The following is a 144179-nucleotide window of genomic DNA, read 5'->3' as shown; positions in this document are numbered from 1 at the left end:
TGCACATAGCGTCGTGCGTGCGTCATGCATCGTGAGTAAAGCGTCGTGCGTCATGTGTGCAGTATGCATCTTAAAGTCTGAAACATGGCTGCGAGAGACAGATGCTTCACCCCAGGCGAGCTTCTGATCCTGGTAAAGTGGAGAGACCAACCTGTCTCCAATAACCAGGAAAAGAAGCTCGCCTATAGGAGGGCAAGAAGGGAGATCCTGGCCACAATTGGCCCGGAGCGCACTGTGCGGTCCCTGCAGCATTGGTGGTCAGACCTGGTGCGCAGGGATAGGCCACATTTGAGGAGGATGGGAAGGCGCATCCTGAGCAGTAAGTACATTATTGCTGTACAATTCTATGGATCTGGAAAGTTGTTGCATAACATGTGTAGAAAGGTTTCTTTATCTTGTATTTATCCCTGCAGTCAGACAATGTCCTTTTGTCCCCAAAGAAAAACACTTACTTACTTTAGGTGAAAGTGAGAAGACATAACTGCACAGCCGTCACCTGCATTTAGTAACAACAAAAATGTCTCTCTCAGACACATCCTTAATATTGTGACTGGCAGACTCTGCGGTGCCCCCCAGATCCTGGTGACCCTAGGCAGCTGCCTAAAGCTACCTAATGGTAGAGCCGGCCCTGTCTACACATACCAGACAGTAACAGAATGTGGTGCATACACACGGTCAGATTTGTTGTCAGATATAAATGATAATGATTTTAAAAATCATTCATATCTGAAAGAAATTCTGACATCTGTGCCTGCAACAATGAACGATGCGCGTTCCCACATTTCAGATAACGAGATCTGACATCGTCTCTGTTTGCAGTCAGATTTTGACGATTTCATCCATTTTAATATAGTCTGAAATCGTTCAAATTGTTCATCTGACAGATCTGACCATGTGTATGCACCATAAGTGTCTGTCTGAGTACGTGGGAGAGAAAAAACATAAAGAAACAGTAGTATCAGCTACCAAAGAATCATTGTATCTGGTATACAGAGATCTGCTACACAGAGACACAGCGCTAGTCACTTTGTGAATTGTTTATGTATATTGTGTTATAAGAGATCAGGGTGTACTGTAAATAAGTGTACGAGCTGCTGGTGTTTTATCAGTACACAGGTGCAGAGTTACCTATTTGTATTTCTCTATACATGTGGTAACTCCCAGTTTTAATTGTGCAGCCTTTGGAATTTGTGGTTGAAAGAAATCTAACAATAAGTTTAAGCACAGAGAACAAGGCTTCATTTACTACAAAACCTGTCTGAGAGGGAAGATGAATCCATTTGTCTAGGAGATGATGATTTAGAAAGCGAAATGCGCAAAACTGAAAAGTTATTATTAAAGGAGGTGAGAATATGGTGAGAAATAGAAGGACTGGAGCGATATTTAAAGGAAAAGATTATCCCCAGAGGTTTGACACTACAACAATCCCCTCATTTAATATAGAATCTGATACATTTAACAAGGATTGGTTCAGGATCTTAGATACATGTTCACTGACCCTAATAGAACATATCATTACAGAAATAACAAGGATATTAAATGAATTAGAGCCGTAAATAGAGAAATGAAAACTTTAATTGAACCGTTTTCTGATCTGGAAGATTACAGAGAGTATGAAAGAAGAATTCTACAGAAAATAGAGAAAAATTAAAGGGAATTGATGTTAATGAAGCAAAAAAAAGTAAAAAAAAAAGAGATAAAAAAAGATTATGAAGAAGGAAAACAGTATAATTTTGAAAAGGAAGTAAGAGAATATGAAGGAACAGAAGATTATGAAAAGCTCATTATCTTATATGATAAAAAACACAAAGAGAGATTTGGAAATCGCTCCAGGAATGATGAAATATGGAGAGGAACAGATAGAGAAAGAAAATAACATGCAGAACAGAACGTTTATAGGAGGAATGAAAATATAAAGAAAAAGATAGCAATAATAAGTAGAAAGGTAAGAAGTATTCAGAATTCCATCAAAGTAAGTATCAGTGGAAAAAGAACACCCCAAAGACCCCAGGAGAAAAGGAAAGATAGAAGATATATTCAATTTGGATATGACATAGGTATCCAACTAAAAATCAAAGATATGGTGATAATGAAGAAACAGATGAAAGAATGAGAGGTAAAATAAGTCATCAAAGGTATCTGAGAGAGGAAAAGGAAAGAAGATCCAAACAGCAACATTTTTTAGTGGAAAGAAGATTTTCAAGAAATGACATGTAGCCCAAAGACAAAAGAGAAAAAAAAAAGATATATCCCCGCCGTAGAGTGGAGATATATCACAAAATGTCTAAAAAGAAAAGATTATCCAAAAAAAAATCCAATGAACCAAACTGATGAGTCCAAAGACATAGAAATGGAAAATACTAAAATCTACAACCTCAGTAAATATGAATTAACTAAAGATGAGCAGGATCTGTTAGAGAAAGGGCTAAAATACGCTCCTTCAAATAAACTAGATGATTTTGAGGTATTTGTGGACCTCCAACATTTTATAAGGAAACTATCAATGAAAAGGTTCTTTTCAGAGAAAAAGGAGGAAAATGAGGACGTCACTACCCTCAATATCAACACTAAGGTATTCAAGAAAAAAATCAACCTTTTTTCCTAAACATAAGAAAGGTGCTTTGTGGAAACCTTTGAAAGCCTAGTTAAGGAAGATCTTGAAATCGCACATTTTAAAATCCCAAAGAAAATTAATTTAACATCAGGTAAAAGAAAAGCTTAAAAAAAAGACTGGAAAATATAATTCAACCATTAGTAACTCAGACAAAATCATACACGAAGGACACTATATCTGTGATTAATAAACTTAAAGAGTGCAAATGGCAAACTGAATTTTACTTGGCAACAGCGGACGTAAAATCACTCTATACTATTATACAACATAATCTAGGTTCAGAGTCTTTAAAATACCATTTGGAGAAAAAAAACATGAATGATAGCCAAAGGAATATCATTCTGCAAGGGGCATCCTTCATCCTTAATAACAATTTTTACTGGTACATGGGGGACTTTTATTTACAGCAGTCTGGTATGGCAATGGGCACCAGGCTGGCACCCTGTTATGCAAACTTGTTCATGGCCCATTGGGAAGACCAACAAGTCTAGATGGGCCATGAATGGGATGCCAGCCTGGTGCTATGGATCCGATACATAGACGACATGCTCTTCGTATGGGGAGGAAATTAGACATCACTCAAGGAATTCTGTACATATTTAAATACAAATAATAGAAACATAGAATTATCATTTCAGATAGGTCAAACTGAAGTAAATTTCCTAGACTTAAGCATATATGTAGAAGATGAAAAACTATTAACGAAGAACTACACAAAGCCTACTGATTGCAACTTGTACATCAATCAGGAAAGCAGCCATCACGACAACTGGATAAAAAGCATACCCAGGAGCCAGATTCAATGCTTCAAAGTAAGAAAACAGGAACTTGGAAAGAGGCAAAGCTTTGAAAAACAAAGAAAGGGGAATACAAAGCATTGATAAGGAGGTATTATTTATTACTAAGTATAATTCGCAGTACTATGAATTGGAGAAAACTATTAATGATACTGTATTTAAACCTCTACACATTCCTGCCTATACCATCTAAATCCTGCCTATACCTTCTAAAATTGTCGCTATTTGCGTACGCAGTCATACAGTAAATAAATGCCTTCAGACTTTGGGAAATGTGTTTCCAACGCACAAAGGTTATTATTCAAGAAAAGTACAGATAGTTACACGCTGTGATCTAAATACAATTTAGCGCAAAGAAATCATACAGACCCAAGGTACAGTTATACATACGCACGCGCACTGGAACCAGTTAGCGGCATCAACAAGAGACCTCCGTCAACAGCATCAGGAAGAAGACTCCAGATTGGAGTCTGCACACACATTTATACCCTTACAGGGATAGGCAACATAATAGGCAAGTTTGGCATGGTTCCATTGGTTCCCAGTCACGGTCCTTCTGTTACATGACATTTAACAGGTTGATTCAAATGGACACAGGTCAGCCTCCGACAGCCTTTTGTCTCCTTTTTCCCGCCGCATGCAAATTTAAGCTGCTAACATTACAAAGTACATTTTAGTGTTTTAACTCTCTACAGTCCATACATTGAGAATGCATGTTGCGATCTTCTCACCGATGATACCGGAAAGCTGTTGAGACAGAGTAGATCAGTACAACACCAAACACGGTTTTCTTATCATGTACTAAACCTTAGATACCAAATAGTCTTTATTTCACAACATTAGTAATAAATGAATAAACCTTGAATATTACACTTTGAAGCTATGGAACCTTTTATGTGAGTGTGCAGTGTTTAAATATGAGGGGTTTGGGAAAAGACGCTAGTTAGTTATATGTAACTTAGGGAAGATGCGTACACATGAAGCTAATCAACAGCGTTCGCCTGCAGGATTTTATGCATTCACTAATGTGCATCATGTTAAAAGCGCAACTGTGTGTATTTAATGTGTGTATGGGATATGGTGAAATATGCGATCGCATGATGCTAATAATAGCATCGCCGTATGTACTTAAGTGTGAGTTTCTCTAAAATGGCGCTGGGCGGCCATTCGCAAAATGGTGTCATGCAGATCTCATTTTCTAAGATGGTGTCTTGTGGCCATTCGCAAGATGGCGTTGTTTCAATCTAATTTTAAACCGATTCTGTCTTAGCCAATTATCCAGCTTTTACACTATCAAGCGACACTGGCATATTCTTACCAGAGATCCTTCACTTAAAAAATATATTTCCAATAAACCAAGAATAATATATAGAAAATCGGAAAATGAAAGAAATGTATTAGTTAAAAGTGCTTTACCCATAGATACAAGAATAACCAGAATTAATTCAAAAGGATTTTACCACTGCAGGATTTGCAGTATGTGCAAGTGTTGTAAAATGAAAAATTTTTTATAAACTATAATTCCAACATAACCTCACAAGTATACCCAATAAAAGAATCCTGCCTGTGGGGACTAGCCACATACCATCATCTGCTTGGTCCGTGATCTGCAGCACAGAGCACGGCAATAGTTTTTTCATCATTCCCCTGAGATTGTGGTATCTATTTGTCTTTCTCTAGGAATCGATTCAACTGGAACCGCACATCTCTATCCAGAATGCATCCATATCTCACACAAGACAATACCAAAACTCTAATTCCTGCCCTCATCATCTCCCGCATTGATTATTGCAATAGTCTCCTTACTAGTCTTCCCCAAACCAGACTCTCATCTCTACAATCTTCCTCCATAAGCATTCATCATCTGCTGCTCTGCTCTGTTAGTCCCTCATTGCTTACCTGTATTCTACAAAATTCTAAATTAAATGCTTCTACACATAACCAACCTACACCAACATACCTCTCTTCCTTCATCTGGAAACATCTCCCAGCTCCCCCTCCCCTCTGAGCAAGATCTACATCTCTCCTCCTCACACATAACCTGCTTTCATGTACGGTTACAGGACTATGGGTCTGATTTGTTACGGATCGCTATTGCGATTGCAGCTGTGATTATGCATGCCAGTTTTTTGTGAAAATATGGTAAATATGGTAATGACTGCAATCACAAAGCTTTTACACATCCGTAATACTTACCAATCCTGTGTATACATCGGAAACATCGAGAAACATCGGCCCCTCATGCACAATTACAACAGATCTGACCTTACTCAGCATTTGCTAACCTCATCGCAAGCAGTGAGTTTACAAACTGTGTATGCCATTGCAGTGGCTAATTTATGCATGCCCCTGTAATGGAGTTAAAATGGACAGGCGCTCCTGAGCTTCGACGTCCACCCCCCATCAACACCCCAAAGCGCTGGCGCCCTGTCAATCATTCTGCGATGGGTCTGCATGGTCTCTGCAATCTCAGTGGTGCCTTCATTTGCACTGTGATGCATACACCTGCGCAGTACACAACAATCGGCCATCTGCATGCGTAATCGCAACAGTGATCCATAAAGAATCAGGCCCTATATTCAGACTGAACCCAGTCTGTTGGATGTCCTCCCACACAAAATAAGACTTTCCTCTAGTCTCCAAACCTTCAAGCATTCCCTGAAAACACCACTTCAGACAGTTTATAAAATTCCAGGACCACCCACATAACCTCCATAAGCTATTCTACTAGGGCCAAAACATGGGGGGGTGAGTGGTGCCGTTACACAGAACGCAGTGCCCGGGGGGGCTGCACCATCACTGCCCCATGGCACTTGCTTTTGGCTAGCAGGGTGTCTGGAATGGCACCTGTCAGTCAGTAATGCTGCTTTAAGCATCCTTCAGATGCTCCAGACACACACCCTGCAATCTGTATAGCCGCTACGTGCAGCACTTCCTGATGCTGAGGGACCACCCCTCTGAGTGACACCATGTGCTTGGGGGATGGGAATGAACTAGGGCTCACTGTCACCTTGTTATGCAGCTGTATCCTCCCCTCTATACAGCTCACACATCACTTAAATACAGTATGTCCTCTTTCTATACTTACACATTTGTGTGGCAGCATTCCTGTGTGACCAGTTCATACAGCCCACCAAGACCCTCTGCAGTCTGGCTGGACCTATATGCAATATGTAGCACTTATATCATTCATCACATGCCTGTTTCCTTATAGAGTGTAAGCCTGCGTGCAGGACCCTCTGACCTCTCTATCTGTCTGTTATTACCAAGTCTCATCTTATTACTGTTTTGTCCCCAATTGTAAAGACCAAAGGAATTTGTTGGTTCTACAGTATATAAGTTATTGTTAATAAATAAATAATAAATACATAAATAGTTATATAAGAACGTATAGAAAAAAAAACAGATCATTAAAAAACCTATTAGTGTGTTAAATAAACTATCAAAGAGGAACCACAAACTACAGTACAATACAACATCTATCAAATGTTTCACTGAATTATTTTTTTACACTTAATTTGCACCAGTATATTCTGCTTACATTTGGGAACAAAATACTAATAAAACAAGACTGGGTAATACAGACAGATAACTGTATATCTATGTATCAAGTATCCAAAATGTGGTCAAACCTCCGAACATTGTTGTGGTTGGAAGTATACTGCTATACATATGGTTCCTCATGTGTCATAACTTGGTCCGTAGCACACACCAGATATATGTGCTGTGGGCAGCTGGCATTGTGGTCCCCATACCATTCTATAGGGCTGCAATGCACCAAGCTCTGAAACATGAGACCTTCCTGACTAAGATCTGAGGCCTGAGATTTCTGACTGGGAGTGAAAGCAGCTATTATTATATACAGTATACTGGCTGTTTCCACCTTCTAAAACATTGCATAAATTATTCTTAGGGATGTGTGCTGACCCCCATCTTTTGGTTTTGGTTTTTGATCAGTATCGCTTTTGTGTGTTTGATCTGGATTTGGTTTTGCCAAAACCACCCTTGCATGTTTTGGTTTTGGATCTGTATTTTGTCTAAAAAATCATAAAAACAGCTGAAATCACATAATTTGGGCCTGTTTTTGATCCTACAGTATTATTAACCTTAACAACATTTATTTCCAGTCATTTGCAATAATTTTTGACCACCTCAAAGCTCACAATAGATCAAGAGCACTAGGTGGCCCAAAAAATTTCAAGACATTTTCGACATTCAGCAACTGCATGTCGAAGATTGCAGCACCAGCAAGAACTGTTGAATTTGCCCTGCCATCAGCTGAAGCAAGAGGTAGTAACTAGGTGGAATTCTACCCTCTATATGCTTCACCGGATGGAGGAGTAGCAAAAGGCCATCCAAGGCTACACAATGGCCTATGACATAGGGAAAAGAGCAGGAATGTACCTTAGTCAAGCACAGTGGAGAATAATTTCCGTGTTGTACAAGGTTCTCAAACCCTTTGAACTTGCCACAGGTGAAGTTAGTTCAGACACTGCCAACTTGAGTCAGGTCATTCCTCTAATCAGACTTTTGCAGAAGCAGCTGGAGAAACTGAAGGAAGAGCTGAAATGGAGTGATTCCACTAAGTATGTTGGACTTATAGATCAAGCCCTTCATTCGCTTTGCCGGATCCGAGGGTCATCAATCTCTTGAAATCAGATCACTATATTTTGGCGACGATACTTGATCCAAGTTTTAAGTTATATGTTGTATCTTTCTTTCCAATGGACACAAATCTGAAGAGATGCAAAGAGCTGTTGTTGAAAACATTGTTAGCTCAAGAGGAACGTGACATGGCAGCATCTCCTCCTTCAGTTTCTACAGCTGCCTGGAAAAAACAACATTTTTCTAGGAGACCCAGTGCTGGTGATACAGATCAGTCAGCAAAACCATATGACATCTGGTTGGGACTGAAAGAACTGCCTACAATTAGTGACACATCTACCATGACTTCATCTGATATGGTCACCATTCAGAGAATGATTATTTTAGGGATAGCATCCAAATAGGCATGTCTGAAAGTCCATTTCACCACTGGCAGGAAAAAGTGGCAATTTGGAGTCCCTTACACAAACTGGCTTTGCTTTATTTAAGTTGCCCACCCTCCAGTGTGCACTCTGAAAGAGTTTTTAGTGCAGCCGGGAACCTTGTCAGCAATTGGCGTAGGAGGTTACTTCCCCAAAATGTGGAAAAGTTGATGTTCATCAAAATAAAATTACAAATTCCATGAGGAAGACTTTTACAAGCAATTAAATAAAAAAATACAGAGGTGCCTGTAATGGTGGATTCCAGTGGGAAAGAATTAATATTGTGTAAAGAAGAGGATGTACACTACACACTGATGGGGATGACGATGATGATGATGATGATGACATCTGATCTTATCTATGTTGTAAAGCCAGTTTGTGTATGTAGAGATCACTGCCACCAAAGTCCACTGCACATTGGCAGCTTGTTTTGTGGGGGCCAAAACAAACCAATCACTTCATGATTAAAATAAGGCCAGCTCTAGGGGTGGTTGAACAGGAGCACCACCCATAGAGGGTGCACCCTTCACTTAAATCCCAATTTCAGCAGGATAGTACTGTCCCGCTGTTCCACCCGTGGTTGGTAAAATCGGGAGGTTAGGGACCCCCACAGCTGTGAAGGTGTTGGTGGTGCAGATGGCAGGTGCTTGGATCTAGCAGACGGGAGCCAGCTGACGCTGGACTGCTTGTTGGTACTTTTTTAGCCAGTCTCTGAATTTTTAAAAAACTTTTTAGATGGATATGCTGCAGATGACGTTACTAGGTGGAAGTTCTTAGATGGTTAAGGTTCCTACCTCTACTTATTCTGGCTTACAAAGGGTATAGACGGCTTTACAATTGTTGTCCGGATTTGGGTAGAAATAATTCCACACATAAGAAGTGGATTTTTTTGCCTTGTGTCCAGGCATGACAAGGGGCTTTTCCTTATCATGGGCAACAACGGTTTCTTCCACTGGTGCCTGATTAACACAAACAACATCCCCGGCATCAACATCCTTATCATCAACATCCTCATCATCCTTGTTAGCGCCAACTACAGAAATATCCTCCTCATTCTCCTGGGGCAATTCCACAGAAGCATCCTCAATTTCTACGTCAGCATGTTGACTGCACAAAAATGGTGGAAGGAGGGGGGCGTGGCCTGACTGGATACCAGGGCAGACGTGTTGCACCTCAGCTCCCTACAAACCCTCATAGATTGCCCTGCTACGCCTGCCCCTCGCTGTTTGGGGAGACCTCTCCTGCATACTTACCCCCTCTGGGCTCCGCTGATCCCCCGGCTGGAGGTCGCGAAGGATTATCTCCTCCGGGGCCTTTGTGGCCTACTCCGCCTCCAGAGTCCCCGGCCTCGATTTTCAAGCTGGGCCCGCCGGTGCCGCACTTGCCGCCGATCGCGGCCAGACTTTCCCGCGGCCGTCCTGTCACCTTGGAACCCACTCTGCCTGACTGGAGTGGCGGTCTAGGTGGCCTGTGGAGTCGGAGGAACCCAGGAAGGTCCGGTAAACGGAGCCGCGAATCGCGGGGGGGCGCCATTTTGGCTCCTTTATAACTCCCCCTGCATTACCTCAACATCTGCCGCTTGGGAGACCCTGACACCAGGAGTAAAGAGGAAACCTTACCAGTGTCCCTTTGACCAACCACCTCTATACACAGGTACATGATAATATCAAATTAATTCCTGTGTTGAACTGTGGCTCCTGATCCCTGGCTCCCTTAAATCTGCTCCCTGAGTACACATTGAGATACTGCAGCTATAGGTGGCCGTGACGAGTGACCTGTCGGCTGGCCCTGGGTTGCAGTTTTGACTCTGGTCTCCTTAATATTGCAGTACCCTCTTCAGAGAGTAATCGAGTTATAGCAGACGCCATTTTGGATCTTCTGTGCAAACATATAATACCAAAATCAGTCACCTCTATGGTTATTGCTCTCTATGCCTACTTGTTCTCCAGGAGCCCGGGCGGATTACTGAAGTGTCGTTACTAGTTGTGACTCACTATTTCTCTCTGAAACAGCTTTCCGCGTTGACCCTGATGCCTCTCTGAAACTTATCAACATGCAGATTTAATCTTTCCTTCTCAATGTAACCACCGATCATAAATTTAAACATCACCAGTACCTGTATCTGCTCGACACTAGTTGGAGGTGCCGCTACATTGGATCACATCGGTATGGCTCCAAAAGGAATAAAAGCGGCCAAATCAGCCCCACCTGTTCACTTTTTTGGATCCTCTTCTACCTCTACTAAAAGTCGTCTTCAACAATCACCACCTGAGTCTGCTACGTCTCCAAAATCCCCACCTAGACAAGCAAGTGGTCCTCCTGTACCTCCTCAGGAAAATGAGGACAGTTTAGATGGTCCAGTTACCCTGCGTTCCATTCATACTATATTAACGTCATTTAAGGTGGATATAACCTCGGAATTAAAATCTACCATTCAATCTCTGAGAGCTGATATTAGTGAAATCGGAGATCGTACCGACCATTTGGAATCTAAAATGGAAGAATTGGTTGCATCACATAACGACCTAATCTCAGCAGACGACTCTCTGCAGGAGGAATTAACCTCTGTGCGAGACAAGGTAACAGATCTGGAAGACCGCTCCAGACGCAACAACATTAAAATAAGAGGTATTCCGGACTCCGTCACAAATGCTGAGTTATATGATTATGCCACGGAATTATTCCAGAAACTTCTTCCTGATGCCTTACCCTCTGATCTTCTGATTGACAGAATCCATAGACTTCCAAAATCCAAACAAGCTCCAGCCCAAGCACCTAAAGACACCCTCCTTAAGGAGCATACACACGGTCAGATTTGTCAGACTTGTCAGATTTGTCAGATGAACGACTGAACGACTGAACGATTTGAACGATTTTACCAAAGTTTTGAACGATTTGAACGATTTGAACGATTGAACGATTTTTGACTGCATTAAAATGAATGGAATCGTCCAAGTCTGACTGCAAACCCATCAGATGTCAGATATCGTTATCTGACAAACGGGAACGCGCATCGTTGATCGTCCATCGTTCAGGCATGTCAGATATGAACGATTTTCCTTCAGATATGAACGACTGAACGATTATTAAATCGTTATCGTTCATATCTGAAGGAAAAATCTGACCGTGTGTATGCACCATTAGAGTTCATTTCTTCCATATTAAGGAGCGTATACTTAAGGCTACTCTCCCTTCCTCCTCCACAGTTGAATGTCTGGACAATCTCCAACTTTTCCCTGACATTTCCCCAGCGACTCTGGCAAAACGACGTCTTTTCCTCCCAATTACACTGGCCTTGCGTAAAGAAAATATTCAGTACAGATGGGGATTCCCGACGAAACTGATTGTAACAAGAAATGGCTCGTATACAGTCATACAGTCTCCAGAAGATGGGCCGGCTATTCTTCAAAAATGGGGTGTTGCTCTTACTAACCCTACCAATATGCCTCCTAAACCTATACCCCAAGAATGGTCCTCAGTGCCGAGGTGATCCCTTGGGGTGAAGTATCTTTACAGTTACTGGCTGTAGTTCTACCATTCCAAGCTATATTTAGTATTTTGTTATTCAATATGCTCTTTCTGTTTTTATTTTTTTTTACCTGTACTTTCTATGTGTAATAGGTCTACGGCTTTATGATGTACTTTATCTAAGATTTTTCATTCAGTCCTTTCACAGCTAAGGGCATATATTATATTTGCGTGGTTATTTAGTGGATTGGGTTGATGAAGAATATACTCAATGTTATTGGTGGACCGATAGATAGCTTAATGGATAACTGGTAGTATATGAGTCTTCCATATAATTTGGGAACTGCTTTCTACAGTGTTTCAGTCTTTTGTAGTGGTTACATTGCATTTAATTTCTCCTTTTTTTTTTTCTTTTTTCTCCTTTCTTTATATACATAAATGATATTTGATAGGTTGTATCAAATATGGCTGTGTTTGAATGCTAACTATGTTGTTAATATTACAATTGAAGGAATTATTTGAAACGAGGGGTATTAGGTGGTCTTCTCTTTGAGCCTCCCCCCCCATACTTTCAATTTTTCTGTCATGTTCTGTTTCAATGACAGAAACTCTAGCTCCTTTATGGATGCTATTTCGGTTTGTTTTGTTTTTTTGTTTTATATGTTTGTTATTTTATTTATTAATTTTTTATGCATACAATCTCTGTATTTGTCATTTTTGTGCAGGTCTATTTGTAAAAAATCCACACCACATTTATCTGATTCCTCCCCATGGTCAATTTTTTAAGCATAAATGTTAAGGGCCTTAATTCACCTCACAAGCGACGTCTTGCATTAAAATACTTCTTAGATCAAAGAGCTGATATAGTAGCAATCCAAGAATCGCATTTCCCATTACATTCTACTCCTCAGTTTATTAATAAAGCCTATCCGACTTGCTATACCTCCTGTGGCCCACTTAAGAGGAATGGAGTAGCCATACTTTTGAGCAGATCATGCCCATTTAAAATAGAAAGTAAATGGGTAGATTGCAGTGGTAGATATATTATCTTGGTGGGGAAGATAGGTACTAAATACATCACTCTAGTGTCAATATATGTCCCTAATACAAGACAACCTAGTTTTCTTAAAAAGTTTTTACTTAAATTACAGGAGACTAGAAAGGGTGCTTTATTCATTATGGGCGACTTTAATCTTGCACCAGATCCTAAATTGGACAAATCTTCTTCTCTCGATAAACAATCATTGAATGTGGCTTCCTCCCTAGCTCGTTCCTTCTTGCACTTGTTGGCTGAACATGACCTCTATGATGTTTGGAGAATCAAACACTCAAGAACACGTGATTATACCTTCTATTCAGCAGTTCACAAATCATACTCTAGAATAGATCTTCTCTTGACTGATAAATGGTCTCTCCAGTCCATTCCCCGGATTGATATTTTACCAATTACTAGGGATGTGCAGGCTCGGTTCTACTCGGTTCCGTTCGGTTCTTTTTACCGGATCTTATTGGGTTTCAGCTGTCACGAGTTTTGGATAGCCAATAAGATTCGGTAAAAAGAACCGAACGGAACCGAGTAGAACCGAGCCTGCACATCCCTACCAATTACTTGGTCTGACCATGCTCCCTTACTATGGTCTTGGACCCCCTTTCCCACGTCTCCCACCTGTAGACCTTGGTGTTTACAAGAATATATTTTATTAGATGATGTTGGCTCGCGTGTCATGACTGACACATTGACTGCATATGTAGAACTAAATTCTCCCAAAGACACTTCAGCCACGAATCATTGGTGTGCACTCAAGGCAGTAATGAGGGGGGCTGCTATAAAAGCCGCAGTTAAGATTCGGAAATCGAATCAAGAAATATATCTCGCATATCAAGCTGATCTTTTAAAATTAGAAACACAACATAAACAAAATCCAAAGGATTCTATTGTCCTCTCTGCCCTATTAGAAGCCAGGATGAAGTTAAATAATCTACACCTCTCCCAAATTCAACGTGCTATCACTAAATTAAATCAGAAGTTTTACTCTCTTGGAAATAGAGCCAATAAACTGCTAGCCCGCAAGCTTAGAGGGAAAAATGCTATCTATAGAATTAAAAGTCTCTCTAACCCCAATGGATCCTCAATATCAAATCCTAAAGATATTGCTCAACAATTCGCCTTATACTATGAAAAGCTTTATAACCTTTCTCAACATACCCATATACCTCAGCCCTCTGAATCTGTGATAAATTCATTCTTAGATTCTATTAATCTTCCATGTCTTTCCCCTTTAGAAGCAGAAGCTCTATGTGTCCCTTGGAGTGATAGCGAAGTATTAAGAGCGGTTAAATCCCTTAAAAAAGATAAAGCACCTGGCCCAGACGGATTCATTAACAGTTTCTATACACATTTTCAAACCATTTTGACCCCTATTTTAGTAAATTTATTCAACGATGTCTCTACTCAATCATTTCCTAAAGAAATGTTAGAAGCCCAAATCATCACTATTTTGAAGCCTGGCAAGGACCCGACACTTTGCCCAAACTATAGGCCAATAGCTCTATTAAATTCAGATATCAAATTATATGCAAAAATAATCGCTAATAGATTGAATCCTATTCTCCCTAATTTAGTTTCTTTTGATCAGGTGGGCTTTATCTTAGGGAGACAAGCGCCAGACAACACCAGAAGAGTTTTTTCCCTTCTGGAAGCCCAAGCAGCTTGTTCCGTGCCTATGGTTTTATTGTCCTTAGACGCGGAAAAAGCCTTTGATAGGCTACACTGGCTTTTCATGTCACGGGTCCTGGTTAAGTTTGGCTTTTCTGGCTTGTTTTTGAAGGCTATCTTGAATCTCTACACTGTCCCTTCGGCTAGAGTATACAGTAATGGGTTTTTGTCCAACGGTTTTAATATCTCTAACGGGACTAGACAGGGGTGCCCCCTTTCACCTTTAATTTTTGCACTAGCTATGGAACCCCTCGCAGAAAATATTAGATCCTCCTCCTCCTTTGTGGGCTTCAATATTGGCCATAAGCAGCATAGGATATGTCTTTTTGCTGATGACGTCCTGCTATTCGTCATGAAACCAGACATTTCCTTACCTGCTCTTCACAATATACTTCAAGAATATACTGCATCTTCATACTATAAACTAAATACCTTAAAATCAGAAGCAATAGCATTCAATATTGATCAGGCTTCCCTAGATAGTCTCCAGAATCAATACCCTTATGCCTGGCAGACATCATCTCTTAAATATCTGGGGATCAATATCCCTTTAAATCCTCAAAATATTATTAAATATAATTATCAGCCTTTGCTAGAACAATTCTCAGCACTTACCAAAGCATGGGTTAATTATGAAATCTCCTGATTGGGGCGTCTCTCTTCTGCAAAAATGATGCTTCTTCCAAAAATTCTGTACTTATTTAGAGCCATTCCATATTTAGTTCCATTGACCCTGCTAAACAAATTCTATGCAGTTCTATCTACGTATATTTGGAAGGGTAAACGTCCTTGTATAGCTAGGACTCGACAATTTCGGTCCAAATCTAGAGGGGGACTAGCGGCTCCTAATCTCGAATTCTACCAACACGCTTGTCTTTTGGATCAGATGAAAGACTGGTTAGCCCCTCTACCGATTAAGCCATGGGTATCTATTGAAATCTCTGTATCTCAAACTCTCCCCTTACAGGACATCTTGTGGACTAAAACTGCTGATAGACCCCATAAATCCCTTATTCCAAAGAGCGTCTCTGATACCCTTATAGCTTGGGACAAATTGATTTCCACACATGGAGAATTTTCTCTTCCCTCGTCTCACATTTCTATATTAGCCCTTTCTCGACTGATCCAGGATCTAGTATTAACACCCTGGCATGAGAAAGGTATTATAACAGTTAGAGATCTTTATACTAACCATCAATTTAAATCCTTTCAACAATGACAGGATCAATATGGTATTCCCAAAACTGACTTTTTTAAATTTTTGCAGGTGAGACACTGGGTATTTTCTAACTCTGGCCCAAATCATCTCCTTCCCACCCCACCTCCCTATATACTTTCTAAACTGTCTACTACTGGCCATAAGAGTGGTATTTCTATGTGGTATAATACGCTTATGACTCCGATAGAGGAGTCTAAACTTTCTATACAAGTCAATTGGGAGTCGGATCTTAATATATCTCTAACTGAAGAAGATTGGTCTATTCTATTTATGAACATTTTCAAAATGTCCAAATGTTTGAACCATTCTGAAATGCTTTATAAACTAATTCACGGCTTATATTACACCCCGGTCAAGTTGCATAGAATCTGGCCAGACTTCTCTAAATTATGTTGGAGGAATTGCGGGTTAGACGGTACTCTGACACATATCTTTTGGTCTTGTCCTAATATATTTTCCTTATGGTCAGAGGTATTTCAATTAATAGCTCAGGTCACTATGGAGCCTCTTCCCCAATCTCCAGAAATCGCACTCCTACATTATTTTCCTCCTACAATACAATCACATAATAAGTATGTTGTTGGACACATTTTGATAGCTACAAGGGCAGCTCTAGCACAATATTGGAAGAGACCTGACCCCCCATCTCTCTCGATAATAATATCCAAAATTCAGAGGAGTTTTGAAATGGAAACCTCTGGATTTAAATATTCTTCATCATCCTCGTCCCCACTACTAAAATGGCGACCCTGGTCGGCCTTTATTGAATCATCTTCTCACACGACATCCATAATTGGCTAGCTTTAACACTGCCCCAACTCGATATGGAAAAGGTTAATATGACAGACCACACATGTTTTCCCACAATTAATGGTTGTATGTATTGTACTGTTCTGTTTTGTCTATTATAATTTATAGTAATGTTTTGTATTACTTGGTTTTTCTATGTAATACTTGCTATATTTTTATTTTCTTTTTTTTATATTATATAATTTGTCTAGTTTATATGTTTTTCTGTATTATATTTTTTTATTTTTTTTATTTTATTTTATTTTTATTTGTATAAAATTTCAAAAATATAAAGTTTATATTATGATGATTGTAAATTACTGTTTACTATTGTCTTATCTGATGTATATTGGATTTTCTTGTTCTACTAATAAAAATTATGTGAGTTAAAAAAAAAAAAATGGTGGAAGGAGGATCATCTTCAAGCACAGTATTAAAAAGATCAGACTCACACATGGCAACTGCAGACATACTTGGGGGCAAATCCAATTAGCTAATTGACAGGCAAAAGTCCTGCGATGCGGGGTTTAGCTATTCATTTAATTAGCTATTTCCCCACATCATTAGACCGGGACTCCCTTGAGAGAACACACTGATTCTGCGAGACCTGCGGAATCAGGGCCTGATTCAGAGCCGGATGCTCTGAAAGAACGCTCGCTCTGAATCTGGGCATTATTTTGTGTGGCATCCTGGCCAATCGCATAGCTGTGGGTGACCACCCACAGCTATTGCGAGCGGCCAGGTGATGGTCATGATGGTCTCGACCATCACGACCATTGGGGCTTGCGATGAGACCCTTGCGGTAGGGTCTCATTCCCGCAAGCCCCAGTGAGCTTCCGGCTCTAAATAGAGCTGGAAACTCACCACTGACATCACTCATGATGTCAGTGGGGCCGCACCAAATGGCAGACATTCCTTCGGGAACGCCTCCATTTGGCCAGCCACCCCCTCTGCCTGCCTCCCAAATGGGGCGAGCTGTCAATCACCATCGACAGCTCGCCCACTTTGTTGCAAGACCCGTAGAGACGGAGTGCCAATTGCTAGCCGGGTCTCGTGCATGCGCACGTCAGAGCCAGCTCCGGCGTGCGCATGTGCAGTAGCCAACATCAACCGGGTCTGAATCAGGCCCTCAGTGTGTATTACCCTCTTGCGCGAGGCCAAATAGGGTGGCCTCACGCAGATTTTACCTCGCACCTACATGAGTTGTGAGGTAAAGTCAAACAGCGGAAGCTCGCGCACGGGGTCTCAGGGACACCCACGCATGGAAACCCCACTAATTGTACCCCATCCAGCATGACAATTAGCAGCAGGGTAAACCCTGTGGCTAATTGGATGTGCCCCTTGAATTTTTTTAACACTTCTACAGGGAGAAGGGCTTACATCATCATAAGATGCAGTACCACCGGTCATAAATAAAGGCCAAGGCCTTATCCTTTCCTTTCCACTTCGTGTAGCAAATTACATATTGCCAAATTTTCTTTCTCTACATCTAAACTTAGCTTTTATTTTTTTTTCTTTAACACTGTAAAACATTGCTTGTTTGATTTCGACTTTAGCCCTTTTGGCATCGGCCATCGTAGATGATGTTGATGGCCTTGCATCATCATCATGACTGCTGGCAGCAGCTGTATTACTGGTATGTGGTTCCAGCTCTCCTATCATTTGATCATCCTCCATATAAACAAACTTACCCTGCGGTCTGACCGGCAGTGTCACCAAACAATATTTTTTTGGACACTGGAGAAGAGCACCCCTGAATGAGGCAGCAGCCCCTTGATGAACAATACAGACAGCACCCCTTCTTTATGGACAACAAAGCACCCCTGCCGAGTGCGGACAGAATCACAAATACGTGGACGATAAACTACAGCAGTGTCACAGCATCACTGATACACTCACAGCATCGCTGACACACTCACAGCATTGCTGACACACTCACAGCATCGCTGATACACTCACAGCATTGCTGAAACATGGGAGACTTTTGTCAGCTTAAACACTCAAATTGACCAAAAAATCATGTTTGTTGAATCGTGTTTTCCGATGGTGTATTATTATTATTATTATTATCCTTTATTATTATGGTGCCACAAGTTTTCCGCAGCACCTTACACAGTACATAAACTAATAAGTGAACAAGCAACCAGTGACTTACAGTACAATACAATGCAGGACAAGGACAAGGTTTATATACATTTCAACTAAGCAACAGGACGTCAGCAACCAGGTGTTGTATGTGGTCATGTTATTTCCCCAATGGTCCCTGTGTTCCCAATAGCCAAATACTGCTGAACATGGAGCCTGTACATATCATTGAGTTACCTGTGGGCTGCACATAAGTTTTGTGTAAAAACAAATGTGAATAAACTGTAAAATGGCCTGAGACCCCCTCAAAAGCAAAATTAGCCCGGGCTCTGTGAGACAGTCCTGTCTGTTAGACAATCAGCATTCTGACTGTTGATTGATAGTCAGGCTACTCACAGCAAATACAGCAAACCAGCGGCTGCTTATTATAGTAAAGGCCGCTGATTGACAGGCGGCCCAGAAAGTTGTAAGAAACATTGTGAGTCCTGTCACTTTCTGGGAGAGAGATGTACAGTATGTGTAACCATGTTCAGTTCTTCAGGCTGAAATGTGGATATTTACACAGATTGAGCAAATGTCAGCCATTGTCAGCCATTGTACATATGTATAAGTCACACTGCCCACATACAGCGATCACACAGTGAGTGACAGGTAGTCTGCATTTGGGGTAGGTAACTGGGGGTGGTTAGAAAAATGCAGGACGTGTCAGACCATTTTAATACTGTTTCATGAGCATCCATAAATCAGCCACTGCACCCTTGCTCTCAGCAGGAGAGCCCTCTGTGTGTCTGGAGACCGCTGTGTCTGCAACAGCAGGAGAGCCCTCTGTGTGTATGGAGACTGCTGTGTCTGTGGCAGCAACAGAGCCCTCTGTGCATCTGGAGACCACTATGTCTGTGGCAGAAGGAGAGCCCTCTTTTCATGAGCATCCATAAATCAGCCACTGCGCCCTTGCTCTCAGCAGGAGAGCCCTCTGTGTGTCTCGAGACCGCTGTGTCTGCGGCAGCAGGAGAGCCCTCTGTGTGTCTGGTGACTGGCTGTGTGTGCGGCAGCATCAGAGCCCTCTGTGTGTCTGGAGACTGGCTGTGTCTGTGGCAGAAGGAGAGCCCTCTGTGTGTCTGGTGACTGGCTGTGTGTGTGGCAGCAGGAGAGCCCTCTGTGTGTCTGGAGACCGGCTGTGTCTGTGGCAGCAGGAGACCCCTCTGTGTGTCTGGTGACCGGCTGTGTGTGTGGACGAAGGAGAGCCCGCTGTGTGTCTGGAGACCACTGTGTCTGCAGCAGCAGGAGAGCCCTCTGTGTCATGGGCATCCATAAATCAGCCACTGCGCCCTTGCTCTCAGCAGGAGAGCCCTCTGTGTGTCTGGAGACTGCTGTGTCTGTGGCAGTAACAGAGCCCTCTGTGTGTCTGGAGACCACTATGTCTGTGGCAGAAGGAGAGCCCTCTTTGTGTCTGAAGACCACTGTGTCAGCAGCAGCAGGAGAGCCCTCTGTGTGTCTGGAGACCAGCTATGTCTGTGGCAGAAGGAGAGCCCTCTGTGTGTCTGGTGACCGGCTGTGTGTGTGGCAGCAGGAGAGCCCTCTGTGTGTCTAGTGACCGGCTGTGTGTGTGACAGCAGGAAAGCCCTCTGTGTGTCTGGTGACCGGCTGTGTGTGTGGCAGCAGGAGAGCCCTCTGTGTGTCTGGTGACTGGCTGTGTGTGCGGCAGCAGGAGAGCCCTCTGTGTGTCTGGTGACCAGCTGTGTGTGTGGCAGCAGGAGAGCCCTCTGTGTGTCTGGAGACCGCTGTGTCTGTGGCAGAAGGAGAGCCCTCTGTGTGTCTGGTGACCAGCTGTGTGTGTGGCAGCAGGAGAGCCCTCTGTGTGTCTAGAGACCACTGTGTCTATGGCAGAAGGAGAGCCCTCTGTGTGTCTGGTGACTGGCTGTGTGTGCAGCAGCAGGAGAGTCCTCTGTGTGTCTGGTGACCAGCTGTGTGTAGCAGTAGGAGAGTCCTCTGTGTGTCTGTAGACCGCTGTGTCTGTGGCAGAAGGAGAGCCCTCTGTGTGTCTGGTGTCTGGCTGTGTGTGCAGCAGCAGGAGAGTCCTCTATGTGTCTGGACACCACTGTATCTGTGGCAGCAGGAGAGTCCTCTGTGTGTCTAGAGACCGCTGTGTCTGTGGTAGCTTAGACTTACTCAGTAGGGTGATGGCCGCCTGATCTGGGTTTAATGTTTCCGATGTTTCCAGTTTTCATTGTGAACAGCGGATGTGAGATGCTATCAGTGGGCGTCTCTAAGATATGGATGGCGGGTGGTTTATTGGCACATTTTAAAAAAATGCAAATCTGTGAAAGATCGCAGCTGAAATGGCATTCAAATCGGTGAAAGATCGCAGCTGAAATGGCATTCTTGCCCACATCTGAATCAAGCCCGGAGTGTCTAACACAGCATGTCAGTGCCAAGCAAAATCAGTGAAATCATGTCAGTACAGAATATGTATACAGGAGCTGCATCCATGATGTGTTTCATTAAGTTTAAAGGTGCAGAGAATAACACCACATGTAAACTTGACACAGAAATGCAATTAAAGCATGAGAGACTGTGGAAAGTTACAATTGATCCAGGTGACAATCCAAGCCCAGATGAAATAGAAAGAGACAACGGAACAGTAGGTTTAAGTCTTGAACAACACGTGTATTCTATCATACATGGGAAAATCTCAGCTAAAGACACATGGACAGCAATGCAGGCAGCATATGAGAATGGTCTGCTGAGAAGAATTAAGGTGCCCATCCACTAGAAGATTAAATTGAGCGATTGAATGATAACAATATCATTATTGCTCATTAGTTTGCAAATCATTTGCAAAAAGGTCTAAAACGACCAGCGATGCGCGCTCCCGCTGGTCATTTAGATATCTATCTTCGGGCAAACATGCTGGACAACCTGATGATAATGTTAGCTTCAACATGTTTGCAGACGATTGATGAGCCTGCACTGAATGACTGTTCATTCAGTGTAGGCACAGCACAGACTGACAAATGAATGCACGATTATAATGGCAGCAATAGTCTAAGGCATGTATTGTATAATACCAAGTATGAGTGACTACATTAACAGAATGTTGTCCATATCCCAGCAGTTAACCTCTGTAGGAAATGGAATAAAAGATGACGAGGACATTGCCACAGAACTTAATGCCTGAATGTGACTTTATTGTGGTAGTGTTAGAAGCTAATACAGCCAAGCTACGTACAGAATTTGTCAGGATAAAGTTGCAGCAGTTACAAGAATGTGTGCCAGTTGAGTTAAATGCTGAGAATACTGCATTACACACTAAGGGCTCTATTTACTACAATCCGCATATTGAATGCGGATTGTAGTGTGATATTACTGAGTGAATTCACATTGCGAATTCAGGCAATATCACAGGGATTTACTATAAATCCCTTGCAGGGACAGAGCTTGTGATAAAGCTCTGTCCCTGCGGTTCCCATCCGCACTCTAGTCGCTGCTACCCCCCACCGGTCCTAAGCCCCGCCCACCACGATCGCGGACCCCTGTGACCCCACCTCCCCCCCCCGAGAACCCCCCTTCCATCACCGGAAGGCCCGATTACCGGAAGGAACCATCACTGGAGGCCCGATCACCGGACCCTGGAGTCAGGTAAGTAAAAAAAATGTTTCCATTTTTTTTTTCTTTTTTTTACAGCAATCAGCTTGCGGTCTGTTTAGACCACATAGCTGATTACTGTTACTGGCTCCCGCCTCTGCTCTCCCCGTTAGAGCAGAGTGGGAGCCCGGTAACCTGTGGAGACCCTGGATAACGCCACCTCCAGGTGGCGTTATTATCACAGGGCTTCCCCCGGTATTTTTTTACAATTTATTTTTAGTAACTCTGGTCGGATCACATTTCCCATTACAATTATGGGAAATGCGATCTGCTTTACTAAAAATAGGTGATACTAGGGGTTGGAGTAGAATTTTACTAATTCTACTCCAATTGCCCTGTAATAACTACAGGTGAAACTAAAATAATGTGAAAAGGGTGTGAAAACACCCTTTTTCACTTAATTTTAGTAAAAATAATGTTAATAAATAGAGCCCTTAAAGTGAAAAGCCTAGAAATACAAATGTTATGTGTGTCACAATACAATAAAAGCAACTAATGGAAATTGAAAAAAGTGACTGCTATGCAAAGTAAGAAGTACAGCAGCAAATATGAGTCAGCTTTAACTGTCACAGACAGCTGCAGTAAGGATTGCTGGTATATTGACTCAGGCGCTATTAGACATTTCAGCTGCAATGAGGAGTGGTTCACTACACTGAACACGTGTAATCCTATAACAATTAAAGTAATTGGAAATTAAGTACTTACAACTACTAAATTTGGGATAATCACTACCCATTTGAAAATAGGGACTAAAACCAATCACAGAAATGCAAGAAGTGCTTTATGTGCCAGATATTGGGACAAGCCTCATAGCCATTAGTGTCCTACAGCAGTGTTTCTCAAACTCAGTCCTCAGGACCCCATTCAGGTCATGTTTCCCAGGTCACCCAGCAGGTCCTAAGGTGTATTCATTATTCAGTGACACATTTTAAAATTCATAGGTGGAGCTAATTATTTCACTTCTGATTCTGTGAGGAGACCTGGAAAACATGCACTGTTTGGGGTCCTGAAGACCGAGTTTGAGAACCTGTGTCCTAGAGCAAAGAGGTTACAGAGTCCAGTTCAAAAAAGGAAAGTGCATTTGTACAGAACAAAAGAGAGACATTAATAGCAAAATGTACCAAGTGCTGTCACTTATATGTCCTTGACATACAACAGTGTTATGCAATGATGACATCTGACTTACAGTGTATGGAACTCTTGCACAGAATATTAGGCCACCTTGGACATGACAATGTCCAGAAGCTCAGGCACCCATAGGCATGAAGTACATGCCTAGTGGTACCAGTTGCTGAGGGGCAGCACAGCAGGATCCCCCAAATGAGAGCCTGATGAGTCCAGATAGTTATTTTATTTTGCAATACAACATATTTTTTATTTTGCAATTGGCAGGAGGTGGGCAATGGGCAGCAAATTGTGGTGTGGATGGTGAGGTTGGGCTGCTTTGTTGGTCTGGAATTATCAGGTCTGGCCCCAACATTGATAGGGGCTGACAAATACTATGTGTGGCCTGACCCCAAAATAGCCCCTGTGACATTGTAGAAGATATACCAAAAGTAGCTACTCCTGCACCTTCAGAGATGTCATGACTGAGACCTGTGACACTTGTGTAACAAAGGGTTAATCAGAAACAACCACCTGGTCTGTCCAAACAAGGTGAAAACTTCCCTTCACACAATTTATATAACCTTCACCACAAGCACCAGGATTTGATACAAGGGCTCTACCTTAGGGATTTCTTCAGTTCTCCCTCTATTTCACAATATACACCTACAACTTACCTTAATCAGATCTACTGTTATCCTAACAATATCTGGCTTAAAGTGTAGTGTTTGAGAATACTAAGTATGCTATGTACAGTAGATGTCACACTCAGGTGATTTGTTTGTGGAGACTCTGGTAGGCGAGGGTTCAGAAGTACGAGCAGTGAAACTGGGAGGTCTGATGTAATTCTGACTCATGGGATGAATACAGGCAGGCAGGAGATGGACCAGTGTTTGGGAAGTTGGCTGAGACCCAAGTTAGAGGTGCTTAATCTAACCCATTGGTGGTTTTCACCAGTGACCCCGGCAAGGAGATTTGGGCTTGGCTGCACCCAACGAGCAGGTCGTGGTCCCCTGCTTGGGTTTCCCCATATACTGGTGGGTCATTTGCTCAATGAGGAACTCTCTGGACAGAGATGAGTATCAGGACTGGAATGGAACTGGACAGGATTCACCAGAATAAAACCGACCAGGATTTACATGAATGGAACTGAACAGGATTCACTGGAATGCAACTGGACAAGATTCACAGGAATGGAACTGAACAGGATTCACTGGAATGCAACTGCACAGGATTCACCAGAATGGGACTGGATTGGATTCACCGGAAAGGGACCGGACAGAATTCACTGGAATGGTACCGGACAGGATTCACCAGAATGGGACCGGGCAGGATTCACTGGAATAGTACCAGAGAGGATTCAACGGAATGGGACTGGACAAGATTCACCGGAATGGGACTGGATAGCAACTGGAGCCAGCAGTGCAGCGAGATGTAAATCTGCAGTGAGTATCAACAGCTAGGCTGAAGACGACATTGCTGGGAACCTCCTTAAATACCCTGGACTAGCCGTGGATTGGATCATGGAGTCAGGTGATGGCAGACTGGGATTCCATTGGCTGTGAGTTAGTCACCTGATTGGAAACAACATGGCTGCACCCTGTAAGTGGAGCTGGCAGAAAAGAAGCCACATGGTACACCGGGGAGACAATGACATGGCTGCCCATGGAGTGAAGCAGGAGAGAGCAGCGAGCAGCACTCTGGAAGTTAGCCACTGGTGTGACGGCAGCTCAGAGAGCCAAGACAGTGGAACATGCTGCGGATGACGATCGGGGCTGAGAAATTCCCCCAGCACGCCAGCATAGACTCCTAACAGGTGGGTTCTGGTCCCGGAGTCTCTGACAATGGTTGTGACAGTAGACAAAAGTGTTTGGACAATGACAGCAAATAGATTAATTAAATTTTATTGATGTCAGTACTTTGTAGGTCCACCATGTACAGTGATTACTGCAGACACCTTTCTTGGCAAACTGTCCACAAGTTCCTGGACAACAGCAGGCGGTATGTTTTGTTATTCCACCTTAAGTACAGTGACCAACTGTGACACAGAATAAGGTTGAGTCGGCCTAGAATGCACCAATTATTGAGAACATCTCTATACGTCTAAGAGTTTAGGTGACCATGCATTACAACTTGTAGACCCATGCGAAACCAGCTGAAACAGACTCACAGCATAACATGGTGAAAACTTTCCTTTATGATCACACAATTCCTATTATCTTAACCACAATCACCAAGTTTCATACAAGGGCTTGACCATAGGGATTCCTTCAGTTCTCCCTCTACATCACAATATACACCTATGACTTAACTTAGACAGATCTAATGATATCCTAACTGTTATGATTCCTGGAGAGAATCAACGGTGTTAATGTAGAGCCAACTGATGACAGCCTTGAGGGCTGGAATGTAATGTACTAGTCGTGGCCAAGGGTTAAGGAGTTAGTTGCAGCCGTTGGGCTGTCGATGCTGCCTTGGGGCTGGTTTGCTTTGACTAGTTATGTTGAAGGCAAGAGGTGTGATGCAGCCTGTGGGATGTAGAAGCAGCCTTGAGGGCTGGTTGTGGACTTTATAGTCGTGGCCAAGGGACTGATGGTGTGAAGCAGCCTTTGGGCTTTTGCAGCAGCCTTGAGGGCTGTTAGTGACCTGGGGCCCCAGGACCTGGGGCCTTTGGGCTGATGAGAATCAGGCCAGGTATGCAACAAGAACGTGGGGCTGCTACCAGTGCCGCTGGGATGACACTGGTGACGGTGTGCTCAATAGCAAACCTGGAATGCAGAGTTGCTACCAGTGCCGCTGGGATGACACTGGCGACGGTGTGCTCAATAGCAAACCTGGAATGCAGAGTTGCTACCAGTGCCACTGGGATGACACTAGCGATGGTGTGCTTAATAGCAAGCTTGGAATGCAGAGTGGCTATCAGCGTTGCCAGGATGACACTGGTGATGGTGTGCTAGATTGCGCACCTGGAAAACATAGTTGCTACCAATGCCATCGGGATGAAACTGGCAATGGTGTGCTAAGTTGCGCACCTGGAATGCAGAGCTGCTACCACCTCCGCCGGGATGACACTGGCGATGGTGTGCTAAGTTGCGCACCTGGAACGCAGAGCTGCTACCAGCGCTGCCGGGATGACACTGGTGACGGTGTGCTAAGTTGCGCACCTGGAATGCAGAGCTGCTACCAGCGCTGCTGGGATGACACTGGTGACAGTGTGCTAGGTTGCGCACCTGGAACGCAGAGTAGCTACTAGTACCACCGGGATGACACTGGCGATGGTGTGCTAGATTGCACACCTGGAATGCTAAACTGGTTCCTCCAGGTTGACACAAGCCACCGGATGGTGACAGACGCTTCTGGGGTAGGAAGTGCTCCGTGCTGCCCAGATGGTACAAGCAGCACATGTGGATGAGATGCAGGTGGAGCCGCCTGGATGGAATGAACGGCACACAGGAAACACAGCTAGACTAACTCAGAAACTCGACTGACAAGCAGGAGACAGGAACCGGAAGTACGAAAAACTCTATCACCGGCATGGAGTGCAGGGCTGGCTGGAATTTAACAGAAACAGAGCCCAGTCAGAGCAAGTCTATCTTGATGACAGACTACTGTGCACCGGGGCCTTGCACAGACATTAGAATCAATTAGTGCACCTGGCACTGCACATAGACAGTAATTAGTGCAGTAGCAATTAAGGCTGGAACTCCAAGCAATATGATCTGCCTAACTGCAGATCCTAACACTAACAATATCTGTCTAACTAGTGTTTAAAAATACCAATGTATCTTGATATGTGAGATGTAAGAACAGGGACTCAGGACTTATTACATTTCATGGTTTAATTCGGGGAAAAATCCACAGTTCACCTGCCAGTTCCCCCAGTCCCCCCTCACCCGCGTTCTCACAACACTCTCTCTGATACACAGATCACCCATTCTTCCCTCTCTTATTACAATCGTATCAGAGCCCATTATCCTTTCTTAAGGCTTTTCAAACACCAACTCATAAGTCACGCTTCTCTTCTCCCCATGAACATTCTCATCCATATATAACAAAAGGTATTTGATGCGCAGTAGCGCTAAGACGTTCCGTTTCAGAATAGGATACTAAAGGTAGACATAATATACATTCCCAAATATTGCTCATTTCTGTTTTCACCAGCATGTTATATATATGTACTGTATCTCCATTTGGGAGCCGTATATTATGTCAACATTCACATGTTTACACTGATGTAATGGCAAAATGATGTCATGTCAACTCTCTGTTTTGTATGTATATTCAATGCTGACATTGTGTCAATGCCGACACTGCATGTGTTGGCATTGTGTCGACTTCCTGACTGCATACTCTCCTATTTATACAATATAAATATTAGCCGTGACTTGTAGCTGGTATAAATAAACTAAGGTACAATGTAACAAAGGAAACTAAGCAATGAGGAAGAGGAGATTCATAATAATCACCAACCGAGGGGGAATTCTGAGGGTGGGGTAAAAATAAATATTTCACCTAAAAAATGTGATATTCACTTCTAGAAATTCCAGATCTACTATCTCACCCAGCCTATTAGGCCAGAGGGCACCATCTCACCCAGCCCATTAGGCCAGAGGGCACCATCTCACCCATCCTGTACATAAACCTGTCTGTCCCCCTTGCTGCATATTGGGAATATATCTGATGCCCCATAGGCGTAGTGTACTGAGAATACTAGCCTGTATGTATGTGACATCCGTGTTACACTGTGTGTCAGACGTTCCTTTACAGAATTTACTCTGTGGTCCAGAAATAATTGTCTAAAGCTGCGAGTTGTGCAGCCCCCATAGGGGAGATGACTCCCACACTCCAGCAAGTACATGACGTAAGAGGTAGAACAAGTAATAAATATTTAATAATATTGAAAGCAATTAAAGCAAAAAATATCAGGACTGTGACAATTAATTAGAGGTACAAAAGAGAGTTAACAGCGCTCTAGAGGGGGAAATGTCTAGGTGTCTCAGTGGTGGCGGCTCGGCAAGTGGGCAGTCCTTCCCACGTATAATAATCTAAAGCAATAAGGTTCTATGTCAAGCGCTAACCTCTGAGGGTCAGTATGCGTGCATGCAGTGAATTGACAACCTATTACCAAAAATGGTGCTGGATAAACCCATTTGTTGTGAGGGTTTGTAATGGAATGCAACTATGGGATGAAGGTATATGCCTGCTGATATGAAGTGATGGTATTCTAGCAATCCTAATGATCCTAAGGACCTGAAAAGATGTAGTTATAGTTTCAATATATTTATTGATAAAATGTCACAGGATATGTGAGCACATCTGTCAAATCAACTGTGCGTGATGGCTGGATGTAAGAGTCAAGTTATAAGTTGTGTCCAAATGAGTCACTTAAGCACACTGGGTATGGATCATTAGGATTGCTAGAATACCATCACTTCATATTAGCAGGCATACACCTTCATTCCATAGTTGCATTCAATTAATTAGAGGTGAATAGTTTGTTGGTGCGATCTGATAATTCTTGTTTAATGGCTTTTGAATGGAAAATATAGGTTACCTAGGAGACTGCAGCCATTTTATTTCGGTTTTTATATCTTATTTCTTTTATATAATTTTTAGTTATATTTAGCATCTAAGCACCAATTGTTTGTTTAATTACTGTATTGAAAACAAGTCCAGTTTTAATAGATTGGAAGACAATCACCTTATTTTATATGAAGGAACAGGTAATACAGTAATTATTGTTTTATTTATGGCCCTTAGGACTACAGGTGTCCATAGAATTCCATGTAGCTTTTCTTTCTGGTCCATTTGGTTTCTTTATAAAAAAAAAAAAGGATGGGGGGGGGGGCTTGGCCAGCATAGAACCCACAAGTGCTTGCACAAGCTCTGACCGGCAAACTCTATTTTGAAGCAGAACAGTGGCTCCTCACCTATCCTGAGGTACTATGCACTGTTTGTGATCTGCTAGGTGATTGACTTGATAGCTCTCAGACAGGCTGCTGTGGTACCCCAGACCCTAGATGTGCCTACCAATGATGGGTCCTATGTGAGATATATATATATTTATGTCTACAGGATATAGTGCAGTGGTTGAAGTGTGCCGGTATGTTATGGTATGACATACCGTCACTTCAAGCACAAAACATTTTTTTTTAGGACGTTTTCATGCCTGCAGAGCTTAAATTGGAGGCGTGACTTGAGTCTCACTCAATCACACCCCGGAGCTCTACTGTGCTACTGTCCCCTGTCTCCCACTTCCCCGACTCTAACTTAGCAGCAGTGATCCCGCTGCTGATATTAGAGTAATCACCTGTGAGGAGCATAGATGGCCCCTGGTGAGTGCTAATCCTTCCTATGCTGCAGCAAACTGTGGATCATTCACTGCTTCTGCTTTGCAGTCTGACCCCATCCCCCATCCCCCCATCATACAGTGCAACCAGCTGGCTGCTGGCTGTGGACACTGGTAACCTCCCAAAACCAAAGATGTGAGCTATTATCTGATAACATCCCATTCCTCCCCTACCATCCCATTCCTCCCCTACCTTCCCATTCCTCTAATACCATCCCATTCCTCCCCTACCTTCCCATTTCCCCCCTACCATCTCATTCCTCCCTTACCATCCCATTCCTCCATTACCATCCCATTCCTCCCCTACCATCCCATTCCTCCCTTACCATCCCATTCCTCCCCTACAATCCCATTCCTCCCCTACATTCCCATTCCTCCCTTACCATCCCATTCCTCCCCTACAATCCCATTCCTCCCCTACATTCCCATTCCTCCCTTACCATCCCATTCCTCCCTTACCTTCCCATTCCTCCCCTACCATCCCATTCCTCCCTTACCATCCCATTCCTTCCTTTACCTTCCCATTCATCCCCTACCATCCCATTCCTCCTTTTCCATCCCATTCCTCCCTTACCTTCCCATTCCTTCCCTACCATCCCATTCCTCCCTTACCATCCCATTCCTCCCTTACCTTCCCATTCCTCCCTTACCATCCCATTCCTCCCTTACCTTCCAATTCCACCACTACCTTCCCATTCCTCCCTTACCATCCCATTCCTCCCTTACCATCCGATTCCTCCCTTACCTTCCCATTCCTCCCTTACCATCCCATTACTCCCCTACCTTCCCATTAATCCCCTACCATCCCATTCCTCCCCTACATTCCCATTCCTCCCCTACCATCCCATTCCTCCCTTACCATCCCATTCCTCCCTTACCTTCCCATTCCTCCACTACCATCCCATTCCTCCCTTACCATCCCATTCCTCCTCTACCATCCCATTCCTCCCTTACCTTCCCATTCCTTCCCTACCATCCCATTCATCCCTTACCTTCCCATTCCTCCCCTACCATCACATTCCTCCCTTACAATCCCATTCCTCGATTACCTTCCCATTCCTCACTTACCTTCCCATTCCACCCCTACCTTCCCATTCCTCCCCTACCATCCCATTCCTCCCTTACAATCCCATTCCTCCCTTACCTTCCCATTCCTCCCCTACCTTCCCATTCCTCCCTTACCATCCCATTCCTCCCTTACCTTCCCATTCCTCCCTTACCTTCCCATTCCACCACTACCTTCCCATTCCTACCATCCCATTCCTCCCTTACCATCCCATTCCTCCCTTACCTTCCCATTCCTCCCTTACCATCCCATTCCTCCCTTACCAACCCATTCCTCCTCTACCATCCCATTCCTCCCTTACCTTCCCATTCCTTCCCTACCATCCCATTCCTCCCTTACCTTCCCATTCCTCCCCTACCATCACATTCCTCCCTTACAATCCCATTCCTCGATTACCTTCCCATTCCTCACTTACCTTCCCATTCCACCCCTACCTTCCCATTCCTCCCCTACCATCCCATTCCTCCCTTACAATCCCATTCCTCCCTTACCTTCCCATTCCTCCCCTACCTTCCCATTCCTCCCTTACCATCCCATTCCTCCCTTACCTTCCCATTCCTCCCTTACCTTCCCATTCCACCCCTACCTTCCCATTCCTCCCCTACCATCCCATTCCTCCCTTATAATCCCATTCCTCCCTTACCTTCCCATTCCTCCCCTACCTTCCCATTCCTCCCTTACCTTCCCATTCCTCCCTTACCTTCCCATTCCTCCCCTGCCATCCCATTCCTCCCCTACCCTCACTCCTCCCCTACCTTCCCATTACTCCCCTACCATCCCATTCCTCCCCTACCATCCCACTCCTCCCCTACCTTCCCATTCCTCCCCTACCAATCATATCAGAGGCCATTATCCTTTCTTAAGGCTTTTCACACACCATCTCATAAGTCACGCTTCTCTTCTCCCCATGAACATTCCCCTCCATATATAATAAAATTTATTGATGCACAGTAGCGCTAAGACGTTCCGTTTCAGAATAGGATACTAAAGAAAGACATAATATTCATTCCCAAATATTGCTTATTTCTGTATTGACCAGCATGATATATTTATGTACTGTATCTTCATTTGGGAGCGGAATATTACATCAACATTCACATGTTTACACTGATGTAATGGCAAAATGATGTCATGTCAACTCTCTGTTTTGTATGTATATTCAATGCTGACATTGTGTCAATGCCGACACTGCATGTGTTGGCATTGTGTCAACTTTCTGTCCTCATGCCCTCCAATTTATACAATATCAATTTTAGCCGTGACTTCTAGCTGGAATAAATAAACTTAAGTACAATGTAACAAAGGAATCTAAGCAATGAGGAAGAAGAGATTCATAATAATCACCAACCGAGGGGGAATTTTGAGGGTGAGTTAAAAAAATGTGATATTCACTCCCAGAAACTCAAGATCTACTATCCCACCCAGCCTATTAGGCCAGAGGGCACCTATCTCACCAAGCCCATTAGGCTAGAGGGCACCATCTCACCCATCCAGTACATAAACCTGTCTGTCCCCCCCATGCTGAATATTTGGAATATATCTAATACCCCATAGGCATAGTGTACTGAGAATACTAGCCTGTTTTTATGTGACATCCGTGTTACACTGTGTATCAGATGTCGCTTTACATTATTTACTCTGTGCTCCAGAAATAATTGTCTAAGGCTGCGAGTTGTGCGGCCCCCATAGGGGAGATGACTCCCACACTCCAGCAAGTACATGATGTAAGAGGTAGAACAAGTAATAAATATTTAATAATATTGAAAGCAATTAAAGCAAAAAATATCAGGACTGTGACAATTGACTAGAGGAGAATAGTTTGTTGGTGCGATCTGATAATTCTTGTTTAATGGCTTTTGTACGGAAAATATAGGTTACTTAGGAGACTGCAGCCATTTTATTCGGGTTTTTTATATCTTATTTCTTTTATATAATTTTTAGTTATATTTAGCATCTAAGCACCAATTGTCTGTTTAATTACTGTATTGACAATAAGTCCAGTTGTATTAGATTGGAAGACAATCACCTTATTTTGTATGAAGGAACAGGTACTGTAATACATTAATTATTGTTTTATTTATGGCCCTTAGGACTACAGGTGTCCATAGAGTTCCCTATAGCTTTTCTTTCTGGTCCATTTGGTTTCTTTATAAAAAAAAAAGGGTGGGGGGGGGTTTGGCCAGCATAGAACCCGCAAGTGCTTGCACAAGCTCTGACCGGCAAACTCTATTTTGAAGCAGAACAGTGGCTCCTCACCTATCCTGAGGTACTATGCACTGTTTGTGATCTGCTAGGTGATTGACTTGATAGCTCTCAGACAGGCTGCTGTGGTACCCCAGACCCTAGATGTGCCTACCAATGATGGGTCCTATGTGAGATATATATATATTTATGTCTACAGCATATAGTGCAGTGGTTGAAGTGTGCCGGTATGTTATGGTATGACATACCGTCACTTCAAGCACAAAACATTTTTTTTTAGGACGTTTTCATGCCTGCAGGGCTTAAATTGGAGGCGTGACTTGAGTCTCACTCAATCACACCCCGGAGCTCTACTGTGCTGCTGCTCCCTGTCTCCCACTCCCCCGACTCTAACTTAGCAGCAGTGATCCCGCTGCAGATATTAATGTAATCACCTGTGAGGAGCAAAAATGGCTCCTGGTGAGTGCTAATCCTTCCTATGCTGCAGCAAACTGTGGATCATTCGCTGCTTCTGCTTTGCAGTCTGACCCCATCCTCCATCTCCCCATCAAACAGTGCAACCAGCTGGCTGCTGGCTCTGGACACTGGTAACCTCCCAAAACCAAAGATGTGAGCTGTTATCTGATAAAATCCCATTCCTCCCCTACCATCCCATTCCTCCCCTACCATCCTATTCCCCCTTACCATCCAATTCCTCCCATACCATCCCATTCCTCCCTTACCTTCCCATTCCTCCCTTACCATCCTATTCCCCCCTACCATACAATTCCTCCCTTACCATCCCATTCCTCCCTTACCTTCCCATTCCTCCCCTACCATCCCATTCCTCCCTTACCATCCCATTCCTCCCTTACCTTCCCATTCCTCCCCTACATCCCATTCCTCCCTTACCATCCCATTCCTCCCCTACCATCCCATTCCTCCCCTACATTCCCATTCCTCCCTTTCCATCCCATTCCTCCCTTACCATCCCATTCCTCCCCTACCTTTCCATTCCTCCCTTACCATCCCATTCCTCCCTTACCTTCCCATTCCTCCCTTACCTTCCCATTCCTCCCCTACCTTCCCATTCCTCCCTTACCATCCCATTCCTCCCTTTCCTTCCCATTCCTCCCTTACCTTCCCATTCCTCCCTTACCATCCCATTACTCCCCTACCTTCCCATTCATCCCCTACCATCCCATTCCTCCCCTACATCCCCATTTCTCCCCTACCATCCCATTCCTCCCTTACCATCCCATTCCTCCCTTACCTTCCCATTCCTCCCCTACCATCCCATTCCTCCCTTACCATCCCATTCCTCCCTTACCTTCCCATTCATCACTTACCATCCCATTCCTCCCTTACCATCCCATTCCTCCCTTACCTTCCCATTCCTCCCTTATCTTCCCATTCCTCCCTTACCATCCCATCACTCCCCTACCTTCCCATTCCTCCCCTACCATCCCATTCCTCCCCTACATTCCCATTCCTCCCCTACCATCCCATTCCTCCCTTACAATCCCATTCCTTCCCTACCTTCCCATTCCTTCCTTACCATCCCATTCCTCCCTTACCTTCCCATTCCTCCCCTGCCATCCCATTCCTCCCCTACCTTCCCATTTCTCCCCTACCCTCACTTTTCCCCTACCATCCCATTCCTCCCCTACCATCCCATTCCTCCCCTACCTTCCCACTCCTCCCCTACCTTCCCATTCCTCCCCTACCAATCATATCAGAGGCCATTATCCTTTCTTAAGGCTTTTCAAACACCATCTCATAAGTCACGCTTCTCTTCTCCCCATGAACATTCTCATCCAAATATAACAAAATGTATTGATGCACAGTAGCGCTAAGATGTTCCGATTCAGAATAGGATACTAAAGAAAGACATAATATACATTACCAAATATTGCTCATTTCTGTATTGACCAGCATGATATATTTATGTACTGTATCTTCATTTGGGAGTGGAATATTACATCAACATTCACATGTTTACACCGATGTAATGGCGAAATGATGTCATGTCAACTCTCTGTTTTGTATGTATATTCAATGCTGACATTGTGTCAATGCTGACACTGCATGTGTTGGCATTGTGTCAACTTTCTGTCTTCATGCCCTTAAATTTATACAATATAAATATTAGCCGTGACTTCTAGCTGGAATAAATAAACTAATGTACAATGTAACAAAGGAATCTAAGCAATGAGGAAGAGGTGATTCATAATAATCACCAACCGAGGGGGAATTCTGAGGGGGAGGTAAAAATAAATATTTCACCTAAAAAATGTGATATTCACTCCCAGATACTCCAGATCTACTATCTCACCCAGCCTATTAGGCCAGAGGGCACCTTTCTCACCAAGCCCATTAGGCCAGAGGGCACCATCTCACCCATCCAGTACATAAACCTGTCTGTCCCCTCCTTGCTGAATATTTGGAATATATCTAATACCCCATAGGCGTAGTGTACTGAGAATAATAGCCTGTATGTATGTGACATCCGCGTTACACTGTGTGTCAGACGTTCCCTTACAGTATCTACTCTGTGGTCCAGAAATAATTGTCTAAGACTGCGAGTTGTACAGCCCCCATAGTGGAGATGACTCCCTCACTCCAGCAAGTACATGATATACGAGGTAGAACAAGTAATGTAAATGGCAGACTGCAGTGCAGTTGCATGCTGGGCAGTCATCAGCAACACTACAGGGTAATAAATCCCAGTAGTCTCTGCAGTGGGGTCAGAGGACCATGTGCTGAGCTCTGATTGGAGGAGCCCATCACATGCCTTCTGACCTGAAGTTTAGCAGCTGCGCAGCCTCATGAGTGTGACTCATTGTGAGGCTGTGACTGCTGCTCTGCTGGCTGCCTGAGGATGCTGCTGGTGAGTACAATATGTGGGCACTACAGGTGGCATAATGTGTGGGGACAACAGTGTAGCATAATGTGTGGGTCTTTTTAGGTGACATAATCTGTGGGCACTACAGGTGTCATAATGTGTGGGGACTGCAGTGTAGCAGGGAATCAGTTGGGAAGTCAGTGGACGCAATGCCGACAGATGGCTTCCTGACTGTCTAATCACGGCAAGTGTCAAATGACAGGCGTTGATATCCCGATGCTTGTCATTAGAGCTATGCTGGGAGCCTGACACCTGGCTTACCGATCAAAGGTAAGCTGGGCGCCGGGCGCTGACAGCCCCCAGGGGGGAGGATTAGGTTAGTGGTTCCCGGGGGGGATTTAGGGTGAGGCACCACCCTGAGAGGTTAGGGTTAGGCTAGGGGAAGGGTGGGTTATGGTTAGGCACCCCTGGGGGGAGGTTAGGGTTAGGCACCCCCCCGGAAGCCTTAGGGTTAGGCTGCAGGGAAGGGGGTTTAGGTACTTAGTGGGTGGTTAGGGTTAGGCACTTGGGGGGAGGTTAGGGTTAGGCACCCCTAATGGTTAGGGTTATGGGGTAGAATTAGGTTAGTTGTACTTACTTTAGTGATGATCGGGATTTCCTCCTTTGTCGGGCTGCCGCTGTTGGGATTAGAACCATGCAGCTGGTGGTAAATCATACTGATTCCATGTAGCACAATGTGTGGGCCCTAGAGGTGGCATAATGTGTGGGCACTACAGTGTGGCATAATGTGTGGGGGCTACAGTGTAGCATAATGTGTTGGCATTAGAGTTGGCATAATGTGTGGGCATTATAGTTGGCATAATGTGTTGCCACTACAGTGTGGCATAATGTGTGGGCACTACAGTGTAGCATAATGAGGTGACATAATGTGTTGGCACTAATAGTGGCATAATACTTTGGCACTACAGTGTGGCATCATGTGTGTAGACTACAGTGTAGCATGTGTGGGCACTAGAGGTGGCATAATGTGTGGGCACTACAGTGTAGCATATTTGTGAGGACTACAGTGTGGCATAATGTGTGGGCACTACAATGTGACATAATGTGTGGGCACTACAGTGTAGCATAATGTGAAGCCTGTGGGCTTCTTACTGCACCCCACACCTGACGCCTCACCACTGCCCCAAAGTCGCCCAGCACTGGCCCCCACTCACCTCAGTCTCTTTGTCACCAGCCATGCTCCTCCTGGTTCCTCCACCTACTCCTCCTCCTCCTAATCTTCCTCCATGTGCAGGGAGGAGGAGGAGGAGCCCGGGACTTCCTGCACAGGTCACCAGCAGGAAGTTCCCAGGGCACGGAGGGGGCAGAGTACCATGGAGACCCCCCTTATCATAAGAGCTGTCCTTTGCAAAACTAATCACATATGTTAATAGATGTGTGATTAGTAATGTTACAATGTCAGGATGTACACCGCAACCTTAGTACATCCCACCCTCAGAGAGGAGAACCGCACTGGGATATCCACCGTCATCAGGAAGCAAACCTGCAGCTGCAAGTGTTGTGTATATTGAGTATATAGCATATAGAGAAGTATAGAGTGTGAGTATATTGTGGAATTAGCCTAGATTACTAGATTACACGTACAGCCGCTCACCTCCTCTCTGCCGGACTTGTTCTGGGGTGGGCTGAATGCAACTGGCAGGTAAATTTTGGACTTGCCTCCTGAGGGAAGGGGAAGAGTGTAATGTTGGAGGGGGAACTGATGAAGGGAGATAGACCCCACCAGAAGTCACTGCCTACCACCAATGTAACCTATGGATGACACTGCCACCAGCCGGACTGCTGGAAAAAGAGCCCATGTGGACCGGATCCTAATGAGGATACAGCCACCACTGGGAGAGGAACAGGAGCCACAAAAAAAGCTCTCCCCAGTACCTATATTGAGAGCTGAAGACTCCGGATGAAGACCTCCACACTGGCAGCTGCCCGGAGGAGTGCCTGCAGACCGGAGGGCCCGCTGTTGAACTTTACACCCAGACTGGTGGAAGGGACTCAGTGCCACGAGGTGTCCACCACTGCTGTGGATTAAAGTGATGGCCGCGATAGAGGGAGGGACAACCGAGGAGATGGATGGGTCATCTTTCCAGCAACAGGAAATGGTGAGGGCGGCCCCTGAAGAGCGCTCCCTGCAAGACCCCGGAGGAGAGAAAGCCCTATTCAGCTACCAGCTGCCCAAAGAAATGCCTGAGAGCCCAGAGTACCAGAAGGGAGGAGCTACCTGCAGGACTGGGATAGAAGGAGCCCAGGTCGCAACTTCACCACCTCCACTGTTTGGAGGGATGCCCACTTAGAGGAAGGCTGCAAGGAGGACGACCCCTGAGAAGACCCATGAAAACTTTTCAAAGACATTTATTCAGACAGACGGAACACCCAGGGAGGGAGACAACGTGCCCCTGCAGCACCAGAAAAGGGGAGTGTTGCTCACGGGACCCTACCACTGCAAGAAGCTGTTATATTATGTTTAAAGTGTTGGCTTTCTTTTTAAACTAATGTATATGTAGAATGAATACTTAATAACCTTTATACCCAAATAGCGCTATTTAGCGTTGCAAATCGCATAAGAAATAAATGCTTTCCAGACTTTGAGTGTGGTTCCAAAGTACAAAAAGTTATTATTATATTAAAAGAGTAATAGGCGCTTTGATCTAGACAATTAGCACAAAGGATAATTACATTCAAAGGTACAGTCGATACATACGCAAGCATTGTGAATCCAGATTCCCAGCATCAAACGTGAAGCCTCCGTCTAAAGAAAGAATATGATGACTGACTACTGAGCAGAGAGCGCTTGAATATATACCCTACAGAGAGTGGACAGTACAATAGGAATGAGCTGGCATAATTCCATTGCTTCTTGCTCTTGGTTCATCTAGTACGATGCAGGTCATAGGTCAGTTTATACGGTAAAGGTTAAGCCCTCCAGTGGATCTTTGTGTATCTTTTCTCGCTGAAGAACAGGTCTAAACTAGTCAATAGACACTACATACAGAGTACATTCTAATACCTAATTCTCTATAATCCATAACTTGCAGAGGCATGTTGTGATCTCCTTGCTGATGGAACCAGAGATCTGCAAATAAACAGTGGTTTAGAATGCTACCAAACATGGTCTGCTTATCATGTACTAAACCTTAGATATCAAATACATTCATTTCACAACATTATTGATAACGAATAAAACCTCTAATATTAATCTTAGTGCTAAACGAACCTTTTTGTGTAAGTATGCAATATGTAAGTGTGGGGATATTAAGTAAAGACGCTAGTATGCTTTGTGCGTCTATGGGTTTGTGGAATACAACATGAAAAGTGCTTTGTGGGGTTATTCATATTATTTGTATTAATAAATGTACGTATTGTATTGTGGGGACTTTTAACATTGTGCAGTGGCAGACGCATGATGCTAATAATCATAATATAGCGCCATACACGAAGGTATCATGTAGGCGCCTCAAGATGGCGTTGTGCAGACAATGCAAAATGGTGTCATGCAGATATTGATTTTACAATTTAGGTCTCAGCCAATCATCCGGCTTCGACAGTAGTTGCTGATATTGGTGGAAGTGCAAATGTCTGTAATGCACTGTATGTTTACCGGTATCTATTTCAATGTCAGTTTAATTTAATGCAAAGTATTTACAGGTGTTTCATTTAAATTGCTGGTTTTCTTCAATGCTAGACTGTTATTCAAGTGGCTGCAGGTGCTCAAGTTATAGTTATCAGCTATATAGTCAAAGTGTAATTTATTTCTGCAAGTGTACATCTGCTTATCTACTGCACGCTGCTTCTCGCCATTGACTATACTGCTTCAGCTTAGCAAAGACTGTCATTCAAGTGGCCTACAGGTGCTCAAGTTATAGTTGTCAGCAGCATAATTAAATTATTATTTCTGCAAGGTGTACCCGGGATCGGTATGCAAGGTGTACCCGGGATCGGTATACAAGGTGTACCCGGGATCGGTATGCAAGGTGTACCTGGGATCGGTATGCAAGGTGTACCCGGGATCAGTATGCAAGGTGTACCCGGGATCGGTATGCAAGGTGTACCCGGGATCGGTATGCAAGGTGTACCCGGGATCGGTATGCAAGGTGTACCCGGGATCAGTATGCAAGGTGTACCCCTGCAAAATATTGTTCACTGCTGTTGATACTTTATATCACATTAATTCTGTTTAGCAGATATTACATTGTTAACTAAATCATAGGTGTCACGTCTAATGACTAGTTAGGTGACTAGCTGCCATTGATGTGTGTATTGGCGTGTTTCTGTCTTAGGTATCTCTTTCAGGAAACCACTACAGCATATCAGAGGTGAGAGAGGAAGATCCGGATTACAGACGTCTTATTTCATCAATGGTAGTGAATTCACAATATTCTCTTTGTACATTACTAAACTGGGCACTTTGGTGAAAGTCACTGAGTAACACAGTTGCAGAGGGCTGAACCTGTCATTGATCCTTAGAAAGTTTAGAGCTGCGATATCTCAGTACTAGCTATATTGTCTCACTAAGCCGTTTTCTTGCATTGTCACTTTTCTGGTGTGTATTGTTTCATCATAACTAATAATTGCTATAGTACCAATGTGTTTGGCTCTCATTTAGCCGGCTGTGTGTGTTTATTTCCCTTTCTTCTTTCCAAAATTGCTGTGAACTTATATAGCCCAATAAACGGCTTTGTTCTCGGAGAATCCCGTCTCAGCCTCTGTGTGTCTGCAAAAACGGGGATTACCATATACTTACCTCTCTGTCACAGGGTGTCCCTGCTACTGGTGAGAAGAAGCTGGTACCACACTAGCTATCACACTTAAGAACCTGGTGATTACAGGTGGATGGCCAGCACCATCCATCAATCAACACTTATAGCACCCGGCAGAGAACAACAGTGGAGATGTCAGACATAGCTACCGGCGGCTGCTTCCTGGCTTGTGGCACCAAATGCCTAATAGTATACCAGCCCGGGAGGCAGATAGCACCCTGCCCCCTGGCCCAGCCCGCATCTGACAGCAGGTCAGGTGCAGCACGGCGTAGCATGGTAGAGTGGGAGGAAGGACCCGGGTCCCAGCCAGGAGGGGGAACAGCAAAGGGATGGGACTGTGTGAAGAGCCGCTCAGGCTCTGCAGTGCTTCTCCATAGCAACATCAACTCAGCAGCAGCTGCAGTGAGAGCTCCTCTCCAGCCTGGCGCCTCCCTGCAGTGCAGGATCTGCTGAGCGGGTAGCACCGGCCCTGCATGCAATGATCTGCAGTGTAAACCAACGCAGCATTTATATCACTTTGCTAAATCCATTGGATCATCAAAACCATTCTCTAAAGTGCAGGAAAAGTGCAGAACTATATATCAGTGATATTCTTACATGCTATAGATTTAGTCAGATATATAGGGAAATTTAGTAATGAATACATTTATAGGTAATGTAAATGATTATGTGAATTGTGATGCAGTGTTGTCACGTTTGTGCACTTCTTACATGTCGTTACACATCATCCTGTCTTTAATGAAAAAATTACCAAAGTAAAACGTTTTAGTGTATGTGCAGGTTTGCCATAGTGACCAATTCATATCCACAGTTTGCACGATTGCTGTTTACTTGGATGCAATACTACTTATTACAGTGTTCCTGTACAATAAAACTTACATTTTTTTAAGTGATTTACTAGTAAATAGTGTATTATGCGTGATATGGGGTCTATTTACTAAGCCTTGGATGGAGATAAAGGCCCTGATTCAGACCCGTTCGCTGCCGAAGGCAGTTCACAGGGTTTGTCTGCATTTTTTTTTCTTGGTCTCATGCCACTTGCAAAGCTGTGGGGGACCTGTGGGGGACCTCCTGGAGCCCATTGTGATTATAGTGACCATCGGCCTTGCGACAAGACCGTGTGGTAAGGTCTATGCTGCCACAAGGCCAAGTGGACTTCCTGCTCTAATAGAGCAGGAAGTCCACTACTGACATCAGTAGTGATATCAGTAGGGCCTCCCACAAAAGCCAGGCACATAGGTCCTGCACATAGAGGACCTCATTCAGAGTCGGTCGTTTCGGCCGCACGGTCGTGCGCCACTGATGTCGCATAAAATTTGCAGTGCGCATGCGCAAACTAGCTATTACGATCAGAAATTGCTCTATCCTTCAACTTGGCCAGGTCGTTAGTTTGAGTGACACGATGAGGCATTTGTGGGTGGTAACAGGGGAAGGTGCTTGTGAACGGGGGAGTGGAGATCCGAACGCAAACAGCGTTTTATGGGAGTGCATAATTAACTAAGTAGTGTCATGGCACATGTGACATGCGAGGTTTTTGCACTGACTTGATCGTAGTGCTTAAGAGAGGGTATGGTCAACCTTAAGCTCTACGACCAGCTCTGATGGTTCCCGATGGTCTCGATTAATCCTTATATGCCCGGAGATGATGTGTAATGGGAACAAGAAGGGGGCTTATTTTTATTCTTACAGCCGCATTCTCCCCTCACTCGTCCAGCTAACGATCCCATCTTACCGACGCAACTTACGAGTGCTCCATTTGCATATCCAGCACCTTTTACCTTATGACTGTGCGGCCGCAACAACCGATTGTGAATGAGGTCAGATTCCCATATTTAAACCTGTTATTATAGCAGATAATCTGTGTAATTTCCCTGATATGTGACCCACATCCAAATCTCCTACATCGTGTACCTGTGTATATGGGCTTTTTCTATTTTGAGTATCACACTAGTCACCTATGTTGGGTTCCTGTAAGACAGTCACTGGATCAGACATGTTACACAGCTCCTCAATGTGACGAATCTCCCCGGACAGCTCGTCCTTCCTTATTTCCAGCTGCCGGATCTCATCAGAGACTGAGAGTAAACTCTTCTGTTCCTGCTTGGAGATCTCTATCAGAGCTTTCTTCTCCAGGTCTTCCAGCTGTTTTTTTATGTCTGTAACCAGGCCAGTGACTCTGCCTTTTACACGGGCTGTAGTTTCCTCTTCTTTATTTTTTTGTTCCTGCAGACTCTTCACTTTCTTTATATTCAGATTTTGCTGAAAATCTCCCATTTTCTTCTTCTTCATCTCAAAAGCCTCATCCAGCATCTTAACCTGGTGTCCTCTGTGTTCTCCAACTATGGTGCAGGACACACAGATACTGCCGGCATCCTTAATGCAGTAATATCTGAAGATCTCCTTGTGGACAGAGCATTTCCTGTTCCCAAGGGCAGTGGTGGGATTAGATAAGACATGTTCTAATGACTTGCTGTGTACTCTCAGGTGTCTATCACATAGATGAGCCTCGCAGATAGGATTTAGCAGCAGGTATAGGAGAGTTTAAACAATGAGTACAGAGGATCTGAGTCTCATATTGAGATCAGGCAGAGTAGAGATGGAACTCCCCACTGTGTTACTCAGTACAGGATATCCTTTAATCTCTGCATTGCATTGAGGACAAGTATAAACTCCAGATGCCTTCAACACGTGAACAAAACAGCCCCAACAGAAAAAACTGTGTCGACATGTCAAGATTACAGGATCTGTACAAATGCTCCGGCATATGGAGCAGACCAGGACCTGTCTCAGATCAGCAGATGCCATCGCTGGAAGCAGGAAAGGGAAATGAAAGTGACAGTCTAGTGTCTAACCCTAACCCACCTTTCCTGCAGCCGAACCCTAACCCTTCCCTCCCATAGCCATAACCCTAACCTCCCCCTAGTGCCTAACCCTAACCCACCTTTCCTGCAGCCTAACCCTAACCTCCCCTTAGTGCCTAACCCTAACCTTTCCCTAGTGTCTAACCCTAATGCACCTTTCCTGCAGCCAAACCCTAACCCTTCCCTCCCACAGCCTAACCCTAACCTATCCCTAGTGTCTAACCCCAACCCACCTTTCCTACAGCCTAACCTTAACCCTTCCTTCCCACAGCCTAACCCTAACCCTTCCCCTAGTGCAGCATTTTTCAACCAGTGTGCCATGGCACACTAGTGTGCCTCGAGTGGTTGTCAAGTGTGCCGTGGCTGTCAGCTCAGCACACTTGTAATGCAGTGGGTTTTATTCCTGTGGAGGCCAATGTGGTGTGTTTTATTCCTGTGGATGCCAGTGTAGCGTGTTTTATTCCTGTGAAGGACAATGTGGTGTGTTTTATTCCTGTGGATGCCAATGTAGCATGTTTTATTCCTGTGAAGGCCAATGTGTGTGTATATTTATATGTGGGAGCCAAAGTTTATGTTTGTTCATTAGTCATGTACAACGCATAGCTGGGGAGTGTGCCTTGGCAATTTTAAAATCTTGTGTAGTCTGCCTCGAGTTGAAAAGGTTGATAATCACTGCCCTAGTGCCTAATCTGACCCCAACTTTCCAGCAGCCTAACCCTAACCCTTCCCTCTCCCTAGTGCATAACCCTAACCCACCTTTCCTGCAGCCTAACCCTAACCATTCCCTCACACAGCCTAACCCTAACCTTTCCCAAGTGGCTAACCCTAACCAACCTTTCCTGAAGCCTAACCCTAACCCTTCCCTCCCATAGCCAACCATAACCTCCCCCTAGTGCCTAACCCTAAAACACCTTTCCTGCAGACTAACCCTAACACTTCCCTCCCACAGCCTAACCCTAACCTCCCCCTAGTGCCTAATCCTAACCCCCCATCCTAACAAACCTTTCCCATAGCCTAACTCTAACCTCTCCCTAGTGCCAAACCCTAACCCACCTTTCCTGCAGCCAAACCCTAACCTCCACCTAGTGCCTAACCCTAACCTTTCACTAGTGTCTAACCCTAACGCACATTTCCTGCAGCCTAACTGTTCTCTCCCACAGCCTAACCCTAACCTTTCCATAGTGTCTAACCCTAACCCACCTTTCCTGCAGCCTAATGCTAACCCTTTCCTCCCACAGCCTAACCCTAACTGTTCCCTAGTGCCTAACCCTAAACCATCTCTCCTGCAAACTAACCCTAACCCTTCCATCCCACAGCCTAACCCTTCCCCTAGTACCTAACCCTAACCCACCATTCCTGCAGCCTAACCCTAACCCTTTCTTCCCACAGCATAACCCTAACCATTCCCTAGTGCCTAACCAACCTTTCCTGCAACCTAGCCCTAACCCTTCACTCCCTCAGCCTAACCCTAACCCTTCCCTAGTGCCTAACCCTTACCCACCTTTCCTGCAGCATAAACCTAACCCTTCCCTCCCACAGCCTAACCCTAACCTCCCTCTAGTGCCTAACCCTAACCCACCTTTCCTGCAGCCTAAACCTAACCCTTCCCTCCCACAGCCTAACCCTAACCTCCCTCTAGTGCCTAACCCTAACCCACCTTTCCTTCAGCCTAACCCTAACCCTCCCCCTAGTGCCTAACCCTAAACCCCAACCCAAACAAACCTTTCCCATAGCTTAACTCTAACCTCTCTCTAGTGTATAACCCTAACCCACCTTTTCTGCAGCCTAACCCTAACTCTTCCCTCCCACAGCCTAACCCTATCCTCCCACTAGTGCCTAACCCTAACCAACCTTTCCTGCAGTCTAACTCTAACCTCCCCCTAGCCCTAAACCTAACCCTTCCCCTAACTCTAATACTTACCATTAAGATGCTGGCAGTTGGGATTCCAGGGCTGGTATTCTAAGCATTGGCATCCCAACCACCAGGTTGGTGACTACATTCCGGCTGAAGCAGGGTCTGGTTGATTTTGTGGTAAAAAAGCTATAACTTTAGAGGAAAGACATTGCAGTAGTGTAACAAGGGGGGATGTCTCATGAATATGCATATACTATGTGATACAACTCACCGCTTATTGCATACATCCTATACCCTCACAAATCAGTAAAGCTCTGTCTCCTGTGCTTATCCCAACCCTAACTAAAATCTGTAATCTCTCTCTATCTCTGCTGGCAACTAAATCACTGTTCAAGCATGCAGTGATCACTCCCATTCTGAAAAAACACAATTCTGACCCTAACACTCTCTCAAATTACTGTCCTATCTCCCAGCTCCCATGCCCCTCCAAGCTACATGAGAGACTTGTCTACACCCACCTCATTCACTTTCTTAACAACTTATTGGACCCACTTCAGTCTGGCTTTCATTCCCACCAGTCCACAGAGACAGCACTGACTAAGGTAGTAAATGATCTGGTCACTGCCAAGGCTAAAGGCCATTACTCACTTCTAATTCTTCTAGATCTCTCTGCTGCTTTTGACACAGTTGACCACTCTCTTCTCATACAAACACTGCAATCCCTAGGTCTTAAGGACTTAAGCTCTTTCTTGGTTCTCTTCCTACCTATCTGATCGCTCTTTTACTGTTATTTTTCTGATTCTGCCTCCTCTTCGCTACCTCTATCAGTTGGAGTACCGCAAGGCTCTGTCTTAGGTCCTCTGCTATTCTCCATCTATACCACCTCTCTTGGCAAACTAATCTGCTCTTTTGGATTTCAGTACCATATGTATGCGGATGATACTCAAATCTACCTACAGTATCTTCCCCAGATTTATCACCATATGTACTGGTCTGTGTCACTTAATGTCTTTCTGCCATTTCATCTTGGATGTCATCTCACCACCTGAAACTTAATATTTCTAAAACATAATTAATTATATTTCCACCAGCCAATAACAGTTACCAACCTGATCTCTCTATCACTGTTGATAGCGCAACCATCCACCCAGCCTCACAAGCTCGTTGCCTGGGTGTCATCCTTGAATCTGAACTGTCCTTTGTTCCCCACATTCAATCTGTCTCAAAATCATGTTACATACATCTAAAAAACATATCCAAAATTCGACCATATCTCACACAAGACACTGCAAAAACTCTAATCCATGCACTTATTATTTCCCGCACTGACTATTGCAATAGCCTCCTTACTGGTCTTCCCAAAAACAGGCTATTGCCATTACAATCCATTATATATGCAGCTGCGAGGCTTATCTTCCTTGCCAAATGCTCATCGTCTGCTGCCCCGCTCTGTCAGTCCCTCCATTGGTTGCCAGTTTTCTACCGTATTCAATACAAAATACTTTCACTTACACATAAGGCCATTAACCGAACCACACCAACATACATCTATTCACTCATCTCAAAATATCTCCCAACCTGACCTCTCCACTCAGCACAAGATCTGCATCTCTCATCTCCATGCATTACATGCTCCCTTGCGGAATACCCCCAATTCATTACACTTTGAGGTGTGCCCAACACTTATGGAGGTGTAAGGTGCTATAGGTGTATATGGATGTTGCTCAGCCTGCCTCCATTACTTACTCCCCCTTGACCAACACCCTAATACCAGAAGCAGTTACACCCCCTTACACCAGCAGCTACACCCCCTCCTCTTACACCAGCAGCAGTTACGCACTCCCCACCTTACCAACACCCATCACACTGACGAAGAGAAATTAAATAATTCACACAAATATAGATTCTAAAATAAATGACAATGCTTTTACTTCAAGACAGCTTAATTCATACATGTATTCTGCCAATGCAGACTTACAACAAAAACAAGATGTTATATTAGCAGCAGTAGGGAATACTCGTAAAATAAATTTGTGACACCCAGTGCAGCATCAGTCAGCCAATTTCATGCATACTTAAGGCACCAGCACCAGCAGACCCCTCATTGTGTGCTCTCTCCTCCTTCCTCTGAGTGCTCCCCCCTCCCTCTCTCTGGTCAATGCTTTATACTATAATCTGTCCATACCTCCAATTAACCCAATGGTGAATATTAATTTAATTAATATTCATACATGCTAAGCCTTAATTGGTTATGGGTGTTTTAATCATAATACTGACACTTATTCTGTTATATTTTTGTTCCCAGGTAGAATTCTAATATAGCCTTCAGCTGCTGCTTATGGCAGACAAAAGTTATCTTGATTGAACTCTTTTTGTTTATGAAAACTGAGACTTGCTGTCTGCCTTTCTGCATATGCTAAAACCAACACACATTAAACACCCCAGCAGCACACTCCCCCACCGTACTAACAACCCAGCAGCACAAACCCCCACCTAACACCCCAGCAGCACACACCCCATTATCAACATTCCAGCAGCACACACCCCTACCTTACCAACACCCCAGCAGCACACTCCCCCACCTTACCAACAGCCCAGCAACACACTCCTCACCCCCTTACCAACACTCCAGCAGTACACTCCCCCCCTTACCAACACCCCAGCGGCACACTCCCCCACCGTACTAACAACCCAGCAGCAGAAACCCCCACCTAACACCCCAGCAGCACACACCCCGTTATCAACATTCCAGCAGCACACACCCCAACCTTACCAACACCCCAGCAGCACACCCCCCCACCTTACCAACACCCCAGCAGCACACTCACCCACCTTACCTACAGCCCAGTAACACACTCCTCACCCCCTTACCAACACTCCAGCAGCACACTCCCCCCCTTACCAACACCCCAGCAGCACACTCCCCCACCTTACTAATACCCCAGCAGCACAAGCCCCCACCTTCCTAACACCCAACAGCACAGTACCCCACCTTACTAACACCCCAGCAGCACAGACACCCCTTATCAACACCCCTGTAGCACACTCCCCCAACTTACTAACACCTGAGCAGCACACTCCCCACCTTACCAACACCCGAGCAGCACACTCTCCCACCTTACCAACACCCCAGCAGCACACTCCCCCCTTACCAACACCCCAGCATCACACTCCCTCCCCTTACCAACACCCCAACACCCGAGCAGCACACTCTCCCACCTTACCAACACCCCAGCAGCAGCACCACACTCCCCCCCTTATCATCACCCCAGTAGCACACTCCCCACCATACTAACAACCCAGCAGCACACACCCCACCTAACTAACACCCCAGCAGCACACCCCCCATTATCAACATTCCAGCAGCACACACCCCCACCTTACCAACACCCCAGAAGCACACTCCTAACCCCCTTATGAACACCTCAGCAGAACACTCCCCCCCTTACCAACACCCCAGCAGCACACTACCCCACCTTACTAATACCCCAGCAGCACAAACCCCCACCTTCCTAACACCCCAGCAGCACACTACCCCAACTTACTAACACCCCAGCAGCACAAACACCCCTTACCAACACCCCAGTAGCACACTCCCCCAACTTACTAACACCTGAGCAGCACACTCTCCCACCTAACTAACACCCCAGCAGCACAAACCCCTACCATACTAACACCCCAGCAGCACAACCCTCCCTTACCAACACCCCAGCAGCACTCTGCCCTACCTTACTAACTCCCCAGCAGCACACCCCTCGCTTACCAACACCCCAGCAGCACACCCCCCACCTTACCAACACCCCAGCAGCACACCCTCCACCTTACCAACACCCCAGCAGCACACTCCCCCAACTTACCAACACTCCAGCAGCACACTCCTCCCTCATTACCAACACCCAAGCACCAGCAGCACACTCCCCCCTTACCAATACCCCAGCACCACACTCCCCCCCTTACCAACACCCCAGCACTAGCAGCACACTCCCCCACGATACCAACACCCCAGTACCAGCACCACAACCCCCGTAACAACACCCCAGCTCTAGCAGCACACTCCACCCCTCACCAATACCCCAGCACCAGCAGTACACTCCCCCCTTACCAACAAACCAGCAGCAGCACCACACTCTCCCTTACTAACACCCTAGCAGCACACTCCCCCACCAAACTAACAACCCAGCAGCACACACCCCCTTACCAACATTCCAGCAGCACACCCCTCACCTTACCAACACCCCAGCAGCACACTCCCCCACCTTACCAAAACCCCAGCAACACACTCCTCACCCCCTTACCAACACCCCAGTAGCATACTCCCCCCATTACCAAGAACCCAGCAGCACACTCCCCCACCTTACTAACAACCCAACAGCACAAATCCCCACCTTAGTAACACCCCAGCAGCACACACACCCCTTATCAACACCCCAGTAGCACACTCCCCCACCTTACTAACACACGAGCAGCACACACACCCCTAACCAACACCCCAGAAGCACAAACCCCACCTTACTAACAACCCAGCAGCACCCCCCCATTCATTTACATTGTAACCATGTGTATATTTAATTTACATTGTAACCGTGTGTATCTTTTGTTTACATTGTAACCGTGTGTATATTTCATTTACATTGCAAGTGTGTTTATCTTTCATTTACATTGCAACCATGTGTATCTTTCATTTACATTGCAACCATGTGTATCTTTCATTTACATTGCAACCGTGTGTATATTTTATTTACATTGTGTATCTTTCATTTATATTGTAACCGTGTGCATCTTTCTTTTGCATTGTATCCATGTGTATCTTTCATTTACATTGTAACCTCTGTATCTTTCATTTACATTGCAACCGTGTGTATCTTTCATTTACTTTGTAACCATATGTATCTGTCGTTCACAATTCACATTGTAACCATGTGTATCTTTCATTTACATAGTAACCGTGTGTATCTTTCATTTACATTGTAACCTCTGTATCTTTCATTTACATTGGTACCGTGTGTATCTTTCTTTTACATTGTAACCATGTGTATCTTTTATTTACATTGTGTATCTTTCATTTACATTGTAACCATGTGTATCTTTCATTTACATTGCCACCATGTGTATCTTTCATTTACATTGTAACCGTGTACATTTTTCATTTACATTGCAACCATGTGTATCTTTCATTTACTGTGTAACCATGTGTATCTTTTATTTACATTGTAACCGTGTGTATCTTTTATTTACATTATAACCGTGTGTATCTTTCATTTACATTGTGTATCTTTCATTTACATTGTAACCGTGTGTATCTTTCTTTTACATTGTGTATCTTTCATTTACATTGTATCCATGTGAATCTTTCATTTACATTGTGACCTCTGTATCTTTCATTTACATTGCAAACGTGTGTATCTTTCATTTACATTGTAACCATGTGTATCTTTCATTTACATTGTAATTGTGAGTATCTTTCATTTACATTGTAATCGTGTTTATCTTTCTTTTACATTGTATCCATGTGTATCTTTCATTTACATTGTAACCGTGTGATTCTTTCATTTACATTTTTACCGTGTGTATATTTAATTTACATTGTAACCATGTGTATCTTTCTTTTACACTGTAACCGTGAGTATCTTTCTTTTACATTGTAACCGTGAGTATCTTTAATTTACATTGTAACCGTGAGTATCTTTCATTTACTTTGCAACCGTGTTTATCTTTCTTATACATTGTAACAATGTGTATCTTTCTTTTACATTGTAAACGTTTATATCTTTATTTTACATTGTAACCATGTGTATCTTTCCTTTACATTGTAACCATGAGTATCTTTCATTTACATTGTAACCGTCTGTATCTTTCATTTACATTGTAACAGTGTGTATATTTCTTTTACATTGCAATCAAATGTATCTTTCTTTTACATTGTAACCATGTGTATCTTTCTTTTACATTGTAACCGTGTGTATCTTTCTTTTACATTGTAACCGTGTGTATCTTTCTTTTACATTGTAACCTTGTGTATCTTTCATTTACATTGTTACCTTGTGTTTCGTTATTTTACATTGTAACCATGTGAATCTTTCAATTACATTGTAACCCTATGTATCTTTCATTTACATTGCTACCATGTGTATCTTTCATGTACATTGCCACCATGTGCATCTTTCATTTACATTGCAACCATGTGTATCTTTCATTTACATTGCAACTATGTGCATCTTTCATTTACATTGCAACCATGTGTATCTTTCATTTACATTGTTTCCGTGTATATTTTTATTCATTTACATTGCAACCATGTGTATCTTTCATTTACATTGTAATCATGTATATCTTTATTTACATTGTAGCCATGTGTATCTTTTATTTACATTATAACCATGTGTATTTTTCATTTACATTGTGTATCTTTCATTTACATTGCAACCATGTGTATCTTTCATTTACATTGCAACCGTGTGTATCTTTTATTTACATTGCGTATCTTTCATTTATATTGTAACCGTGTGCATCTTTCTTTTGCGTTGTATCCATGTGTATCTTTCATTTACATTGTAACCTCTGTATCTTTCATTTACATTGCAACCGTGTGTATCTTTCATTAACTTTGTAACCATATGTATCTGTCATTTACATTGTAACCATGTGTATCTTTCATTTACATAGTAACCGTGTGTATCTTTCATTTACATTGTAACTTCTGTATCTTTCATTTACATTGTAACCATGTGTATCTTTTATTTACATTGTGTATCTTTCATTTACATTGTAACCATGTGTATCTTTCATTTACATTGCAACCATGTGTATCTTTCATTTACATTGTAACCGTGTACATTTTTCATTTACATTGCAACCATGTGTATCTTTCATTTACTGTGTAACCATGTGTATCTTTCATTTACATTGTATCCATGTGAATCTTTCATTTACATTGTGACCTCTGTATCTTTCATTTACATTGCAAACATGTCTATCTTTCATTTACATTGTAACCATATGTAGCTGTCATTTACATTGTAACCGTGTGTATCTTTCATTTACATTGTAATTGTGAGTATCTTTCATTTACATTGTAATCGTGTTTATTTTTCTTTTACATTGTATCCATGTGTATCTTTCTTTTACATTGTAACCATGTGTATCTTTCATTTACATTGTAACCGTGTGTATATTTAATTTACATTGTAACCGTGAGTATCTTTCATTTACTTTGCAACCGTGTTTATCTTTCTTTTACATTGTAACAATGTGTATCTTTCTTTTACATTGTAACCGTATATATCTTTATTTTACATTGTAACCGTGTGTATCTTTCCTTTACATTGTAACCATGAGTATCTTTCATTTACATTGTAACCGTCTGTATCTTTCATTTACATTGTAACAATGTGTATATTTCTTGTACATTGCAATCAAATGTATCTTTCTTTTATATTGTAACCATGTGTATCTCTGATTAACATTGCTACCATGTGTATCTTTTATTTACATTGTAACCGTGTGTATCTTTCTTTTACACTGTAACCGTGTGTATCTTTCATTTACTTTGTAACCATATGTATCTGTCATTCACATTGTAACCATGTGTATCTTTCATTTACATTGTAACCCTATGTATCTTTCATTTACATTGCAACCAAGTGTATCTTTCATGTACATTGCAACCATGTGCATCTTTCATTTACATTGCAACCATGTGTATCTTTCATTTACATTGTAACCGTGTACATTTTTCATTTACATTGCAACCATGTGCATCTTTCTTTTACATTGCAACCATGTGTATCTTTCATTTACATTGTTTCCGTGTATATTTTTATTCATTTACATTGCAACCATGTGTATCTTTCATTTACATTGTAACAATGTATATCTTTATTTACATTGTAGCCGTGTTTATCTTTCATTTACATTATAACATGTGTATTTTTCATTTACATTGTTTATCTTTCATTTACATTGTAACCGTGTGTATCTTTCTTTTACATTGTGTATCTTTCATTTATATTGTAACCGTGTGCATCTTTCTTTTACATTGTATCCATGTGTATCTTTCATTTACATTGTAACCTCTGTATCTTTCATTTACATTGTAACCATGTGTATCTTTCATTTACATTGTAACCTCTGTATCTTTCATTTACATTGTAACCATGTGTATCTTTCACTTACATTGTAACCATATGTATCTGTCATTTACATTGTAACCATGTGTATCTTTCAATTACATTGTAACAATGTGTATCTTTCTTTTACATTGTAACCGTATGTATCTTTCTTTTACATTGTAACAATGTGTATCTTTCATTTACATTGCAACCGTGTGTATCTTTCATTTACATTTTAACCATGTGTATCTTTCATTTACATTTTAACCATGTGTATCTTTTATTTACATTGCAACCGTGTGTAGCTTTCTTTTACATTGGTACCGTGTGTATCTTTCTTTTACATTGTAACCGTGTGTATCTTCCATTTACATTTTAACCATGTGTATCTTTTATTTGCATTGCAACCATGTGTATCTTTCTTTTACATTGTAACCATGTGAATCTTTCTTTTATATTGTAACCATATGTATCTTTCATTTACATTTTAACCATGTGTATCTTTCATTCACATTGCAACCATGTGTATCTTTCTTTTACATTGCAACCATGTGTATCTTTCTTTTACATTTTAACCATGTGTATCTTTCATTTACATTTCAACCATGTGTATCTTTCTTTTACATTGTAACCATGTGTATCTTTCTTTTACATTGCAACCATGTGTATCTTTCTTTTACATTTTAACCATGTGTATCTTTCATTTACATTTTAACCAGGTGTATCTTTTATTTGCATTGCAACCATGTGTATCTTTCTTTTACATTGTAACCATGTGAATCTTTCTTTTATATTGTAACCATATGTATCTTTCATTTACATTTTAACCATGTGTATCTTTCATTCACATTGCAACCATGTGTATCTTTCTTTTACATTTTAACCATGTGTATCTTTCATTTACATTTCAACCATGTGTATCTTTCTTTTACATTGTAACCATGTGTATCTTTCTTTTACATTGCAACCATGTGTATCTTTCTTTTACATTGTAACCATGTGTATCTTTTATTTACATTTTAACCATGTGTATCTTTCATTTACATTTTAACCATGTGTATCTTTTATTTACATTGCAACCATGTGTATCTGTCTTTTACATTGCAACCATGTGTATCTTTCATTTACATTGTAACCATGTGTTTCTTTCTTTTACTTTGTAACCGTGTGTATCTTTCATTTACATTTTAACCATGTGTTTCTTTTATTTACTTTGCAACCATGTGAATCTTTCTTTTACATTGTAAACATGTGTATCTTTCATTTACATTGTAACCGTGTAAATTTTTCATTTACATTGCAACCATGTGTATCTTTCATTTACATTGTAAACATGTGTATCTTTATTCACATTGTAGCCGTGTGTATCTTTCATTTACATTATAACCATGTGTATCTTTCATTTACATTGTGTATCTTTCATTTACATTGTAACCGTGTGTATCTTTCTTTTACATTGTGTATCTTTCATTTATATTGTAACCATGTGTATCTTTCATTTACATTGTAACCTCTGTATCTTTCATTTACATTGCAACCGTGTGCATCTTTCATTTACATTGTAACCATATGTATCTGTCATTTACAATGTAACCGTGAGTATCTTTCATTTACATTGTAACCGTGTATATCTTTCTTTTACATTGTGTATCTTTCATTTATATTGTAACCATGTTTATCTTTCATTTAAATTGTAACCTCTGTATCTTTCATTTACATTGCAACCGTATGTATCTTTCATTTACATTGTAACCATATGTATCTGTCATTTACATTGTAACCGTGTGTATCTTTCATTTACATTGTAACTGTGTGTATCTTTCATTTACATTGTAACTGCGAGTATCTTTAATTTACATTGTAACCATGTGTATCTTTAATTTTATTGTAACCATCTGTATCTTTTAGTTACATTGTAACCATGTATATCTTTCTGTAACATTGTAACCATGTGTATCTTTCATTTACATTGTAACCATGTGTATCTTTTATTTACATTGTAACCATGTGTATCTTTATTTACATTGTAACCATGTGTATCTTTCACTTACATGGTAACCATATGTATCTTTCTTTTACATTGTAAACATATGTATCTTTCTTTTACATTGCAACCATGTGTATCTTTTATTAACTTTGTAATCATGTGTTTCTTTCATTTACATTTTAACCATATGTATCTTTCTTTTACATTGTAACCGTGTGTATCTTTCATTTACATTATAACCATATGTATCTTTCTTTTACATTGCAACCATGTGTATCTTTTATTTACATTGCAACCATGTGTATCTTTCATTTACATTGCAACCATGTGTATCTTTCATTTACATTGTAACAATGTGTATCTTTTATGTTCATTGCAAACATGTGTATCTTTTATTTACATTGTAACAATGTGTATCTTTCTTTTACATTGTAACCGTATGTATCTTTATTTTACATTGTAACCGTGTGTATCTTTCATTTACATTGCAACCATGTGTATCTTTCATTTACATTGTAACCATGTGTATCTTTTATTTACATTGCAACCATGTGTATCTTTCATTTACATTGTAACAATGTGTATCTTTCTTTTACATTGTAACCGTATGTATCTTTATTTTACATTGTAACCGTGTGTATCTTTCATTTACATTTTAACCATGTGTATCTTTCATTTACATTTTAACCATGTGTATCTTTTATTTACATTGCAACCATGTGTATCTTTTATTTACATTGCAACCATGTGTATCTTTCTTTTACATTGTAACAATGTGTATCTTTCTTTTACATTGTAACCGTATGTATCTTTATTTTACATTGTAACCGTGTGTATCTTTCATTTACATTGCAACCGTGTGTATCTTTCATTTACATTTTAACCATGTGTATCTTTCATTTACATTTTAACCATGTGTATCTTTTATTTACATTGCAACAATGAGTATCTTTCTTTTACATTGCAACCGTGTTTATCTTTCTTTTACATTGTAACCGTGTGTATCTTTCATTTACATTTTGACCATGTGTATCTTTTATTTACATTGCAACCATGTGTATCTTTCTTTTACTTTGAAACCTTGTGTATCTTTCTTTTACATTGTAACAATGTGTATCTTTCTTTTACATTGCAACCATGTGTATCTTTCATTTACATTGTAACCATGTGTATCTTTCTTTTACATTGTAACCATATGTATCTTTCTTTTACATTGTAACCATGTGTGTCTTTCATTTACATTTTAACCATGTGTATCTTTTATTTACATTGCAACCATGTGTATCTGTCTTTTACATTGCAACCATGTGTATCTTTCATTTACATTGTAACCATGTGTTTCTTTCTTTTACTTTGTAACCGTGTGTATCTTTCATTTACATTTTAACCATGTGTTTCTTTTATTTACTTTGCAACCATGTGAATCTTTCTTTTACATTGTAACCATGTGTATCTTTCATTTACATTGTAACCGTGTAAATTTTTCATTTACATTGCAACCATGTGTATCTTTCATTTACATTGTAAACATGTGTATCTTTATTCACATTGTAGCCGTGTGTATCTTTCATTTACATTATAACCATGTGTATCTTTCATTTACATTGTGTATCTTTCATTTACATTGTAACCGTGTGTATCTTTCTTTTACATTGTGTATCTTTCATTTATATTGTAACCATGTGTATCTTTCATTTACATTGTAACCTCTGTATCTTTCATTTACATTGCAACCGTGTGCATCTTTCATTTACATTGTAACCATATGTATCTGTCATTTACAATGTAACCGTGAGTATCTTTCATTTACATTGTAACCGTGTATATCTTTCTTTTACATTGTGTATCTTTCATTTATATTGTAACCATGTTTATCTTTCATTTAAATTGTAACCTCTGTATCTTTCATTTACATTGCAACCGTATGTATCTTTCATTTACATTGTAACCATATGTATCTGTCATTTACATTGTAACCGTGTGTATCTTTCATTTACATTGTAACTGTGTGTATCTTTCATTTACATTGTAACTGCGAGTATCTTTAATTTACATTGTAACCATGTGTATCTTTAATTTTATTGTAACCATCTGTATCTTTTAGTTACATTGTAACCATGTGTATCTTTCTTTAACATTGTAACCATGTGTATCTTTCATTTACATTGTAACCATGTGTATCTTTTATTTACATTGTAACCATGTGTATCTTTATTTACATTGTAACCATGTGTATCTTTCACTTACATGGTAACCATATGTATCTTTCTTTTACATTGTAAACATATGTATCTTTCTTTTACATTGCAACCATGTGTATCTTTTATTAACATTGTAATCATGTGTTTCTTTCATTTACATTTTAACCATATGTATCTTTCTTTTACATTGTAACCGTGTGTATCTTTCATTTACATTATAACCATATGTATCTTTCTTTTACATTGCAACCATGTGTATCTTTTATTTACATTGCAACCATGTGTATCTTTCATTTACATTGCAACCATGTGTATCTTTCATTTACATTGTAACAATGTGTATCTTTTATGTTCATTGCAAACATGTGTATCTTTTATTTACATTGTAACAATGTGTATCTTTCTTTTACATTGTAACCGTATGTATCTTTATTTTACATTGTAACCGTGTGTATCTTTCATTTACATTGCAACCATGTGTATCTTTCATTTACATTGTAACCATGTGTATCTTTTATTTACATTGCAACCATGTGTATCTTTCATTTACATTGTAACAATGTGTATCTTTCTTTTACATTGTAACCGTATGTATCTTTATTTTACATTGTAACCGTGTGTATCTTTCATTTACATTTTAACCATGTGTATCTTTCATTTACATTTTAACCATGTGTATCTTTTATTTACATTGCAACCATGTGTATCTTTTATTTACATTGCAACCATGTGTATCTTTCTTTTACATTGTAACAATGTGTATCTTTCTTTTACATTGTAACCGTATGTATCTTTATTTTACATTGTAACCGTGTGTATCTTTCATTTACATTGCAACCGTGTGTATCTTTCATTTACATTTTAACCATGTGTATCTTTCATTTACATTTTAACCATGAGTATCTTTTATTTACATTGCAACAATGAGTATCTTTCTTTTACATTGCAACCGTGTTTATCTTTCTTTTACATTGTAACCGTGTGTATCTTTCATTTACATTTTGACCATGTGTATCTTTTATTTACATTGCAACCATGTGTATCTTTCTTTTACTTTGAAACCTTGTGTATCTTTCTTTTACATTGTAACAATGTGTATCTTTCTTTTACATTGCAACCATGTGTATCTTTCATTTACATTGTAACCATGTGTATCTTTCTTTTACATTGTAACCATATGTATCTTTCTTTTACATTGTAACCATGTGTGTCTTTCATTTACATTGTAACCATGTGTATCTTTTTTTACATTGTAACCATATGTATCTTTCTTTTACATTGTAACAATGTGTATCTTTCATTTTCATTTTAACAATATGTACCTTTCTTTTACATTGTAACCATGTGTATCTTTCATTTTCATTTTAACCATATGTATCTTTTTTTTACATTGTAACCATGTGTATCTTTCTTTTAAATTGTAACCATGTGTATCTTTCATTTACATTGTAACCAGGTGTATCTTTCTTTTACATTGTAAACTTGTGTATCTTTCATTTACATTGTAACCTCTGTATCTTTCATTTACATTGCAACCGTATGTATCTTTCATTTACATTGTAACCATATGTATCTGTCATTTACATTGTAACCGTGTGTATCTTTCATTTACATTGTAACTGTGTGTATCTTTCATTTACATTGTAACTGCGAGTATCTTTAATTTACATTGTAACCATGTGTATCTTTAATTTTATTGTAACCATCTGTATCTTTTAGTTACATTGTAACCATGTGTATCTTTCTTTTACATTGTAACCATGTGTATCTTTCATTTACATTGTAACCATGTGTATCTTTTATTTACATTGTAACCATGTGTATCTTTATTTACATTGTAACCTTGTGTATCTTTCACTTACATGGTAACCATATGTATCTTTCTTTTACATTGTAAACATATGTATCTTTCTTTTACATTGCAACCATGTGTATCTTTTATTAACATTGTAATCATGTGTTTCTTTCATTTACATTTTAACCATATGTATCTTTCTTTTACATTGTAACCGTGTGTATCTTTCATTTACATTATAACCATATGTATCTTTCTTTTACATTGCAACCATGTGTATCTTTTATTTACATTGCAACCATGTGTATCTTTCATTTACATTGCAACCATGTGTATCTTTCATTTACATTGTAACAATGTGTATCTTTCTTTTACATTGTAACCGTATGTATCTTTATTTTACATTGTAACCGTGTGTATCTTTCATTTACATTGCAACCATGTGTATCTTTCATTTACATTGTAACAATGTGTATCTTTTATGTTCATTGCAAACATGTGTATCTTTTATTTACATTGTAGCAATGTGTATCTTTCTTTTACATTGTAACCGTATGTATCTTTATTTTACATTGTAACCGTGTGTATCTTTCATTTACATTGCAACCATGTGTATCTTTCATTTACATTGTAACCATGTGTATCTTTTATTTACATTGCAACCATGTGTATCTTTCATTTACATTGTAACAATGTGTATCTTTCTTTTACATTGTAACCGTATGTATCTTTATTTTACATTGTAACCGTGTGTATCTTTCATTTACATTTTAACCATGTGTATCTTTCATTTACATTTTAACCATGTGTATCTTTTATTTACATTGCAACCATGTGTATCTTTTATTTACATTGCAACCATGTGTATCTTTCTTTTACATTGTAACAATGTGTATCTTTCTTTTACATTGTAACCGTATGTATCTTTATTTTACATTGTAACCGTGTGTATCTTTCATTTACATTGCAACCGTGTGTATCTTTCATTTACATTTTAACCATGTGTATCTTTCATTTACATTTTAACCATGTGTATCTTTTATTTACATTGCAACAATGAGTATCTTTCTTTTACATTGCAACCGTGTTTATCTTTCTTTTACATTGTAACCGTGTGTATCTTTCATTTACATTTTGACCATGTGTATCTTAGATTTACATTGCAACCATGTGTATCTTTCTTTTACTTTGAAACCTTGTGTATCTTTCTTTTACATTGTAACAATGTGTATCTTTCTTTTACATTGCAACCATGTGTATCTTTCATTTACATTGTAACCATGTGTATCTTTCTTTTACATTGTAACCATATGTATCTTTCTTTTACATTGTAACCATGTGTGTCTTTCATTTACATTGTAACCATGTGTATCTTTTTTTACATTGTAACCATATGTATCTTTCTTTTACATTGTAACAATGTGTATCTTTCATTTTCATTTTAACAATATGTACCTTTCTTTTACATTGTAACCATGTGTATCTTTCATTTTCATTTTAACCATATGTATCTTTTTTTTACATTGTAACCATCTGTATCTTTCTTTTAAATTGTAACCATGTGTATCTTTCATTTACATTGTAACCAGGTGTATCTTTCTTTTACATTGTAAACTTGTGTATCTTTCATTTACATTGTAACCGTGTGTATCTTTCATTTACATTTTAACCATGTGTATCTTTCATTTACATTTTAACCATGTGTATCTTTTATTTACATTGCAACCATGTGTATCTTTTATTTACATTGCAACCATGTGTATCTTTCTTTTACATTGTAACAATGTGTATCTTTCTTTTACATTGTAACCGTATGTATCTTTATTTTACATTGTAACCGTGTGTATCTTTCATTTACATTGCAACCGTGTGTATCTTTCATTTACATTTTAACCATGTGTATCTTTCATTTACATTTTAACCATGTGTATCTTTTATTTACATTGCAACCATGTGTATCTTTCTTTTACATTGTAACAATGTGTATCTTTCTTTTACATTGTAACCATTTGTATCTTTCTTTTACATTGTAACAATGTGTATCTTTCATTTACATTGCAACCGTGTGTATCTTTCATTTACATTTTAACCATGTGTATCTTTCATTTACATTTTAACCATGTGTATCTTTTATTTACATTGCAACCGTGTGTAGCTTTCTTTTACATTGCAACCGTGTGTATCTTTCTTTTACATTGTAACCGTGTGCATCTTTCATTTACATTTTAACCATGTGTATCTTTTAATTGCATTGCAACCATGTGTATCTTTCTTTTACATTGTAACCATGTGTATCTTTCTTTTACATTGTAACCATATGTATCTTTCATTTACATTTTAACTATGTGTATCTTTCATTTACATTTTAACCATGTGTTTCTTTCATTTACATTGCAACCATGTGTATCTTTCTTTTACATTGTAACCATGTGAATCTTTCTTTTACATTGTAACCGTGTGTATCTTTCATTTACATTTTAACCATGTGTATCTTTCATTTACTTTTTAACCATGTGTATCTTTCATTTACATTTTAACCATGTGTATCTTTTATTTACATTGCAACCATGTGTATCTGTCTTTTACATTGCAACCATGTGTATCTTTCATTTACATTGTAACCATGTGTTTCTTTCTTTTACTTTGTAACCGTGTGTATCTTTCATTTACATTTTAACCATGTGTTTCTTTTATTTACTTTGCAACCATGTGAATCTTTCTTTTACATTGTAACCATGTGTATCTTTCATTTACATTGTAACCGTGTAAATTTTTCATTTACATTGCAACCATGTGTATCTTTCATTTACATTGTAAACATGTGTATCTTTATTCACATTGTAGCCGTGTGTATCTTTCATTTACATTATAACCATGTGTATCTTTCATTTACATTGTGTATCTTTCATTTACATTGTAACCATGTGTATCTTTCTTTTACATTGTGTATCTTTCATTTATATTGTAACCATGTGTATCTTTCATTTACATTGTAACCTCTGTATCTTTCATTTACATTGCAACCGTGTGCATCTTTCATTTACATTGTAACCATATGTATCTGTCATTTACATTGTAACCGTGAGTATCTTTCATTTACATTGTAACCGTGTATATCTTTCTTTTACATTGTGTATCTTTCATTTATATTGTAACCATGTTTATCTTTCATTTAAATTGTAACCTCTGTATCTTTCATTTACATTGCAACCGTATGTATCTTTCATTTACATTGTAACCATATGTATCTGTCATTTACATTGTAACCGTGTGTATCTTTCATTTACATTGTAACTGTGTGTATCTTTCATTTACATTGTAACTGCGAGTATCTTTAATTTACATTGTAACCATGTGTATCTTTAATTTTATTGTAACCATCTGTATCTTTTAGTTACATTGTAACCATGTGTATCTTTCTTTTACATTGTAACCATGTGTATCTTTCATTTACATTGTAACCATGTGTATCTTTTATTTACATTGTAACCATGTGTATCTTTATTTACATTGTAACCATGTGTATCTTTCACTTACATGGTAACCATATGTATCTTTCTTTTACATTGTAAACATATGTATCTTTCTTTTACATTGCAACCATGTGTATCTTTTATTTACATTGTAACCATGTTTTTCTTTCATTTACATTTTAACCATATGTATCTTTATTTTACATTGTAACCGTGTGTATCTTTCATTTACATTATAACCATATGTATCTTTCTTTTACATTGCAACCAAGTGTATCTTTTATTTACATTGCAACCATGTGTATCTTTCATTTACATTGCAACCATGTGTATCTTTCATTTACATTGTAACAATGTGTATCTTTTATGTACATTGCAACATGTGTATCTTTTATTTACATTGTAACAATGTGTATCTTTCTTTTACATTGTAACCGTATGTATCTTTATTTTACATTGTAACCGTGTGTATCTTTCATTTACATTGCAACCATGTGTATCTTTCATTTACATTGTAACCATGTGTATCTTTTATTTACATTGCAACCATGTGTATCTTTCATTTACATTGTAACAATGTGTATCTTTCATTTACTTTTTAACCATGTGTATCTTTCATTTACATTTTAACCATGTGTATCTTTTATTTACATTGCAACCATGTGTATCTGTCTTTTACATTGCAACCATGTGTATCTTTCTTTTACATTGTAACCATGTGTATCTTTCATTTACTTTTTAACCATGTGTATCTTTCATTTACATTGTAACCATGTGTTTCTTTCTTTTACTTTGTAACCGTGTGTATCTTTCATTTTCATTTTAACCATGTGTTTCTTTTATTTACTTTGCAACCATGTGAAACTTTCTTTTACATTGTAACCTTGTGTATCTTTCATTTACATTGTAACCGTGTAAATTTTTCATTTACATTGCAACCATGTGTAGCTTTCATTTACATTGTAAGCATGTGTATCTTTATTCACATTGTAGCCGTGTGTATCTTTCATTTACATTATAACCATGTGTATCTTTCATTTACATTGTGTATCTTTCACTTACATTGTAACAGTGTGTATCTTTCTTTTACATTGTGTATCTTTCATTTATATTGTAACCATGTGTATCTTTCATTTACATTGTAACCTCTGTATCTTTCATTTACATTGCAACCGTGTGTATCTTTCATTTAAATTGTAACCATATGTATCTGTCATTTACATTGTAACCGTGAGTATCTTTCATTTACTTTGTAACCGTGTATATCTTTCTTTTACATTGTGTATCTTTCATTTATATTGTAACCATGTGTATCTTTCATTTACATTGTAACCGTGTGTATATTTAATTTACATTGTAACCGTGAGTATCTTTCATTTACTTTGCAACCGTGTTTATCTTTCTTTTACATTGTAACAATGTGTATCTTTCTTTTACATTGTAACCGTATATATCTTTATTTTACATTGTAACCGTGTGTATCTTTCCTTTACATTGTAACCATGAGTATCTTTCATTTACATTGTAACCGTCTGTATCTTTCATTTACATTGTAACAATGTGTATATTTCTTGTACATTGCAATCAAATGTATCTTTCTTTTATATTGTAACCATGTGTATCTCTGATTAACATTGCTACCATGTGTATCTTTTATTTACATTGTAACCGTGTGTATCTTTCTTTTACACTGTAACCGTGTGTATCTTTCATTTACTTTGTAACCATATGTATCTGTCATTCACATTGTAACCATGTGTATCTTTCATTTACATTGTAACCCTATGTATCTTTCATTTACATTGCAACCAAGTGTATCTTTCATGTACATTGCAACCATGTGCATCTTTCATTTACATTGCAACCATATGTATCTTTCATTTACATTGTAACCGTGTACATTTTTCATTTACATTGCAACCATGTGCATCTTTCTTTTACATTGCAACCATGTGTATCTTTCATTTACATTGTTTCCGTGTATATTTTTATTCATTTACATTGCAACCATGTGTATCTTTCATTTACATTGTAACAATGTATATCTTTATTTACATTGTAGCCGTGTGTATCTTTCATTTACATTATAACATGTGTATTTTTCATTTACATTGTGTATCTTTCATTTACATTGTAACCGTGTGTATCTTTCTTTTACATTGTGTATCTTTCATTTATATTGTAACCGTGTGCATCTTTCTTTTACATTGTATCCATGTGTATCTTTCATTTACATTGTAACCTCTGTATCTTTCATTTACATTGTAACCATGTGTATCTTTCATTTACATTGTAACCTCTGTATCTTTCATTTACATTGTAACCATGTGTATCTTTCACTTACATTGTAACCATATGTATCTGTCATTTACATTGTAACCATGTGTATCTTTCATTTACATTGTAACAATGTGTATCTTTCTTTTACATTGTAACCGTATGTATCTTTCTTTTACATTGTAACAATGTGTATCTTTCATTTACATTGCAACCGTGTGTATCTTTCATTTACATTTTAACCATGTGTATCTTTCATTTACATTTTAACCATGTGTATCTTTTATTTACATTGCAACCGTGTGTAGCTTTCTTTTACATTGGAACCGTGTGTATCTTTCTTTTACATTGTAACCGTGTGTATCTTTCATTTACATTTTAACCATGTGTATCTTTTATTTGCATTGCAACCATGTGTATCTTTCTTTTACATTGTCACCATGTGAATCTTTCTTTTATATTGTAACCATATGTATCTTTCATTTACATTTTAACCATGTGTATCTTTCATTCACATTGCAACCATGTGTATCTTTCTTTTACATTGCAACCATGTGTATCTTTCTTTTACATTTTAACCATGTGTATCTTTCATTTACATTTTAACCATGTGTATCTTTTATTTACATTGCAACCATGTGTATCTTTCTTTTACATTGTAACAATGTGTATCTTTCTTTTACATTGTAACCATATGTATCTTTCTTTTACATTGTAACAATGTGTATCTTTCATTTACATTGCAACCGTGTGTATCTTTCATTTACATTTTAACCATGTGTATCTTTCATTTACATTTTAACCATGTGTATCTTTTATTTACATTGCAACCGTGTGTAGCTTTCTTTTACATTGCAACCGTGTGTATCTTTCTTTTACATTGTAACCGTGTGCATCTTTCATTTACATTTTAACCATGTGTATCTTTTAATTGCATTGCAACCATGTGTATCTTTCTTTTACATTGTAACCATGTGTATCTTTCTTTTACATTGTAACCATGTGTATCTTTCATTTACATTTTAACTATGTGTATCTTTCATTTACATTTTAACCATGTGTTTCTTTCATTTACATTGCAACCATGTGTATCTTTCTTTTACATTGTAACCATGTGAATCTTTCTTTTACATTGTAACCATGTGTATCTTTCATTTACAATTTAACCATGTGTATCTTTCATTTACTTTTTAACCATGTGTATCTTTCATTTACATTTTAACCATGTGTATCTTTTATTTACATTGCAACCATGTGTATCTGTCTTTTACATTGCAACCATGTGTATCTTTCATTTACATTGTAACCATGTGTTTCTTTCTTTTACTTTGTAACCGTGTGTATCTTTCATTTACATTTTAACCATGTGTTTCTTTTATTTACTTTGCAACCATGTGAATCTTTCTTTTACATTGTAACCATGTGTATCTTTCATTTACATTGTAACCGTGTAAATTTTTCATTTACATTGCAACCATGTGTATCTTTCATTTACATTGTAAACATGTGTATCTTTATTCACATTGTAGCCGTGTGTATCTATCATTTACATTATAACCATGTGTATCTTTCATTTACATTGTGTATCTTTCATTTACATTGTAACCGTGTGTATCTTTCTTTTACATTGTGTATCTTTCATTTATATTGTAACCATGTGTATCTTTCATTTACATTGTAACCTCTGTATCTTTCATTTACATTGCAACCGTGTGCATCTTTCATTTACATTGTAACCATATGTATCTGTCATTTACATTGTAACCGTGAGTATCTTTCATTTACATTGTAACCGTGTATATCTTTCTTTTACATTGTGTATCTTTCATTTATATTGTAACCATGTTTATCTTTCATTTATATTGTAACCTCTGTATCTTTCATTTACATTGCAACCGTATGTATCTTTCATTTACATTGTAACCATATGGATCTGGCATTTACATTATAACCGTGTGTATCTTTCATTTACATTGTAACTGTGTGTATCTTTCATTTACATTGTAACTGCGAGTATCTTTAATTTACATTGTAACCATGTGTATCTTTAATTTTATTGTAACCATCTGTATCTTTTAGTTACATTGTAACCATGTGTATCTTTCTTTTACATTGTAACCATGTGTATCTTTCATTTACATTGTAACCATGTGTATCTTTTATTTACATTGTAACCATGTGTATCTTTATTTACATTGTAACCATGTGTATCTTTCACTTACATGGTAACCATATGTATCTTTCTTTTACATTGTAAACATATGTATCTTTCTTTTACATTGCAACCATGTGTATCTTTTATTTACATTGTAACCATGTGTTTCTTTCATTTACATTTTAACCATATGTATCTTTATTTTACATTGTAACCGTGTGTATCTTTCATTTACATTATAACCATATGTATCTTTCTTTTACATTGCAACCATGTGTATCTTTTATTTACATTGCAACCATGTGTATCTTTCATTTACATTGCAACCATGTGTATCTTTCATTTACATTGTAACAATGTGTATCTTTTATGTACATTGCATACATGTGTATCTTTTATTTACATTGTAACAATGTGTATCTTTCTTTTACATTGTAACCGTATGTATCTTTATTTTACATTGTAACCGTGTGTATCTTTCATTTACATTGCAACCATGTGTATCTTTCATTTACATTGTAACCATGTGTATCTTTTATTTACATTGCAACCATGTGTATCTTTCATTTACATTGTAACAATGTGTATCTTTCTTTTACATTGTAACCGTATGTATCTTTATTTTACATTGTAACCGTGTGTATCTTTCATTTACATTTTAACCATGTGTATCTTTCATTTACATTTTAACCATGTGTATCTTTTATTTACATTGCAACCATGTGTATCTTTTATTTACATTGCAACCATGTGTATCTTTCTTTTACATTGTAACAATGTGTATCTTTCTTTTACATTGTAACCGTATGTATCTTTATTTTACATTGTAACCGTGTGTATCTTTCATTTACATTGCAACCGTGTGTATCTTTCATTTACATTTTAACCATGTGTATCTTTCATTTACATTTTAACCATGTGTATCTTTTATTTACATTGCAACAATGAGTATCTTTCTTTTACATTGCAACCGTGTTTATCTTTCTTTTACATTGTAACCGTGTGTATCTTTCATTTACATTTTGACCATGTGTATCTTTTATTTACATTGCAACCATGTGTATCTTTCTTTTACTTTGAAACCTTGTGTATCTTTCTTTTACATTGTAACCATGTGTATCTTTCTTTTACATTGCAACCATGTGTATCTTTCATTTACATTGTAACCATGTGTATCTTTCTTTTACATTGTAACCATATGTATCTTTATTTTACATTGTAACCATGTGTGTCTTTCATTTACATTGTAACCATGTGTATCTTTTTTACATTGTAACCATATGTATCTTTCTTTTACATTGTAACCATGTGTATCTTTCATTTTCATTTTAACCATATGTATCTTTCTTTTACATTGTAACCATGTGTATCTTTCATTTTCATTTTAACCATATGTATCTTTTTTTTACATTGTAACCATGTGTATCTTTCTTTTAAATTGTAACCATGTGTATCTTTCATTTACATTGTAACCAGGTGTATCTTTCTTTTACATTGTAAACTTGTTTATCTTTCATTTACATTGTAACCGTGTGTATCTTTCATTTACATTTTAACCATGTGTATCTTTCATTTACATTTTAACCATGTGTATCTTTTATTTACATTGCAACCATGTGTATCTTTTATTTACATTGCAACCATGTGTATCTTTCTTTTACATTGTAACAATGTGTATCTTTCTTTTACATTGTAACCGTATGTATCTTTATTTTACATTGTAACCGTGTGTATCTTTCATTTACATTGCAACCGTGTGTATCTTTCATTTACATTTTAACCATGTGTATCTTTCATTTACATTTTAACCATGTGTATCTTTTATTTACATTGCAACCATGTGTATCTTTCTTTTACATTGTAACAATGTGTATCTTTCTTTTACATTGTAACCGTATGTATCTTTCTTTTACATTGTAACAATGTGTATCTTTCATTTACATTGCAACCGTGTGTATCTTTCATTTACATTTTAACCATATGTATGTTTCATTTACATTGTAACCATATCTATCTGTCATTTACATTGTAACCGTGAGTATCTTTCATTTACGTTGTAACCGTGTGTATATTTCTTTTACATTGTGTATCTTTCACTTATATTGTAACCATGTGTATCTGTCATTTACATTGTAACCGTGAGTATCTTTCATTTACATTGTAACCGTGTGTATCTTTCATTTACATTGTAACTGTGAGTATCTTTAATTTACATTGTAACCATGTGTATCTTTTATTTATATTGTAACCATCTGTATCTTTTATTTACATTGTAACCATGTGTATCTTTCTTTTACATTGTAACCGTGTGTATCTTTCTTTTACATTGTAACCGTGTGTATCTTTCTTTTACATTGTAACCATGTGTATCTTTCTTTTACATTGTAACCATGTGTATCTTTCTTTTACATTGTAACCATGTGTATCTTTCTTTTACATTGTAACCATGTGTATCTTTCTTTTACATTGCAACCATATGTATCTGTCTTTTACATTGCAACCATGTGTATCTTTTATTTACATTGCAACCATATGTATCTTTCATTTACATTGTAACCATGTGTATCTTTCATTTACATTGTAGCAATGTGTATCTTTCTTTTACATTGTAACAATGTGTATCTTTCTTTTACATTGTAACCGTATGTATCTTTATTTTACATTGTAATCGTGTGTATCTTTCCTTTACATTGTAACCATGAGTATCTTTCATTTACATTGTAACCGTCTGTATCTTTCATTTACATTGTAACAATGTGTATATTTCTTGTACATTGCAATCAAATGTATCTTTCTTTTATATTGTAACCATGTGTATCTCTGATTAACATTGCTACCATGTGTATCTTTTATTTACATTGTAACCGTGTGTATCTTTCTTTTACACGGTAACCGTGTGTATCTTTCATTAACTTTGTAACCATATGTATCTGTCATTCACATTGTAACCATGTGTATCTTTCATTTACATTGTAACCCTATGTATCTTTCATTTACATTGCAACCAAGTGTATCTTTCATGTACATTGCAACCATGTGCATCTTTCATTTACATTGCAACCATGTGTATCTTTCATTTACATTGTAACCGTGTACATTTTTCATTTACATTGCAACCATTTGCATCTTTCATTTACATTGCAACCATGTGTATCATTCATTTACATTGTTTCCGTGTATATTTTTATTCATTTACATTGCAACCATGTGTATCTTTCATTTACATTGTAACAATGTATATCTTTATTTACATTTTAGCCGTGTGTATCTTTGATTTACATTATAACATGTGTATTTTTCATTCACATTGTGTATCTTTCATTTACATTGTAACCGTGTGTATCTTTCTTTTACATTGTGTATCTTTCATTTATATTGTAACCGTGTGCATCTTTCTTTTACAGTGTATCCATGTGTATCTTTCATTTACATTGTAACCTCTGTATCTTTCATTTACAATGTAACCATGTGTATCTTTCATTTACATTGTAACCTCTGTATCTTTCATTTACATTGTAACCATGTGTATCTTTCACTTACATTGTAACCATATGTATCTGTCATTTACATTGTAACCATGAGTATCTTTCATTTACATTGTAACAATGTGTATCTTTCTTTTACATTGTAACCGTATGTATCTTTCTTTTACATTGTAACAATGTGTATCTTTCATTTACATTGCAACCGTGTGTATCTTTCATTTACATTTTAACCATGTGTATCTTTCATTTACATTTTAACCATGTGTATCTTTTATTTACATTGCAACCGTGTGTAGCTTTCTTTTACATTGGTACCGTGTGTATCTTTCCTTTACATTGTAACCGTGTGTATCTTTCATTTACATTTTAAGCATGTGTATCTTTTATTTGCATTGCAACCATGTGTATCTTTCTTTTACATTGTAACCATGTGAATCTTTCTTTTACATTGTAACCATATGTATCTTTCATTTACATTTTAACCATGTGTATCTTTCATTCACATTGCAACCATGTGTATCTTTCTTTTACATTGCAACCATGTGTATCTTTCTTTTACATTTTAACCATGTGTATCTTTCATTTACATTTCAACAATGTGTATCTTTCTTTTACATTGTAACCATGTGTATCTTTCTTTTACATTGCAACCATGTGTATCTTTCTTTTACATTGTAACCATGTGTATCTTTCATTTACATTTTAACCATGTGTATCTTTCATTTACATTTTATCCATGTGTATCTTTTATTTACATTGCAACCATGTGTATCTGTCTTTTACATTGCAACCATGTGTATCTTTCATTTACATTGTAACCATGTGTTTCTTTCTTTTACTTTGTAACCGTGTGTATCTTTCATTTACATTTTAACCATGTGTTTCTTTTATTTACTTTGCAACCATGTGAATCTTTCTTTTACATTGTAACCATGTGTATCTTTCATTTACATTGTAACCGTGTAAATTTTTCATTTACATTGCAACCATGTGTATCTTTCATTTACATTGTAAACATGTGTATCTTTATTCACATTGTAGCCGTCTGTATCTTTCATTTACATTATAACCATGTGTATCTTTCATTTACATTGTGTATCTTTCATTTACATTGTAACGTGTGTATCTTTCTTTTACATTGTGTATCTTTCATTTATATTGTAACCATGTGTATCTTTCATTTACATAGTAACCTCTGTATCTTTCATTTACATTGCAACCGTGTGTATCTTTCATTTACATTGTAACCATATGTATCTGTCATTTACATTGTAACCGTGTATATCTTTCTTTTACATTGTGTATCTTTCATTTATATTGTAACCATGTTTATCTTTCATTTAAATTGTAACCTCGGTATCTTTCATTTACATTGCAACCGTATGTATCTTTCATTTACATTGTAACCATATGTATCTGTCATTTACATTGTAACCGTGTGTATCTTTCATTTATATTGTAACTGTATGTATCTTTCATTTACATTGTAACTGCGAGTATCTTTCATTTACATTGTAACCATGTGTATCTTTAATTTTATTGTAACCATCTATATCTTTTAGTTACATTGTAACCATGTGTATCTTTCTTTTACATTGTAACCATGTGTATCTTTCATTTACATTGTAACCATGTGTATCTTTTATTTACATTGTAACCATGTGTATATTTATTTACATTGTAACCATGTGTATCTTTCACTTACATGGTAACCATATGTATCTTTCTTTTACATTGTAAACATATGTATGTTTCTTTTACATTGCAACCATGTGTATCTTTTATTTACATTGTAACCATGTGTTTCTTTCATTTACATTTTAACCATATGTATCTTTCTTTTACATTGTAACCGTGTGTATCTTTCATTTACATTATAACCATATGTATCTTTCTTTTACATTGCAACCATGTGTATCTTTTATTTACATTGCAACCATGTGTATCTTTCATTTACATTGCAACCATGTGTATCTTTCATTTACATTGTAACAATGTGTATCTTTCTTTTACATTGTAACCATATGTATCTTTATTTTACATTGTAACTGTGTGTATCTTTCATTTACATTGCAACCATGTGTATCTTTCATTTACATTGTAACAATGTGTATCTTTTATGTACATTGCAACCATGTGTATCTTTTATTTACATTGTAACAAAGTGTATCTTTCTTTTACATTGTAACCGTATGTATCTTTATTTTACATTGTAACCATGTGTATCTTTCATTTACATTGCAACCATGTGTATCTTTCATTTACATTGTAACCATGTATATCTTTAATTTACATTGCATCCATGTGTATCTTTCATTTACATTGTAACAATGTGTATCTTTCTTTTACATTGTAACCGTATGTATCGTTATTTTACATTGTAACCGTGTGTATCTTTCATTTTCATTTTAACCATGTGTATCTTTCATTTACATTTTAACCATGTCTATCTTTTATGTACATTGCAACCATATATATCTTTTATTTACATTGCAACCATGTGTATCTTTCTTTTACATTGTAACAATGTGTATCTTTCTTTTACATTGTAACCGTAGGTATCTTTATTTTACATTGTAACCGTGTGTATCTTTCATTTACATTGCAACAGTGTGTATCTTTCATTTACATTTTAACCATGTGTATCTTTCATTTACATTTTAACCATGTGTATCTTTTATTTACATTGCAACAATGAGTATCTTTCTTTTACATTGCAACCGTGTTTATCTTTCTTTTACATTGTAACCGTGTGTATCTTTCATTTACATTTTGACCATGTGTATCTTTTATTTACATTGCAACCATGTGTATCTTTCTTTTACTTTGAAACCTTGTGTATTTTTCTTTTACATTGTAACCATGTGTATCTTTCTTTTACATTGCAACCATGTGTATCTTTCATTTACATTGTAACCATGTGTATCTTTCTTTTACATTGTAACCATATGTATCTTTCTTTTACATTGTAACCATGTGTGTCTTTCATTTACATTGTAACCATGTGTATCTTTTTTTTACATTGTAACCATATGTATCTTTCTTTTACATTGTAACCATGTGTATCTTTCATTTTCATTTTAACCATATGTATCTTTCTTTTACATTGTAACCATGTGTATCTTTCATTTTCATTTTAACCATATGTATCTTTCATTTACATTTTAACCATGTGTATCTTTCATTCACATTGCAACCATGTGTATCTTTCTTTTACATTGCAACCATGTGTATCTTTCTTTTACATTTTAACCATGTGTATCTTTCATTTACATTTCAACCATGTGTATCTTTCTTTTACATTGTAACCATGTGTATCTTTCTTTTACATTGCAACCATGTGTATCTTTCTTTTACATTGTAACCATGTGTATCTTTCATTTACATTTTAACCATGTGTATCTTTCATTTACATTTTAACCATGTGTATCTTTTATTTACATTGCAACCATGTGTATCTGTCTTTTACATTGCAACCATGTGTATCTTTCATTTACATTGTAACCATGTGTTTCTTTCTTTTACTTTGTAACCGTGTGTATCTTTCATTTACATTTTAACCATGTGTTTCTTTTATTTACTTTGCAACCATGTGAATCTTTCTTTTACATTGTAACCATGTGTATCTTTCATTTACATTGTAACCGTGTAAATTTTTCATTTACATTGCAACCATGTGTATCTTTCATTTACATTGTAAACATGTGTATCTTTATTCACATTGTAGCCGTGTGTATCTTTCATTTACATTATAACCATGTGTATCTTTCATTTACATTGTGTATCTTTCATTTACATTGTAACCGTGTGTATCTTTCTTTTACATTGTGTATCTTTCATTTATATTGTAACCATGTGTATCTTTCATGTACATTTTAACCTCTGTATCTTTCATTTACATTGCAACCGTGTGTATCTTTCATTTACATTGTAACCATATGTATCTGTCATTTACATTGTAACCGTGTATATCTTTCTTTTACATTGTGTATCTTTCATTTATATTGTAACCATGTTTATCTTTCATTTAAATTGTAACCTCGGTATCTTTCATTTACATTGCAACCGTATGTATCTTTCATTTACATTGTAACCATATGTATCTGTCATTTACATTGTAACCATGTGTATCCTTCATTTACATTGTAACTGTGTGTATCTTTCATTTACATTGTAACTGCGAGTATCTTTAATTTACATTGTAACCATGTGTATCTTTAATTTTATTGTAACCATCTGTATCTTTTAGTTACATTGTAACCATGTGTATCTTTCTTTTACATTGTAACCATGTGTATCTTTCATTTAAATTGTAACCATGTGTATCTTTTATTTACATTGTAACCATGTGTATCTTTATTTACATTGTAACCATGTGTATCTTTCACTTACATTGTAACCATATGTATCTTTCTTTTACATTGTAAACATATGTATGTTTCTTTTACATTGCAACCATGTGTATCTTTTATTTACATTGTAACCATGTGTTTCTTTCATTTACATTTTAACCATATGTATCTTTCTTTTACATTGTAACCGTGTGTATCTTTCATTTACATTATAACCATATGTATCTTTCTTTTACATTGCAACCATGTGTATCTTTTATTTACATTGCAACCACGTGTATCTTTCATTTACATTGCAACCATGTGTATCTTTCATTTACATTGTAACAATGTGTATCTTTCTTTTACATTGTAACCGTATGTATCTTTATTTTACATTGTAACCGTGTGTATCTTTCATTTACATTGCAACCATGTGTATCTTTCATTTACATTGTAACCATGTGTATCTTTTATTTACATTGCAACCATGTGTATCTTTCATTTACATTGTAACAATGTGTATCTTTCTTTTACATTGTAACCGTATGTATCTTTATTTTACATTGTAACCGTGTGTATCTTTCATTTACATTTTAACCATGTGTATCTTTCATTTACATTTTAACCATGTCTATCTTTTATGTACATTGCAACCATGTGTATCTTTTATTTACATTGCAACCATGTGTATCTTTCTTTTACATTGTAACAATGTGTATCTTTCTTTTACATTGTAACCGTAGGTATCTTTATTTTACATTGTAACCGTGTGTATCTTTCATTTACATTGCAACAGTGTGTATCTTTCATTTACATTTTAACCATGTGTATCTTTCATTTACATTTTAACCATGTGTATCTTTTATTTACATTGCAACAATGAGTATCTTTCTTTTACATTGCAACCGTGTTTATCTTTCTTTTACATTGTAACCGTGTGTATCTTTCATTTACATTTTGACCATGTGTATCTTTTATTTACATTGCAACCATGTGTATCTTTCTTTTACTTTGAAACCTTGTGTATCTTTCTTTTACATTGTAACCATGTGTATCTTTCTTTTACATTGCAACCATGTGTATCTTTCATTTACATTGTAACTATGTGTATCTTTCTTTTACATTGTAACCATATGTATCTTTCTTTTACATTGTAACCATGTGTGTCTTTCATTTACATTGTAACCATGTGTATCTTTTTTTACATTGTAACCATATGTATCTTTCTTTTACATTGTAACCATGTGTATCTTTCATTTTCATTTTAACCATATGTATCTTTCTTTTACATTGTAACCATGTGTATCTTTCATTTTCATTTTAACCATATGTATCTTTTTTTTACATTGTAACCATGTGTATCTTTCTTTTAATTTGTAACCATGTGTATCTTTCATTTACATTGTAACCAGGTGTATATTTCTTTTACATTGTAAACTTGTGTATCTTTCATTTACATTGTAATGGTGTGTATCTTTCATTTACATTTTAACAATGTGTATCTTTCATTTACATTTTAACCATGTGTATCTTTTATTTACATTGCAACCATGTGTATCTTTTATTTACATTGCAACCATGTGTATCTTTCTTTTACATTGTAACAATGTGTATCTTTCTTTTACATTGTAACCGTATGTATCTTTATTTTACATTGTAACCGTGTGTATCTTTCATTTACATTTTAACCATGTGTATCTTTCATTTACATTTTAACCATGTGTATCTTTCATTTACATTGCAACCATGTGTATCTTTCATTTACATTTTAACCATGTGTATCTTTCATTTACATTTTAACCATGTGTATCTTTTATTTACATTGCAACCGTGTGTAGCTTTCTTTTACATTGCAACCGTGTGTATCTTTCTTTTACATTGTAACCGTGTGCATCTTTCATTTACATTTTAACCATGTGTATCTTTTAATTGCATTGCAACCATGTGTATCTTTCTTTTACATTGTAACCATGTGAATCTTTCTTTTACATTGTAACCATATGTATCTTTCATTTACATTTTAACCATGTGTATCTTTCATTCACATTGCAACCATGTGTATCTTTCTTTTACATTGCAACCATGTGTATCTTTCTTTTACATTTTAACCATGTGTATCTTTCATTTACATTTCAACCATGTGTATCTTTCTTTTACATTGTAACCGTGTGTATCTTTCATTTACATTTTAACCATGTGTATCTTTCATTTACATTTTAACCATGTGTATCTTTTATTTACATTGCAACCATGTGTATCTGTCTTTTACATTGCAACCATGTGTATCTTTCATTTACATTGTAACCATGTGTTTCTTTCTTTTACTTTGTAACCGTGTGTATGTTTCATTTACATTTTAACCATGTGTTTCTTTTATTTACTTTGCAACCATGTGAATCTTTCTTTTACATGGTAACCATGTGTATCTTTCATTTACATTGTAACCGTGTAAATTTTTCATTTACATTGCAACCATGTGTATCTTTCATTTACATTGTAAACATGTGTATCTTTATTCACATTGTAGCCGTGTGTATCTTTCATTTACATTATAACCATGTGTATCTTTCATTTACATTGTGTATCTTTCATTTACATTGTAACCGTGTGTATCTTTCTTTTACATTGTGTATCTTTCATTTATATTGTAACCATGTGTATCTTTCATTTACATTGTAACCTCTGTATCTTTCATTTACATTGCAACCGTGTGTATCTTTCATTTACATTGTAACCATATGTATCTGTCATTTACATTGTAACCGTGAGTATCTTTCATTTACATTGTAACCGTGTATATCTTTCTTTTACATTGTGTATCTTTCATTTATATTGTAACCATGTTTATCTTTCATTTAAATTGTAACCTCTGTATCTTTCATTTACATTGCAACCGTATGTATCTTTCATTTACATTGTAACCATATGTATCTGTCATTTACATTGTAACCGTGTGTATCTTTCATTTACATTGTAACTGTGTGTATCTTTCATTTACATTGTAACTGCGAGTATCTTTAATTTACATTGTAACCATGTGTATCTTTAATTTTATTGTAACCATCTGTATCTTTTAGTTACATTGTAACCATGTGTATCTTTCTTTTACATTGTAACCATGTGTATCTTTCATTTACATTGTAACCATGTGTATCTTTTATTTACATTGTAACCATGTGTATCTTTATTTACATTGTAACCATGTGTATCTTTCACTTACATGGTAACCATATGTATCTTTCTTTTACATTGTAAACATATGTATGTTTCTTTTACATTGCAACCATGTGTATCTTTTATTTACATTGTAACCGTGTGTATCTTTCATTTACATTATAGCCATATGTATCTTTCTTTTACATTGCAACCATGTGTATCTTTTATTTACATTTCAACCATGTGTATCTTTCATTTACATTGCAACCATGTGTATCTTTCATTTACATTGTAACAATGTGTATCTTTCTTTTACATTGTAACCGTATGTATCTTTATTTTACATTGTAACCGTATGTATCTTTCATTTACATTGCAACCATGTGTATCTTTCATTTACATTGTAACAATGTGTATCTTTTATGTACATTACAACCATGTGTATCTTTTATTTACATTGTAACAAAGTGTATCTTTCTTTTACATTGTAACCATATGTATCTTTATTTTACATTGTAACCGTGTGTATCTTTCATTTACATTGCAACCATGTGTATCTTTCATTTACATTGTAACCATGTGTTTCTTTCATTTACATTTTAACCATATGTATCTTTCTTTTACATTGTAACCGTGTGTATCTTTCATTTACATTATAACCATATGTATCTTTCTTTTACATTGCAACCATGTGAATCTTTTATTTACATTGCAACCATGTGTATCTTTCATTTACATTGCAACCATGTGTATCTTTCATTTACATTGTAACAATGTGTATCTTTCTTTTACATTGCAACCGTGTTTATCTTTCTTTTACATTGTAACCGTGTGTATCTTTCATTTACATTTTGACCATGTGTATCTTTTATTTACATTGCAACCATGTGTATCTTTCTTTTACTTTGAAACCTTGTGTATCTTTCTTTTACATTGTAACCATGTGTATCTTTCATTTACATTGTAACCATGTGTTTCTTTCATTTACATTTTAACCATATGTATCTTTCTTTTACATTGTAACCGTGTGTATCTTTCATTTACATTATAACCATATGTATCTTTCTTTTACATTGCAACCATGTGTATCTTTTATTTACATTGCAACCATGTGTATCTTTCATTTACATTGCAACCATGTGTATCTTTCATTTACATTGTAACAATGTGTATCTTTCTTTTACATTGCAACCGTGTTTATCTTTCTTTTACATTGTAACCGTGTGTATCTTTCATTTACATTTTGACCATGTGTATCTTTTATTTACATTGCAACCATTTGTATCTTTCTTTTACTTTGAAACCTTGTGTATCTTTCTTTTACATTGTAACCATGTGTATCTTTCTTTTACATTGTAACCATGTGTTTCTTTCATTTACATTTTAACCATATGTATCTTTCTTTTACATTGTAACCGTGTGTATCTTTCATTTACATTGCAACCATGTGTATCTTTCATTTACATTGTTTCCGTGTATATTTTTATTCATTTACATTGCAACCATGTGTATCTTTCATTTACATTGTAACAATGTATATCTTTATTTACATTGTAGCCGTGTGTATCTTTCATTTACATTATAACATGTGTATTTTTCATTTACATTGTGTATCTTTCATTTACATTGTAACCGTGTGTATCTTTCTTTTACATTGTGTATCTTTCATTTATATTGTAACCGTGTGCATCTTTCTTTTACATTGTATCCATGTGTATCTTTCATTTACATTGTAACCTCTGTATCTTTCATTTACATTGTAACCATGTGTATCTTTCATTTACATTGTAACCTCTGTATCTTTCATTTACATTGTAACCATGTGTATCTTTCACTTACATTGTAACCATATGTATCTGTCATTTACATTGTAACCATGTGTATCTTTCATTTACATTGTAACAATGTGTATCTTTCTTTTACATTGTAACGGTATGTATCTTTCTTTTACATTGTAACAATGTGTATCTTTCATTTACATTGCAACCGTGTGTATCTTTCATTTACATTTTAACCATGTGTAATCTTTCATTTACATTTTAACCATGTGTATCTTTTATTTACATTGCAACCGTGTGTAGCTTTCTTTTACATTGGTACCATGTGTATCTTTCTTTTACATTGTAACCGTGTGTATCTTTCATTTACATTTTAACCATGTGTATCTTTTATTTGCATTGCAACCATGTGTATCTTTCTTTTACATTGTAACCATGTGAATCTTTCTTTTACATTGTAACCATATGTATCTTTCATTTACATTGCAACCATGTGTATCTTTCATTTACATTGTAACAATGTGTATCTTTCTTTTACATTGTAACCGTATGTATCTTTATTTTACATTGTAACCGTGTGTATCTTTCATTTACATTGCAACCATGTGTATCTTTCATTTACATTGTAACAATGTGTATCTTTTATGTACATTGCAACCATGTGTATCTTTTATTTACATTGTAACAAAGTGTATCTTTCTTTTACATTGTAACCGTATGTATCTTTATTTTACATTGTAACCGTGTGTATCTTTCATTTACATTGCAACCATGTGTATCTTTCATTTACATTGTAACCATGTGTATCTTTTATTTACATTGCAACCATGTGTATCTTTCATTTACATTGTAACAATGTGTATCTTTCTTTTACATTGTAACCATATGTATCTTTATTTTACATTGTAACCGTGTGTATCTTTCATTTACATTTTAACCATGTGTATCTTTCATTTACATTTTAACCACGTCTATCTTTTATTTACATTGCAACCATGTGTATCTTTTATTTACATTGCAACCATGTGTATCTTTCTTTTACATTGTAACAATGTGTATCTTTCTTTTACATTGTAACCGTATGTATCTTTATTTTACATTGTAACCGTGTGTATCTTTCATTTACATTGCAACAGTGTGTATCTTTCATTTACATTTTAACCATGTGTATCTTTCATTTACATTTTAACCATGTGTATCTTTTATTTACATTGCAACAATGAGTATCTTTCTTTTACATTGCAACCATGTTTATCTTTCTTTTACATTGTAACCGTGTGTATCTTTCATTTACATTTTGACCATGTGTATCTTTTATTTACATTGCAACCATGTGTATCTTTCTTTTACTTTGAAACCTTGTGTATCTTTCTTTTACATTCTAACCATGTGTATCTTTCTTTTACATTGCAACCATGTGTATCTTTCATTTACATTGTAACCATGTGTATCTTTCTTTTACATTGTAACCATATGTATCTTTCTTTTACATTGTAACCATGTGTGTCTTTCATTTACATTGTAACCATGTGTATCTTTTTTTACATTTTAACCATATGTATCTTTCTTTTACATTGTAACCATGTGTATCTTTCATTTTCATTTTAACCATATGTATCTTTTTTTTACATTGTAACCATGTGTATCTTTCTTTTAAATTGTAACCATGTGTATCTTTCATTTACATTGTAACCAGGTGTATCTTTCTTTTACATTGTAAACTTGTGTATCTTTCATTTACATTGTAACCGTGTGTATCTTTCATTTACATTTTAACCATGTGTATCTTTCATTTACATTTTAACCATGTGTATCTTTTATTTACATTGCAACCATGTGTATCTTTCTTTTACATTGTAAAAATGTGTATCTTTCTTTTACATTGTAACCGTATGTATCTTTATTTTACATTGTAACCGTATGTATCTTTATTTTACATTGTAACCGTGTGTATCTTTCATTTACATTGCAACCGTGTGTATCTTTCATTTACATTTTAACCATGTGTATCTTTTATTTACATTGCAACAATGAGTATCTTTCTTTTACATTGCAACCGTATTTATCTTTCTTTTACATTGCAACCATGTGTATCTTTTATTTACATTGCAACCATATGTATCTTTCATTTACATTGTAACCATGTGTATCTTTCATTTACATTGTAGCAATGTGTATCTTTCTTTTACATTGTAACAATGTGTATCTTTCTTTTACATTGTAACCGTATGTATCTTTATTTTACATTGTAACCGTGTGTATCTTTCATTTACATTGCAACCATGTGTATCTTTCATTTACATTGTAACCATGTGTATCTTTTATTTACATTGCAACCATGTGTATCTTTCATTTACATTGTAACAATGTGTATCTTTCTTTTACATTGTAACCGTATGTATCTTTATTTTACATTGTAACCGTGTGTATCTTTCATTTACATTTTAACCATGTGTATCTTTCATTTACATTTTAACCATGTCTATCTTTTATGTACATTGCAACCATGTGTATCTTTTATTTACATTGCAACCATGTGTATCTTTCTTTTACATTGTAACAATGTGTATCTTTCTTTTACATTGTAACCGTAGGTATCTTTATTTTACATTGTAACCGTGTGTATCTTTCATTTACATTGCAACAGTGTGTATCTTTCATTTACATTTTAACCATGTGTATCTTTCATTTACATTTTAACCATGTGTATCTTTTATTTACATTGCAACAATGAGTATCTTTCTTTTACATTGCAACCGTGTTTATCTTTCTTTTACATTGTAACCGTGTGTATCTTTCATTTACATTTTGACCATGTGTATCTTTTATTTACATTGCAACCATGTGTATCTTTCTTTTACTTTGAAACCTTGTGTATCTTTCTTTTACATTGTAACCATGTGTATCTTTCTTTTACATTGCAACCATGTGTATCTTTCATTTACATTGTAACCATGTGTATCTTTCTTTTACATTGTAACCATATGTATCTTTCTTTTACATTGTAACCATGTGTGTCTTTCATTTACATTGTAACCATGTGTATCTTTTTTTACATTGTAACCATATGTATCTTTCTTTTACATTGTAACCATGTGTATCTTTCATTTTCATTTTAACCATATGTATCTTTCTTTTACATTGTAACCATGTGTATCTTTCATTTTCATTTTAACCATATGTATCTTTTTTTTACATTGTAACCATGTGTATCTTTCTTTTAATTTGTAACCATGTGTATCTTTCATTTACATTGTAACCAGGTGTATATTTCTTTTACATTGTAAACTTGTGTATCTTTCATTTACATTGTAATGGTGTGTATCTTTCATTTACATTTTAACAATGTGTATCTTTCATTTACATTTTAACCATGTGTATCTTTTATTTACATTGCAACCATGTGTATCTTTTATTTACATTGCAACCATGTGTATCTTTCTTTTACATTGTAACAATGTGTATCTTTCTTTTACATTGTAACCGTATGTATCTTTATTTTACATTGTAACCGTGTGTATCTTTCATTTACATTTTAACCATGTGTATCTTTCATTTACATTTTAACCATGTGTATCTTTTATTTACATTGCAACCATGTGTATCTTTCATTTACATTTTAACCATGTGTATCTTTCATTTACATTTTAACCATGTGTATCTTTTATTTACATTGCAACCGTGTGTAGCTTTCTTTTACATTGCAACCGTGTGTATCTTTCTTTTACATTGTAACCGTGTGCATCTTTCATTTACATTTTAACCATGTGTATCTTTTAATTGCATTGCAACCATGTGTATCTTTCTTTTACATTGTAACCATGTGAATCTTTCTTTTACATTGTAACCATATGTATCTTTCATTTACATTTTAACCATGTGTATCTTTCATTCACATTGCAACCATGTGTATCTTTCTTTTACATTGCAACCATGTGTATCTTTCTTTTACATTTTAACCATGTGTATCTTTCATTTACATTTCAACCATGTGTATCTTTCTTTTACATTGTAACCGTGTGTATCTTTCATTTACATTTTAACCATGTGTATCTTTCATTTACATTTTAACCATGTGTATCTTTTATTTACATTGCAACCATGTGTATCTGTCTTTTACATTGCAACCATGTGTATCTTTCATTTACATTGTAACCATGTGTTTCTTTCTTTTACTTTGTAACCGTGTGTATGTTTCATTTACATTTTAACCATGTGTTTCTTTTATTTACTTTGCAACCATGTGAATCTTTCTTTTACATGGTAACCATGTGTATCTTTCATTTACATTGTAACCGTGTAAATTTTTCATTTACATTGCAACCATGTGTATCTTTCATTTACATTGTAAACATGTGTATCTTTATTCACATTGTAGCCGTGTGTATCTTTCATTTACATTATAACCATGTGTATCTTTCATTTACATTGTGTATCTTTCATTTACATTGTAACCGTGTGTATCTTTCTTTTACATTGTGTATCTTTCATTTATATTGTAACCATGTGTATCTTTCATTTACATTGTAACCTCTGTATCTTTCATTTACATTGCAACCGTGTGTATCTTTCATTTACATTGTAACCATATGTATCTGTCATTTACATTGTAACCGTGAGTATCTTTCATTTACATTGTAACCGTGTATATCTTTCTTTTACATTGTGTATCTTTCATTTATATTGTAACCATGTTTATCTTTCATTTAAATTGTAACCTCTGTATCTTTCATTTACATTGCAACCGTATGTATCTTTCATTTACATTGTAACCATATGTATCTGTCATTTACATTGTAACCGTGTGTATCTTTCATTTACATTGTAACTGTGTGTATCTTTCATTTACATTGTAACTGCGAGTATCTTTAATTTACATTGTAACCATGTGTATCTTTAATTTTATTGTAACCATCTGTATCTTTTAGTTACATTGTAACCATGTGTATCTTTCTTTTACATTGTAACCATGTGTATCTTTCATTTACATTGTAACCATGTGTATCTTTTATTTACATTGTAACCATGTGTATCTTTATTTACATTGTAACCATGTGTATCTTTCACTTACATGGTAACCATATGTATCTTTCTTTTACATTGTAAACATATGTATGTTTCTTTTACATTGCAACCATGTGTATCTTTTATTTACATTGTAACCGTGTGTATCTTTCATTTACATTATAGCCATATGTATCTTTCTTTTACATTGCAACCATGTGTATCTTTTATTTACATTTCAACCATGTGTATCTTTCATTTACATTGCAACCATGTGTATCTTTCATTTACATTGTAACAATGTGTATCTTTCTTTTACATTGTAACCGTATGTATCTTTATTTTACATTGTAACCGTGTGTATCTTTCATTTACATTGCAACCATGTGTATCTTTCATTTACATTGTAACAATGTGTATCTTTTATGTACATTACAACCATGTGTATCTTTTATTTACATTGTAACAAAGTGTATCTTTCTTTTACATTGTAACCATATGTATCTTTATTTTACATTGTAACCGTGTGTATCTTTCATTTACATTGCAACCATGTGTATCTTTCATTTACATTGTAACCATGTGTTTCTTTCATTTACATTTTAACCATATGTATCTTTCTTTTACATTGTAACCGTGTGTATCTTTCATTTACATTATAACCATATGTATCTTTCTTTTACATTGCAACCATGTGAATCTTTTATTTACATTGCAACCATGTGTATCTTTCATTTACATTGCAACCATGTGTATCTTTCATTTACATTGTAACAATGTGTATCTTTCTTTTACATTGCAACCGTGTTTATCTTTCTTTTACATTGTAACCGTGTGTATCTTTCATTTACATTTTGACCATGTGTATCTTTTATTTACATTGCAACCATGTGTATCTTTCTTTTACTTTGAAACCTTGTGTATCTTTCTTTTACATTGTAACCATGTGTATCTTTCATTTACATTGTAACCTTGTGTTTCTTTCATTTACATTTTAACCATATGTATCTTTCTTTTACATTGTAACCGTGTGTATCTTTCATTTACATTATAACCATATGTATCTTTCTTTTACATTGCAACCATGTGTATCTTTTATTTACATTGCAACCATGTGTATCTTTCATTTACATTGCAACCATGTGTATCTTTCATTTACATTGTAACAATGTGTATCTTTCTTTTACATTGCAACCGTGTTTATCTTTCTTTTACATTGTAACCGTGTGTATCTTTCATTTACATTTTGACCATGTGTATCTTTTATTTACATTGCAACCATTTGTATCTTTCTTTTACTTTGAAACCTTGTGTATCTTTCTTTTACATTGTAACCATGTGTATCTTTCTTTTACATTGTAACCATGTGTTTCTTTCATTTACATTTTAACCATATGTATCTTTCTTTTACATTGTAACCGTGTGTATCTTTCATTTACATTGCAACCATGTGTATCTTTCATTTACATTGTTTCCGTGTATATTTTTATTCATTTACATTGCAACCATGTGTATCTTTCATTTACATTGTAACAATGTGTATCTTTCTTTTACATTGTAACCGTATGTATCTTTATTTTACATTGTAGCCGTGTGTATCTTTCATTTACATTATAACATGTGTATTTTTCATTTACATTGTGTATCTTTCATTTACATTGTAACCGTGTGTATCTTTCTTTTACATTGTGTATCTTTCATTTATATTGTAACCGTGTGCATCTTTCTTTTACATTGTATCCATGTGTATCTTTCATTTACATTGTAACCTCTGTATCTTTCATTTACATTGTAACCATGTGTATCTTTCATTTACATTGTAACCTCTGTATCTTTCATTTACATTGTAACCATGTGTATCTTTCACTTACATTGTAACCATATGTATCTGTCATTTACATTGTAACCATGTGTATCTTTCATTTACATTGTAACAATGTGTATCTTTCTTTTACATTGTAACGGTATGTATCTTTCTTTTACATTGTAACAATGTGTATCTTTCATTTACATTGCAACCGTGTGTATCTTTCATTTACATTTTAACCATGTGTAATCTTTCATTTACATTTTAACCATGTGTATCTTTTATTTACATTGCAACCGTGTGTAGCTTTCTTTTACATTGGTACCATGTGTATCTTTCTTTTACATTGTAACCGTGTGTATCTTTCATTTACATTTTAACCATGTGTATCTTTTATTTGCATTGCAACCATGTGTATCTTTCTTTTACATTGTAACCATGTGAATCTTTCTTTTACATTGTAACCATATGTATCTTTCATTTACATTGCAACCATGTGTATCTTTCATTTACATTGTAACAATGTGTATCTTTCTTTTACATTGTAACCGTATGTATCTTTATTTTACATTGTAACCGTGTGTATCTTTCATTTACATTGCAACCATGTGTATCTTTCATTTACATTGTAACAATGTGTATCTTTTATGTACATTGCAACCATGTGTATCTTTTATTTACATTGTAACAAAGTGTATCTTTCTTTTACATTGTAACCGTATGTATCTTTATTTTACATTGTAACCGTGTGTATCTTTCATTTACATTGCAACCATGTGTATCTTTCATTTACATTGTAACCATGTGTATCTTTTATTTACATTGCAACCATGTGTATCTTTCATTTACATTGTAACAATGTGTATCTTTCTTTTACATTGTAACCATATGTATCTTTATTTTACATTGTAACCGTGTGTATCTTTCATTTACATTTTAACCATGTGTATCTTTCATTTACATTTTAACCACGTCTATCTTTTATTTACATTGCAACCATGTGTATCTTTTATTTACATTGCAACCATGTGTATCTTTCTTTTACATTGTAACAATGTGTATCTTTCTTTTACATTGTAACCGTATGTATCTTTATTTTACATTGTAACCGTGTGTATCTTTCATTTACATTGCAACAGTGTGTATCTTTCATTTACATTTTAACCATGTGTATCTTTCATTTACATTTTAACCATGTGTATCTTTTATTTACATTGCAACAATGAGTATCTTTCTTTTACATTGCAACCATGTTTATCTTTCTTTTACATTGTAACCGTGTGTATCTTTCATTTACATTTTGACCATGTGTATCTTTTATTTACATTGCAACCATGTGTATCTTTCTTTTACTTTGAAACCTTGTGTATCTTTCTTTTACATTGTAACCATGTGTATCTTTCTTTTACATTGCAACCATGTGTATCTTTCATTTACATTGTAACCATGTGTATCTTTCTTTTACATTGTAACCATATGTATCTTTCTTTTACATTGTAACCATGTGTGTCTTTCATTTACATTGTAACCATGTGTATCTTTTTTTACATTTTAACCATATGTATCTTTCTTTTACATTGTAACCATGTGTATCTTTCATTTTCATTTTAACCATATGTATCTTTCTTTTACATTGTAACCATGTGTATCTTTCATTTTCATTTTAACCATATGTATCTTTTTTTTACATTGTAACCATGTGTATCTTTCTTTTAAATTGTAACCATGTGTATCTTTCATTTACATTGTAACCAGGTGTATCTTTCTTTTACATTGTAAACTTGTGTATCTTTCATTTACATTGTAACCGTGTGTATCTTTCATTTACATTTTAACCATGTGTATCTTTCATTTACATTTTAACCATGTGTATCTTTTATTTACATTGCAACCATGTGTATCTTTCTTTTACATTGTAAAAATGTGTATCTTTCTTTTACATTGTAACCGTATGTATCTTTATTTTACATTGTAACCGTATGTATCTTTATTTTACATTGTAACCGTGTGTATCTTTCATTTACATTGCAACCGTGTGTATCTTTCATTTACATTTTAACCATGTGTATCTTTTATTTACATTGCAACAATGAGTATCTTTCTTTTACATTGCAACCGTATTTATCTTTCTTTTACATTGCAACCATGTGTATCTTTTATTTACATTGCAACCATATGTATCTTTCATTTACATTGTAACCATGTGTATCTTTCATTTACATTGTAGCAATGTGTATCTTTCTTTTACATTGTAACAATGTGTATCTTTCTTTTACATTGTAACCGTATGTATCTTTATTTTACATTGTAACCGTGTGTATCTTTCCTTTACATTGTAACCATGAGTATCTTTCATTTACATTGTAACCATCTGTATATTTCTTGTACATTGCAATCAAATGTATCTTTCTTTTATATTGTAACCATGTGTATCTCTGATTAACATTGCTACCATGTGTATCTTTTATTTACATTGTAACCGTGTGTATCTTTCTTTTACACTGTAACCGTGTGTATCTTTCATTTACTTTGTAACCATATGTATCTGTCATTCACATTGTAACCATGTGTATCTTTCATTTACATTGTAACCCTATGTATCTTTCATTTACATTGCAACCAAGTGTATCTTTCATGTACATTGCAACCATGTGCATCTTTCATTTACATTGCAACCATGTGTATCTTTCATTTACATTGTAACCGTGTACATTTTTCATTTACATTGCAACCATGTGCATCTTTCATTTACATTGCAACCATGTGTATCTTTCATTTACATTGTTTCCGTGTATATTTTTATTCATTTACATTGCAACCATGTGTATCTTTCATTTACATTGTAACAATGTATATCTTTATTTACATTGAAGCCGTGTGTATCTTTCATTTACATTATAACATGTGTATTTTTCATTTCCATTGTGTATCTTTCATTTACATTGTAACCGTGTGTATCTTTCTTTTACATTGTGTATCTTTCATTTATATTGTAACCGTGTGCATCTTTCTTTTACATTGTATCCATGTGTATCTTTCATTTACATTGTAACCTCTGTATCTTTCATTTACATTGTAACCATTTGTATCTTTCATTTACATTGTAACCTCTGTATCTTTCATTTACATTGTAACCATGTGTATCTTTCACTTACATTGTAACCATATGTATCTGTCATTTACATTGTAACCATGTGTATCTTTCATTTACATTGTAACAATGTGTATCTTTCTTTTACATTGTAACCGTATGTATCTTTCTTTTACATTGTAACAATGTGTATCTTTCATTTACATTGCAACCGTGTGTATCTTTCATTTACATTTTAACCATGTGTATCTTTCATTTACATTTTAACCATGTGTATCTTTTATTTACATTGCAACCGTGTGTAGCTTTCTTTTACATTGGTACCGTGTGTATCTTTCTTTTACATTGTAACCGTGTGTATCTTTCATTTACATTTTAACCATGTGTATCTTTTATTTGCATTGCAACCATGTGTATCTTTCTTTTACATTGTAACCATGTGAATCTTTCTTTTACATTGTAACCATATGTATCTTTCATTTACATTGCAACCATGTGTATCTTTCATTTACATTGTAACAATGTGTATCTTTCTTTTACATTGTAACCGTATGTATCTTTATTTTACATTGTAACCGTGTGTATCTTTCATTTACATTGCAACCATGTGTATCTTTCATTTACATTGTAACAATGTGTATCTTTTATGTACATTGCAACCATGTGTATCTTTTATTTACATTGTAACAAAGTGTATCTTTCTTTTACATTGTAACCGTATGTATCTTTATTTTACATTGTAACCGTGTGTATCTTTCATTTACATTGCAACCATGTGTATCTTTCATTTACATTGTAACCATGTGTATCTTTTATTTACATTGCAACCATGTGTATCTTTCATTTACATTGTAACAATGTGTATCTTTCTTTTACATTGTAACCGTATGTATCTTTATTTTACATTGTAACCGTGTATATCTTTCATTTACATTTTAACCATGTGTATCTTTCATTTACATTTTAACCACGTCTATCTTTTATTTACATTGCAACCATGTGTATCTTTTATTTACATTGCAACCATGTGTATCTTTCTTTTACATTGTAACAATGTGTATCTTTCTTTTACATTGTAACCGTATGTATCTTTATTTTACATTGTAACCGTGTGTATCTTTCATTTACATTGCAACAGTGTGTATCTTTCATTTACATTTTAACCATGTGTATCTTTCATTTACATTTTAACCATGTGTATCTTTTATTTACATTGCAACAATGAGTATCTTTCTTTTACATTGCAACCATGTTTATCTTTCTTTTACATTGTAACCGTGTGTATCTTTCATTTACATTTTGACCATGTGTATCTTTTATTTACATTGCAACCATGTGTATCTTTCTTTTACTTTGAAACCTTGTGTATCTTTCTTTTACATTGTAACCATGTGTATCTTTCTTTTACATTGCAACCATGTGTATCTTTCATTTACATTGTAACCATGTGTATCTTTCTTTTACATTGTAACCATATGTATCTTTCTTTTACATTGTAACCATGTGTGTCTTTCATTTACATTGTAACCATGTGTATCTTTTTTTACATTGTAACCATATGTATCTTTCTTTTACATTGTAACCATGTGTATCTTTCATTTTCATTTTAACCATATGTATCTTTCTTTTACATTGTAACCATGTGTATCTTTCATTTTCATTTTAACCATATGTATCTTTTTTTTACATTGTAACCATGTGTATCTTTCTTTTAAATTGTAACCATGTGTATCTTTCATTTACATTGTAACCAGGTGTATCTTTCTTTTACATTGTAAACTTGTGTATCTTTCATTTACATTGTAACCGTGTGTATCTTTCATTTACATTTTAACCATGTGTATCTTTCATTTACATTTTAACCATGTGTATCTTTTATTTACATTGCAACCATGTGTATCTTTCTTTTACATTGTAACAATGTGTATCTTTCTTTTACATTGTAACCGTATGTATCTTTATTTTACATTGTAACCGTATGTATCTTTATTTTACATTGTAACCGTGTGTATCTTTCATTTACATTGCAACCGTGTGTATCTTTCATTTACATTTTAACCATGTGTATCTTTTATTTACATTGCAACAATGAGTATCTTTCTTTTACATTGCAACCATATTTATCTTTCTTTTACATTGCAACCATGTGTATCTTTTATTTACATTGCAACCATATGTATCTTTCATTTACATTGTAACCATGTGTATCTTTCATTTACATTGTAGCAATGTGTATCTTTCTTTTACATTGTAACAATGTGTATCTTTCTTTTACATTGTAACCGTATGTATCTTTATTTTACATTGTAACCGTGTGTATCTTTCCTTTACATTGTAACCATGAGTATCTTTCATTTACATTGTAACCATCTGTATATTTCTTGTACATTGCAATCAAATGTATCTTTCTTTTATATTGTAACCATGTGTATCTCTGATTAACATTGCTACCATGTGTATCTTTTATTTACATTGTAACCGTGTGTATCTTTCTTTTACACTGTAACCGTGTGTATCTTTCATTTACTTTGTAACCATATGTATCTGTCATTCACATTGTAACCATGTGTATCTTTCATTTACATTGTAACCCTATGTATCTTTCATTTACATTGCAACCAAGTGTATCTTTCATGTACATTGCAACCATGTGCATCTTTCATTTACATTGCAACCATGTGTATCTTTCATTTACATTGTAACCGTGTACATTTTTCATTTACATTGCAACCATGTGCATCTTTCATTTACATTGCAACCATGTGTATCTTTCATTTACATTGTTTCCGTGTATATTATTATTCATTTACATTGCAACCATGTGTATCTTTCATTTACATTGTAACAATGTATATCTTTATTTACATTGAAGCCGTGTGTATCTTTCATTTACATTATAACATGTGTATTTTTCATTTACATTGTGTATCTTTCATTTACATTGTAACCGTGTGTATCTTTCTTTTACATTGTGTATCTTTCATTTATATTGTAACCGTGTGCATCTTTCTTTTACATTGTATCCATGTGTATCTTTCATTTACATTGTAACCTCTGTATCTTTCATTTACATTGTAACCATTTGTATCTTTCATTTACATTGTAACCTCTGTATCTTTCATTTACATTGTAACCATGTGTATCTTTCATTCACATTGCAACCATGTGTATCTTTCTTTTACATTGCAACCATGTGTATCTTTCTTTTACATTTTAACCATGTGTATCTTTCATATACATTTCAACCATGTGTATCTTTCTTTTACATTGTAACAATGTGTATCTTTCTTTTACATTGTAACCGTATGTATCTTTATTTTACATTGTAACCGTATGTATCTTTATTTTACATTGTAACCGTGTGTATCTTTCATTTACATTGCAACCGTGTGTATCTTTCATTTACATTTTAACCATGTGTATCTTTTATTTACATTGCAACAATGAGTATCTTTCTTTTACATTGCAACCGTATTTATCTTTCTTTTACATTGCAACCATGTGTATCTTTTATTTACATTGCAACCATATGTATCTTTCATTTACATTGTAACCATGTGTATCTTTCATTTACATTGTAGCAATGTGTATCTTTCTTTTACATTGTAACAATGTGTATCTTTCTTTTACATTGTAACCGTATGTATCTTTATTTTACATTGTAACCGTGTGTATCTTTCCTTTACATTGTAACCATGAGTATCTTTCATTTACATTGTAACCATCTGTATCTTTCATTTACATTGTAACAATGTGTATATTTCTTGTACATTGCAATCAAATGTATCTTTCTTTTATATTGTAACCATGTGTATCTCTGATTAACATTGCTACCATGTGTATCTTTTATTTACATTGTAACCGTGTGTATCTTTCTTTTACACTGTAACCGTGTGTATCTTTCATTTACTTTGTAACCATATGTATCTGTCATTCACTTTGTAACCATGTGTATCTTTCATTTACATTGTAACCCTATGTATCTTTCATTTACATTGCAACCAAGTGTATCTTTCATGTACATTGCAACCATGTGCATCTTTCATTTACATTGCAACCATGTGTATCTTTCATTTACATTGTAACCGTGTACATTTTTCATTTACATTGCAACCATGTGCATCTTTCATTTACATTGCAACCATGTGTATCTTTCATTTACATTGTTTCCGTGTATATTTTTATTCATTTACATTGCAACCATGTGTATCTTTCATTTACATTGTAACAATGTATATCTTTATTTACATTGTAGCCGTGTTTATCTTTCATTTACATTATAACATGTGTATTTTTCATTTACATTGTGTATCTTTCATTTACATTGTAACCGTGTGTATCTTTCTTTTACATTGTGTATCTTTCATTTATATTGTAACCGTGTGCATCTTTCTTTTACATTGTATCCATGTGTATCTTTCATTTACATTGTAACCTCTGTATCTTTCATTTACATTGTAACCATTTGTATCTTTCATTTACATTGTAACCTCTGTATCTTTCATTTACATTGTAACCATGTGTATCTTTCATTCACATTGCAACCATGTGTATCTTTCTTTTACATTGCAACCATGTGTATCTTTCTTTTACATTTTAACCATGTGTATCTTTCATATACATTTCAACCATGTGTATCTTTCTTTTACATTGTAACAATGTGTATCTTTCTTTTACATTGTAACCGTATGTATCTTTATTTTACATTGTAACCGTATGTATCTTTATTTTACATTGTAACCGTGTGTATCTTTCATTTACATTGCAACCGTGTGTATCTTTCATTTACATTTTAACCATGTGTATCTTTTATTTACATTGCAACAATGAGTATCTTTCTTTTACATTGCAACCGTATTTATCTTTCTTTTACATTGCAACCATGTGTATCTTTTATTTACATTGCAACCATATGTATCTTTTATTTACATTGCAACCGTGTGTAGCTTTCTTTTACATTGCAACCGTGTGTATCTTTCTTTTACATTGTAACCGTGTGCATCTTTCATTTACATTTTAACCATGTGTATCTTTTAATTGCATTGCAACCATGTGTATCGTTCTTTTTCATTGTAACCATGTGTATCTTTCTTTTACATTGTAACCATATGTATCTTTCATTTACATTTTAACCATGTGTATCTTTCATTTACATTTTAACCATGTGTTTCTTTCATTTACATTGCAACCATGTGTATCTTTCTTTTACATTGTAACCATGTGAATCTTTGTTTTACATTGTAACCATGTGTATCTTTCATTTACATTTTAACCATGTGTATCTTTCATTCACATTGCAACCATGTGTATCTTTCTTTTACATTGCAACCATGTGTATCTTTCTTTTACATTTTAACCATGTGTATCTTTCATTTACATTTCAACCATGTGTATCTTTCTTTTACATTGTAACCATGTGTATCTTTCTTTTACATTGCAACCATGTGTATCTTTCTTTTACATTGTAACCATGTGTATCTTTCATTTACTTTTTAACCATGTGTATCTTTCATTTACATTTTAACCATGTGTATCTTTTATTTACATTGCAACCAATTGTATCTGTCTTTTACATTGCAACCATGTGTATCTTTCATTTACATTGAAACCATGTGTTTCTTTCTTTTACTTTGTAACCGTGTGTATCTTTCATTTTCATTTTAACCATGTGTTTCTTTTATTTACTTTGCAACCATGTGAATCTTTCTTTTACATTGTAACCTTGTGTATCTTTCATTTACATTGTAACCGTGTAAATTTTTCATTTACATTGCAACCATGTGTATCTTTCATTTACATTGTATACATGTGTATCTTTATTCACATTGTAGCCGTGTGTATCTTTCATTTACATTATAACCATGTGTATCTTTCATTTACATTGTGTATCTGTCACTTACATTGTAACCGAGTGTATCTTTCTTTTACATTGTGTATCTTTCATTTATATTGTAACCATGTGTATCTTTCATTTACATTGTAACCTCTGTATCTTTCATTTACATTGCAACCGTGTGTATCTTTCATTTACATTGTAACCATATGTATCTGTCATTTACATTGTAACCGTGAGTATCTTTCATTTACTTTGTAACCGTGTATATCTTTGTTTTACATTGTGTATCTTTCATTTATATTGTAACCATGTGTATCTTTCATTAAAATTGTAACCTCTGTATCTTTCATTTACATTGCAACCGTATGTATCTTTCATTTACATTGTAACCATATGTATCTGTCATTTACATTGTAACCGTGTGTATCTTTCATTTACATTGTAACTGTGTGTATCTTTAATTTACATTGTAACTGCGAGTATCTTTAATTTACATTGTAACCATGTGTATCTTTTATTTATATTGTAACCATCTTTATCTTTTATTTACATTGTAACCATGTGTATCTTTCTTTTACATTGTAACCATGTGTATCTTTCGTTTACATTGAAACCATGTGTATCTTTTATTTACATTGTAACCATGTGTATCTTTATTTACATTGTAACCATGTGTATCTTTCATTTACATGGTAACCATATGTATCTTTCTTTTACATTGTAAACATATGTATCTTTCTTTTACATTGCAACCATGTGTATCTTTTATTTACATTTTAACCATGTGTATCTTTCATTTACATTTTAACCATATGTATCTTTCTTTTACATTGTAACCGTGTGTATCTTTCATTTACATTATAACCATATGTATCTTTCTTTTACATTGCAACCATGAGTATCTTTTATTTACATTGCAACCATGTGTATCTTTTATTTACATTGCAACCATGTGTTTCTTTCATTTTCATTGTAACAATGTGTATCTTTCTTTTACATTGTAACCGTATGTATCTTTATTTTACATTGTAACCGTGTGTATCTTTCATTTACATTGCAACCATGTGTATCTTTCATTTACATTGTAACCATGTGTATCTTTTATTTACATTGCAACCATGTGTATCTTTCATTTACATTGTAACAATGTGTATCTTTCTTTTACATTGTAACCATATGTATCTTTATTTTACATTGTAACCGTGTGTATCTTTCATTTACATTTTAACCATGTGTATCTTTCATTTACATTTTAACCACGTCTATCTTTTATTTACATTGCAACCATGTGTATCTTTTATTTACATTGCAACCATGTGTATCTTTCTTTTACATTGTAACAATGTGTATCTTTCTTTTACATTGTAACCGTATGTATCTTTATTTTACATTGTAACCGTGTGTATCTTTCATTTACATTGCAACAGTGTGTATCTTTCATTTACATTTTAACCATGTGTATCTTTCATTTACATTTTAACCATGTGTATCTTTTATTTACATTGCAACAATGAGTATCTTTCTTTTACATTGCAACCATGTTTATCTTTCTTTTACATTGTAACCGTGTGTATCTTTCATTTACATTTTGACCATGTGTATCTTTTATTTACATTGCAACCATGTGTATCTTTCTTTTACTTTGAAACCTTGTGTATCTTTCTTTTACATTGTAACCATGTGTATCTTTCTTTTACATTGCAACCATGTGTATCTTTCATTTACATTGTAACCATGTGTATCTTTCTTTTACATTGTAACCATATGTATCTTTCTTTTACATTGTAACCATGTGTGTCTTTCATTTACATTGTAACCATGTGTATCTTTTTTTTACATTGTAACCATATGTATCTTTCTTTTACATTGTAACCATGTGTATCTTTCATTTTCATTTTAACCATATGTATCTTTCTTTTACATTGTAACCATGTGTATCTTTCATTTTCATTTTAACCATATGTATCTTTTTTTTACATTGTAACCATGTGTATCTTTCTTTTAAATTGTAACCATGTGTATCTTTCATTTACATTGTAACCATATGTATCTGTCATTCACATTGTAACCATGTGTATCTTTCATTTACATTGTAACCCTATGTATCTTTCATTTACATTGCAACCAAGTGTATCTTTCATGTACATTGCAACCATGTGCATCTTTCATTTACATTGCAACCATGTGTATCTTTCATTTACATTGTAACCGTGTACATTTTTCATTTACATTGCAACCATGTGCATCTTTCATTTACATTGCAACCATGTGTATCTTTCATTTACATTGTTTCCGTGTATATTATTATTCATTTACATTGCAACCATGTGTATCTTTCATTTACATTGTAACAATGTATATCTTTATTTACATTGAAGCCGTGTGTATCTTTCATTTACATTATAACATGTGTATTTTTCATTTACATTGTGTATCTTTCATTTACATTGTAACCGTGTGTATCTTTCTTTTACATTGTGTATCTTTCATTTATATTGTAACCGTGTGCATCTTTCTTTTACATTGTATCCATGTGTATCTTTCATTTACATTGTAACCTCTGTATCTTTCATTTACATTGTAACCATTTGTATCTTTCATTTACATTGTAACCTCTGTATCTTTCATTTACATTGTAACCATGTGTATCTTTCATTCACATTGCAACCATGTGTATCTTTCTTTTACATTGCAACCATGTGTATCTTTCTTTTACATTTTAACCATGTGTATCTTTCATATACATTTCAACCATGTGTATCTTTCTTTTACATTGTAACAATGTGTATCTTTCTTTTACATTGTAACCGTATGTATCTTTATTTTACATTGTAACCGTATGTATCTTTATTTTACATTGTAACCGTGTGTATCTTTCATTTACATTGCAACCGTGTGTATCTTTCATTTACATTTTAACCATGTGTATCTTTTATTTACATTGCAACAATGAGTATCTTTCTTTTACATTGCAACCGTATTTATCTTTCTTTTACATTGCAACCATGTGTATCTTTTATTTACATTGCAACCATATGTATCTTTCATTTACATTGTAACCATGTGTATCTTTCATTTACATTGTAGCAATGTGTATCTTTCTTTTACATTGTAACAATGTGTATCTTTCTTTTACATTGTAACCGTATGTATCTTTATTTTACATTGTAACCGTGTGTATCTTTCCTTTACATTGTAACCATGAGTATCTTTCATTTACATTGTAACCATCTGTATCTTTCATTTACATTGTAACAATGTGTATATTTCTTGTACATTGCAATCAAATGTATCTTTCTTTTATATTGTAACCATGTGTATCTCTGATTAACATTGCTACCATGTGTATCTTTTATTTACATTGTAACCGTGTGTATCTTTCTTTTACACTGTAACCGTGTGTATCTTTCATTTACTTTGTAACCATATGTATCTGTCATTCACTTTGTAACCATGTGTATCTTTCATTTACATTGTAACCCTATGTATCTTTCATTTACATTGCAACCAAGTGTATCTTTCATGTACATTGCAACCATGTGCATCTTTCATTTACATTGCAACCATGTGTATCTTTCATTTACATTGTAACCGTGTACATTTTTCATTTACATTGCAACCATGTGCATCTTTCATTTACATTGCAACCATGTGTATCTTTCATTTACATTGTTTCCGTGTATATTTTTATTCATTTACATTGCAACCATGTGTATCTTTCATTTACATTGTAACAATGTATATCTTTATTTACATTGTAGCCGTGTTTATCTTTCATTTACATTATAACATGTGTATTTTTCATTTACATTGTGTATCTTTCATTTACATTGTAACCGTGTGTATCTTTCTTTTACATTGTGTATCTTTCATTTATATTGTAACCGTGTGCATCTTTCTTTTACATTGTATCCATGTGTATCTTTCATTTACATTGTAACCTCTGTATCTTTCATTTACATTGTAACCATTTGTATCTTTCATTTACATTGTAACCTCTGTATCTTTCATTTACATTGTAACCATGTGTATCTTTCATTCACATTGCAACCATGTGTATCTTTCTTTTACATTGCAACCATGTGTATCTTTCTTTTACATTTTAACCATGTGTATCTTTCATATACATTTCAACCATGTGTATCTTTCTTTTACATTGTAACAATGTGTATCTTTCTTTTACATTGTAACCGTATGTATCTTTATTTTACATTGTAACCGTATGTATCTTTATTTTACATTGTAACCGTGTGTATCTTTCATTTACATTGCAACCGTGTGTATCTTTCATTTACATTTTAACCATGTGTATCTTTTATTTACATTGCAACAATGAGTATCTTTCTTTTACATTGCAACCGTATTTATCTTTCTTTTACATTGCAACCATGTGTATCTTTTATTTACATTGCAACCATATGTATCTTTTATTTACATTGCAACCGTGTGTAGCTTTCTTTTACATTGCAACCGTGTGTATCTTTCTTTTACATTGTAACCGTGTGCATCTTTCATTTACATTTTAACCATGTGTATCTTTTAATTGCATTGCAACCATGTGTATCGTTCTTTTTCATTGTAACCATGTGTATCTTTCTTTTACATTGTAACCATATGTATCTTTCATTTACATTTTAACCATGTGTATCTTTCATTTACATTTTAACCATGTGTTTCTTTCATTTACATTGCAACCATGTGTATCTTTCTTTTACATTGTAACCATGTGAATCTTTGTTTTACATTGTAACCATGTGTATCTTTCATTTACATTTTAACCATGTGTATCTTTCATTCACATTGCAACCATGTGTATCTTTCTTTTACATTGCAACCATGTGTATCTTTCTTTTACATTTTAACCATGTGTATCTTTCATTTACATTTCAACCATGTGTATCTTTCTTTTACATTGTAACCATGTGTATCTTTCTTTTACATTGCAACCATGTGTATCTTTCTTTTACATTGTAACCATGTGTATCTTTCATTTACTTTTTAACCATGTGTATCTTTCATTTACATTTTAACCATGTGTATCTTTTATTTACATTGCAACCAATTGTATCTGTCTTTTACATTGCAACCATGTGTATCTTTCATTTACATTGAAACCATGTGTTTCTTTCTTTTACTTTGTAACCGTGTGTATCTTTCATTTTCATTTTAACCATGTGTTTCTTTTATTTACTTTGCAACCATGTGAATCTTTCTTTTACATTGTAACCTTGTGTATCTTTCATTTACATTGTAACCGTGTAAATTTTTCATTTACATTGCAACCATGTGTATCTTTCATTTACATTGTATACATGTGTATCTTTATTCACATTGTAGCCGTGTGTATCTTTCATTTACATTATAACCATGTGTATCTTTCATTTACATTGTGTATCTGTCACTTACATTGTAACCGAGTGTATCTTTCTTTTACATTGTGTATCTTTCATTTATATTGTAACCATGTGTATCTTTCATTTACATTGTAACCTCTGTATCTTTCATTTACATTGCAACCGTGTGTATCTTTCATTTACATTGTAACCATATGTATCTGTCATTTACATTGTAACCGTGAGTATCTTTCATTTACTTTGTAACCGTGTATATCTTTGTTTTACATTGTGTATCTTTCATTTATATTGTAACCATGTGTATCTTTCATTAAAATTGTAACCTCTGTATCTTTCATTTACATTGCAACCGTATGTATCTTTCATTTACATTGTAACCATATGTATCTGTCATTTACATTGTAACCGTGTGTATCTTTCATTTACATTGTAACTGTGTGTATCTTTAATTTACATTGTAACTGCGAGTATCTTTAATTTACATTGTAACCATGTGTATCTTTTATTTATATTGTAACCATCTTTATCTTTTATTTACATTGTAACCATGTGTATCTTTCTTTTACATTGTAACCATGTGTATCTTTCGTTTACATTGAAACCATGTGTATCTTTTATTTACATTGTAACCATGTGTATCTTTATTTACATTGTAACCATGTGTATCTTTCATTTACATGGTAACCATATGTATCTTTCTTTTACATTGTAAACATATGTATCTTTCTTTTACATTGCAACCATGTGTATCTTTTATTTACATTTTAACCATGTGTATCTTTCATTTACATTTTAACCATATGTATCTTTCTTTTACATTGTAACCGTGTGTATCTTTCATTTACATTATAACCATATGTATCTTTCTTTTACATTGCAACCATGAGTATCTTTTATTTACATTGCAACCATGTGTATCTTTCATTTACATTGCAACCATGTGTTTCTTTCATTTTCATTGTAACAATGTGTATCTTTCTTTTACATTGTAACCGTATGTATCTTTATTTTACATTGTAACCGTGTGTATCTTTCATTTACATTGCAACCATGTGTATCTTTCATTTACATTGTAACCATGTGTATCTTTTATTTACATTGCAACCATGTGTATCTTTCATTTACATTGTAACAATGTGTATCTTTCTTTTACATTGTAACCATATGTATCTTTATTTTACATTGTAACCGTGTGTATCTTTCATTTACATTTTAACCATGTGTATCTTTCATTTACATTTTAACCACGTCTATCTTTTATTTACATTGCAACCATGTGTATCTTTTATTTACATTGCAACCATGTGTATCTTTCTTTTACATTGTAACAATGTGTATCTTTCTTTTACATTGTAACCGTATGTATCTTTATTTTACATTGTAACCGTGTGTATCTTTCATTTACATTGCAACAGTGTGTATCTTTCATTTACATTTTAACCATGTGTATCTTTCATTTACATTTTAACCATGTGTATCTTTTATTTACATTGCAACAATGAGTATCTTTCTTTTACATTGCAACCATGTTTATCTTTCTTTTACATTGTAACCGTGTGTATCTTTCATTTACATTTTGACCATGTGTATCTTTTATTTACATTGCAACCATGTGTATCTTTCTTTTACTTTGAAACCTTGTGTATCTTTCTTTTACATTGTAACCATGTGTATCTTTCTTTTACATTGCAACCATGTGTATCTTTCATTTACATTGTAACCATGTGTATCTTTCTTTTACATTGTAACCATATGTATCTTTCTTTTACATTGTAACCATGTGTGTCTTTCATTTACATTGTAACCATGTGTATCTTTTTTTACATTGTAACCATATGTATCTTTCTTTTACATTGTAACCATGTGTATCTTTCATTTTCATTTTAACCATATGTATCTTTCTTTTACATTGTAACCATGTGTATCTTTCATTTTCATTTTAACCATATGTATCTTTTTTTTACATTGTAACCATGTGTATCTTTCTTTTAAATTGTTACCATGTGTATCTTTCATTTACATTGTAACCAGGTGTATCTTTCTTTTACATTGTAAACTTGTGTATCTTTCATTTACATTGTAACCGTGTGTATCTTTCATTTACATTTTAACCATGTGTATCTTTCATTTACATTTTAACCATGTGTATCTTTTATTTACATTGCAACCATGTGTATCTTTCTTTTACATTGTAACAATGTGTATCTTTCTTTTACATTGTAACCGTATGTATCTTTATTTTACATTGTAACCGTATGTATCTTTATTTTACATTGTAACCGTGTGTATCTTTCATTTACATTGCAACCGTGTGTATCTTTCATTTACATTTTAACCATGTGTATCTTTTATTTACATTGCAACAATGAGTATCTTTCTTTTACATTGCAACCATATTTATCTTTCTTTTACATTGCAACCATGTGTATCTTTTATTTACATTGCAACCATTTGTATCTTTCATTTACATTGTAACCATGTGTATCTTTCATTTACATTGTAGCAATGTGTATCTTTCTTTTACATTGTAACAATGTGTATCTTTCTTTTACATTGTAACCGTATGTATCTTTATTTTACATTGTAACCGTGTGTATCTTTCCTTTACATTGTAACCATGAGTATCTTTCATTTACATTGTAACCATCTGTATATTTCTTGTACATTGCAATCAAATGTATCTTTCTTTTATATTGTAACCATGTGTATCTCTGATTAACATTGCTACCATGTGTATCTTTTATTTACATTGTAACCGTGTGTATCTTTCTTTTACACTGTAACCGTGTGTATCTTTCATTTACTTTGTAACCATATGTATCTGTCATTCACATTGTAACCATGTGTATCTTTCATTTACATTGTAACCCTATGTATCTTTCATTTACATTGCAACCAAGTGTATCTTTCATGTACATTGCAACCATGTGCATCTTTCATTTACATTGCAACCATGTGTATCTTTCATTTACATTGTAACCGTGTACATTTTTCATTTACATTGCAACCATGTGCATCTTTCATTTACATTGCAACCATGTGTATCTTTCATTTACATTGTTTCCGTGTATATTATTATTCATTTACATTGCAACCATGTGTATCTTTCATTTACATTGTAACAATGTATATCTTTATTTACATTGAAGCCGTGTGTATCTTTCATTTACATTATAACATGTGTATTTTTCATTTACATTGTGTATCTTTCATTTACATTGTAACCGTGTGTATCTTTCTTTTACATTGTGTATCTTTCATTTATATTGTAACCGTGTGCATCTTTCTTTTACATTGTATCCATGTGTATCTTTCATTTACATTGTAACCTCTGTATCTTTCATTTACATTGTAACCATTTGTATCTTTCATTTACATTGTAACCTCTGTATCTTTCATTTACATTGTAACCATGTGTATCTTTCATTCACATTGCAACCATGTGTATCTTTCTTTTACATTGCAACCATGTGTATCTTTCTTTTACATTTTAACCATGTGTATCTTTCATATACATTTCAACCATGTGTATCTTTCTTTTACATTGTAACAATGTGTATCTTTCTTTTACATTGTAACCGTATGTATCTTTATTTTACATTGTAACCGTATGTATCTTTATTTTACATTGTAACCGTGTGTATCTTTCATTTACATTGCAACCGTGTGTATCTTTCATTTACATTTTAACCATGTGTATCTTTTATTTACATTGCAACAATGAGTATCTTTCTTTTACATTGCAACCGTATTTATCTTTCTTTTACATTGCAACCATGTGTATCTTTTATTTACATTGCAACCATATGTATCTTTCATTTACATTGTAACCATGTGTATCTTTCATTTACATTGTAGCAATGTGTATCTTTCTTTTACATTGTAACAATGTGTATCTTTCTTTTACATTGTAACCGTATGTATCTTTATTTTACATTGTAACCGTGTGTATCTTTCCTTTACATTGTAACCATGAGTATCTTTCATTTACATTGTAACCATCTGTATCTTTCATTTACATTGTAACAATGTGTATATTTCTTGTACATTGCAATCAAATGTATCTTTCTTTTATATTGTAATCATGTGTATCTCTGATTAACATTGCTACCATGTGTATCTTTTATTTACATTGTAACCGTGTGTATCTTTCTTTTACACTGTAACCGTGTGTATCTTTCATTTACTTTGTAACCATATGTATCTGTCATTCACTTTGTAACCATGTGTATCTTTCATTTACATTGTAACCCTATGTATCTTTCATTTACATTGCAACCAAGTGTATCTTTCATGTACATTGCAACCATGTGCATCTTTCATTTACATTGCAACCATGTGTATCTTTCATTTACATTGTAACCGTGTACATTTTTCATTTACATTGCAACCATGTGCATCTTTCATTTACATTGCAACCATGTGTATCTTTCATTTACATTGTTTCCGTGTATATTTTTATTCATTTACATTGCAACCATGTGTATCTTTCATTTACATTGTAACAATGTATATCTTTATTTACATTGTAGCCGTGTTTATCTTTCATTTACATTATAACATGTGTATTTTTCATTTACATTGTGTATCTTTCATTTACATTGTAACCGTGTGTATCTTTCTTTTACATTGTGTATCTTTCATTTATATTGTAACCGTGTGCATCTTTCTTTTACATTGTATCCATGTGTATCTTTCATTTACATTGTAACCTCTGTATCTTTCATTTACATTGTAACCATTTGTATCTTTCATTTACATTGTAACCTCTGTATCTTTCATTTACATTGTAACCATGTGTATCTTTCATTCACATTGCAACCATGTGTATCTTTCTTTTACATTGCAACCATGTGTATCTTTCTTTTACATTTTAACCATGTGTATCTTTCATATACATTTCAACCATGTGTATCTTTCTTTTACATTGTAACAATGTGTATCTTTCTTTTACATTGTAACCGTATGTATCTTTATTTTACATTGTAACCGTATGTATCTTTATTTTACATTGTAACCGTGTGTATCTTTCATTTACATTGCAACCGTGTGTATCTTTCATTTACATTTTAACCATGTGTATCTTTTATTTACATTGCAACAATGAGTATCTTTCTTTTACATTGCAACCGTATTTATCTTTCTTTTACATTGCAACCATGTGTATCTTTTATTTACATTGCAACCATATGTATCTTTTATTTACATTGCAACCGTGTGTAGCTTTCTTTTACATTGCAACCGTGTGTATCTTTCTTTTACATTGTAACCGTGTGCATCTTTCATTTACATTTTAACCATGTGTATCTTTTAATTGCATTGCAACCATGTGTATCGTTCTTTTACATTGTAACCATGTGTATCTTTCTTTTACATTGTAACCATATGTATCTTTCATTTACATTTTAACCATGTGTATCTTTCATTTACATTTTAACCATGTGTTTCTTTCATTTACATTGCAACCATGTGTATCTTTCTTTTACATTGTAACCATGTGAATCTTTGTTTTACATTGTAACCATGTGTATCTTTCATTTACATTTTAACCATGTGTATCTTTCATTCACATTGCAACCATGTGTATCTTTCTTTTACATTGCAACCATGTGTATCTTTCTTTTACATTTTAACCATGTGTATCTTTCATTTACATTTCAACCATGTGTATCTTTCTTTTACATTGTAACCATGTGTATCTTTCTTTTACATTGCAACCATGTGTATCTTTCTTTTACATTGTAACCATGTGTATCTTTCATTTACTTTTTAACCATGTGTATCTTTCATTTACATTTTAACCATGTGTATCTTTTATTTACATTGCAACCAATTGTATCTGTCTTTTACATTGCAACCATGTGTATCTTTCATTTACATTGAAACCATGTGTTTCTTTCTTTTACTTTGTAACCGTGTGTATCTTTCATTTTCATTTTAACCATGTGTTTCTTTTATTTACTTTGCAACCATGTGAATCTTTCTTTTACATTGTAACCTTGTGTATCTTTCATTTACATTGTAACCGTGTAAATTTTTCATTTACATTGCAACCATGTGTATCTTTCATTTACATTGTATACATGTGTATCTTTATTCACATTGTAGCCGTGTGTATCTTTCATTTACATTATAACCATGTGTATCTTTCATTTACATTGTGTATCTGTCACTTACATTGTAACCGAGTGTATCTTTCTTTTACATTGTGTATCTTTCATTTATATTGTAACCATGTGTATCTTTCATTTACATTGTAACCTCTGTATCTTTCATTTACATTGCAACCGTGTGTATCTTTCATTTACATTGTAACCATATGTATCTGTCATTTACATTGTAACCGTGAGTATCTTTCATTTACTTTGTAACCGTGTATATCTTTGTTTTACATTGTGTATCTTTCATTTATATTGTAACCATGTGTATCTTTCATTAAAATTGTAACCTCTGTATCTTTCATTTACATTGCAACCGTATGTATCTTTCATTTACATTGTAACCATATGTATCTGTCATTTACATTGTAACCGTGTGTATCTTTCATTTACATTGTAACTGTGTGTATCTTTAATTTACATTGTAACTGCGAGTATCTTTAATTTACATTGTAACCATGTGTATCTTTTATTTATATTGTAACCATCTTTATCTTTTATTTACATTGTAACCATGTGTATCTTTCTTTTACATTGTAACCATGTGTATCTTTCGTTTACATTGAAACCATGTGTATCTTTTATTTACATTGTAACCATGTGTATCTTTATTTACATTGTAACCATGTGTATCTTTCATTTACATGGTAACCATATGTATCTTTCTTTTACATTGTAAACATATGTATCTTTCTTTTACATTGCAACCATGTGTATCTTTTATTTACATTTTAACCATGTGTATCTTTCATTTACATTTTAACCATATGTATCTTTCTTTTACATTGTAACCGTGTGTATCTTTCATTTACATTATAACCATATGTATCTTTCTTTTACATTGCAACCATGAGTATCTTTTATTTACATTGCAACCATGTGTATCTTTCATTTACATTGCAACCATGTGTTTCTTTCATTTTCATTGTAACAATGTGTATCTTTCTTTTACATTGTAACCGTATGTATCTTTATTTTACATTGTAACCGTGTGTATCTTTCATTTACATTGCAACCATGTGTATCTTTCATTTACATTGTAACAATGTGTATCTTTTATGTACATTGCAGCCATGTGTATCTTTTATTTACATTGTAACCATGTGTATCCTTCTTTTACATTGTAATCGTATGTATCTTTATTTTACATTGTAACCATGTGTATCTTTCATTTACATTGTAACCATGTGTATCTTTTATTTACATTGCAACCATGTGTATCTTTCATTTACATTCTAACAATGTGTATCTTTCTTTACATTGTAACCATATGTATCTTTATTTTACATTGTAACCATGTGTATCTTTCATTTACATTTTAACCATGTGTATCTTTCATTTACATTTTAACCATGTGAATCTTTTATTTACATTGCAAACATGTGTATCTTTTATTTACATTGCAAGCATGTGTATCTTTCTTTTACATTGTAACAATGTGTATTTTTCTTTTACATTGTAACCGTATGTATCTTTATTTTACATTGTAACCGTGTGTATCTTTCATTTACATTGCAACCGTGTGTATCTTTCATTTACATTTTAACCATGTGTATCTTTCATTTACATTTTAACCATGTGTATCTTTTATTTACATTGCAACAATGAGTATCTTTCTTTTACATTGCAACCGTGTTTATCTTTCTTTTACATTGCAACCATGTGTATCTTTTATTTACATTGCAACCATATGTATCTTTCATTTACATTGTAACCATGTGTATCTTTCATTTACATTGTAGCAATGTGTATCTTTCTTTTACATTGTAACAATGTGTATCTTTCTTTTACATTGTAACCGTATATATCTTTATTTTACATTGTAACCGTGTGTATCTTTCCTTTACATTGTAACCATGAGTATCTTTCATTTACATTGTAACCGTCTGTATCTTTCATTTACATTGTAACAATGTGTATATTTCTTGTACATTGCAATCAAATGTATCTTTCTTTTATATTGTAACCATGTGTATCTCTGATTAACATTGCTACCATGTGTATCTTTTATTTACATTGTAACCGTGTGTATCTTTCTTTTACACTGTAACCGTGTGTATCTTTCATTTACTTTGTAACCATATGTATCTGTCATTCACTTTGTAACCATGTGTATCTTTCATTTACATTGTAACCCTATGTATCTTTCATTTACATTGTAACCGTGTACATTTTTCATTTACATTGCAACCATGTGCATCTTTCATTTACATTGCAACCATGTGTATCTTTCATTTACATTGTTTCCGTGTATATTTTTATTCATTTACATTGCAACCATGTGTATCTTTCATTTACATTGTAACAATGTATATCTTTATTTACATTGTAGCCGTGTTTATCTTTCATTTACATTATAACATGTGTATTTTTCATTTACATTGTGTATCTTTCATTTACATTGTAACCGTGTGTATCTTTCTTTTACATTGTGTATCTTTCATTTATATTGTAACCGTGTGCATCTTTCTTTTACATTGTATCCATGTGTATCTTTCATTTACATTGTAACCTCTGTATCTTTCATTTACATTGTAACCATGTGTATCTTTCATTCACATTGCAACCATGTGTATCTTTCTTTTACATTGCAACCATGTGTATCTTTCTTTTACATTTTAACCATGTGTATCTTTCATATACATTTCAACCATGTGTATCTTTCTTTTACATTGTAACAATGTGTATCTTTCTTTTACATTGTAACCGTATGTATCTTTATTTTACATTGTAACCGTATGTATCTTTATTTTACATTGTAACTGTGTGTATCTTTCATTTACATTGCAACCGTGTGTATCTTTCATTTACATTTTAACCATGTGTATCTTTTATTTACATTGCAACAATGAATATCTTTCTTTTACATTGCAACCGTATTTATCTTTCTTTTACATTGCAACCATGTGTATCTTTTATTTACATTGCAACCATATGTATCTTTCATTTACATTGTAACCATGTGTATCTTTATTTACATTGTAACCATGTGTATCTTTCATTTACATGGTAACCATATGTATCTTTCTTTTACATTGTAAACATATGTATCTTTCTTTTACATTGCAACCATGTGTATCTTTTATTTACATTGTAACCATGTGTATCTTTCATTTACATTTTAACCATATGTATCTTTCTTTTACATTGTAACCGTGTGTATCTTTCATTTACATTATAACCATATGTATCTTTCTTTTACATTGCAACCATGAGTATCTTTTATTTACATTGCAACCATGTGTATCTTTCATTTACATTGCAACCATGTGTTTCTTTCATTTTCATTGTAACAATGTGTATCTTTCTTTTACATTGTAACCGTATGTATCTTTATTTTACATTGTAACCGTGTGTATCTTTCATTTACATTGCAACCATGTGTATCTTTCATTTACATTGTAACAATGTGTATCTTTTATGTACATTGCAGCCATGTGTATCTTTTATTTACATTGTAACCATGTGTATCTTTCTTTTACATTGTAATCATATGTATCTTTATTTTACATTGTAACCATGTGTATCTTTCATTTACATTGTAACCATGTGTATCTTTTATTTACATTGCAACCATGTGTATCTTTCATTTACATTGTAACAATGTGTATCTTTCTTTTACATTGTAACCATATGTATCTTTATTTTACATTGTAACCGTGTGTATCTTTCATTTACATTTTAACCATGTGTATCTTTCATTTACATTTTAACCATGTGAATCTTTTATTTACATTGCAAACATGTGTATCTTTTATTTACATTGCAAGCATGTGTATCTTTCTTTTACATTGTAACAATGTGTATCTTTCTTTTACATTGTAACCGTATGTATCTTTATTTTACATTGTAACCGTGTGTATCTTTCATTTACATTGCAACCGTGTGTATTTTTCATTTACATTTTAACCATGTGTATCTTTCATTTACATTTTAACCATGTGTATCTTTTATTTACATTGCAACAATGAGTATCTTTCTTTTACATTGCAACCGTGTTTATCTTTCTTTTACATTGCAACCATGTGTTTCTTTTATTTACATTGCAACCATATGTATCTTTCATTTACATTGTAACCATGTGTATCTTTCATTTACATTGTAGCAATGTGTATCTTTCTTTTACATTGTAACAATGTGTATCTTTCTTTTACATTGTAACCGTATATATCTTTATTTTACATTGTAACCGTGTGTATCTTTCCTTTACATTGTAACCATGAGTATCTTTCATTTACATTGTAACCGTCTGTATCTTTCATTTACATTGTAACAATGTGTATATTTCTTGTACATTGCAATCAAATGTATCTTTCTTTTATATTGTAACCATGTGTATCTCTGATTAACATTGCTACCATGTGTATCTTTTATTTACATTGTAACCGTGTGTATCTTTCTTTTACACTGTAACCGTGTGTATCTTTCATTTACTTTGTAACCATATGTATCTGTCATTCACTTTGTAACCATGTGTATCTTTCATTTACATTGTAACCCTATGTATCTTTCATTTACATTGCAACCAAGTGTATCTTTCATGTACATTGCAACCATGTGCATCTTTCATTTACATTGCAACCATGTGTATCTTTCATTTACATTGTAACCGTGTACATTTTTCATTTACATTGCAACCATGTGCATCTTTCATTTACATTGCAACCATGTGTATCTTTCATTTACATTGTTTCCGTGTATATTTTTATTCATTTACATTGCAACCATGTGTATCTTTCATTTACATTGTAACAATGTATATCTTTATTTACATTGTAGCCGTGTTTATCTTTCATTTACATTATAACATGTGTATTTTTCATTTACATTGTGTATCTTTCATTTACATTGTAACCGTGTGTATCTTTCTTTTACATTGTGTATCTTTCATTTATATTGTAACCGTGTGCATCTTTCTTTTACATTGTATCCATGTGTATCTTTCATTTACATTGTAACCTCTGTATCTTTCATTTACATTGTAACCATTTGTATCTTTCATTTACATTGTAACCTCTGTATCTTTCATTTACATTGTAACCATGTGTATCTTTCATTCACATTGCAACCATGTGTATCTTTCTTTTACATTGCAACCATGTGTATCTTTCTTTTACATTTTAACCATGTGTATCTTTCATATACATTTCAACCATGTGTATCTTTCTTTTACATTGTAACAATGTGTATCTTTCTTTTACATTGTAACCGTATGTATCTTTATTTTACATTGTAACCGTGTGTATCTTTCATTTACATTGCAACCGTGTGTATCTTTCATTTACATTTTAACCGTGTGTATCTTTCATTTACATTTTAACCATGTGTATCTTTTATTTACATTGCAACAATGAGTATCTTTCTTTTACATTGCAACCGTGTTTATCTTTCTTTTACATTGCAACCATGTGTATCTTTTATTTACATTGCAACCATATGTATCTTTCATTTACATTGTAACCATGTGTATCTTTCATTTACATTGTAGCAATGTGTATCTTTCTTTTACATTGTAACAATGTGTATCTTTCTTTTACATTGTAACCGTATGTATCTTTATTTTACATTGTAACCGTGTGTATCTTTCCTTTACATTGTAACCATGAGTATCTTTCATTTACATTGTAACCGTCTGTATCTTTCATTTACATTGTAACAATGTGTATATTTCTTGTACATTGCAATCAAATGTATCTTTCTTTTATATTGTAACCATGTGTATCTCTGATTAACATTGCTACCATGTGTATCTTTTATTTACATTGTAACCGTGTGTATCTTTCTTTTACACTGTAACCGTGTGTATCTTTCATTTACTTTGTAACCATATGTATCTGTCATTCACTTTGTAACCATGTGTATCTTTCATTTACATTGTAACCCTATGTATCTTTCATTTACATTGCAACCAAGTGTATCTTTCATGTACATTGCAACCATGTGCATCTTTCATTTACATTGCAACCATGTGTATCTTTCATTTACATTGTAACCGTGTACATTTTTCATTTACATTGCAACCATGTGCATCTTTCATTTACATTGCAACCATGTGTATCTTTCATTTACATTGTTTCCGTGTATATTTTTATTCATTTACATTGCAACCATGTGTATCTTTCATTTACATTGTAACAATGTATATCTTTATTTACATTGTAGCCGTGTTTATCTTTCATTTACATTATAACATGTGTATTTTTCATTTACATTGTGTATCTTTCATTTACATTGTAACCGTGTGTATCTTTCTTTTACATTGTGTATCTTTCATTTATATTGTAACCGTGTGCATCTTTCTTTTACATTGTATCCATGTGTATCTTTCATTTACATTGTAACCTCTGTATCTTTCATTTACATTGTAACCATTTGTATCTTTCATTTACATTGTAACCTCTGTATCTTTCATTTACATTGTAACCATGTGTATCTTTCATTCACATTGCAACCATGTGTATCTTTCTTTTACATTGCAACCATGTGTATCTTTCTTTTACATTTTAACCATGTGTATCTTTCATATACATTTCAACCATGTGTATCTTTCTTTTACATTGTAACAATGTGTATCTTTCTTTTACATTGTAACCGTATGTATCTTTATTTTACATTGTAACCGTATGTATCTTTATTTTACATTGTAACCGTGTGTATCTTTCATTTACATTGCAACCGTGTGTATCTTTCATTTACATTTTAACCATGTGTATCTTTTATTTACATTGCAACAATGAGTATCTTTCTTTTACATTGCAACCGTATTTATCTTTCTTTTACATTGCAACCATGTGTATCTTTTATTTACATTGCAACCATATGTATCTTTCATTTATATTGTAACCATGTGTATCTTTCATTTACATTGTAGCAATGTGTATCTTTCTTTTACATTGTAACAATGTGTATCTTTCTTTTACATTGTAACCGTATGTATCTTTATTTTACATTGTAACCGTGTGTATCTTTCCTTTACATTGTAACCATGAGTATCTTTCATTTACATTGTAACCATCTGTATCTTTCATTTACATTGTAACAATGTGTATATTTCTTGTACATTGCAATCAAATGTATCTTTCTTTTATATTGTAACCATGTGTATCTCTGATTAACATTGCTACCATGTGTATCTTTTATTTACATTGTAACCGTGTGTATCTTTCTTTTACACTGTAACCGTGTGTATCTTTCATTTACTTTGTAACCATATGTATCTGTCATTCACTTTGTAACCATGTGTATCTTTCATTTACATTGTAACCCTATGTATCTTTCATTTACATTGCAACCAAGTGTATCTTTCATGTACATTGCAACCATGTGCATCTTTCATTTACATTGCAACCATGTGTATCTTTCATTTACATTGAAACCGTGTACATTTTTCATTTACATTGCAACCATGTGCATCTTTCATTTACATTGCAACCATGTGTATCTTTCATTTACATTGTTTCCGTGTATATTTTTATTCATTTACATTGCAACCATGTGTATCTTTCATTTACATTGTAACAATGTATATCTTTATTTACATTGTAGCCGTGTTTATCTTTCATTTACATTATAACATGTGTATTTTTCATTTACATTGTGTATCTTTCATTTACATTGTAACCGTGTGTATCTTTCTTTTACATTGTGTATCTTTCATTTATATTGTAACCGTGTGCATCTTTCTTTTACATTGTATCCATGTGTATCTTTCATTTACATTGTAACCTCTGTATCTTTCATTTACATTGTAACCATTTGTATCTTTCATTTACATTGTAACCTCTGTATCTTTCATTTACATTGTAACCATGTGTATCTTTCATTCACATTGCAACCATGTGTATCTTTCTTTTACATTGCAACCATGTGTATCTTTCTTTTACATTTTAACCATGTGTATCTTTCATATACATTTCAACCATGTGTATCTTTCTTTTACATTGTAACAATGTGTATCTTTCTTTTACATTGTAACCGTATGTATCTTTATTTTACATTGTAACCGTATGTATCTTTATTTTACATTGTAACCGTGTGTATCTTTCATTTACATTGCAACCGTGTGTATCTTTCATGTACATTTTAACCATGTGTATCTTTTATTTACATTGCAACAATGAGTATCTTTCTTTTACATTGCAACCGTATTTATCTTTCTTTTACATTGCAACCATGTGTATCTTTTATTTACATTGCAACCATATGTATCTTTCATTTACATTGTAACCATGTGTATCTTTCATTTACATTGTAGCAATGTGTATCTTTCTTTTACATTGTAACAATGTGTATCTTTCTTTTACATTGTAACCGTATGTATCTTTATTTTACATTGTAACCGTGTGTATCTTTCCTTTACATTGTAACTATGAGTATCTTTCATTTACATTGTAACCATCTGTATATTTCTTGTACATTGCAATCAAATGTATCTTTCTTTTATATTGTAACCATGTGTATCTCTGATTAACATTGCTACCATGTGTATCTTTTATTTACATTGTAACCGTGTGTATCTTTCTTTTACACTGTAACCGTGTGTATCTTTCATTTACTTTATAACCATATGTATCTGTCATTCACATTGTAACCATGTGTATCTTTCATTTACATTGTAACCCTATGTATCTTTCATTTACATTGCAACCAAGTGTATCTTTCATGTACATTGCAACCATGTGCATCTTTCATTTACATTGCAACCATGTGTATCTTTCATTTACATTGTAACCGTGTACATTTTTCATTTACATTGCAACCATGTGCATCTTTCATTTACATTGCAACCATGTGTATCTTTCATTTACATTGTTTCCGTGTATATTTTTATTCATTTACATTGCAACCATGTGTATCTTTCATTTACATTGTAACAATGTATATCTTTATTTACATTGAAGCCGTGTGTATCTTTCATTTACATTATAACATGTGTATTTTTCATTTACATTGTGTATCTTTCATTTACATTGTAACCGTGTGTATCTTTCTTTTACATTGTGTATCTTTCATTTATATTGTAACCGTGTGCATCTTTCTTTTACATTGTATCCATGTGTATCTTTCATTTACATTGTAACCTCTGTATCTTTCATTTACATTGTAACCATTTGTATCTTTCATTTACATTGTAACCTCTGTATCTTTCATTTACATTGTAACCATGTGTATCTTTCACTTACATTGTAACCATATGTATCTGTCATTTACATTGTAACCATGTGTATCTTTCATTTACATTGTAACAATGTGTATCTTTCTTTTACATTGTAACCGTATGTATCTTTCTTTTACATTGTAACAATGTGTATCTTTCATTTACATTGCAACCGTGTGTATCTTTCATTTACATTTTAACCATGTGTATCTTTCATTTACATTTTAACCATGTGTATCTTTTATTTACATTGCAACCATGTGTATCTTTCTTTTACATTGTAACCATGTGAATCTTTCTTTTACATTGTAACCATATGTATCTTTCATTTACATTGCAACCATGTGTATCTTTCATTTACATTGTAACAATGTGTATCTTTCTTTTACATTGTAACCGTATGTATCTTTATTTTACATTGTAACCGTGTGTATCTTTCATTTACATTGCAACCATGTGTATCTTTCATTTACATTGTAACAATGTGTATCTTTTATGTACATTGCAACCATGTGTATCTTTTATTTACATTGTAACAAAGTGTATCTTTCTTTTACATTGTAACCGTATGTATCTTTATTTTACATTGTAACCGTGTGTATCTTTCATTTACATTGTAACCATGTGTATCTTTTATTTACATTGCAACCATGTGTATCTTTCTTTTACATTGTAACAATGTGTATCTTTCTTTTACATTGTAACCGTATGTATCTTTATTTTACATTGTAACCGTGTGTATCTTTCATTTACATTGCAACAGTGTGTATCTTTCATTTACATTTTAACCATGTGTATCTTTCATTTACATTTTAACCATGTGTATCTTTTATTTACATTGCAACAATGAGTATCTTTCTTTTACATTGCAACCGTGTTTATCTTTCTTTTACATTGTAACCGTGTGTATCATTCATTTACATTTTGACCATGTGTATCTTTTATTTACATTGCAACCATGTGTATCTTTCTTTTACTTTGAAACCTTGTGTATCTTTCTTTTACATTGTAACCATGTGTATCTTTCTGTTACATTGCAACCATGTGTATCTTTCATTTACATTGTAACCATGTGTATCTTTCTTTTACATTGTAACCATATGTATCTTTCTTTTACATTGTAACCATGTGTGTCTTTCATTCACATTGTAACCATGTGTATCTTTTTTTACATTGTAACCATATGTATCTTTCTTTTACATTGTAACCATGTGTATCTTTCATTTTCATTTTAACCATATGTATCTTTCTTTTACATTGTAACCATGTGTATCTTTCATTTTCATTTTAACCATATGTATCTTTTTTTTACATTGTAACCATGTGTATCTTTCTTTTAAATTGTAACCATGTGTATCTTTCATTTACATTGTAACCAGGTGTATCTTTCTTTTACATTGTAAACTTGTGTATCTTTCATTTACATTGTAACCGTGTGTATCTTTCATTTACATTTTAACCATGTGTATCTTTCATTTACATTTTAACCATGTGTATCTTTTATTTACATTGCAACCATGTGTATATTTTATTTACATTGCAACCATGTGTATCTTTCTTTTACATTGTAACAATGTGTATCTTTCTTTTACATTGTAACCGTATGTATCTTTATTTTACATTGTAACCGTGTGTATCTTTCATTTACATTGCAACCGTGTGTATCTTTCATTTACATTTTAACCATGTGTATCTTTCATTTACATTTTAACCATGTGTATCTTTTATTTACATTGCAACAATGAGTATCTTTCTTTTACATTGCAACCGTGTTTATCTTTCTTTTACATTGCAACCATGTGTATCTTTTATTTACATTGCAACCATATGTATCTTTCATTTACATTGTAACCATGTGTATCTTTCATTTACATTGTAGCAATGTGTATCTTTCTTTTACATTGTAACAATGTGTATCTTTCTTTTACATTGTAACCGTATATATCTTTATTTTACATTGTAACCGTGTGTATCTTTCCTTTACATTGTAACCATGAGTATCTTTCATTTACATTGTAACCGTCTGTATCTTTCATTTACATTGTAACAATGTGTATATTTCTTGTACATTGCAATCAAATGTATCTTTCTTTTATATTGTAACCATGTGTATCTCTGATTAACATTGCTACCATGTGTATCTTTTATTTACATTGTAACCGTGTGTATCTTTCTTTTACACTGTAACCGTGTGTATCTTTCATTTACTTTGTAACCATATGTATCTGTCATTCACTTTGTAACCATGTGTATCTTTCATTTACATTGTAACCCTATGTATCTTTCATTTACATTGCAACCAAGTGTATCTTTCATGTACATTGCAACCATGTGCATCTTTCATTTACATTGCAACCATGTGTATCTTTCATTTACATTGTAACCGTGTACATTTTTCATTTACATTGCAACCATGTGCATCTTTCATTTACATTGCAACCATGTGTATCTTTCATTTACATTGTTTCCGTGTATATTTTTATTCATTTACATTGCAACCATGTGTATCTTTCATTTACATTGTAACAATGTATATCTTTATTTACATTGTAGCCGTGTTTATCTTTCATTTACATTATAACATGTGTATTTTTCATTTACATTGTGTATCTTTCATTTACATTGTAACCGTGTGTATCTTTCTTTTACATTGTGTATCTTTCATTTATATTGTAACCGTGTGCATCTTTCTTTTACATTGTATCCATGTGTATCTTTCATTTACATTGTAACCTCTGTATCTTTCATTTACATTGTAACCATTTGTATCTTTCATTTACATTGTAACCTCTGTATCTTTCATTTACATTGTAACCATGTGTATCTTTCACTTACATTGTAACCATATGTATCTGTCATTTACATTGTAACCATGTGTATCTTTCATTTACATTGTAACAATGTGTATCTTTCTTTTACATTGTAACCGTATGTATCTTTCTTTTACATTGTAACAATGTGTATCTTTCATTTACATTGCAACCGTGTGTATCTTTCATTTACATTTTAACCATGTGTATCTTTCATTTACATTTTAACCATGTGTATCTTTTATTTACATTGCAACCATGTGTATCTTTCTTTTACATTGTAACCATGTGAATCTTTCTTTTACATTGTAACCATATGTATCTTTCATTTACATTGCAACCATGTGTATCTTTCATTTACATTGTAACAATGTGTATCTTTCTTTTACATTGTAACCGTATGTATCTTTATTTTACATTGTAACCGTGTGTATCTTTCATTTACATTGCAACCATGTGTATCTTTCATTTACATTGTAACAATGTGTATCTTTTATGTACATTGCAACCATGTGTATCTTTTATTTACATTGTAACAAAGTGTATCTTTCTTTTACATTGTAACCGTATGTATCTTTATTTTACATTGTAACCGTGTGTATCTTTCATTTACATTGTAACCATGTGTATCTTTTATTTACATTGCAACCATGTGTATCTTTCTTTTACATTGTAACAATGTGTATCTTTCTTTTACATTGTAACCGTATGTATCTTTATTTTACATTGTAACCGTGTGTATCTTTCATTTACATTGCAACAGTGTGTATCTTTCATTTACATTTTAACCATGTGTATCTTTCATTTACATTTTAACCATGTGTATCTTTTATTTACATTGCAACAATGAGTATCTTTCTTTTACATTGCAACCGTGTTTATCTTTCTTTTACATTGTAACCATGTGTATCATTCATTTACATTTTGACCATGTGTATCTTTTATTTACATTGCAACCATGTGTATCTTTCTTTTACTTTGAAACCTTGTGTATCTTTCTTTTACATTGTAACCATGTGTATCTTTCTGTTACATTGCAACCATGTGTATCTTTCATTTACATTGTAACCATGTGTATCTTTCTTTTACATTGTAACCATATGTATCTTTCTTTTACATTGTAACCATGTGTGTCTTTCATTCACATTGTAACCATGTGTATCTTTTTTTACATTGTAACCATATGTATCTTTCTTTTACATTGTAACCATGTGTATCTTTCATTTTCATTTTAACCATATGTATCTTTCTTTTACATTGTAACCATGTGTATCTTTCATTTTCATTTTAACCATATGTATCTTTTTTTTACATTGTAACCATGTGTATCTTTCTTTTAAATTGTAACCATGTGTATCTTTCATTTACATTGTAACCAGGTGTATCTTTCTTTTACATTGTAAACTTGTGTATCTTTCATTTACATTGTAACCGTGTGTATCTTTCATTTACATTTTAACCATGTGTATCTTTCATTTACATTTTAACCATGTGTATCTTTTATTTACATTGCAACCATGTGTATATTTTATTTACATTGCAACCATGTGTATCTTTCTTTTACATTGTAACAATGTGTATCTTTCTTTTACATTGTAACCGTATGTATCTTTATTTTACATTGTAACCGTGTGTATCTTTCATTTACATTGCAACCGTGTGTATCTTTCATTTACATTTTAACCATGTGTATCTTTCATTTACATTTTAACCATGTGTATCTTTTATTTACATTGCAACAATGAGTATCTTTCTTTTACATTGCAACCGTGTTTATCTTTCTTTTACATTGCAACCATGTGTATCTTTTATTTACATTGCAACCATATGTATCTTTCATTTACATTGTAACCATGTGTATCTTTCATTTACATTGTAGCAATGTGTATCTTTCTTTTACATTGTAACAATGTGTATCTTTCTTTTACATTGTAACCGTATATATCTTTATTTTACATTGTAACCGTGTGTATCTTTCCTTTACATTGTAACCATGAGTATCTTTCATTTACATTGTAACCGTCTGTATCTTTCATTTACATTGTAACAATGTGTATATTTCTTGTACATTGCAATCAAATGTATCTTTCTTTTATATTGTAACCATGTGTATCTCTGATTAACATTGCTACCATGTGTATCTTTTATTTACATTGTAACCGTGTGTATCTTTCTTTTACACTGTAACCGTGTGTATCTTTCATTTACTTTGTAACCATATGTATCTGTCATTCACTTTGTAACCATGTGTATCTTTCATTTACATTGTAACCCTATGTATCTTTCATTTACATTGCAACCAAGTGTATCTTTCATGTACATTGCAACCATGTGCATCTTTCATTTACATTGCAACCATGTGTATCTTTCATTTACATTGTAACCGTGTACATTTTTCATTTACATTGCAACCATGTGCATCTTTCATTTACATTGCAACCATGTGTATCTTTCATTTACATTGTTTCCGTGTATATTTTTATTCATTTACATTGCAACCATGTGTATCTTTCATTTACATTGTAACAATGTATATCTTTATTTACATTGTAGCCGTGTTTATCTTTCATTTACATTATAACATGTGTATTTTTCATTTACATTGTGTATCTTTCATTTACATTGTAACCGTGTGTATCTTTCTTTTACATTGTGTATCTTTCATTTATATTGTAACCGTGTGCATCTTTCTTTTACATTGTATCCATGTGTATCTTTCATTTACATTGTAACCTCTGTATCTTTCATTTACATTGTAACCATTTGTATCTTTCATTTACATTGTAACCTCTGTATCTTTCATTTACATTGTAACCATGTGTATCTTTCATTCACATTGCAACCATGTGTATCTTTCTTTTACATTGCAACCATGTGTATCTTTCTTTTACATTTTAACCATGTGTATCTTTCATATACATTTCAACCATGTGTATCTTTCTTTTACATTGTAACAATGTGTATCTTTCTTTTACATTGTAACCGTATGTATCTTTATTTTACATTGTAACCGTGTGTATCTTTCATTTACATTGCAACCGTGTGTATCTTTCATTTACATTTTAACCGTGTGTATCTTTCATTTACATTTTAACCATGTGTATCTTTTATTTACATTGCAACAATGAGTATCTTTCTTTTACATTGCAACCGTGTTTATCTTTCTTTTACATTGCAACCATGTGTATCTTTTATTTACATTGCAACCATATGTATCTTTCATTTACATTGTAACCATGTGTATCTTTCATTTACATTGTAGCAATGTGTATCTTTCTTTTACATTGTAACAATGTGTATCTTTCTTTTACATTGTAACCGTATGTATCTTTATTTTACATTGTAACCGTGTGTATCTTTCCTTTACATTGTAACCATGAGTATCTTTCATTTACATTGTAACCGTCTGTATCTTTCATTTACATTGTAACAATGTGTATATTTCTTGTACATTGCAATCAAATGTATCTTTCTTTTATATTGTAACCATGTGTATCTCTGATTAACATTGCTACCATGTGTATCTTTTATTTACATTGTAACCGTGTGTATCTTTCTTTTACACTGTAACCGTGTGTATCTTTCATTTACTTTGTAACCATATGTATCTGTCATTCACTTTGTAACCATGTGTATCTTTCATTTACATTGTAACCCTATGTATCTTTCATTTACATTGCAACCAAGTGTATCTTTCATGTACATTGCAACCATGTGCATCTTTCATTTACATTGCAACCATGTGTATCTTTCATTTACATTGTAACCGTGTACATTTTTCATTTACATTGCAACCATGTGCATCTTTCATTTACATTGCAACCATGTGTATCTTTCATTTACATTGTTTCCGTGTATATTTTTATTCATTTACATTGCAACCATGTGTATCTTTCATTTACATTGTAACAATGTATATCTTTATTTACATTGTAGCCGTGTTTATCTTTCATTTACATTATAACATGTGTATTTTTCATTTACATTGTGTATCTTTCATTTACATTGTAACCGTGTGTATCTTTCTTTTACATTGTGTATCTTTCATTTATATTGTAACCGTGTGCATCTTTCTTTTACATTGTATCCATGTGTATCTTTCATTTACATTGTAACCTCTGTATCTTTCATTTACATTGTAACCATTTGTATCTTTCATTTACATTGTAACCTCTGTATCTTTCATTTACATTGTAACCATGTGTATCTTTCATTCACATTGCAACCATGTGTATCTTTCTTTTACATTGCAACCATGTGTATCTTTCTTTTACATTTTAACCATGTGTATCTTTCATATACATTTCAACCATGTGTATCTTTCTTTTACATTGTAACAATGTGTATCTTTCTTTTACATTGTAACCGTATGTATCTTTATTTTACATTGTAACCGTATGTATCTTTATTTTACATTGTAACCGTGTGTATCTTTCATTTACATTGCAACCGTGTGTATCTTTCATTTACATTTTAACCATGTGTATCTTTTATTTACATTGCAACAATGAGTATCTTTCTTTTACATTGCAACCGTATTTATCTTTCTTTTACATTGCAACCATGTGTATCTTTTATTTACATTGCAACCATATGTATCTTTCATTTATATTGTAACCATGTGTATCTTTCATTTACATTGTAGCAATGTGTATCTTTCTTTTACATTGTAACAATGTGTATCATTCTTTTACATTGTAACCGTATGTATCTTTATTTTACATTGTAACCGTGTGTATCTTTCCTTTACATTGTAACCATGAGTATCTTTCATTTACATTGTAACCATCTGTATCTTTCATTTACATTGTAACAATGTGTATATTTCTTGTACATTGCAATCAAATGTATCTTTCTTTTATATTGTAACCATGTGTATCTCTGATTAACATTGCTACCATGTGTATCATTTATTTACATTGTAACCGTGTGTATCTTTCTTTTACACTGTAACCGTGTGTATCTTTCATTTACTTTGTAACCATATGTATCTGTCATTCACTTTGTAACCATGTGTATCTTTCATTTACATTGTAACCCTATGTATCTTTCATTTACATTGCAACCAAGTGAATCTTTCATGTACATTGCAACCATGTGCATCTTTCATTTACATTGCAACCATGTGTATCTTTCATTTACATTGTAACCGTGTACATTTTTCATTTACATTGCAACCATGTGCATCTTTCATTTACATTGCAACCATGTGTATCTTTCATTTACATTGTTTCCGTGTATATTTTTATTCATTTACATTGCAACCATGTGTATCTTTCATTTACATTGTAACAATGTATATCTTTATTTACATTGTAGCCGTGTTTATCTTTCATTTACATTATAACATGTGTATTTTTCATTTACATTGTGTATCTTTCATTTACATTGTAACCGTGTGTATCTTTCTTTTACATTGTGTATCTTTCATTTATATTGTAACCGTGTGCATCTTTCTTTTACATTGTATCCATGTGTATCTTTCATTTACATTGTAACCTCTGTATCTTTCATTTACATTGTAACCATTTGTATCTTTCATTTACATTGTAACCTCTGTATCTTTCATTTACATTGTAACCATGTGTATCTTTCATTCACATTGCAACCATGTGTATCTTTCTTTTACATTGCAACCATGTGTATCTTTCTTTTACATTTTAACCATGTGTATCTTTCATATACATTTCAACCATGTGTATCTTTCTTTTACATTGTAACAATGTGTATCTTTCTTTTACATTGTAACCGTATGTATCTTTATTTTACATTGTAACCGTATGTATCTTTATTTTACATTGTAACCGTGTGTATCTTTCATTTACATTGCAACCGTGTGTATCTTTCATTTACATTTTAACCATGTGTATCTTTTATTTACATTGCAACAATGAGTATCTTTCTTTTACATTGCAACCGTATTTATCTTTCTTTTACATTGCAACCATGTGTATCTTTTATTTACATTGCAACCATATGTATCTTTCATTTACATTGTAACCATGTGTATCTTTCATTTACATTGTAGCAATGTGTATCTTTCTTTTACATTGTAACAATGTGTATCTTTCTTTTACATTGTAACCGTATGTATCTTTATTTTACATTGTAACCGTGTGTATCTTTCCTTTACATTGTAACTATGAGTATCTTTCATTTACATTGTAACCATCTGTATATTTCTTGTACATTGCAATCAAATGTATCTTTCTTTTATATTGTAACCATGTGTATCTCTGATTAACATTGCTACCATGTGTATCTTTTATTTACATTGTAACCGTGTGTATCTTTCTTTTACACTGTAACCGTGTGTATCTTTCATTTACTTTATAACCATATGTATCTGTCATTCACATTATAACCATGTGTATCTTTCATTTACATTGTAACCCTATGTATCTTTCATTTACATTGCAACCAAGTGTATCTTTCATGTACATTGCAACCATGTGCATCTTTCATTTACATTGCAACCATGTGTATCTTTCATTTACATTGTAACCGTGTACATTTTTCATTTACATTGCAACCATGTGCATCTTTCATTTACATTGCAACCATGTGTATCTTTCATTTACATTGTTTCCGTGTATATTTTTATTCATTTACATTGCAACCATGTGTATCTTTCATTTACATTGTAACAATGTATATCTTTATTTACATTGAAGCCGTGTGTATCTTTCATTTACATTATAACATGTGTATTTTTCATTTACATTGTGTATCTTTCATTTACATTGTAACCGTGTGTATCTTTCTTTTACATTGTGTATCTTTCATTTATATTGTAACCGTGTGCATCTTTCTTTTACATTGTATCCATGTGTATCTTTCATTTACATTGTATCCTCTGTATCTTTCATTTACATTGTAACCATTTGTATCTTTCATTTACATTGTAACCTCTGTATCTTTCATTTACATTGTAACCATGTGTATCTTTCACTTACATTGTAACCATATGTATCTGTCATTTACATTGTAACCATGTGTATCTTTCATTTACATTGTAACAATGTGTATCTTTCTTTTACATTGTAACCGTATGTATCTTTCTTTTACATTGTAACAATGTGTATCTTTCATTTACATTGCAACCGTGTGTATCTTTCATTTACATTTTAACCATGTGTATCTTTCATTTACATTTTAACCATGTGTATCTTTTATTTACATTGCAACCGTGTGTAGCTTTCTTTTACATTGGTACCGTGTGTATCTTTCTTTTACATTGTAACCGTGTGTATCTTTCATTTACATTTTAACCATGTGTATCTTTTATTTGCATTGCAACCATGTGTATCTTTCTTTTACATTGTAACCATGTGAATCTTTCTTTTACATTGTAACCATATGTATCTTTCATTTACATTGCAACCATGTGTATCTTTCATTTACATTGTAACAATGTGTATCTTTCTTTTACATTGTAACCGTATGTATCTTTATTTTACATTGTAACCGTGTGTATCTTTCATTTACATTGCAACCATGTGTATCTTTCATTTACATTGTAACAATGTGTATCTTTTATGTACATTTCAACCATGTGTATCTTTATTTTACATTGTAACCGTGTGTATCTTTCATTTACATTGTAACCATGTGTATCTTTTATTTACATTGCAACCATGTGTATCTTTCTTTTACATTGTAACAATGTGTATCTTTCTTTTACATTGTAACCGTATGTATCTTTATTTTACATTGTAACCGTGTGTATCTTTCATTTGCATTGCAACAGTGTGTATCTTTCATTTACATTTTAACCATGTGTATCTTTCATTTACATTTTAACCATGTGTATCTTTTATTTACATTGCAACAATGAGTATCTTTCTTTTACATTGCAACCGTGTTTATCTTTCTTTTACATTGTAACCGTGTGTATCATTCATTTACATTTTGACCATGTGTATCTTTTATTTACATTGCAACCATGTGTATCTTTCTTTTACTTTGAAACCTTGTGTATCTTTCTTTTACATTGTAACCATGTGTATCTTTCTGTTACATTGCAACCATGTGTATCTTTCATTTACATTGTAACCATGTGTATCTTTCTTTTACATTGTAACCATATGTATCTTTCTTTTACATTGTAACCATGTGTGTCTTTCATTCACATTGTAACCATGTGTATCTTTTTTTACATTGTAACCATATGTATCTTTCTTTTACATTGTAACCATGTGTATCTTTCATTTTCATTTTAACCATATGTATCTTTCTTTTACATTGTAACCATGTGTATCTTTCATTTTCATTTTAACCATATGTATCTTTTTTTTACATTGTAACCATGTGTATCTTTCTTTTAAATTGTAACCATGTGTATCTTTCATTTACATTGTAACCAGGTGTATCTTTCTTTTACATTGTAAACTTGTGTATCTTTCATTTACATTGTAACCGTGTGTATCTTTCATTTACATTTTAACCATGTGTATCTTTCATTTACATTTTAACCATGTGTATCTTTTATTTACATTGCAACCATGTGTATATTTTATTTACATTGCAACCATGTGTATCTTTCTTTTACATTGTAACAATGTGTATCTTTCTTTTACATTGTAACCGTATGTATCTTTATTTTACATTGTAACCGTGTGTATCTTTCATTTACATTGCAACCGTGTGTATCTTTCATTTACATTTTAACCATGTGTATCTTTCATTTACATTTTAACCATGTGTATCTTTTATTTACATTGCAACCATGTGTATCTTTCTTTTACATTGTAACAATGTGTATCTTTCTTTTACATTGTAACAATGTGTATCTTTCATTTACATTGCAACCGTGTGTATCTTTCATTTACATTTTAACCATGTGTATCTTTCATTTACATTTTAACCATGTGTATCTTTTATTTACATTGCAACCGTGTGTAGCTTTCTTTTACATTGCAACCGTGTGTATCTTTCTTTTACATTGTAACCGTGTGCATCTTTCATTTACATTTTAACCATGTGTATCTTTTAATTGCATTGCAACCATGTGTATCTTTCTTTTACATTGTAACCATGTGTATCTTTCTTTTACATTGTAACCATATGTATCTTTCATTTACATTTTAACCATGTGTATCTTTCATTTACATTTTAACCATGTGTTTCTTTCATTTACATTGCAACCATGTGTATCTTTCTTTTACATTGTAACCATGTGAATCTTTCTTTTACATTGTAACCATGTGTATCTTTCATTTACATTTTAACCATGTGTATCTTTCATTCACATTGCAACCATGTGTATCTTTCTTTTACATTGCAACCATGTGTTTCTTTCTTTTACTTTGTAACCGTGTGTATCTTTCATTTTCATTTTAACCATGTGTTTCTTTCATTTACTTTGCAACCATGTGTATCTTTCATTTACTTTTTAACCATGTGTATCTTTCATTTACATTTTAACCATGTGTATCTTTTATTTACATTGCAACCATGTGTATCTGTCTTTTACATTGCAACCATGTGTATCTTTCATTTACATTGAAACCATGTGTTTCTTTCTTTTACTTTGTAACCGTGTGTATCTTTCATTTTCATTTTAACCATGTGTTTCTTTCATTTACTTTGCAACCATGTGAATCTTTCTTTTACATTGTAACCTTGTGTATCTTTCATTTACATTGTAACCGTGTAAATTTTTCATTTACATTGCAACCATGTGTATCTTTCATTTACATTGTATACATGTGTATCTTTATTCACATTGTAGCCGTGTGTATCTTTCATTTACATTATAACCATGTGTATCTTTCATTTACATTGTGTATCTTTCACTTACATTGTAACCGTGTGTATCTTTCTTTTACATTGTGTATCTTTCATTTATATTGTAACCATGTGTATCTTTCATTTACATTGTAACCTCTGTATCTTTCATTTACATTGCAACCGTGTGTATCTTTCATTTACATTGTAACCATATGTATCTGTCATTTACATTGTAACCGTGAGTATCTTTCATTTACTTTGTAACCGTGTATATCTTTGTTTTACATTGTGTATCTTTCATTTATATTGTAACCATGTGTATCTTTCATTAAAATTGTAACCTCTGTATCTTTCATTTACATTGCAACCGTATGTATCTTTCATTTACATTGTAACCATATGTATCTGTCATTTACATTGTAACCGTGTGTATCTTTCATTTACATTGTAACTGTGTGTATCTTTAATTTACATTGTAACTGCGAGTATCTTTAATTTACATTGTAACCATGTGTATCTTTTATTTATATTGTAACCATCTTTATCTTTTATTTACATTGTAACCATGTGTATCTTTCTTTTACATTGTAACCATGTGTATCTTTCATTTACATTGAAACCATGTGTATCTTTTATTTACATTGTAACCATGTGTATCTTTATTTACATTGTAACCATGTGTATCTTTCATTTACATGGTAACCATATGTATCTTTCTTTTACATTGTAAACATATGTATCTTTCTTTTACATTGCAACCATGTGTATCTTTTATTTACATTGTAACCATGTGTATCTTTCATTTACATTTTAACCATATGTATCTTTCTTTTACATTGTAACCGTGTGTATCTTTCATTTACATTATAACCATATGTATCTTTCTTTTACATTGCAACCATGAGTATCTTTTATTTACATTGCAACCATGTGTATCTTTCATTTACATTGCAACCATGTGTTTCTTTCATTTTCATTGTAACAATGTGTATCTTTCTTTTACATTGTAACCGTATGTATCTTTATTTTACATTGTAACCGTGTGTATCTTTCATTTACATTGCAACCATGTGTATCTTTCATTTACATTGTAACAATGTGTATCTTTTATGTACATTGCAGCCATGTGTATCTTTTATTTACATTGTAACCATGTGTATCTTTCTTTTACATTGTAATCGTATGTATCTTTATTTTACATTGTAACCATGTGTATCTTTCATTTACTTTGTAACCATGTGTATCTTTTATTTACATTGCAACCATGTGTATCTTTCATTTACATTGTAACAATGTGTATCTTTCTTTTACATTGTAACCATATGTATCTTTATTTTACATTGTAACCGTGTGTATCTTTCATTTACATTTTAACCATGTGTATCTTTCATTTACATTTTAACCATGTGAATCTTTTATTTACATTGCAAACATGTGTATCTTTTATTTACATTGCAAGCATGTGTATCTTTCTTTTACATTGTAACAATGTGTATCTTTATTTTACATTGTAACCGTATGTATCTTTATTTTACATTGTAACCGTGTGTATCTTTCATTTACATTGCAACCGTGTGTATCTTTCATTTACATTTTAACCATGTGTATCTTTCATTTACATTTTAACCATGTGTATCTTTTATTTACATTGCAACAATGAGTATCTTTCTTTTACATTGCAACCGTGTTTATCTTTCTTTTACATTGCAACCATGTGTATCTTTTATTTACATTGCAACCATATGTATCTTTCATTTACATTGTAACCATGTGTATCTTTCATTTACATTGTAGCAATGTGTATCTTTCTTTTACATTGTAACAATGTGTATCTTTCTTTTACATTGTAACCGTATATATCTTTATTTTACATTGTAACCGTGTGTATCTTTCCTTTACATTGTAACCATGAGTATCTTTCATTGACATTGTAACCGTCTGTATCTTTCATTTACATTGTAACAATGTGTATATTTCTTGTACATTGCAATCAAATGTATCTTTCTTTTATATTGTAACCATGTGTATCTCTGATTAACATTGCTACCATGTGTATCTTTTATTTACATTGTAACCGTGTGTATCTTTCTTTTACACTGTAACCGTGTGTATCTTTCATTTACTTTGTAACCATATGTATCTGTCATTCACTTTGTAACCATGTGTATCTTTCATTTACATTGTAACCCTATGTATCTTTCATTTACATTGCAACCAAGTGTATCTTTCATGTACATTGCAACCATGTGCATCTTTCATTTACATTGCAACCATGTGTATCTTTCATTTACATTGTAACCGTGTACATTTTTCATTTACATTGCAACCATGTGCATCTTTCATTTACATTGCAACCATGTGTATCTTTCATTTACATTGTTTCCGTGTATATTTTTATTCATTTACATTGCAACCATGTGTATCTTTCATTTACATTGTAACAATGTATATCTTTATTTACATTGTAGCCGTGTTTATCTTTCATTTACATTATAACATGTGTATTTTTCATTTACATTGTGTATCTTTCATTTACATTGTAACCGTGTGTATCTTTCTTTTACATTGTGTATCTTTCATTTATATTGTAACCGTGTGCATCTTTCTTTTACATTGTATCCATGTGTATCTTTCATTTACATTGTAACCTCTGTATCTTTCATTTACATTGTAACCATTTGTATCTTTCATTTACATTGTAACCTCTGTATCTTTCATTTACATTGTAACCATGTGTATCTTTCATTCACATTGCAACCATGTGTATCTTTCTTTTACATTGCAACCATGTGTATCTTTCTTTTACATTTTAACCATGTGTATCTTTCATATACATTTCAACCATGTGTATCTTTCTTTTACATTGTAACAATGTGTATCTTTCTTTTACATTGTAACCGTATGTATCTTTATTTTACATTGTAACCGTATGTATCTTTATTTTACATTGTAACCGTGTGTATCTTTCATTTACATTGCAACCGTGTGTATCTTTCATTTACATTTTAACCATGTGTATCTTTTATTTACATTGCAACAATGAGTATCTTTCTTTTACATTGCAACCGTATTTATCTTTCTTTTACATTGCAACCATGTGTATCTTTTATTTACATTGCAACCATATGTATCTTTCATTTACATTGTAACCATGTGTATCTTTCATTTACATTGTAGCAATGTGTATCTTTCTTTTACATTGTAAGAATGTGTATCTTTCTTTTACATTGTAACCGTATGTATCTTTATTTTACATTGTAACCGTGTGTATCTTTCCTTTACATTGTAACCATGAGTATCTTTCATTTACATTGTAACCATCTGTATCTTTCATTTACATTTTAACAATGTGTATATTTCTTGTACATTGCAATCAAATGTATCTTTCTTTTATATTGTAACCATGTGTATCTCTGATTAACATTGCTACCATGTGTATCTTTTATTTACATTGTAACCGTGTGTATCTTTCTTTTACACTGTAACCGTGTGTATCTTTCATTTACTTTGTAACCATATGTATCTGTCATTCACATTGTAACCATGTGTATCTTTCATTTACATTGTAACCCTATGTATCTTTCATTTACATTGCAACCAAGTGTATCTTTCATGTACATTGCAACCATGTGCATCTTTCATTTACATTGCAACCATGTGTATCTTTCATTTACATTGTAACCGTGTACATTTTTCATTTACATTGCAACCATGTGCATCTTTCATTTACATTGCAACCATGTGTATCTTTCATTTACATTGTTTGCGTGTATATTTTTATTCATTTACATTGCAACCATGTGTATCTTTCATTTACATTGTAACAATGTATATCTTTATTTACATTGTAGCCGTGTGTATCTTTAATTTACATTATAACATGTGTATTTTTCATTTACATTGTGTATCTTTCATTTACATTGTAACCGTGTGTATCTTTCTTTTACATTGTGTATCTTTCATTTATATTGTAACCGTGTGCATCTTTCTTTTACATTGTATCCATGTGTATCTTTCATTTACATTGTAACCTCTGTATCTTTCATTTACATTGTAACCATTTGTATCTTTCATTTACATTGTAACCTCTGTATCTTTCATTTACATTGTAACCATGTGTATCTTTCACTTACATTGTAACCATATGTATCTGTCATTTACATTGTAACCATGTGTATCTTTCATTTACATTGTAACAATGTGTATCTTTCTTTTACATTGTAACCGTATGTATCTTTCTTTTACATTGTAACAATGTGTATCTTTCATTTACATTGCAACCGTGTGTATCTTTCATTTACATTTTAACCATGTGTATCTTTCATTTACATTTTAACCATGTGTATCTTTTATTTAAATTGCAACCGTGTGTAGCTTTCTTTTACATTGGTACCGTGTGTATCTTTCTTTTACATTGTAACCGTGTGTATCTTTCATTTACATTTTAACCATGTGTATCTTTTATTTGCATTGCAACCATGTGTATCTTTCTTTTACATTGTAACCATGTGAATCTTTCTTTTACATTGTAACCATATGTATCTTTCATTTACATTGCAGCCATGTGTATCTTTCATTTACATTGTAACAATGTGTATCTTTCTTTTACATTGTAACCGTATGTATCTTTATTTTACATTGTAACCGTGTGTATCTTTCATTTACATTGCAACCATGTGTATCTTTCATTTACATTGTAACAATGTGTATCTTTTATGTACATTGCAACCATGTGTATCTTTTATTTACATTGTAACAAAGTGTATCTTTCTTTTACATTGTAACCGTATGTATCTTTATTTTACATTGTAACCGTGTGTATCTTTCATTTACATTGCAACCATGTGTATCTTTCATTTACATTGTAACCATGTGTATCTTTTATTTACATTGCAACCATGTGTATCTTTCATTTACATTGTAACAATGTGTATCTTTCTTTTACATTGTAACCGTATGTATCTTTATTTTACATTGTAACCGTGTGTATCTTTCATTTACATTTTAACCATGTGTATCTTTCATTTCCATTTTAACCATGTCTATCTTTTATTTACATTGCAACCATGTGTATCTTTTATTTACATTGCAACCATGTGTATCTTTCTTTTACATTGTAACAATGTGTATCTTTCTTTTACATTGTAACCGTATGTATCTTTATTTTACATTGTAACCGTGTGTATCTTTCATTTACATTGCAACAGTGTGTATCTTTCATTTACATTTTAACCATGTGTATCTTTCATTTACATTTTAACCATGTGTATCTTTTATTTACATTGCAACAATGAGTATCTTTCTTTTACATTGCAACCGTGTTTATCTTTCTTTTACATTGTAACCGTGTGTATCTTTCATTTACATTTTGACCATGTGTATCTTTTATTTACATTGCAACCATGTGTATCTTTCTTTCACTTTGAAACCTTGTGTATCTTTCTTTTACATTGTAACCATGTGTATCTTTCTGTTACATTGCAACCATGTGTATCTTTCATTTACATTGTAACCATGTGTATCTTTCTTTTACATTGTAACCATATGTATCTTTCATTTACATTGTAACCATGTGTGTCTTTCATTCACATTGTAACCATGTGTATCTTTTTTTACATTGTAACCATATGTATCTTTCTTTTACATTGTAACCAAGTGTATCTTTCATTTTCATTTTAACCATATGTATCTTTCTTTTACATTGTAACCATGTGTATCTTTCATTTTCATTTTAACCATATGTATCTTTTTTTTACATTGTAACCATGTGTATCTTTCTTTTAAATTGTAACCATGTGTATCTTTCATTTACATTGTAACCAGGTGTATCTTTCTTTTACATTGTAAACTTGTGTATCTTTCATTTACATTGTAACCGTGTGTATCTTTCATTTACATTTTAACCATGTGTATCTTTCATTTACATTTTAACCATGTGTATCTTTTATTTACATTGCAACCATGTGTATATTTTATTTACATTGCAACCATGTGTATCTTTCTTTTACATTGTAACAATGTGTATCTTTCTTTTACATTGTAACCGTATGTATCTTTATTTTACATTGTAACCGTGTGTATCTTTCATTTACATTGCAACCGTGTGTATCTTTCATTTACATTTTAACCATGTGTATCTTTCATTTACATTTTAACCATGTGTATCTTTTATTTACATTGCAACCATGTGTATCTTTCTTTTACATTGTAACAATGTGTATCTTTCTTTTACATTGTAACAATGTGTATCTTTCATTTACATTGCAACCGTGTGTATCTTTCATTTTCATTTTAACCATGTGTATCTTTCATTTACATTTTAACCATGTGTATCTTTTATTTACATTGCAACCGTGTGTAGCTTTCTTTTACATTGCAACCGTGTGTATCTTTCTTTTACATTGTAACCGTGTGCATCTTTCATTTACATTTTAACCACGTGTATCTTTTAATTGCCTTGCAACCATGTGTATCTTTCTTTTACATTTTAACCATGTGTATATTTCTTTTACATTGTAACCATATGTATCTTTCATTTACATTTTAACCATGTGTATCTTTCATTTACATTTTAACCATGTGTTTCTTTCATTTACATTGCAACCATGTGTATCTTTCTTTTACATTGTAACCATGTGAATCTTTCTTTTACATTGTAACCATGTGTATCTTTCATTTACATTTTAACCATGTGTATCTTTCATTCACATTGCAACCATGTGTATCTTTCTTTTACATTGCAACCATGTGTATCTTTCTTTTACATTTTAACCATGTGTATCTTTCATTTACATTTCAACTATGTGTATCTTTCTTTTACATTGTAACCATGTGTATCTTTCTTTTACATTGCAACCATGTGAATCTTTCTTTTACATTGTAACCATGTGTATCTTTCATTTACTTTTTAACCATGTGTATCTTTCATTTACATTTTAACCATGTGTATCTTTTATTTACATTGCAACCATGTGTATCTGTCTTTTACATTGCAACCATGTGTATCTTTCATTTACATTGAAACCATGTGTTTCTTTCTTTTACTTTGTAACCGTGTGTATCTTTCATTTTCATTTTAACCATGTGTTTCTTTTATTTACTTTGCAACCATGTGAATCTTTCTTTTACATTGTAACCTTGTGTATCTTTCATATACATTGTAACCGTGTAAATTTTTCATTTACATTGCAACCATGTGTATCTTTCATTTACATTGTAAACATGTGTATCTTTATTCACATTGTAGCCGTGTGTATCTTTCATTTACATTATAACCATGTGTATCTTTCATTTACATTGTGTATCTTTCACTTACATTGTAACCGTGTGTATCTTTCTTTTACATTGTGTATCTTTCATTTATATTGTAACCATGTGTATCTTTCATTTACATTGTAACCTCTGTATCTTTCATTTACATTGCAACCGTGTGTATCTTTCATTTACATTGTAACCATATGTATCTGTCATTTACATTGTAACCGTGAGTATCTTTCATTTACTTTGTAACCATGTATATCTTTGTTTTACATTGTGTATCTTTCATTTATATTGTAACCATGTGTATCTTTCATTAAAATTGTAACCTCTGTATCTTTCATTTACATTGCAACCGTATGTATCTTTCATTTACATTGTAACCATATGTATCTGTCATTTACATTGTAACCGTGTGTATCTTTCATTTACATTGTAACTGTGTGTATCTTTAATTTACATTGTAACTGCGAGTATCTTTAATTTACATTGTAACCATGTGTATCTTTTATTTATATTGTAACCATCTTTATCTTTTATTTACATTGTAACCATGTGTATCTTTCTTTTACATTGTAACCATGTGTATCTTTCGTTTACATTGAAACCATGTGTATCTTTTATTTACATTGTAACCATGTGTATCTTTATTTACATTGTAACCATGTGTATCTTTCATTTACATGGTAACCATATGTATCTTTCTTTTACATTGTAAACATATGTATCTTTCTTTTACATTGCAACCATGTGTATCTTTTATTTACATTGTAACCATGTGTATCTTTCATTTACATTTTAACCATATGTATCTTTCTTTTACATTGTAACCGTGTGTATCTTTCATTTACATTATAACCATATGTATCTTTCTTTTACATTGCAACCATGTGTATCTTTTATTTACATTGCAACCATGTGTATCTTTCATTTACATTGCAAACATGTGTTTCTTTCATTTTCATTGTAACAATGTGTATCTTTCTTTTACATTGTAACCGTATGTATCTTTATTTTACATTGTAACCGTGTGTATCTTTCATTTACATTGCAACCATGTGTATCTTTCATTTACATTGTAACAATGTGTATCTTTTATGTACATTGCAGCCATGTGTATCTTTTATTTACATTGTAACCATGTGTATCTTTCTTTTACATTGTAATCGTATGTATCTTTATTTTACATTGTAACCATGTGTATCTTTCATTTACATTGTAACCATGTGTATCTTTTATTTACATTGCAACCATGTGTATCTTTCATTTACATTGTAACAATGTGTATCTTTCTTTTACATTGTAACCATATGTATCTTTATTTTACATTGTAACAGTGTGTATCTTTCATTTACATTTTAACCATGTGTATCTTTCATTTACATTTTAACCATGTGTATCTTTTATTTACATTGCAAACATGTGTATCTTTTATTTACATTGCAAGCATGTGTATCTTTCTTTTACATTGTAACAATGTGTATCTTTCTTTTACATTGTAACCGTATGTATCTTTATTTTACATTGTAACCGTGTGTATCTTTCATTTACATTGCAACCGTGTGTATCTTTCATTTACATTTTAACCATGTGTATCTTTCATTTACATTTTAACCATGTGTATCTTTTATTTACATTGCAACAATGAGTATCTTTCTTTTACATTGCAACCGTGTTTATCTTTCTTTTACATTGCAACCATGTGTATCTTTTATTTACATTGCAACCATATGTATCTTTCATTTACATTGTAACCATGTGTATCTTTCATTTACATTGTAGCAATGTATATCTTTCTTTTACATTGTAACAATGTGTATCTTTCTTTTACATTGTAACCGTATATATCTTTATTTTACATTGTAACGTGTGTATCTTTCCTTTACATTGTAACCATGAGTATCTTTCATTTACATTGTAACCGTCTGTATCTTTCATTTACATTGTAACAATGTGTATATTTCTTGTACATTGCAATCAAATGTATCTTTCTTTTATATTGTAACCATGTGTATCTCTGATTAACATTGCTACCATGTGTATCTTTTATTTACATTGTAACCGTGTGTATCTTTCTTTTACACTGTAACCGTGTGTATCTTTCATTTACTTTGTAACCATATGTATCTGTCATTCACTTTGTAACCATGTGTATCTTTCATTTACATTGTAACCCTATGTATCTTTCATTTACATTGCAACCAAGTGTATCTTTCATGTACATTGCAACCATGTGCATCTTTCATTTACATTGCAACCATGTGTATCTTTCATTTACATTGTAACCGTGTACATTTTTCATTTACATTGCAACCATGTGCATCTTTTATTTACATTGCAACCATGTGTATCTTTCATTTACATTGTTTCCGTGTATATTTTTATTCATTTACATTGCAACCATGTGTATCCTTCATTTACATTGTAACAATGTATATCTTTATTTACATTGTAGCCGTGTTTATCTTTCATTTACATTATAACATGTGTATTTTTCATTTACATTGTGTATCTTTCATTTACATTGTAACCGTGTGTCTTTCTTTTACATTGTGTATCTTTCATTTATATTGTAACCGTGTGCATCTTTCTTTTACATTGTATCCATGTGTATCTTTCATTTACATTGTAACCTCTGTATCTTTCATTTACATTGTAACCATTTGTATCTTTCATTTACATTGTAACCTCTGTATCTTTCATTTACATTGTAACCATGTGTATCTTTCATTCACATTGCAACCATGTGTATCTTTCTTTTACATTGCAACCATGTGTATCTTTCTTTTACATTTTAACCATGTGTATCTTTCATATACATTTCAACCATGTGTATCTTTCTTTTATATTGTAACCATGTGTATCTTTCTTTTACATTGCAACCATGTGTATCTTTCTTTTACATTGTAACCATGTGTATCTTTCATTTACATTTTAACCATGTGTATCTTTCATTTACATTTTAACCATGTGTATCTTTTATTTACATTGCAACCATGTGTATCTGTCTTTTACATTGCAACCATGTGTATCTTTCATTTACATTGTAACCATGTGTTTCTTTCTTTTACTTTGTAACCGTGTGTATCTTTCATTTACATTTTAACCATGTGTTTCTTTTATTTACTTTGCAACCATGTGAATCTTTCTTTTACATTGTAACCATGTGTATCTTTCATTTACATTGTAACCGTGTAAATTTTTCATTTACATTGCAACCATGTGTATCTTTCATTTACATTGTAAACATGTGTATCTTTATTCACATTGTAGCCGTGTGTATCTTTCATTTACATTATAACCATGTGTATCTTTCATTTACATTGTGTATCTTTCATTTATATTGTAACCATGTGTATCTTTCATTTACATTGTAACCTCTGTATCTTTCATTTACATTGCAACCGTGTGTATCTTTCATTTACATTGTAACCATATGTATCTGTCATTTACATTGTAACCATGTGTATCTTTCATTTACATTGTAACCGTGTATATCTTTCTTTTACATTGTGTATCTTTCATTTATATTGTAACCATGTTTATCTTTCATTTAAATTGTAACCTCTGTATCTTTCATTTACATTGCAACCGTATGTATCTTTCATTTACATTGTAACCATATGTATCTGTCATTTACATTGTAACCGTGTGTATCTTTCATTTATATTGTAACTGTGTGTATCTTTCATTTACATTGTAACTGCGAGTATCTTTAATTTAGATTGTAACCATGTGTATCTTTAATTTTATTGTAACCATCTGTATCTTTTAGTTACATTGTAACCATGTGTATCTTTCTTTTACATTGTAACCATGTGTATCTTTCATTTACATTGTAACCATGTGTATCTTTTATTTACATTGTAACCATGTGTATCTTTATTTACATTGTAACCATGTGTATCTTTCACTTACATGGTAACCATATGTATCTTTCTTTTACATTGTAAACATATGTATCTTTCTTTTACATTGCAACCATGTGTATATTTTATTTACATTGTAACCATGTGTTTCTTTCATTTACATTTTAACCATATGTATCTTTCTTTTACATTGTAACAATGTGTATCTTTCATTTACATTATAACCATATGTATCTTTCTTTTACATTGCAACCATGTGTATCTTTTATTTACATTGCAACCATGTGTATCTTTCATTTACTTTGCAACCATGTGTATCTTTCATTTACATTGTAACAATGTGTATCTTTCTTTTACATTGTAACCGTATGTATCTTTATTTTACATTGTAACCGTGTGTATCTTTCATTTACATTGCAACCATGTGTATCTTTCATTTACATTGTAACAATGTGTATCTTTTATGTACATTGCAACCATGTGTATCTTTTATTTACATTGCAACAAAGTGTATCTTTCTTTTACATTGTAACCGTATGTATCTTTATTTTACATTGTAACCGTGTGTATCTTTCATTTACATTGCAACCATGTGTATCTTTCATTTACATTGTAACCATGTGTATCTTTTATTTACATTGCAACCATGTGTATCTTTCATTTACATTGTAACAATGTGTATCTTTCTTTTACATTGTAACCGTATGTATCTTTATTTTACATTGTAACCGTGTGTATCTTTCATTTACATTGCAACCATGTGTATCTTTCTTTTACATTGTAACAATGTGTATCTTTCTTTTACATTGTAACCGTATGTATCTTTATTTTACATTGTAACCGTGTGTATCTTTCATTTACATTGCAACCGTGTGTATCTTTCATTTACATTTTAACCATGTGTATCTTTCATTTACATTTTAACCATGTGTATCTTTTATTTACATTGCAACAATGAGTATCTTTCTTTTACATTGCAACCGTGTTTATCTTTCTTTTACATTGTAACCGTGTGTATCTTTCATTTACATTTTGACCATGTGTATCTTTTAGTTACATTGCAACCATGTGTATCTTTCTTTTACTTTGAAACCTTGTGTATCTTTCTTTTACATTGTAACCATGTGTATCTTTCTTTTACATTGCAACCATGTGTATCTTTCATTTACATTGTAACCATGTGTATCTTTCTTTTACATTGTAACCATGTGTGTCTTTCATTTACATTGTAACCATGTCTATCTTTTTTTACATTGTAACCATGTGTATCTTTCATTTTCATTTTAACCATATGTATCTTTCTTTTACATTGTAACCATGTGTATCTTTCATTTTCATTTTAACCATATGTATCTTTTTTTTACATTGTGACCATGTGTATCTTTCTTTTAAATTGTAACCATGTGTATCTTTCATTTACATTGTAACCAGGTGTATCTTTCTTTTACATTGTAAACTTGTGTATCTTTCATTTACATTGTAACCGTGTGTATCTTTCATTTACATTTTAACCATGTGTATCTTTCATTTACATTTTAACCATGTGTATCTTTTATTTACATTGCAACCATGTGTATCTTTTATTTACATTGCAACCATGTGTATCTTTCATTTACATTGCAACCATGTGTTTCTTTCATTTACATTGTAACAATGTGTATCTTTCTTTTACATTGTAACCGTATGTATCTTTATTTTACATTGTAACCGTGTGTTTCTTTCATTTACATTGCAACCATGTGTATCTTTCATTTACATTGTAACAATGTGTATCTTTTATGTACAATTCAACCATGTGTATCTTTTATTTACATTGTAACCATGTGTATCTTTCTTTTACATTGTAATCATATGTATCTTTATTTTACATTGTAACCATGTGTATCTTTCATTTACATTGTAACCATGTCTATCTTTTATTTACATTGCAAACAAGTGTATCTTTCATTTACATTGTAACAATGTGTATCTTTCCTTTACATTGTAACCGTATGTATCTTTATTTTACATTGTAACCGTGTGTATCTTTCATTTACATTTTAACCATGTGTATCTTTCATTTACATTGCAACCGTGTGTATCTTTCATATACATTTTAACCATGTGTATCTTTCATTTACATTTTAACCATGTGTATCTTTTATTTACATTGCAACAATGAGTATCTTTCTTTTACATTGCAACCGTATGTATCTTTATTTTACATTGCAACCATATGTATCTTTCATTTACATTGTAACCATGTGTATCTTTCATTTACATTGTAGCAATGTGTATCTTTCTTTTACATTGTAACAATGTGTATCTTTCTTTTACATTGTAACCGTATGTATCTTTATTTTACATTGTAACCGTGTTTATCTTTCCTTTACATTGTAACCATGAGTATCTTTCATTTACATTGTAACCGTCTGTATCTTTCATTTACAATGTAACAATGTGTATATTTCTTGTACATTGCAAACAAATGTATCTTTCTTTTATATTGTAACCATGTGTATCTCTGATTAACATTGCTACCATGTGTATCTTTTATTTACATTGTAACCGTGTGTATCTTTCTTTTACACTGTAACCGTGTGTATCTTTCATTTACTTTGTAACCATATGTATCTGTCATTCACATTGTAACCATGTGTATCTTTCATTTTCATTTTAACCATATGTATCTTTTTTTTACATTGTGACCATGTGTATCTTTCTTTTAAATTGTAACCATGTGTATCTTTCATTTACATTGTAACCAGGTGTATCTTTCTTTTACATTGTAAACTTGTGTATCTTTCATTTACATTGTAACCGTGTGTATCTTTCATTTACATTTTAACCATGTGTATCTTTCATTTACATTTTAACCATGTGTATCTTTTATTTACATTGCAACCATGTGTATCTTTTATTTACATTGCAACCATGTGTATCTTTCATTTACATTGCAACCATGTGTTTCTTTCATTTACATTGTAACAATGTGTATCTTTCTTTTACATTGTAACCGTATGTATCTTTATTTTACATTGTAACCGTGTGTTTCTTTCATTTACATTGCAACCATGTGTATCTTTCATTTACATTGTAACAATGTGTATCTTTTATGTACAATTCAACCATGTGTATCTTTTATTTACATTGTAACCATGTGTATCTTTCTTTTACATTGTAATCATATGTATCTTTATTTTACATTGTAACCATGTGTATCTTTCATTTACATTGTAACCATGTCTATCTTTTATTTACATTGCAAACAAGTGTATCTTTCATTTACATTGTAACAATGTGTATCTTTCCTTTACATTGTAACCGTATGTATCTTTATTTTACATTGTAACCGTGTGTATCTTTCATTTACATTTTAACCATGTGTATCTTTCATTTACATTGCAACCGTGTGTATCTTTCATTTACATTTTAACCATGTGTATCTTTCATTTACATTTTAACCATGTGTATCTTTTATTTACATTGCAACAATGAGTATCTTTCTTTTACATTGCAACCGTATGTATCTTTATTTTACATTGCAACCATATGTATCTTTCATTTACATTGTAACCATGTGTATCTTTCATTTACATTGTAGCAATGTGTATCTTTCTTTTACATTGTAACAATGTGTATCTTTCTTTTACATTGTAACCGTATGTATCTTTATTTTACATTGTAACCGTGTTTATCTTTCCTTTACATTGTAACCATGAGTATCTTTCATTTACATTGTAACCGTCTGTATCTTTCATTTACAATGTAACAATGTGTATATTTCTTGTACATTGCAAACAAATGTATCTTTCTTTTATATTGTAACCATGTGTATCTCTGATTAACATTGCTACCATGTGTATCTTTTATTTACATTGTAACCGTGTGTATCTTTCTTTTACACTGTAACCGTGTGTATCTTTCATTTACTTTGTAAC

The sequence above is a fragment of the Taudactylus pleione genome, unplaced genomic scaffold (genome assembly GCF_031769625.1).
Source record: "Taudactylus pleione unplaced genomic scaffold, aTauple2 ptg001495l, whole genome shotgun sequence".
NCBI lineage: Eukaryota > Metazoa > Chordata > Amphibia > Anura > Myobatrachidae > Taudactylus > Taudactylus pleione.
The sequence above is the reverse complement of the archived record's forward strand: the minus strand, read 5'-3'. Positions refer to the sequence as shown.